Raw genomic sequence first — 105,725 nt, forward strand, 5'->3', positions numbered from 1 at the left:
TTGGGACTAACCTCATCTGTCTGACTGCTGTTTTTTGGCAAGTTATGACATTCTATTATAAAAGATAGTGACCAACAAGAGATGCAATGGAATCAGAGTAGTTGACCCAAGGGTACAGTGAGCTGGTTGTTTTAGTAGGGATGCAAATCAACAGAGTAATTTCATCCACTTTTTTAAAATTTTAAATACCAAGTTTTTTTTGTAATGTAAACAACTTGTGGTCCTCTACTTGTTAACCCCAAATGCCTGACAGACGGGAAGACATTGAAAAGGAAAACTGAAAGTGGCTCCATAAAGTCGCAGCATTTTGTATGTTAAAGAATATGGGACTGTTATGTAGCTTTGTGGGAATTTTTTATATAGAGATTATTTTAAACATTGCATACAGTTAGCTAGACAGATTGCTGACACCCAAGAACATCTTTGGAAAGTTTAATATGTTGTGTGTAGAGGGTATCATTATGTTACCCTGGGCTGTTTTAATAAAAGGCTCCCTATACACAACTTATACATTAAACAGTGTTTTTAAACTCAAATTCTAAAAGTGCACATACAGTGCCTAAAATTGCAGCATAGCCCAATTAAATTTTTTGTTACATTTAATTATTCACATGTGTGTGCCTCCATGAACCAAACATTAATTATTTTAAGTAAACTTAAGTAGGCAGAACTTGATCTTTTTTTTCTGTATTTCAGTGCTTCAACTGGAATTTTATCATGCTAGGCACAAAAGTTTGCAAACATCTCTTTACATACTGTAGTTAACATGATCTGACAGTGTTGCAAAAAGTTCCATTAAATGTTAACTTAAATAATCTAATCATGTGTAGAGAAATTAGTCATTTAAGACTGATGTTCCTTCTCTTATTGGATGTCATGGGACAAGAGTACATTTATATTTACGAAGAATGGCTGAATCTGAGCAGCACTTAACCGAATGCTTTACTGAAAAAAATATAAATCTACACATTCTTATTGAAAGCTGCATGGTATATTTTTGAACAAGATCTGTATATGTTTTTTTTTTTTTTTTTTTCTGTATAGTGAACATCATTTTGGACAAACACATTTTCACACATTCAAAACTATGATTGTCATCCATACAATACATTTTAAAGTCATTCAACACAATTTATACAGTAACTTGGATCCATACCATATGTGATGTTTGTAGCGGGCAAAAAATAAATTCATGCATCAAGCAATTTTTTTTCCTAATTTACATTATAATACAATGTTTAGCAAATTTACTAATTAGACAATTATGCACAAAAAATCAAGTATGAAATTTATAAATGGTGAACAAAAATATTTTGCAGATTGATATTCATTACAGACACCCATTATATTGACACTATTGCTGTCACACAATACTATTTAGTTACAGTAAATTCAAAAGTCAGACATTGCACAACAGGTAAAAGACACTGGCTGACAGATTCAAGGCTGATTACACCGTGTAACAATTTTTTTTTTTTTTTGGTTCCTGGGTAGTAAGTGTTATTTCCTAATTGCTTATGCCTCAAAAGTATAGAAAATGGCTATTATTCCCCACAAACTTTGCTTTTGTGACCAGGACAGTGATATTTTGAAATGTACCTATTTTCCAGAATATTCCAGATAGATTCAGTGCTGAGTAAACTTGGAGTAACTTCTAGAACTTCCCAGTAATATAAATAGTAGTATAAATACAGGGGCCTTAAGCCCATCAGTTCAATTTAGTTCCAGCTGCCTAAGTGGATACATATCTACATTTTTCTGAGATGGCATCAAGAGGCTGCAATGGTGGCATTCCTGATGGGTCTCCAAGGTGGTTTTACCAAGTTTCCCTGCTATCTTTGCCTTTGGGACAGCAGGGACACCAAGGCGCACTACCACAGGTGGGACTGGCCACAGCGGACTAAGTTCTCTGTGGGGAGCAACAACGTCAAGTGGGAGCCACTGGTGGACCCGCGGAAGGTGCTGATGCCACCACTGCACATCAAATTGGGCCTTATGAAACAATTTGTCGGAGCTCTAGATAAGGAGTCGGCAGCCTTCAAGTACCTTCAAGACTTCTTCCCTAAGCTGTCTGAGGCAAAGGTCAAAGCCACAGATAAAGAAGATCCTGGAGTGCAATGAATTCCCCAAAAAGCTCACTAGTAAGGAGAAAGCGGCTTGGAACAGCTTTGTCGCAGTGGTTCGGGGCTTCCTGGGCAATCACAAGGCCGAAAACTATGTGGAGCTGGTTGAGACTCTGGTGAAGAACTACGGCACAATGGGCTGTAGGATGTCCCTCAAAGTCCATATCCTTGATGCTCATCTTGATAAATTCAAGGAGAACATGGGAGCGTACTCGGAGGAGCAAGGCGAGCGCTTCCACCAGGATATACTGGACTTTGAACGCCGCTACCAAGGACAGTATAACGAGAACATGATGGGAGACTACATTTGGGGGCTGATTCGTGAAAGTGATTTACAGTATAATCGTAAATCTCGAAAAACTACTCACTTCTAAATCTTTTGTAGTCGTTTTTGTATTACTTTAGTATAAATACATGTTAATTTGGATTCATGTGTTGTTTTTTTCTGACTTTATGTGAACGAAAAGAAACAAATTTGCCCGTTTTCTCATTGGAAATAGGTAAATTTCAAAATAACACGGTCCTGGTCACAAAAGCAAAGTTTGTGGGGAATAATAGCCATTTTCTATACTTTTGAGGCATAAGCAATTAAGAAATAACACTTACTACCCAGGAACAAAAATTGTGTTACATAGTGTTATCAAACAGCACAAACAAGACACATGGAAAAGTTAAAATGAGGACCACCAAGAAGTGGATTATAGACTGCATAGTCAACTTTGGTGCTCCAGGTTATTTTGCACCATAAATCTATATCCAGAGCAGCATAAGGCATCCTTTCTCAATCTAATTAAACAAACCTGATATAATAGATAGTTTGGGGCACATTTTCAAAGCAATTACTCCAGCCCAATGAACTCCCTAGTTTCGCAATAGCGAAAAACACCCGTTAGGGGAACAAAACCAGAATCAAACAACTAAGTAACGGTAACATTATTGAAGGTCTTGAGTTTTTTTGTTATTCAGTTTTGTAACGCTTTCAAAACATAAAGAGCTAATTATAGACTGCACTAAACATTTACAAATATGGCCCATGTTTTTTTTCAATTGTAAAAAGGATGCAAGGCTTGTTCCCTTTGTCATGATACAGAAAGCAGTGGTATAAGAATATCATTTCAATAAGTCAGCAAATACAGTAATTAGCCTGATTAGCCGTAATTAAAATATACCCACTTTACTCATTGTATTGAATCACTGGCTAGACAGTGCTGGCTAACTATTACTTCTAGTATAATTAGTACCAAGATTGAATCCCAAACTGTTTATATAGGTAATTATATTGATCCTTATCCAGGAAGAGCGAACACATCAACATAAGACACGCAGAATACACAGTTAAATCATGTAACAGTGATTTATGTTAAAAAAAAAAAGTTTAAATAATAAAACTAACACTATTGATAGCCCTCGATCAACAATCTATAGCACCATAAGTGTAAAAAAACAACTTTCAAAATGCAATTATGAAAGAATGCAAGCAGGTAATATAAAATCTCAGGCACTTATGTATGGGTTTTTTTCACAATAAAATAAAAAGTTTTACTACTGAGAGAAAAAAAAAAAAAAACTATGCTTGGCTATAAACAAAGTTAGAAAAAACAAATCTTCAGGGTTAGCCTCGATTAAAGTGTAAAAAAAAAGTCATGGCACCTTTCATTTCTGCAATTTCCATTACAGGAAGTAGACAAAACTAACGTAAACACTAATAGTATTTTCTTTTCAAAAGATATTTAAAACACCATTTACTGTGGCACTTGAGCCACGTATTCAGTTAAGCTGTAATGTAGTGTGATATTTTGTCATCCCTAAGCTACTCAGAACTCTTAAATGTGACCTGTTTATAGGACAGTCAAGGTACTAAGTGATGTTTGCAAAAGCTATTGCACAGTGCACTTGTTTTTGTTTCTTCAGCATCATTGTTTGATGTTTTATGTGGCACTTCTATTCCACAACTTGATAAAATGTTTAAATGCAGCACTTTAGTAACAGGTTTGTAGCAGGCAGACATGAGGCATTTCAATTCCTCCAACTCCTCGCCACGTAGTCTGGATTCAGCATGTGGAATGGCTGTTCCTTAGAGGCATTTCCACACAAACACACTGCGAGAAGAAGAATGTATCAGTGGACTCAATCACAGTTGTCTTAGCCTTATACATATGATTGTATATACAATATAAAAAGAAATACATCAGCATGTCAAATACATGCAAGTTCTGGTCAATGTTACTCTAATGGTCCAAACAGCATTGATCAGCTGTGTTATGAAATCGAAAGGAATCAAATACAAAATTATACAATCTGAAATAGCTGTCAGTACTTTTTTTGTGCAAGTCTTTAAAGAGTTTACCTGCAGTCATCACCTCCAGTGCTTATCACGTACTTGTCATCATATGAGAATCGTATGTTGGTCACATGAGCAGAATGGCCAAAATATCGCTTGTGTTTGGCCTGTAGAAGAAGCTAAAGTTACTGCAATTGTCAGTGAATTAAACCAGTTCTTTGCAACAAAATACTAAAAATTTTCTCCAGACAGATACATAAAAACTGAACTGCCAGGGATAAAAATACCACAGTAGATCTGTTTAATAGTATTTTTTTGGCTTTTGAGCTATCCATATCATATAGTTTTAGCTTTTGCTGGTGTAGCTGCTGGCTCCAATTAGTCTTGTGCTGCAATATATCACTATCAGGAAATGGAAAGGAAATTTAAAAGAGGGGTGTCCCGGCAAAAGTAGTTTGATTTGGAAACTTCATCCAGCAAAGAATGAATTAATTATTTTTAGGCAAAGAGAGTTCCATTCTCAACCATCTGTGCATCTTCAATGCATGCACAATGATTAGGTTATTTATTTACAATAATGTTTCTGTTACATGTTTAGCTCCTCCATATCTAAATCATATAACAACCCTTATTCTCAAACAGGAAATCAAAATTGTATTGTAAAAACCCTTCATTCTTTGCTACTGCCCTCCAATCAAGTAAACTTGTAAATCGGGTCTGGTGCTAATGACCGATTAAATAAATGCTTCCAAGTTGACGCTTAACAGAATTAACCAATTTTGAGAACACATGCATTTATTAGGTAAAGTACATTATGAATTGCAACTATTTAAAATTTGGAATCGCCAATTATTTTTCTCATTTTTTCCCTAATTTGGTAAGCCCAATTATTTTTTCAACCTGCCACCACTGTGCTGACCTGGGAGAGATGAAGACAGACACATGTGTCCTCTGAAATGTGTGCCGTCAGGTTTTTTTCACTATGCAGGCCCATTGGAGGACCATGCAGCTCCAGGCAACTTGCAGGAAAGCCTGAAGGTGTCTGACCAGTCTACAGGGTCTGCTGGTGTGCAGTGAGCTGAGGACGCCCTGATCAAGGTTAGCCCCCTGCCCGGCAGCGCTCAGTGAATTGTGTGCTGCCCCCTGTGAACTTCTGTCCATGGTTGGCAGTGGAATAGCCTGGACTTGAGCTGGCAACCTCCAGGCTATGGGGCGCATCCTGCACTCCTCACAGAGTGCCTGTACTGGATGCACCACTTGGGAGCCCCATTAATGCAACTGTTTTAAACACTTAAACGGGAAAAGGAGCACAGGCATTTTAAAGCAGTGTACTGAACAAGATAAAGTGTAACAACTTACACATTTTTCAGTGCATGGAAAATCAAAAAGTTTCACCAAACCAAAGTCATCCCCGGTCACTATGTTTAGCCCAGCATGAGAGACACAGGCACAGTTCACAGCGGCTTTGTCAGCATTTCTTGGCCAGATTCCAATTACTTCATCACCCAGGATGCTGTAAATTAATGGTAATAGATAATACTTGAACAAAGTATTTAATGAGGAAGTACTAGAAAGATTTTGAACAAAAATAAAGTACATGACGCCACAATGATAGAAATGATGAAGACACTAGTACAATTCTTTACTTTTGTTCAGGAAGAAAAGGTGCCTCCATCAGTGTTAAGCCACAGAAATGTAAATATGTTTACCTGGTCCAGGTTGCCCATGTTATCCTGTCAATCAATGACTGCTCTGTCACTACCTTCCCTGTAGGAACTTCATGAACCTGACGCTTATAGGCACCAGTGGAAACCTGGAGACAGAAGAAAAAAAATGTTATTGGATTTTGTAGATTTTCCCATTTACCGACTTTTGGTTTTGCAAACAACTTCTATTGTTCAATGGTATTGATACCACAAGGCATTATAAAGAGGACAATTAATATGGAAGTCCGTTTCTCCAAGGCAGGATAGCATTGTAGCATTTTAAGACTGTAAATTAAATTAACTTTAATACAAAAATCAACCAGACAAAATGTGATCCACTATTTTTTTTCTTAGACTAGCCTAATGTCACTGGATATACTGGATTGCTTTTGTGTTACTGGAAGCCTGCAGATAACATTTCTAATTTCTACAGCAGGATCTCTTACAATCCCATCAACCCTTGATGCTCAATTCATTTAGACTTTTAAGTAATTTGATGCCCTCCGGGCATGACAATTTATATTGTGCCATTTGTTATTCAATTAAGTGGAAAAAAACATGCTAGTAAGTGTCTGAGATCTGTCAATAAAGGATTTAAGGCTTGGATCTTTCTAACACAGCCATGCATGCCTTCTGTTTGGACACTTCAAGGGTTTAAATAAATAACTTCAGTATTGACTTAAATGCCTGTCAAGTCATAAAACATTCTGCATAATATGCCTTGTTTTGTAATACTGCAGAAATAATAACTACAATCCATCCAGGTGGATGCCTGTGGTGTTGTATATAATTAATTCAAAGGTTGTGGGTTTTATCAACTTTTATGCCTGGAATGAATCGACTCAACCAACATGCAAGTTTAAAGTGGGTCTGCTGGGCTGGCTACCAATCCACAGTGTGAAGAAGATCCAGAGTTATTATACAGTAGCTCTTGCATCACATATCACATGAAGACAAAGTGAGGTTTATTCAATTGACCTAAACAGTGGTGGATTACTGCCGTCATTTCAATCATTAAAAAAATGTACCTTCCTTTTTCATATTTGTACAAACAGAAATAGAGACTGATTTCCACTTTTGGATGTTTTAATTCTATTGGATTATTCAAAATTACTATTTCTTATTAATATTATAAACAATATAATGTTCATATCAGTAGTGTAAAAACACATTTATTTTGGCTGAACACTTTATCTAGTTATTTGTTTGTTTATCTGTTTGATTATTAAGGACATGTATTAGCTATGTATCTTCCTCACATACCTCAATGTATTTGCTGTCAGCAGCGAAATCCATCTGGATAACAAAGCTGGGAATATCTGTGCAGTATCCGATCCGATTCAAGGATGTACCCAATGTCAGATCATAGAAATCAACAGTGCTTTCAGCAGAGCCCACCCCCAGGAACCTGCTATCAGGGCTGAACCTGGGCGGCACATCACAGAGAAGAAAACACTACTTAATGTCATGTTGTCCCATGGCTAGAGTAAGTGCTGGTTGAATCTGTAACTCACATTATAAAATGGCAGCAATAGAGGGAGCGATCTCATTGGCTAACAAACGTTACTACCTGTACAGAAATGTCTCAATACCTGCACAGATTGGAGCTTTACCATTCTGCCTGATTCACTTGACAACCAATTTGCTTTGGGAGAGGTGGGGGTGCTATTTTATAAGTGCAACATGTTCAGATATGGTACAAAATATGCAGGTTGAGGCTGTTTAACGAACAGCATCCCTAGGGTGCAGATATTGGACCATATGTGAACACCCTGTCATGTGTTATTGCTTTCTTATGCCTTCCTGTGCACATGTTACCCAACCTGATGTCCTGGATGGCTGCACTGCGATCCCGTTTCTTGCCCCAGACTTTTAGTGAGTTCATCAGGAAGATGATGAATTCACCATTCTTCATGCCAACTGCGACCATCTCTCCATCAGAGCTGTAGCCTGCACATTTGGCCCCATGGCCCAGACTCACTTTGTTCAACAATTTCTGGAATAAAGGCAAACATGCCTTTGTAAGGGTATAAAATCATGTTCTTGGAGAAATGCTAAATCTTGATATTAAATATTTATGATGTGGATGAAACCAAGGTTTTATATAAAAAAAAATAAAAGGTTGAATTTGGATGAGAATTTGGGCTATAGACAACTTCCTAGCATACCTATGGAGTAGCATGGATCCAAAATGTATGAGTGTACTGCTTAGTTAAAGGATAAAGGATTTAGAAGAAAACAGAAAACAAATTTCAAACCCAAATTCACACAGAAACAAAGACATCAAAGTATTAAAATACTGGATTGTTTTTCATTTACTAGACAATTTTGAGTGTTTTAAATAGACCAGTCACATTCATGAATAGATTAAGATTGTACAGGAGTTAATAGACCTGGGGCCAGAATCCATAACTAAAGAGTTGTCTAAGCATTATCACCTATCTAGGATACAAAATAATACAATAGGTACATCAAGGTATTTTTGAAAATGTTGTTTGCACATTTGTGTAATATATTTACTACATATCCCCTTCTAAATAAATAAATAAATTAATATAGCCTTAGTCACATTGTTATTTGTTTTGCTTTTCATTTCCAGTGCTCAAAATTTCTTTTAAATAATTATTACAGCTATAACTTTGAAACTGTGCAGGGTATTTATCCTTTATATAACATTACAAAAGCAAAAGATTAAGACCAAGAAATGTAATGTGCAGTCTTATATGGGTCAACTCTGTGAGTGCTTTAAAAGAACGAAAAACATAATCCCCATTTAAATCTTTTCAGATGTTTGTTTCCTGAGCTATAAGCAAATGAACAAGCTATGAACAAAGACATTAATAATCTACCACTGCTGCAACTAAACCAGGAGCCTGACTATTTGTCTAACTGCTAAAATAATTCCATACATAAAAGCTATTTCCCTTCTGTCTTAGTACTGTACCCAATTCTTTTTTAACATTTCAATTCTGTGTGCCTTTAGTTTTGATACCCACTTTGTCCACCAGATCCCAGATTCGTATTGTTCCATCGTCGCTTGCTGAGATGAACATATCTTTGGAGGGATGAGTAGCCAGGCCCCAGATCTCCCCTTCCATATGTCCATTGATCAGAATATTGGAAGCTGCATTTTTCTCTCCAACTTCAATAATCTCACCGTCTTTAGTTCCTACTAATATTTTACCCTAAATAAAAGAAAATCATGTGTCAGTACTGGAGCTTTTTTTGCAATTTTATCAAAAATCGTGCTATTGATTTTGGTATAAAATAACCTTGATATGTTCAGGATCTTAATTAAAATCTGCTTGTTAGGGACATGTATATATCAGCTCACCTATAGTATCTATACAAAGTCCACTAAAAAGCAAATCATGCAATCATTTTCAAAAGGTAGTTTCCAAATCATCTAGCCTTTCATTAAATATTGTTTGGCTAAACTTGCATGAACTAAATTTCCCTCCTGCTAAAAATCTACTTGAAATCTGAGGATCAAGAGGACAAAATATGAGAGACAGAATATCTAGTATATGTATCAGAAGGAGACAGAGAGATTTTTAAACTACTCCAGCATTTTAAATGACTTTACTGTATGCATGTCTGTTATTTCTGTTAAACCGATTTTACGTTTGTTACCTTTCCCCTGCAGACAGACCGCACACATTCCACAAGCTGTCCAGTCTCTAGTTGGAAAGCACGGCACCTCTTCATTTCCTGATCCCATAGCTTAACAGCTCCCCCTTCCTTAGTCCTGAAACACACAATAAAAAGTAGGGGTGTCACATACTTGTATTTTCCGAGTAATTACCTTTAAGAAATGTTTGACGGCAGGTGTTAAATAAATAAAAACAAAACACACCTATTTATTGATGTGTTGATCTCAAAACATGAAAAGCTGCCCTTCCCTCACCTTTACAATTGAGTACCAATCAACAGGATTTCATTTTTGCAGTGATTGGATATGTATTTATTTGTCAAGTTTAATCAGTTGCAGTGTTTAATTGCAGTCTTTTGTCTAGTGGTACATGCCATTTCTAATGATTATCATGACTTACAGGTTTGTGAAAACAATGCAATATCGTTCTGGAAGACTGAATAGGCAGCAATTAAATAATGTACATATTTATTGAATCTGATAAGCAGTATATTACAATATTTACAGCTGACATGGAGATGAAAGTTATTTTGTGTAGCTGTTTTAAAACGTGCAAAAATAAATAACTGTATGCTCTTTAGGAAGAAAATAATTCCACCAGTTTCAAAAGAACAGAGAACTTTCCCAAAGTGTGATTGATTACCTCTGTTAGTTAAGACTTGTCAGACTTACGGTCTTTCTTTTCCTCCAGTGACAATCAGCCCATCTCTCAGAGTCGTGTACATGGTGAAGACAGGACCAGTGTGTGCTTTAGCCACAACTCGAATCAGAACGTGATCCCTCCACACATATACGGCTCCATTTATGGCACCAGTGAAAGTAAGGTTATTCTGTAAAATAATGCATTCTCATCAGTTCATATAAAAAATGGTTTTGTATGTTTCTTGTTTTACAAAAAGCCTTAAATGCACTGACCTACCAAACAAATGAAGAGTTAAACATATATCATGGGAAAAAAAATGTTAAGATTTATTCAGTGAGGCTAAATTGCATTCAAATTAAATGTCAAGCAGTAAATTAAAAGAAATGACATGTACAGAGAATACTGTATATATTACCATTTCATTACCAGCACTGCATATATTACCATATCATTTTGGCAATACTGTAAAACTTTTTTTTGTTTAAAATCCGCGTCTACTATATTCAGATGCCTACACTTGTGTAATGAAGTGCCGTATTCATAAAGCATTAGCCATTTGCAGTTTGTCAATTTACCTGAGCCACATATGTAAAGGTAAACACGGTAAAGACACTGAACTCACAGCACCAAATGCAACAGAAAGCATGGTCTGCATCCTTGCATCCTCGACTGAACAGATAGCGCCCTTCTTGTACATCAAGGCACCACCAGCCAGAGTCCAGAATTTGATATGCTTTATTCCCACCGACACAAACTGTGAATCTGAATCGGGTCGGAACTCCACAACAAAAATCCTATCAGCATGGCCTCCTTTACTAGCAACTCTGGCACCTGGAACAGCAACAGTATAGGGCTTCAGTCGTCTTAGGAATTCTATAGGTATACTACATACTATAGGTTTCAAACATGCATTTACAGGAATAAAGAGAAAGGTGTAAAATTAAATAATCAAAACTGCGTCAAACTTGTCCTAGATCACAATTGTCTCGTCAAACCAAAACTACTAAGTCTGAGCCTCACCTTCCTGCCATCTCCAGACTGTAATGGTGTGCTCTGGATCGACTCCTAAAGACAGCAGCAGTTTGCCAGTGGCGCTGAAGTTCACATAGCTGACACCCTTAGTATGGGAACAGCGCAGTATGGAAAGAGTCTGTTTGCCCATGGCATCCCACACGTGAATAGAAGGAGTTGTACCTAGAGTTTATTATACATGAAACAGACACAGAAAATAAACTTCCAGTTAATAAAAGCATGTAATGTCAATTTTTACTGAAACGCATGTTTGACAAAACAAAAATAACACCAAACTTGTGTTAAAGCAGCTTTTTTGAACTGCTATATTTCCCATGTTCCCATGGTATCGTTGCTATGGAATCATAAATCATCATTTTTATGGTTTTCAAACAACTGCCATGTCCACCTTTTTTAGTTATATTATCATGAGAATTTCATTTGAGTTTACATAAAAAATAATAACAATAATTTAAGAGTGACTTTAAAAGAGTCTTTTTTAGTTAAAGGAAAATGACTTTGTTATGTATTACAGACATGTATGGTGGATGAAATGGGGATTTATAATTGCATGAGAATGTCCCTTAAACAATGAGTTGTTTTAATATTGACGAAAAACACACGCCCTTGCTGGAGGAGTCCGCTCCTAATGTGGAAGACTCTGACACTTTGCAAACAGGAAATAGAGTTGAAATAAATCAAGCTAAAGGGGGAGAAGTGAAAAAACTGTCCTACAGTGAATTAAACGTAATAATTTGTATGTATTTTCTGTAAGTCATTTGATTATTGTTCCCCTTACAGTCACTGATTATTTAAAACGGTTTGTGGTCTGTCTGTTTCCAATAGAAATGCATTCTTCAGTTCAGCAGTAGCAATCTTTTCTGATATCTTTTGTTAATAAAAGCATGGCAAGTTTACACATCAGGTACTACCTGCCACACATAGAAGCAAGAAACACTTGTCTATGGTAAAGCCCTTTGGGGAAGTCTTTATATAAAAGAAAACCTTCTTTATTTTATTCTTCAGCCTAGGCACAGTAAAGATACGGTGTATAACAATGTGGTTGTTATTAATATTAGTTACATTATAAATACAATAGCACAAGCAAATAAGGAGACAAACTGCTCTAAGTGACTTTGAAGGGGAACTTAAAATAACGTGAGAGGAAGAACGGCACTATCTTACCTGCTGGATCTGCAACATTGCCTGTTGTGTGTGGGCAATGGGAAATGAGGAAGAATCAAAAGAAAATTTCAAAGAATTTAAAAAATGGACATGGACAGAAGGGTTTTTCATAAAGCACCTAATACCTGGCAACTGCACAGCGATGCAAAACTAAAAAGGTATAATTTGAACTAAATAAAACAATCACAACAATGAAATAAGCAAATGACAGAAAGAAATGTGTTTAAATATGTGCAAACACAACACACGCACCATGATGGTAATTTGTACCATCAGGTGATACATTTTTTAAAATTCTGTATTAAATGTACATTAGTTATATTTTGTCTGAATGTACAGATTGTTAACTGTATGAATATACATACACATGCACCTACTCAGAAATTAAACAATTGAGCCCTTACCTATCTGCCCAGTTGCGATAACATTTTTATACTTAGGATGTTGATTTACAGTTAAACAGAGGATGTCATCTGTGTGTTCCAGATAGAAACTCTGTGTTCCTAAAGGGAATTCAAATGACAGTAACATTGTTGTGTGGATACATGCTGTACATTGTAACATGGTTTGTTGTGTAATATACAGTGCAAATACTCATCTCATTATAATGTTAATTAGATTACAAGTTCTAAGTCATTTTGACTCAATGAAGAATTTAATACTGAATTTACAACTTACAGTGAGAGTTTTAATTTCAAAATGCTTATTTGAGCTTAAACAACTGAAATCTCTCATTTAAAATGACCACAAACATATTTACTTCGTAGTGTACTACTCATGTAGTGTAGGCCTGACCACTATTGTTGGCTGGAGCGTGAGGAGGCAAACTACAGCCCCATCTGAGTCTGTCCCTTACCCAGGATTGCAAAGGTAATGGCAGAGCTCCCAGTGTGTCCCTAGCCGAGAAAATATTGAAGAAAGGTGTCTTTCTTTCTTTCTTTCTTTCTTTCTATTTGCAAGCAATTTACTGTTGCGATATTAGTAACTACACTGATGTTTAAATACTTTTACTTAAAATACATTTATGTAGTTACAGCTTGTCAAGTGCAATTAAACTGGATCAAAGCAAAAGTAAAGCCAACTGTTGTAAAATCTAATAAAAGCATAGTATAAGCAGGTTAACTTAAAATAGACCATAGTACACTTTTAAAGGGATGTAGCACTAAAGCATGCATTACATTCTCTTATATAAACCACGTCTGCATTACCTGTCGACAGACTCTGAACCATGGCTGCGGCAGCAGTATGGAAAATTATATCGGCACCATCATTGAGGTAATGCAGGTTGTTGCGACAGTCAAAACCTCTGTATCCAAACACGTGCTCCAAGACAAGCTCCTGAAAGTACAAAGAAAAATATGAGACATAAGATGTATGTAATTTTAAGACATGTGATGGAACCAATTTAAACATTGGAGCTTTGGAGTGTCTTTTATTTGACGCATCATCCTGTGCAGTAAACTTTAAAAGGGTTCTTAAACAACTTACATACTGTTAATTAAAAACAAAACAAACAAAAAAAACACAACATTTATAATTTGCAACTGCAGTGCTCATTCTTTGTCGGCATAAAAAAAAAAACATCTTTACATCCACAACTGTTTGCTTTGTAAATAGCTACGCTTCAGCACCCTCTTGTGTCCACAGCGCCTCATAGACTCCAAGTTTCAGTTTCTTAGAATAGACAAAAAAGATTCTCTCTCTAAAGGATGGAATGAATTATTCCTGCATAAAAATACTTGAATTATTATTGAGTGTTGTGACATGAGTAGGACAACCTCTTATGGTCTTCTCAGTGTCTTCATTGTCTGCGACCTTGACGTCTCCACATTTCTTAACATGTTTAGGAAGTCATCTTACTGCACATATAAATATAAAATAATTTCACTGTTCTAAATTTTCATAAGGATATTTTTAAAGAGAAACTGTATGAAAAAAGGCAAGCCCAGTTATGGACTAAATACATATAAAGTAATAATAAACTAAACAAATTCAAAACTGGACAAACCTTTCGACTAGTAGTGTTTTCCCAATGTCTTTACAGAAAAGTTGAACATATATTACTTTTAATGCTGGCAGATGAGTAAACAGCTGAGTTTATACTGACCTCCACAAGTTTCTTTTTCTTTGTCATGTTGTTTTTTTGCAGTTTTTCAGGTTGAGGGGTAGCTCTGCTGACAGACGGCCTGAGGGAAAAAAAAAAAGTAAACTGTGTATCAACAACTTCCTTTAATTACGCCCCACGGCTTCAAAAGAGAATGCATTGAGTCCAAACAGTCAGTAGGGTTAGACAAAGATGAAGCCTAGCTCAAAGTATTCAGGCTATGAAGCAGTAGTCAACTGTTTCTAGCAGCTTTTGAAAATTATATTTTTAATGCAATTTTCACATTAAGAATAGTTCAAGTCAAATTTAATTTAAATTTAAACTACTGTAGAAACTCGCTTGAAAGTTGCTTTGAGTTTTATGGCCTTTACGTATGATTAAATAGCTATCTAGTATAATTTCTAGCTGAAGAACAATGACAGCAGTGGGACTGACGCATAATAGTGACTAATGTGGTGTTCATGTAACTTATTAAAAAATGCAATGTTGTGCTGGTAAACTGGAACATTTTATTATTTGGAGGGAACCTTTTCCACGTGAGGAAACAGTACACATACTAATAATAAAATAATTGTTGGGCTGTCTCCTACACTGAAGTGTAGGAGGCAGTGAACCATACATTACAGCATAAACATCACTTACTTTAATATGTTAATAATCTAAAATGTGATGTGTAAAAAAAGAGTATGCATATTTATTTTATATTTTGAGTCACTTCTTTCTATGTTCTAAATGTGTGTCCATCTTGCAGCCCAAAAATGAGAAATGTGATAACTGGTCTTAGACTGAGCCAAAAGGAAAATAGGTAATTGTGCTGATTGTGCTTTATAGCAAACCCTTTTGGACATTGAAAGAAAATATACCCTTTTTTGTGGTGATTCCCCCGATATACTTCAGTAAAGCTGACAACTGCAATCACTTACACTGAAGAGCAGTGGTTTCCAGACCTGGTTCTCAAATACCCCCAATAAAAAAGTGTTTTTTTTCAAACAGTTATTAAATTGTTTTTGTTATCCAGTGAACTTGACAGCACTTACAGGCAGCCACTGCAACTTTAAACTGTGTGTAGCTGCAGTGACTGTTCTAAAGTTCATGTTCACTAAACTGCAATACAAATGAAAAAGGAAAACACAGTGTTCTGAAAAACGAGAATATCTGGTTAAAACAAAACCCTGGATCGTTGGGGGTACTTGAGTATAAGGGTTGAAAACCACCACATCATTATAGAATGAATGCATTCTGTGACATGATACCTAACAATATTAATGAAGGACTGACATGTTTTATGGAATTGTAACCACATTGCTAATGTACAAAAGTATGGATTTCTAAACCTCATCCCTTCCATTTAGCAGGACATAGAAGACAATCAATTTTAATAACCTTGAAAACAGTTCACAGTCCTCAAGTATTCAAGAAAAAAACAGGATATATAAGAAGTCTGTTATTTTGTGATTTTATTAACTGAGAATCTCCACTCATACCAAGAAACAAATTGAAGGTGAGGCCATCATCGAGAACACAAATAAAACAAAAGCAGATCATCTACACTGTTTGTGATGTCTAATCTTGAACACTATGTTACATAACTGACACACTTATAAGGTACCTCACAATACCTACATATCAAGGATTCAATGTCTTATTATTGATGACGAATCCCACAGCCACTTATATTTTCAGGCAGCAATTTGCTGAATATTTACATCTGATAATAACTGCACTGGGGAAGTGAAAATTCTACGGGGTTGAAGTGCAGTCAACCATTACTTAAATAATGAGGGCATGTGACGAAGTGCCCGCCCCTGTGTGTATTTTCTGTTATATGTTGCGTGTGGTGTGTTAAATGTTGGTGTATAGTCATTGTTACACAGGATATAAACGGGTCTGTGTAACACAAGTGTTTAAAATGTATATTTGTATTTAGGCACGAGGATTGCACAGCACTTCACGTGCAAGTAAAATGTAATATGTGAGCACGGGGAATTGTACTTTATTAATTCACGTGCAGTTGTACTGCGACTCCAATTGAATGATTGATTAGAGGTTGAGTCTCGGTACAGCTGCATAAAAGCAGCACGTTTTCACTCACTCGGGGTTGTGTATTCGGTGAGTGGAGAACGGGATTGGAGACGGAGGTAATGAGAATAAATAATAAAATAATAATCTTTAAAGAAGCTCACCGTGTTTTGTTTAGTGATAGTCCGTTTTGTTTATCTCGGCTTATCTGTGCCGTGTCCCTGTATTTTTGTTTGTTACAACCTTTTTATTTTCTGTTCTGTTTGTTTATTAAATGCTGAGCGAAAGCATTCGCTCAACTCTACCAAACTCCACCTCTCTCTCTGTTTATTTTCCTGTCTCTGGTTGGACGCCACCCACTCCGGCCATCTTTTCTCTCCATCACAAGGGGATAAACACTTCCCTCTACCATATAGTAGTCCCAATACTTGTTGGAGGGTAGTCACTTGTTATATTTCAGACAATTAGACTACTCCTTTAAAATAAATAGCTATAATACATACAGTATAGCAGGTACAATTGCAATCAAGAATGACTAGCAGTTAGTGTGTTGAATATTTTAAACAGATGCCAGTGTATGGGTTACAGTGATTTTATATGAAAAAGCAAAACACCACAATGACTTAATGCAGATGTGTACTGTAAGTTGACTAAAATGGTCAATGCAGTTTAAAAGAGCTCTTTCTTCATATACATTAAAGCAGCTACAATATATAACAATTGTTATTTTGCACAGTCATGGTTAGGAATAGCTGGTAAATCACTACCCAATATTTGAAAATCACTAGCCATTATTTGTCCTTTTGTATATTGAACAATTATCTCATACATCCATTATAGTTCTATTTCACTTGCTTAATAAAAGCTGGCTAGTAAATTACCAGGTTCAGATGGTAACTTAAAGTTACTACACACAGCCCTGGTGTGGTAATGGCAAAATAATAATTAAACCTTCTTCAAGATCAAAACAAAAAAAACAAAAAACACACACACAGCAAACAGTCTGACGTGGAAATAGGCAAGCAGTTGAAATAGTGATACAGTTACCTGGATCCCCTGGTAAGCAGCAAATAAAGCCAAGTAAGAATTTTAGCAGAGTTAAGTCATGTACTTGTCAGACCTTTTTTGTTGTGGATTGTTTTTTTTCACTCATGCACAAGCAACCTTAGAGTTGAACTGGCATTCCTGTGTGGCACAAAATCATGCTTTTCAAGCATGCCAGCAAAAAAGTTTAAAAAATGAAAGAGTGCACCAGTCTACAAAGAAGACTCCTACCCTGGCATCACTGGGCAAACTCTGTACTAAAGCTCCTAAGGAACAGGAAGAAAGAAGCGTGTCAGTGCTTCAAAAGTAGTTTAGCCACCATTACACAGAACACATACTCACCCCATACTTACTATACCATGCTGAATATTAAGAGAAAAAATGAAGAACAGCATGTGCCATGTGTGTGTTTTAAATTAAGAATGCAGTACCTTTTTAAATGTTACTTTATAACTGATAACGTTCTGACAAACAATGAAAAAAAGTCTCAAATGAAAGTCATCATAACAATAGCACTTCTAAAGGTTTGGTTCGCAAAGTGAATAATGGCCTAGCATTTAATTAAGGGTCACACGTAAAATGTATCTCCCTTCGACGGACAGACATTCCAAACCACTTTACAGCACTGCTGAGGACCTCAGTCTCAGGTACTGACAATCCAACACCTTTTATGAGCCCCAAAATTCAGCCTAAAATAAGCTTTTTGTTGTTTGTGAACTCTTTGTGAACTGCCTTTTAAAGTCGATCGATTCAACTGTCATTTTTCTTTGAAGATTCTTCCAATCATGACTATGAACGAGGCATTTTATACTATAAATATTACATGCTGTATTTGATCTACCAAGGTTTGCTACCAACTTCTAATATGTTACTGAAAAATTAAATAAAAAACATAATTTGTTCCTGACTACTTTTCTGCACAGCCATATATATATATATATATATATATATATATATATATATATATATATATATATATATATATATACACACACACACACACCATGTCTTCAAGTTATTGAACTGGGCAACTTAGTGACGCACCATTTAATTTAAAGGTAGTTCTGAATCTCTACAATGCTTGTATAAATATAAAGTTTGTGGGAGAGTGGTAAATGGGCAGTATATCAGTCATCATATTAAAAGGGTCATTTTCCCATGATATATAGTGGTGTCAGTGTCAGGAGATGGCAAGGGGGTGCAGTTACAGTGGGGAACCGCTGGAGGTCATCACCACATTAGAAATATTTATCTTTGTTAAATATAACCAGGCCTAATTAAAAATACAAGGAGACCAAGTGTTTTTAGTTATCATTGATACCGTAATGAGCTGGATATTTAAACCCCAGGGAAACAGAGGTCGGGGAAGGAGTTAGGAGTCGCCACATTGGCGTGTGTATGCTTAAAAACTGTGTACAAAGAAAAGGGAGTATTTTGTGGGAGTATGTGTAAACAGGAAAACAGCCTAGCTGTCCCATATTGACAGGATTTCGATTGGTTTGTTTACTATAATACAAGTTTGTTTTGTTTGAATTGCAAACAGTGTTATTCTTTTATGATTTCCACACTGCCAGCCACGGTACCACAATCTGTATATTTAAATAAGAGCCCACAAATATTCTTCCGAGCCTTACCATTTTTTGAAGTAAAAGATTAAACATATCAGATATTGTACATGACAGAATGTATAGAAAATGGATATATGGTATGTTGGTAGTTTTACCAATGTGTTTTATGTAAAGGTACTTACTTGACAATTCCATGCCTCCAAAGAAAGCAAGTTAAAACACAATACAAATATTAAGAGTTTCTTATAAGGCCAACTGTTTTACTGATTGTGAAGTATCAATGATGGTAGGCTTTGACAAATGGAGGGGAAAAAAATAAATGTAACTGTTTCCAAATAAGGGTCACAGATGGAATTCACAGTGCAGTCTGTTAGAAATGTAGTTTTAATGTTATGCCTTGTACGTGTAAAACAAACCAGATTTTTCATTTTAACTATTTATCAGAAATGTCCACTGCTTTGTTATCACTCACATATCAACAATGATGTTGGCATGCCTTTGTGATCATTTGAGCACTGTGCTGTTTAATGAAAAACATGCAAACTAACTTGACTATCTCATCCTACACATGTTGCAAATGTTATTAAAATGAACGGAGGAAACTTCTGCGTGAGAAAATGCAAACAAAATTGTTGAGGTTATCAAACGACAGAAAAAAATAATGGTTGAAATGTGCAGCAAGCTGTAAAAATACGGAATATGGAATACATGCTCCTGGTATTACTAGTTAGACCAGCAGGATGTTATAAACTCTCTTCAAACTCTGTCAAAGCAGCTTTTAATATAATGATAATATTTTACAGGAAACTACCAAAACAAGAGCTGATAATTCAACTTTTTGAATTATATTTTTAAAACGCAACTATTTTAAAAAATGTATATACCAACACACCTATAAAATATGTAGTTAATGTTAAGGTTCTATGGGTATATTAAACATTACCAATATTTAAAAAAAAGAGCTGAGAACGTTTTTTTTTTTTTCTTGCTACCTGGGGTTAGAACCTAATGGCGCAAAGTACTAGGGATGAAGACCACCTCCCCCCAAAAAAATATTTGGGAGACAATACCAAAAAAGCACAACAATGTAAAGGATAAAAACCAAAAAATGAAATAAAAGTTAGGAAAGTGATAAACAAAAAGAGTCATTGTTAAAAGTGTACGAACACATAGGATAATAGGGAAAACAATACATATATTTAAACAGACATTATATTAGGTATCAGTTATTACATTATGGTGATGTTGAATGTAGACATAGAACATGGTAAAGACAGGTTACAGTGTTGCAGTATTGCAGACTGCTGTTCTTAAGTTAACTTTGCTTAACTATTTCAACTTGTAGGGTCCTATTTTGAAGCATATGCAAAGACAACAGCAAATTATAAGTGAGGGAAAAAAATGTCAAATTTGCATTTGCCATTGCACTTTGCTTCATTACTGTACGTTACCAAAGAAAAAAATAGAAACTGTGTTATTATTTAATAATATTCTTGTAATACTTATTATATCTAAGAGGAATATGTTCAAGCTATAACTTTGTTCTTATGTGGACTTTGAACAGCAACTAGCAATACTACATTAAAAGATAATCCAGAAATACCAACAATAACACCTTTCACCAACATTTACATCAAGGAATATTTGAAAAACACAAACACAATGCAAAGAAATTAGCTATACATTCGATTTACAAGGACAGCTGTCTGCAGCAAGGCATTTTTTCTGAAAAAGGCGCATTCATGCAAGTGCAACAAGAGACCCAAACACCAGTGAGCATTGTGCTAATTTCTTTACTGTCCATACATCAGACAAGCAAGCTGCATGCCAACAGCAAGTAAAGAATGAAAAAAAAAAATGATGTAAAACATGGAAAAACACAACAGTAGTGTAAGCTTATGAACTGTACATAATTAATGCAAAATAAACTGGATGACTTTTAGAAGCATCTGAAACAACTGCAAGCTGCAGTCTTAGTGTTTGTGTGTGTATTTCAAAACCTAACACACAATAACGTTAAGACTGTAGGTGAATCTGTAACATAAAAATCTGTTAACGAATGTAGTATTTATTTTATCCAATCATCCAACCTCTTCCTAGAAGCATCACATCAGATATGAAACTGAGGCTATTACTGGTTCAGCACAGTTAGCTATCTTACATTGGGAAGCAAATCTGGGGTCTGGTGTCCCTTCCAAGCTGTAGTAAATCTCTCTCCTCACTTAAGTCGTCATAAAACTGGATTAAATTCCATACCCATACAATAACTGTGATTTAACTGCAGCATACTTATATTAAATTAAGACAAGTTAAACTGTACAGTAAATGTAAATCAGTTGCCCTGTAACTACATTGTAACTGCAATTTAAATCATTGGACACCCACTACAGCATAACATTGATTTAAGTGCATCATAACAACAGTTACCTTCTTTGCTCTGACTAACAATTTGTTTCCCAAACTCTTTTGTGTCTCTAGACGCTCTTGAACTTTGACTTTCAAGAGAAGTTTGGTTTATTCAGGAGAGGACAACAACACAAACCATGCAGACATGCAAAAGAGTGTTTACCACACCTGTAAGCACATCTTGAATACCAAGCAAGGCTTGTGAGAACCTCTGTGAACTATGAGTTTCTGGGAAACACACTTCCTAGTTTAATTGGAAGTGGTTGTGTCTTAATTAAAATATTAATCTTATTAGCACATGTACAGTAGTGCTGTTATCTGGAAATGGATTTCAGGTTAGCAGGTCAGGTTAGTTTATATATATATATATATAGCACGTACTTTCATAAACTAAAATATGTTTTTGTGATAACACAAAGGGTCATATTCACAAAGCATTTACCACTGTGCTAAACTAAACTGTTCAAAAGGGGCTATATTTATCATTCGAGCAACAAACAAAAACACAGGACAGCACTTTCGCCAAAATAAATAGACAAACAAAACGGACCACACAGACAAACACGGTGAGCTTCTAGTTTAACGATTACAATTATTATTACAATTATTACTATGGCCTCCGTCTCCAATCCCATTCTCCACTCACCGAACACACAACCACACCGCGAGTGAGTAAAACGTGCATCATATATACTGTTGTGCTGGGATTCAATTACCAATTAATTATTAACTTGAATCCCAGCACGTGAATTAATTATGTGCAACCTTGTGCTCACATATTAAATACTTTAAATGCATGTGAAGTGAAGTACAATCCCGTGCCTAAATACAATTATACATTTTTAAACACACATGAAACACAGACCCTGTTCATATCCCGTGTACCAATGCTTATACACCAACATTTAACACTCCACACGCAACATATAACAGAAAATACACACAGGGGCGGGCACTTTGTCACAGTGCCACACTGCTGTTTCGAAGAATAAATGAATCTTGGGTTCCGACTGGCCATTTAGCCACAACATTTAGTAGACAGAGACAGGCATCAGATATAACCTGCACATTAATTGAGTGTTAAGTGTTTTCTATTAACAAAATGTAATTCAGTCACTCTTGGTGCTTTAATTGCTACAGGAGTACATTCTACAGGACAGATTGTATTGGGGAACCCAGCAATTGAATGAAAATCATTTTTTACTGCAATCTGCTGTTCTTCCTTGTGGGGACATTGAATGTACTTAGGACACAGTGATCGAGTCCAAAACCCCAGGCAGCAATGTGCAATGCCAGTTATGTCTCTGATCTGCTTTTAAAAGAGACAAGTGGCCAAATAACCAATAGCAGTAGACAGAACTTGAATATTTGCAGGAATAGGATATGTGTGCTTTGTTGGTCTGGGTAACCTCGGACCTAAAATCTCATACAATTCCATTAGGACTGCATTTGGAAAGCAGTGTATTGCCAAAAGGGCTTCTGTACTTGTTGCAAGTAAGTCACATCAATCCCAAAACACTCTCACCTTGCCCAAAATCAGCATTAGCAAGGTCTTCCAGAAGTATCGAGAGCAATCATTTTCAAATTATGTTTTGACATTATACAATTAAGTGAATTAAAAAAAACTGTCATACTAGTGCTAAAATATTAATAACATTAATAACAGCATATTTGGTATAAAACGGCAATAATTTTTTAAAGAGTTATATGTGACAGGCATCGCAATTCCAGAAATACTTGAATCAATAACATAAACCTAATGAGAACGCTATTATTGTACATATTGTACTGATTGCAGAACTTTAGCTGATTTAATTGGATTTTGCTCTTATCTTGTAGTATCATCATTCTAGCACAAGGAAACAATCATACACATGGTCCTGAGTGTGCGTAAGTCTAAGAACATTATCATGCAAATTTCTGTGTTGATAAATCACATACTTTGTGTTTAAATGTGCATACGCAGGGTTTAGAAGGGAAAACTTGCGCACCTAGAAATATAGGACCCAGACGTTTAACTTAAGAGCTTTAGTTGTTTTCTGGATGTTATGTTGCAGTGTATTTTTCATTTTACAAACAAATTGTGCAAACTTAGCTAAATGGTAAATGCTTTGCAAATATAGCTTATGATATCTGGGAAATTGATTGTATAATGCTGTTTTTTTGGGTTTTTTTTTTCTTAATGCATCACCTACTTTCCACTTTCCTTGTCAAGTTAATATGAAGCCATACACCACTGTGTGTGTACAGCATAGAGAATTGGATCAAAAAGTTGAAATAGAATCCTAGACATATTAAAGATGAATATCTCTGGTAAAGGCACTCCACGTGGAGTGCAGGACTGTGTGCAATTGACATTACAGAATGAGATTTACTAAGGTTATATACTACTTCCAGAGATACATGTGTCAGTCTAGCTCTGGGGGTACGATATGAAAACAGAACTGTCCTTACTTACTTTTCATCTGCACGCTATAATCAATTGTTCAAAATGTGATAAGCTTTGGTCTCGGTGGTCTCTTAAAGTACCGCTTCAAGCAACCTTGACACCCAACTGACCTTAGAAAGTACCTTTGGGTTAGGAATAATAGACAGAACTGGCCAGTTGCAAAAAATAAAATAAACTATTTTCAGAGCATGGCAGTCATGAATAAAAACAATGGAATGTAGTTTAAAAATGATAACAGAAAAAAAACAAGACAATGGGTTGTTAAGCTTGAATAATCAGTGGTGTACCTTTCTTCCACAGAGACTTCCTTCTGCTGTTGGTGGGGTTTTGTGCCGGTCATCTCTCGAATACTAACTGCATAGATCTTGGATGTATAATCGATAGATTTTTCTTTTGCAACATCACTGTCATATCCTGCAGCCATCGTGAACAAAGATAAAGAGACTGACTTTCACAAGAGAATCATATTGCTTTTGATATAATGGACAAAACTGTACAGATATTAAGCGGCATTCATTCTTCTGGGTGCCAGTGCTATTTTCTCAGGCAAAAAGCTCTCAACAGTATAATGTGTTAAAATACAGGATAGCAAATGACAGGTATTAACATAAGTTAGTGTTGCTTCAGAGATTACATATCGGTCCTTATGAAGCATGTTGAACTGAAGGGAACAGAAAGTAAGCAAATCCAGGATTGTTTATGGCAGGCATGTTTAAAGAAAGGGTTGTCTATATAGTTCATCATTATATGCTTGTTTAATTTAGATTACAAACAATTAGTGCATTAATGGAGAATTTTAGAGTTGAAAAAATAAATCAACAGTTTGTACTGTTTTTAGAAATTAAGTGATGGGAACACTGCACTGGAGCATCACATATTACCCCAGTACAGGTTCAAGTGCTACCCCCTTTACACTAGGCACTTTTAAGCTGACTGAGATGGCTTTGGTCTTCTTTTTGTATGTGTAAATGCAGCTGTCCCAGGTCCAGCCCAGGCTCAGCTATCCTAAAAGTGGCCTGCTCCAGAGGGGGCTCTGCAATGGCTATGGTCTTTGACTTACAGGCACAGACAACAGCAACAGGAAGTTGTGATTGTTACAAGGACAGCAGAAACAAAATATATCGTTGACAGAACACTGTGCTGTAATGTGAAATGACATTTCTAAATTAATGTGGGATAAATGTGAAACAAGCCTCATTGCCACAAAACTTTGTCAGAAACATAATTTGTTCACACACATCTACAAACGTAACCTGTGATCGTATTTTGATATACCAGTATATAATTATTTGCATCATGGCACTACAAATTGCACAATTTGAAAAAAAAAAGCGGCAAGCTTGTGGAAGTTTAATCAATTTAAATGTATAGGCTTTATTTTTCAAAATCTAATCAAAGGACTGTAATCTTTATTTTTTAAATTGTATCATCGATAGTACTGTGATGCATTGTTAGTATCTGATAAACAAACTTGAGTTCTGGGGGGAGAATGTACACAATTCAAAGTTGCAGATGTTTCCACTTAGCTAAATAAGTCTTGCTTTTGATGAACAGCAAAAACAAGCATTTTCTTTCTTTTAAATTTAGCGTGCCCAATTATTTTACCCCTGATTTTCTCCCCAATTTTGAATGTCCAATAATTTGTTCCTCTCACTGCAGCAATTCCCCACCCAGCTCAGGAGAACTGAAGGTTCAGTGGATGTCCTCCTCGAATCCATGGCTGAGACAGCTTCCTCTTTTACACCGAGGAACTTGAGAGCTGATGCCAGCGAGCTACCGATCTCTTAAGGACAAAGGCTAGCTCTGCAGGTGTCTGCTTTTGAGCTCGCCAGCAGGGTTCACTGTAGCACGATCAAGAGAAACAGTCTGTGACGATTTTGCCTCCCTAACCAATGTGAGCACCAGAGCTAATGTAATGTTCCCTTCGAAATCCTCAGTGACTTTGCACAACCAGGACGCGCAAACCTGTGCTGTGACTCACCCTGCACACCACGCAGCTCTGCTTTTATCACGTGAGCCACATAGGGACCTCAAAGAATAAACTGGAGTTATTGATTACTTTTACTTATAAGAAGAGAAGTCAGATTGATGTGTAAATGTGTAAAATAACACAGGTTTCTTTAAATTCTTGAAATATGCAAGTTTTCAATGCTTTGCTCCATTTTTGAAGACAAAATTAAACCTTAATTAGCATGGAATGACCACCTTGAAGTAGAAACACATAAGTGACACAAATGACAGGCTTGCTTTCCTCTGTGTTTTGGGTAGTGGAAATGGCTTCACGCAAGTGGTGATAGACATAATCGGGCATGCACTAGAGTTCAGGGGCTATGCACGCGTATACTGGGCCAAAGCCAGCTCAGGTCTGTGCTCAAGTGTAAAAAGATGGCTCAAATGATATTAATCTTCTAATCTTATTGACTTTGAGCCAGTTCAGGTCTGAGTTGTAAGTGTAAACACACTATGACTTTCAAGAACAATGTAAATGGAGCATAATGTATTTTGTATCAAAAACAGCCTAAATCAGGGTTTAAAAATTCCCTGAAGCATTTACTTGTGAGTCTGTGTCAATAGATTCAATTAAGTCAAAGTAGATTAAATAGAGATAAATAAATAAGGTTAAAGCTTTGTTCATTTCTGTTGCCAAAAAAATTCAAGCAACTCGATTGCGCTGCTGTTAATTTTTTACCTCCATCCTCCTCTGTGTCAGTATCTGACTCTTCGCTGTCCATAGGCTTAGTCTCACGATTCCCATCAGATTCTCTGGCCCAGATCATCAGTGCAGTGTCAGCGCCTCCTACTGTTAGCAGTAAGGAATCATCCTGCGACCACCTTACATTGGTAACATGAGCACTGTGGCCAACATACTTCTTAAACTTTGCATACTGCCCCTACAAGCGAAGAAAATAAAGCAGACACAAAAAAGTAATACATTGTGCTTCTAAAAGGTATGAATGAACAGCATGCCTCGACATTTATGGTTTACACAGTTTTTTTTCTCAGTTATAGCAATCACTGTAATGCGTGCCACACTCGTATAAAGATCATTCCTGGAGGCCATGACATTTCCTGTCATCTGTTACATGCATTTCATGAAATAGGCAATTGTGTTAATCAACTGAATGTCACATCTTTTTGTTTAAAGGTGTTCATCTTCAGGAATGTCAGGCAGATTTCCAGAGTGAAACTGAACTAATAATTTCTTGGCACAGTTGTTGTAATGTTTGTGCCGTTTCTATGTCTACATACATTTGTTTGCTCTTATCCAGATTCAGTGCTAGCCCTCACCTTTGCAGGGTATGTGTAGAGCTTCACAAACCCAAAGTCATCCCCTGTCGCCAGCAGCTTTCTGTCTTTGGTCAGAGAGGCAGCATTTACATCAGTGATATCGCTGTGTGTTGGCCAGATTCCTTCACATGTCGGCCCTAACACACACGTCCATGTGGCCCAATCTATTTTCTCTATCTAGGAAAAAAATTCAAATTTTGTTAGATTAGAAAAAAAGAAGGTATATTTATAGAATATCCACTGCTCTAAGGCACTATACCATAGAGTGGTTCGATAAAAAAATACAGTGCCAATTTATGACGAGCAATACCAACTCTTCAATTAACTAGGAGATCCAATGTTCAAATACTGTACCAGCTCTGATATTGCCTATGCTTTTATTTATTTTGTCTCAGTCAGCACTCCTTATAAGCTGCATACAAGCTGTTATAAGCTCCTTAGCTGTTTCACTCATTGAAAAAAATATTAACTATATATGATATTTATATTTGATGCATAAAGAATATGGATAGCAATTTTTATGCACAGCTGCAGTTTTCGTGTTATCAAGTTTCTTGTACAGTGCTCCCTTGCTATAAGGCTCTAGGCTATAACGCGCCTCAGATATAATGCTCCTACAGCATGTCCCCCAATTCCCTATAATAGTGATTCATGAAATATTTCTACAACAAATACAGTACCGGTGTTTTTCAAACTGTAAACAACTTCTCAGTCTAACTTCCGTTTCTGTCTCTCCCTTTTGACACAATATCTGAACTGAAGAAAAACTGCGCTGGCACTTTAGAACACAGACATCATATTTAGCATTCCTTTTATATCTAAATAAATATTTGGCCCATTATGTGGTTATCTTTCCTAATGTATTTACTTTTTTACTGCAAGAGGTGCTGCAGCTTTCTCTGGCAGTGGGAGTCAAGATGCGTCATCTTCGCTTCAGCCCCGCTCTGACAGCCAAATCTGGGGAGAGCCCATTCCCTCTTCCCCTCTCCTGACCTGCTCTCCTTCTCGCACTTGGTTTGCTTGTCTGTCGCTTCGAATTGAACTCCTGACGCCATTTAGCCAGGCTATTTATAGTTTAAAAACTGCTAATTAAAATGATCCATGAGCGGGAATGTTACCTTTTTTTTATTAAAAAATATAGCGTTGATAAGATGATGCTTTATGCATGGTTAATTCACGGAAAGTTACAGTTTTGCTTCACTATATATGCATTATAGAGAGGGGGTTTTTATTTTCTTTTCTATTTAATCAGCTGTGTGTTGTATGTGTCCCACAGCGCCCCCATCCCCTCCCCTGTTTATAACGCTCTTTGGTTATAACGCTCATATTGTGTGTCCCCCGAGACCCGTGTTATAGCGAGGGAGCACTGTACTTCGTTGGTTCCCAGTATCTCATTGGCCAATTCTTAATATATTGCATGCGATAGCTACTGTAGAGAATGGATCATAGAAATGCCTGGTTTTCAACAGTTGAATCCATTCACTTGCAATGCAACTGGATTCTTGATCCTTAGGATTTATCTGCGCCATCTTAGTCTCCTTCAATCTAACCTACCAATTTACCTATCTGTCAAACACATTTTTGGCAGATGAAAGCTATATAATAAATACAATACTCTGTGTTTGGAGAGAGTGCTTTAAATTGCTGTAGCTAGGCGATCAATAAGGAATACAATATTATTGTTTGTTTATTTGTATTAGTGCAGCAATCGGTACAAGATTTAAAAATATCGGCACAAAAAACTGAGAAAGGAAGATTTACAGAAAACTATAAAAACTGCAGCCTAGTACTACTGGGAAGAGACTCTGTGAACGCAGTAGCGAACTAGTCTACATCGGGAGCAGCAATATCCTGGAGTAAAATATTATTAATATTATTATGGCATGACTTAATGGCCGTGAAAAAGATATAAGGAAAGCCATATATACAGTACTTATTGAAAGTACTCATGACTTCAAGGCGATGTTGCACTTTACATTTACATTTTACAATACATTTTACTCACATAGTGTCTAAATTGAAAAGTAAATTACTCAAAGACCCAAAACTTTATCTGGAGCGCTGGTCTTTCCCAGACATTTGAAACATGATGTTGCATTTCAATTAATCCATTTTGTATAAATCTTTTTCACAAAAACAATGACACAAATGGATTGGTATGTCCCTTACTATAGTTTAAAGAACAAAATCAATTAAAAATCAGTAATTGAGAGATCAATTCGCAGACATCTGTCTTCCTACCTCTGAGTTTCTGATTGTTTGTCGTTTCCCTCTGGGGGCTTCAAAGAATAATTGCTCTTTGGCACCAGAATTAACTTGCAGTAATTTACCTGCAAAGGGAAAAGAGAAAAGGGACAATTCATTTCTGGAGAGCAAACAAAGCACCATTTAAACTAACAGCAGGTAGTCCTTTTCTTATGCTTTGTATTTTCAACAGACAGCCTTACCCCTTGTGTCCCAGTCAATGTGTGTGACATAGCTTGATGCTCCTTTGCAGATGCCAACTCTCTTGTTGGTCAGAACATTGTAGATATCAACAAAATTATCATGAGAAGCCACAGCCAGGTATTTTCCAGCATCTAAGAAATAAAGTAAGTCCAAATGTTACTAGATGGTAGATGAAATGATTGATTTATACCGTAACTTGGGCAGCTCAGAAATACTCTTTCTTTAAACTTGTTCTGTGGAATCCAGGAGAACTCAGCTGCATTCATCGTTTACACCCTGTGTTAAATTATACTTACCTTGTGAAAATCTGACATCGGAAATATTTTCCTTCCTGTGATGAAAGGACACCATGTCTTCCAGCGTATCGGAATTCACTACAAGAAAACTTCCATCATTCAATCCTACAGCTAAGGCTTTCCCATCTGGGGAGAAGGCACAGCACCTTCCACCTGGAACAGGGAATCAGCAACATATTGCCATTATCAAGCCAATGAGCAAAAATGTTATGGAACCAATTTAGTAATAAGAACAAATTGTTTTCCATCCAATTTTCAGTAAATCAAAACCTAAACATTACACAGATGATGCATTTTACATTGCATATGATTAGACTAAGTTAAATACTTTAAAGCAGCAAACTAATGTTACACTATTTTTGAAGCTGACATGTACTGTAGCATTTAGAATGTAACACCTTCATTATGAAAGGCTGTATTTCACAATCAAGATGCTTTATACAAGCTTGACATGTGTTATGTTTTAAATAAATGTTTTCTTGAATAAATACAGTACTTAAAAAAGTTATTATGACATTATTGTTATGATGATGGCCCCTGGGACCTTGCATATCATGTTGTTATGAAGCAGTGGTTCTCACGTCCATTCTTTGAGGGCCAACCCAGTCCAGGTCTTTATTGAAATGAGGTGCTAAATTCTAATAGTTTAGCATGTGGTTGAAATAAAGGCCTGGTCTCAAGGACTGGAAGTGAGGACCACTACTTTAAGACTCTTCTTACTTGTGGTAGTGCTGTGAGGTGTGAGAGACCAAACAGCCAGATGCTTGTAGGGTAAATATAACCAATGTGTACAGAGAGTTTTATAAATGCTAAACTTTAAAAAAGCATATACAAAAAAAAAAAATCCTTAAAAATGATGGACTAACAGCAAACATTACCAAGAAGACAAAATCTGTTTTAGCACTTGCAAACTGTCTACAAATTGTTCATTAAAGAACACTGGTTGAGTCAGCAATGCAAGGGATTCTGTTACCTTTTTTGAGTTTTCGCACTGCTACCATGCGGTGGTTGGAGGAGAGTTCCCAGATTCGAAGGGTCTTATCATCACTCACTGTGGCACAGATTGGGAGCAGAGGATGAGCTGCCAGGCCCCAGACTTCTCCTTCCATGTGACCCTGAATGAATAACCAACCAGCGAGCACCAGCAATAACACATGAGTCTCATTTGAAATCTCTCATTTGGTTAAAACAAAATGTTCCAAGCCTGCCCTTATTTTATTAGAGTGAATGAATTAGCATTACTGTACTTGGCAGCTCATTTATAGATGCAAAAATGTTGACACGCCATCAGACAGATAGAAATCTTGTACATATTATGTAGGAAACCAGTAACTATTCCACACTCTTGCTGGGGACCAGTTAACCAGAAGTTGCCACATTTCAATTTAACAAAAAAACATAAATGTATTTTTTCATACATACATACATACATATACACATATACATACATACCTGAACTAGCAGGGTCATAGGGCCACTTTTATCTATTTCAAGTATTTCTCCATTCTTTGTTCCTACAAGTATGTGACCATGTCCCAGAGTAATGGCACGGATTGAGGGATTGTCTTCGAGAAGCAAACCTACAGGAATATGAAAAAAATGTTAATTCATTTTTAATTAAAATGCATGCCAGTACTGTATTTTAGATAATAAAATAATATAGTTACTAGAAAAGTATGGTAACATTTACAGCATGTAACACATAGCATCCCCAACTAGATCTTCAGATTTTGTAGACATGTTTTTTAATTATTGCCTGTTATAGTCCAACTGGTAGCCCTGAAGGTAATCTGATGATTTCAGCTGCACATAATTCATGCTGTCGAGCACAGAGGAGGTAGTAAGGGTTTGGTGCCAGTGGATCATTAGGAAGAAGGCACTGAGCCCTAAGCAAAAGCTCTTCCAAGCTCTTTAATCAATGAACCAAGAAAAGCAAATGGGGAAAGCCACAAAACTATGGTTAAAATTTGGACAAATCACACAATCTATGAAATGATCAAGCACATGGTATTTTTATATCCTTGTCATTGTTACGTGTAGTATCTTTAGTTGTTGTTGCTAACAGTGTCAGGGGGTTCAGTGCATGGGTTATTTATGACCTTTTCTCAGCAGTGTTCTAAAGCTTGTTTAGTATCCGGAAGCCTATCAACAGGAAAGTCAATTAACCAGACCATACCTGGTCCCAATAAAACATGGAATGCATCCTTGTTACTTTTAAAGTGTCGGTCTACTATACCAGACACCAAAAATATACAAAATAGCAAAATACAGTAGTGTTTGTTTAATATATACAGTATATATTTATTTTATTCCCGCATGATGCTGGATTTGCTGACCATAAATACATAATCAACAATACAATTAGGTCCATAAAGTATATATCTACTAATGTTACAAAAAGGCAGAGCACTGGTAGGTAATATACTGCCAGCTGACATGTTATGAAAAACCAAGAACCAAAGTGCAAAAACAAGTTATTCACTATGGGACAAAACATCATGGCAAGGTTGAAGGTACCTTGTGCCACGAAAATTACAAGAGCAATGTTATGGTCAATGGAGGCTATTTCAATAAAAAACAACGCTGAGACAAACACATTTTATAACACTGTAATTTATGAACATCAGATTCACAATTTGCTTGAAACTTTAACAGTATATATGGTGACAAGACAACAGTATATATGGCTTATCATAAATGTCCTTGCCATATCCAAACTCTGTGATTAGAGCATATACTTTGTGAATGCGTTGCAGTTAAAGGTATCATGCATATTATAGCTGTTACAGAAAAATGCAGAGAAGATAGACAAGGCTAGACACTGAGAAACAGCTGCATGTCAACAGCAACTGAATAAAATGTTAAATCCCAGCACTCTGTCAGTGCTGAATAGCCCTAAATGTATGTTGCCTGGAAGCAACTGTCAACTGCTTTGGAAGAGATGCCCCATATCTGTCACCCAAAGTGAAATGAGATCCGATGTGATGTAGCTGAAAAGAAATATTCAATATATGAGAAGCAGTGATGCTAGAAATCTTATTGGAAAGTATTAGCCTCTTGGTCCATCTGTACCTCCTTGTAAAGTAAAAAGAGGTAATCCTTGCTTAATAATTGTGTTGTATACTGGTCAAATAGGCCAGTATTTGACTAAAGATAGCCTTGAAATTCCTAACAGTGACTGAAACCAACTAACAAGGAGATGAACTTGTATACATTGCAGTGTACATGTCAGGGATCAGTCATTTGAGGGAAAATCCATTTACTTAAAGGGTGTTTTACATATTACAAGTGATCCATTTTGTTTGTCCAAAGGCTGTAAATACAGACAGCAATATGAGGCTGATTGTTTGAACAAACACCTCAGTAAATATACCTAAGTATATATATGTACTGTACAAATGTACATGTGGCATAAATATGGACTATCAGGCAGGTTCCCTTATAAATTCTGTGATTCTGATACTCTGAATAACTTGTGTAAAATAATGCTCTTACTTTCACAACTATAAAGGGTGAAATACATATGTATATGGATGAATGCATATCAATTCCTCAAAGGGATTAGTAAATTAGTAACAATTTATTTCAAGTCACAGGGAAAGGGGCATTCAAATAATTGGCTGTACAACCCTGCCCCTCTCATGCAGATGAGAGCCTTCAATGATTGACTTGAGCGGAGGACTATATAGAGAATAACCACCTGCATAAAAAAATAAAGATCTCAGGTGTACCTTTAGAACCGGAAGACAAAGCAGCTCTCTTGATGGCATATGTCTTCAAACACCTCTCAAACATGTCATCCCACAACTCCACTACTCCATCCTTGCCTCCTGTAACAAATCCCTAGAGAAAAGAAAAAACAGGAGCCCCATATCAATGATGACATAGAAGTCTTTAAAATCAAGATGTCACATCATTTCTCTTATATGAATTGTAATAAAATAAAAAATAAAAAGCTTATCCCCTTGTGCCTTGATATCGTAATTGCATATTAGGTAGACATCTATGCTTGTCTACTGTATAGTGGACATGTATAGACTTTACTGTAAACCAGTAATAAAAAATGCTTAACAAATATGTGGGTAAATTGAATGAATTTCATTAACATTGCTTTGAAGACAATTTTATTTATGAATAGGATGACAGCGATCTGTTGTGAACATAACAATGGCATTATACTGTTGGTGGTAGTAGGAACTTGTTTTCTTGGTTGAGCAAAATTGAGTCTTTTCATTAGGTTTACAAAACAGTATTAATTCCCTTTTTGGGAGCAGGTGAAAACAATAAAATTTTTGGGTCTGAATTTGAATCAGCAAAAACGTTTTCTGTCATTTTAGCGTACTCGTCTGTGACCCTTTCCCAAATAACATATCTGAAGGTAAATGTACTGGTATTTCCTGCACTAAAGCAGGAGGCGATTAGGGAGGAGTCAGCTGACTGAGCAGTGTTGTTCTCGCTTGTTTTTACATCACAAGATAATTTTATTATGTCTGCTTGGTGATATTAAAAATGCCTGTGGACGAGGTGAAACAAGAGATAACTCAGGGTTTTTATATCATGTAGTGGATAATAGTTTGAGAGGTAAATCAGAAGTGTAGAATTCTTCTGGAATCATAACGAATGAAAACATGAACATGTGACTGGATTCATTGCTTGTAAAACCTGTCATGTTTTTGTGAACGAGAACCACAAAACTGGTACACCTCTTCAAAAGTATAGGTGTAGCTCCCTTTCAACTGGTGGCACAAAAGGAACAGACAGGTATTTTATAGTAAAGTAAGTAGAGATAGTTAACATGTTACAATGCTAAAATATATCCAGACCACTAAAGAAATATACCACGCTGTATAGCCTATAAACTGTTGAGAATGGAAGATTTATCTGCGTGAATGTGAGAGTGTCAGTCAGCGCAGGCAGCAAAACTTTCAAAGCTCATGTTTCTGCATGTGAAGCAATCAACAATGTATGATTTCTGTGTGAAATTAAGTTGTTTATTTATTTTTTTGTTCACTGAGTTAATTCTGTATAATGTACATTTGTTAACTTTTGCTATTTAAACCGTCAAACTAGACAGTATAAGCCAATACCTAAAAATATAGACAACAGTTTGTGGTTGGGTTGTTTTCGTAAAAATAATGCTGTAGTTATTTTATTAATTCTTATTTCAATAAAACCATACGAGTTGTACCGAGATTGTAGTACAGTGCTGTACACTGTAATTGATTCATTCTCTGCAGTCCTTTCAACAGTTTTCATAAGGACACTTAATTATAATGTTAGCTCTATGTCTTTTAAGAAAAATCTGGTAAACTCACCAGTGTACATGTATATCTAACCCTAATATAACCTTTATAATAATACCTAGTTAATTCAAATATAGCTGCTCAACCAGATTACACTAATTCAAATAAATTAGTCTAGTCTTTTTAGTTACAACTAAGCCTTGTGAAATAAAGCCTAGCTCAACCACTTACTTACTACTGGCAGACAGGCAGCTGACACTGTGTGACAAGGCCCTTATCTTTTATTCGCTTTCAATAGGCAACATTGGGGAAGTAAATATATTTATCAGGCATTTTTTTCAACTTTACAAGAAAGACGCAAGGTCACCAGCAGATGGCAATTATAAGCTATTAAACATGATAAAACAAAAGATTTTTTAGCTACATTAAACTCATCGCTGCAATTTCTATAACTTCTACCACCTTTATTATTTAACTTAAACCATGTGGTTTTAAAATCTAATGTTTGTCATGAGCTACAAATACAGCCAACCTTGTCTAAGGAGTGCATGGCAAACACTGGGCCATCATGGGCCTTGATCGTCTTGAGCAGGAGAGTGTCTTTCCAGATGAAAACATCCCCAGTCGCTGCTCCAGAGAAAACCAAATCCTCAACACGGCTATAGGACACACACATCATCGTTTCCAGCTTCCCTGCGCTGCCAAAAGTCCCTCGGTTAAATACAAGGCCTCCACCTTTGGAAAAATATTAGATTTTCAAATTAAATTTAAAATAGCTGCTTCAATGACAACAGGGTAAATCAATATAAAATGGTGATACAGTTTATTAAAACACAGTACGCCACTTTGCAAGCCTGCTGTGGAAAAAAAAAAAAAGACTTTCTAGTTGACGACTGAACCAGCTACAGAGCTGTAGTGGTCGTCTAGAATCATACTATCCATCATTTGGTGCCAACACTTGTCAAATTAGGCAGTACTGGGGATTGATACTAGCTTTAACCATAATGAAATACAATCAAAATCAACTTTTACCATTGAGGTTTTATAGCTGTCAGCAATTACTGGTGAATGCTGAAAAAAAATAAGGAAAACTTTTTCCAGCAAGGATTAGGAACTGTCAGCTATTACTTGTGAATACAGAAGACACAACTACACTATCAACTTTGATGTTGACAATTAAATAAGAATTACTGTTTCTATTTTTGTTGTTGTTAACAATAACAAATTATCAGCTTATACCTAGCATATCCACAAGAAACAACACTAATTATAGTCCACTAACAATGCAGCAGTACACTGTCATACCTACCTGCCTGCTGCCAGAATTTAATGTGCTTCATCCCTACTGTAACAAGCTTGTCCACATGATGAGGATTGCACTTTACCACAAAGAGTTTATCTTTGTGTCCTCTGCATACAAAAAAAGAAAAAACATAATTCCACTAGGTTTTAAAATCATGTTGCTAATTACAAACAACAGGCTACCAAATCAAAACTTTTCCAATACCTTGCTGTTGCCAGCTTTTCACCCTTCTTCCAGTCCCAAACAACTATAGTGTGATTGTCATCTATGCCAATAGAAACCAGGCTCTTTCCATCCGCTGCCAAACAGAAAGGCAAATTAGATATTGTGACAGAACTAACACTGGCGGCGTTTACATGCACAAGTCATGACAGTTTTCCTCACTACGTGTACTTCTCAGGAAATGCGTTGCTATCCAGTTCTGATTTAGGAAAATAATCGTCTGTACCAATGCAGATTACACAATTCATAGTCATTAAGGAGAGATAAGGAGAGATGGAGAGAGGGGTATTTAAATGTCCGTGTATATTTACTAAGTAGGTAAAGAACGACTCTGAATGCCGTGAGGAGAGCTTCATGCGCTGCCATGAAGATAAAAACATTTACCAAGAGAAATGAATGCACGTGTTGTTGTGCACATTTTGAATTACGCCACACATTAGCTACTTGTTTATCTGGTTACATTTCCAACACACACACAATTATATAAAATATAATTTCTACTAAGTACAAATTTTACTACTTAGAATTTATTTGTTGTGTGTGTGTGTGTGTGTGTGTGTGTGTGTGTGTGTGTGTGTGTGTGTGTGTGTGTGTGGTGTGTGTGTGTGTGTGTGTGTGTGTGTGTGTGTGTGTTTGTGGAACATCTAAAAGTTACATGCCATTAACACTAGAACCGCCTTTTACAATACATGATTTTATTTTTAATAAAGATTTATTCTTGAAGCTAGCCATAGCGCTTCAGTAGAAACATTTCGATCAGATAACTACAAAGCTGCAGGCTGCAGTAGCGCAACCTGGATTCTGTGCTGCCAGTGACACACACGCAAGAGAAATCCTATGTTACTTTCGTTTTAGAATAAAAACTACTTTTGTTTTTACAGTTTTGTATGTACATTACACTAATTTCTTTTGAAATGTTTATTTTATTATAGTTTTTCATTTTTTGAAGTAGTGCTTTGTGGTAAGTTAGAAAATAACCGCTTTTCTGTTTAATTGTTCATTTAAATACATCATTTCGTCTGTGCAGATGTTTGATATGATTTGCTTGAGTAAAACTTTTGCATTGTATCTGATAATTTGTCTTTCATTTTAATACTGATGGTATTTAAAATGTACCGGCAGTTGTAGGTATGAGTATAACCACGGCGGTTCTAGTGTTGAAGTCCTCCATAAATGTACAGTGTGTGTGTGTGTGTGTGTGTGTGTGTGTGTGTGTGTGTGTGTGTGTGTGTGTGTGTGTGTGTGTGTGTGTGTGTGTGTGTGGGGTGTTTTTTAAGTCAGAAAAACAGGATCTTGACTGCTGAAACCTCGTGAGCCACAAGCATTATTCCCACTCCGGTTTACATGGATTTTCAATTATTTCTCGTGAGAAAGCTATTGACCCTGCCCTTAAAGTCGTGCCGACCAAAGGCCATTATTTTGCTGTTTTGCGTGACAACGTCACAGTCAAGAATGTAGAGTCGATTTTCATGTGCATGTAAACCCAACCCTTGCTTCACACTGCATTTTAAGTTGCACTGAGATTACAAATGTCATTGATGTTTTTTGTGCATTTAAAAGAGTAAATGAAGAACGCGATGTTTCAGTGCCTGTCAACAGGAAGTTAAAAGACAAGAATGAGCGAATACAAAATTAAATGTCTACCGTTAACATGTATTATCACAGGGTTACAGGATACACACAAATTCATTGCTGATTGGAATCTAACTCAGCTTTTGATTATAAGGAACATTTCTGCATTGATGTAGTGGTAAGTCTGTCCACAAGACGCGAAATACACCACTTTGATATTAAGTTCGCAGTTATTTGTTTGTTTGTTTAATATTACTGTTTTCTGGTGGCTTGTCTTTGTGGCTTATTGTAGTACAACTTTCTGTCTTTTTTCATCAAAAAAATATTAGTCCTGTTTCAGAAAGTAATATTTGCACATTCACATTCTTCCCTGTCATTTCTACATTGCTGATTCAATGTACATCTGCAAGCTGGATTATGTTTATCGTAATGCATAATCATATACATAAACAGGAAAGGCAGTTTAAAGGGGTGGTCAACTTGCAGGACAATCCTTCCACTAGTCCAAACTCATACTTTTTGGGCTGGCGCTTTATCATATACTTGAATAAAGAAATGCCTGATAAAGTAGACATTGCATAGAAATAGAGTTCCTTTAAAAAAAAAGGATTTTTTTTTTTTTTTTTTTTTTTTACAGAGCCAAAACCTTTTAAAAACCTGAAACTCAAAAATTCAGTATGCCAAAAATAACTCACAAAGCACATCTAATTGTAATTGCTTATCTGATCCATATGATGCCATTTATAACTTAAGCTGGAGTAATTAAACTGTAGAAGCCAAGCCACAAAACTAAGAGCACTTACTAAAACACTGCAGAACCTGTGCAATTCAAAAACTTCAATGAATGAGGATGCTGAGGTAAAAAATCATGGCAGTTTTAAAGGACTCAAAGCAGACGCTGGAAAGTGCTCTCAAAAATGAAAATGAACACTATTTTGTACTCCTATATGAGCCAATGGATACATTTTAATTGGTTACAAGCTCTGAAGATATCCTTACATTACAAAGTAAACTGAAAATTCAAAGAACTATTAAACACAGATTGCCCTTCTTCAAGCTAACAGTCTTTCTAGACCATTGTAAAGCATAAGGGTGTCATCAAGCACATACTTTTAAGGGTAATCTTTGGATAACCACGAATAGGTGGCTAATGCAGTCCAGGGTGATGCCCCAGTGCTGTAAAATGTTCTGACATATCCATTCTGCATATCACTGTTTTTCTCAAAAGCTAAATAAATTTCCTGAAACTATTAGCACAATTCTGAAAACAGTTAACACAGCCACTGAAACTGACTCCTCATTTGCAAAACCATTTGCAAAACTACTGACACATTTATATGGTTAACACACAAAATCCAAAATTCTAAACCATCTGTATGGTTCACTAAATGCAATTCCATCACTTTCATACAAGTTAAATAAGTGAGTGTCTTGTTTTCAAAACACATGTAGCTCTATGCTGTTGCACACAATTAATGCTCATTACTTTAAATAAACATTCCACACATGGAAATGCACATTTCACAATTCACCAATCTCTAATCAAATATCACTCAAGCATAAAAGGTTGATGTTAACCCCAAAATAAATCACAAACTGTGCTGAAATATGGGAAAAGTTGGTGGACGTGGTCATGGGCATGGAGTGAACAGAGGTGTGATTTGTGGTATTCGACAGAGGTGACAGCCAGCCCGGGTGAGACCGCAGTGTATTGCTGTAACAAATGAAATCCGGGCAACAGTTGTGGACTATGTCACCAGCAGTATGACAATGAGGGAAGCAGGGCTGGCAGTGCCACCAAATCTGCGGCAATCAACAGTTTATCTATAATTTGTATATTTTGAACTGAGAATAGGTACGTGTGAACAGCAGTACTTTATACAACCTGTTGTATTTATAGAGTTTGCAGCTTGCATGCTGATGCAGCTCCCTACTTTGTTTTATACAATAAATAGTAGTAATATATATATATATATATATATATATATATATATATATATATATATATATATATATATTTATAGAGTTTGATGCTGATGCAGCTCCCTACTTTGTTTTATACAATAATCGTAATATATATATATATTATATATATATAATATATATATACTATATATATATATTATTATATATTTATAGAGTTTGCAGCTTGTCATGGGATGAAGCTCCCTACTTTGTTATACAATATAATATATATAATAAATAATATATATATATATATATATATATCTATATATATATAAATAAATATTTGGGATTGAAAGAAGAGGTGCCTATGTCGGACGTACTCATCTCTTGAATAAGAACTAGCAATTGATCTGATTTGTGGCAACAATGACATCCGATAGAAAGCTACATAGTTGCACATGAGGAAGTTTTTCATGGTATGACCAGCATAAGTGTGTCAACCATTGACCGCGTTCTCAAGAGGCACAATGTCAGCATGAAGGCAATCTGCAGTTCCATTTTAAAGGAATAGTGGAAGGGTGACGGGAGAGCATGCACTGCGACGAAGATGAAATGATATGGCCAGACAAAGCCGGACGGCTTAGTGATACAGAATAAAAATATAATTGTAATACCAGACACTGATCATGCAAGCTTATTACTTATTAATTATAAATTAAATACAAATTATAAATAAATTATAAACGAATAACTAAATGCAGTGCCCATGACAAAAAAAACATTAAAATTGTTGCGTACACTGGTTTTCTGTTTGATAAGACTATGTAACACAATTTTTGATAAATTAAATACAAATTATAAATAAATTATAAACGAATAACTAAATGCAGTGCCCATGACAAAAAAAACATTAAAATTGTTGCGTACACTGGTTTTCTGTTTGATAAGACTATGTAACACAATTTTTGTTCCTGGGTAGTAAGTGTTATTTCCTAATTGCTTATGCCTCAAAAGTATAGAAAATGGCTATTACTCCCCACAAACTTTGCTTTTGTGACCAGGACAGTGATATTTTGAAATTTACCTATTTCCAATGAGAAAACGGGCGAATTTGTGTCTTTTCGTTCACATAAAGTCAGAAAAAAACAACATATGAATCCAAATTAACATGTATTTATACTAAAGTAATACAAAAATGACTACAAAAGATTTAGAAGTGAGTAGTTTTTCGAGATTTACAATTATACTGTAAATCACTTTCACGAATCAGCCCCCAAATGTAGTCTCCCATCATGTTCTCGTTATACTGTCCTTGGTAGCGACGTTCAAAGTCCAGTATATCCTGGTGGAAGCGCTCGCCTTGCTCCTCCAAGTATGCTCCCATGTTCTCCTTGAATTTATCAAGATGAGCATCAAGGATATGGACTTTGAAGGACATCCTACAGCCCATTGTGCCGTAGTTCTTCACCAGAGTCTCAACCAGCTCCACATAGTTTTCGGCCTTGTGATTGCCCAGGAAGCCCCAAACCACTGCGACAAAGCTGTTCCAAGCCGCTTTATCCTTACTAGTGAGCTTCTTGGGGAATTCATTGTACTCCAGGATCTTCTTTATCTGTGGTCCGACGAAGACACCGGCTTTGACCTTTGCCTCAGACAGCTTAGGGAAGAAGTCTTGAAGGTACTTGAAGGCTGCTGACTCCTTATCTAGAGCTCTGACAAATTGTTTCATAAGGCCCAATTTGATGTGCAGTGGTGGCATCAGCACCTTCCGGGGGTCCACCAGTGGCTCCCACTTGACGTTGTTCCTCCCCACAGAGAACTCGGTCCGCTGTGGCCAGTCCCGCCTGTGGTAGTGCGCCTTGGTGTCCCTGCTGTCCCAAAGGCAAAGATAGCAGGGAAACTTGGTAAAACCGCCTTGGAGACCCATCAGGAATGCCACCATTTTGAAGTCTCCTCTGACTTCCCAGCCATACTCATCATACTTCAAGGCGTCCAGCAAGGTCTTGATGCTGTTGTAATCCTCTTTGAGGTGCACCAAGTGAGCCAGGGGAAGAGACGGGTACTTGTTACCATTATGGAGCAGCACGGCTTTGAGGCTCCTGGATGAGCTGTCAATGAAGAGGCGCCACTCATTCTGGTTACAGGCGATTCCGATTGCCTCGAACAGACTGGTCACATTGTGGCAGAAGCAGAGCCCATCTTGACGGGTGAAGAAGCTGGAAAAAGGTTGGTGACGCTTCCTCTGATCTGCGACTTGCACACTTTCATCCAACAAGTTCCACTGCTTGAGCCTAGACGTCAAAAGCTCGGCATTGGACTTGGTGAGACCAAGATCTCTAATCAAGTCGTTGAGGTCTTTTTGGTTGGGGTAGTATGGGTTTCTCTCCTCAGCTCCACCTCTGAAATTGTCATCTGGATCTACAACGTCTTCCACGCTCTCTGACTTGCTGCTCTCTTCTAAAGACGGCTGCTCTCTCTCCGGAGGAGTGGGTACGGGGAGCTCATGGCAGTGTGGCACCGGGGCGATGGATGAAGGAAGGTCCGGATACGTGATAGCAGGTGCATTCTTGCCAGTCCGATTTTTGGAAGGGTCCACCATGCAGAAGTAGCAGTTGCTTGAGTGGTCAGTGGGTTCCCGCCAAATTCTTGGGATAGCGAACTTCATGGCTCTCTTTTCCCCTCTGTACCATCCTACAAAAATACATTTATTTCACCCATGACTAATGTGTAAGAGATTCTCGCAACATTTTTCATATATGATATATTTTTTCAATAACATTGAAAATTGTAAAACATTTTAAAATTAAAAACTTTTACAATTTTAAAAATTTTAACAAATTTTATAACATAAAATTCCGAGTAACAATTGTCCATCTTACCTTCCAGAGTTTTTTTGCAGTGCTCGCAGGTGAAATGAGGTGCCCAGGGTTTGTCTTGATCCCTGACAGGCATGCCGAAATATGCCTTGTAGGCCTCACACATCTTAGCAGATGCTTCCACTGAGTACTTTTTCGCTCTTGTCTTGATAAATTGGAACTAAACTGAACTGGTGGGCTTAAGGCCCCTGTATTTATACTACTATTTATATTACTGGAAAGTTCTAGAAAGTTCTAGAAGTTACTCCAAGTTTACTCAGCACTGAATCTATCTGGAATGTTCTGGAAAATAGGTCAATTTCAAAATATCACTGTCCTGGTCACAAAAGCAAAGTTTGTGGGGAATAATAGCCATTTTTTATACTTTTGAGGCATAAGCAATTAGGAAATAACACTTACTACACAGGAACCAAAAAAAAAAAAAAAAAATTGTTACACGGTGTAATGTAAGCCTTTGCATTGCATGATCTATTTACAATTGAAAGATGTATTTTATTTTGGTTTATATGTACCTAAATGTTTGAAGAATTGATGTAAATATTAGGTTTTGCAAGATGTATGAATACATTTAACACGTTTGCTTCATTTTGCAATTGTATTTGATGATTTGCAAATTGCACAACTGTTCTGGCGTTTTGTGTTAACTGTTTTGAAAATTGTGCTAATATTATCAGTAACTGTACTTTAGCGATTGAGAAAAACTGTGTACCACAATAGTAAATAAGCAATGCTTTACCTGAGAAATCAAGAGCACATACTCCCCTCTGATGATGACCTTTTAGTAGAGACAGGCATTTTAGTGTTTGTGTATCCCACACATGAATGGATGGATCCCTTCCGACCTAAACATAATAACAACTGATTTGATTTGATGTTATGGCAAACCAATCCTTCATACAGTCGAGACAATACCATGATTTCTGATATCATATATAAGCAATGTTTCTGTGATCTCAGACCAACAATAAACACCCAGAATGCGAGCAAACTTCATTATGTTGTGTATACCGCCAGCACAAAAAGACATACATTTATATAGCAAGTATAGTGATTTGTACTATTTAGGGCTGAGCTGCTGGGCAAAGTTATATGTGTTCTCGGATTGAAACTTGTGCAATTCTCAACATTGAAAAAAAAAAAAAACTTTGAGGACCACTGATTTTAGGGGAAATAATGAACTTTGCCCACTACTCAAAAAAGGAATAACCACTAGGAGTCTGTTAAGTAAAACAAACAATAAACCTTAAGTTTAAACTATATGAGATTGAGATAGTTACCTGCCCAGTAGCCACATAATCCTTTACAGGGTGGATAGCTAAGCTAAGGATGTCATCATCATGTCCAACATAAAATCGCTGTGCGTGCTGCTGTCTGTTGTATATGACAGCCACGGCAGCAATGTGGTAAACCACCTCTCCAGCCTGTGTGTAAAACAGGTTGTTTCGACAGTCATAGCCTCTGTACCTGAAACAGCAATGAAAGACACTGTTAACCAACATGGCACATGTACAGTACTGTTCAGGACATGTTTTTATTCAGTGTAGTTTTTATTCAGTTATTCACACAGGAAGATGTGTAATAGGGGTTACAGAGGATGGATCAAATGTGTGGTGAAACAGCAGTCTTTTTATAGATGTACTATATAGTATTATCTTTTTTTACAAGAATATATTCACATAGTTAATCTCAAGATTTGACATTAACAAAAGTATCCACCTAACTAAGCTTGACTAACGAATCATAACTCAAACTGTAGCTTGACGCTCAAAGTGCTGCATAGATCTTACACTATCCACATTCCTGGATAAGAACATAACATTTAGCTCTTGAGCCCTCTTTTTCCTCTGTGCAGCAGACACAAGGTCTGTCCTTGTCCTGTCTTTTTAGAATAATACATTACATGACAAATATATTCTGAAAATCTTTTCAGTCTTTTTTGAACAATACTTATAGCCTTTCCTCTACTGTAAAATAATGGTGGGGGGAACGACATTGGAGACATGGCAAGTGCCCATTTCCCTTTGGAATTTTTATAATTCACTAATTCAGGTTTTTCATGGTTAAGCCATTTTGACAGTAAATCGTATATGACTTTACTATGTAAGGACTCGTCATTAATTTACTACCCTCAGTATTTTACAGCTTTATTTTGCAAAGTCAGATAGAGAAAATAGTGTGAGAACTGTTCTAAGTTGGCATACTGTAGCTGCAGTTCCTCTATTTTGCCAGCACATACACCTTTAAAAATAGAAGCTGTCTGACAAATGATATTAAATACAAGTATTTCCCTTTCTGCATATTTACATTCATGCAGACATTAATATGTCACTTACTTACCCATGAACAAACTGCAGTTTTAAACTCTCTTCTGGAGCTCTTTCCCGCTTTAAAGAGCTGACCGATTGGTTTTTCTCTTTGTTTTGTTGCTTGAGCTGAGGTAGATCTTCTTTGTACACCTAGAATTGAAAAAGCACAGGTCTGTACATTGGGGAGTCACTTCATAATACTTTGCACCCTTATGAGACAAATGTACAAGAGTAACTTTTAGTTTTAGTTATACATACGTTTAAGAGTGTGGATAAATTGATCCTTGTCATTAAATGGCCTTACAACAAGTGCGTTTATCATCAACATGGAAGCCTTTCATTGCTTAAGCAAATCATCCATGAAAATAATTAGTGCCGTGCAGGCTGACACAGCATCTGAGCAGAGGAGTGCATGTGCCCTGTGCAGTGACGCTTACACAGGCAAAAAGTTAATTGTGACCTCGGAAGTTTATGCATAAATGTCTGTATTGATTTTACAACGACTGTTACACACCAGACACGCTGCAATTTTTTATCGGGTGACAAGACACTTTCACAGCAACATGACCATACACACCTGAAGCGACACAGACACAATGCGACAGGTTTGAGAACTGCCGTATCTATAAAACTGCTATAAATTGCTATTGACAAAACTATGATCAAGACTGGTACATATTCGACAACAGACAACAGAAATTATGTCTTCTCTGACAGTATTTCAACAGATATGACAATACATCATACACACCAGGCTTATCCAGTTCCTTCAAAATGGACTCCCATATATTATCTTTCATCTTTGTATTTTATTGTTGCAATGACCTTTGTCATAAAGCTCAGGGTATTTTTCAACAGCAAGTACTATTTCATCTGTTACTTTGGATTCTGCTTCACCCTGGTGGACAACGTTCACTGAAGCTGCTCTTTAATTGCTAAGTACACAAAGTTTGAGTGGAAACAGGTGTGTCTGGTTAAGTGTTGATGGTTTCTGTCATTTAGAACCACTGTAGCACATCTTCCACTTCTTGTCACAATATATTGCACACAAATGCAGGCTTGAACTGTTTGCTTTCCGGTGGTGGTTTTCTAAACACAATGCCATTCCAGGAACACCCAGACACTGTCTTGATGGACACTTTGTTAAATGCAGCTATTGCATTTAGCGATGAGGGAGGTTGCTGCATAGCTGCACACAGTTTTCCAAAAGTTTACACAGGTATAGTGGATCACATAACAAGTCAGAAAACTAAATCATTTTGAATACATTACACCAATACAAATCGCTGACCAGCCCCAGGTGTGGCTACGAAAACACTGTTTCAGCCACATGCCAAAATTTCAGTAGAAAACACCTTATACACAGTGAACAGGCTGGCTGGTGGTTACGTCAGGCCAGGAAATGCAGGACATGGAATAGTGAGTGAATGGATGCGCTGTTGCGCCAGTTTATTGCAAAATAAAAGGTTTAGACAAATACAAAATACTTGTACAAATCAAAAATGGCACGAAGGCCAAAATAAACACAGACAAACAAATAGGACAAACTAAAACAAGTATGGTGCGGGTCCTTCCGCACAAGTAGCAATTGTTATATTTATCTTAGTTCTCTTAGATCCCAATTCTCTTCCATTCTTTCTCCCGGAACACCAACCTCGTGTCACCCGTGATTACTCTATTTATACACCTGTGGTGGGAGCCTTAATGATTTAATCATTTATTCAAGCCACATTCCGTGCACCAATACATACACACCACATAAAACACAAAAATACACACAGCGGTCGGGCACCCCACTACATATACACTTACACAACACAGGTTAATGTACTTCAACACTGTAAAATGTTTTTGTTATATGTAACACAAACCTGGTGTTCAAACTGGTACACCAGTTAGTGATAAAATCAACAAACAACAACACAATAATGTTTTTATTTTTATTTTAAGACTCTTTACATGTAACACACCTCTACTTAACAGACATCTACCGCCAGTGTGAAACTTTAAAGTCTTTCTCTTAGCAATTCTGTCACAGCACATCTTGCAGCTGCTAGGCCTTATATAGGATTTATACACATGCGACTTGAAAGCAGCAAGACGAGCGACATGAAAAGCAAAATAATTGCTTCACCTGTATTTCAACGCTATCTCTTCACATTGAAATGCACGCTTTTCGTGTTGCTCAAGTCCTGTATGTGTAAATCCATCTTCACACGCCATTCTAGCTGATAACCAATAAGCAGTAACCAAGGATAGTCACTGCTTTGTGACAAATGCTTATTAATCTACAAAACTTTTGCCAAGGTTACATATTTTACCAATTTTGACACCAAATTGTCTGCATATTTATCGGGTCTTGGAAAACATCTTAAAAGTAGCAACATGTTATAAGCACCACTAATAAGTCACTGTCACAACAGAATTGCACTGACTAATGGTGCAAGAAAAATACTGAAGCTGAATAAACCATGAGTGCATTTAGTCAGAACAGGCTTAAAATACTGCATTTATATGAAAAAAGGGATACAATTAGAAAAGCAATCTATTCATAAAAAGAAAAAAAAAAACAATCAAACACTATAATGAATGTTTTATTTGATGTCCTCTTCCTTGAGTTAGCATGTAGCCTACAGAAATGGCCTAGTCTGTTGCACTATTAGTCCTCAGGCTTGTACTGTACATTATTTTTTAAATCTCCTTATATACCATGAGGCTGGGAAATCAGAAAATATGAAAGTCATTATTATCGTGCATGCTATCATAAAATGCCCAGGGGAATACTTTTGAAAAAAATGTATGAAATAGAACTAGAAACTAGATACGAGTATGTCTTTATCAAAAGCACTCATTTTCTTTCTTACACCAAATACTGTATATTAATGTTAAAAATGTGGCCTTATAGAATTTTTATTTCCCTCTATACAATGATCATAAAAATACATTAAACAACAACAAAAATACATTCAATTACATTGCTTTAGTTTAAGAGATATAAATAAACCTTTAATAATTTATATTTACAGAGCAATAACACAATTATTTTTAATAAATACCTGAAAAAGATCAAAATGATATCTATGTATTCATTGCATATATTACAGTTGTAATTAAGAGTAAACAAAGTACCATGATTTAGCAATGCTTAATTGCATGGTAATATGACCATCCATGGTTATCTTAAGTGTGTCTAATGTTTACCATATAACAAAGTACTATGGGATGATCTTTATTTTGGATTACCCAAACTTTCCTCAAAGTCACAAAACAGTACTTTTAAACAAGATTCAGCACATTTTGATTGACTGACAGCTCAAATGAGACACTACATATGTTTCACAGCTGATCTTAGATTGTAAACTTTTTTTTTTTTTTTTATAACTGCTGGTTGAGTTCAGGCAACTTATCCTGAGGTCACATGATACCGGTAAATCAGATTCTCATGGCTTCTTGGTCTTTAGCTAGAAAGATCTATACAGAGTTCTATGTACATCTCTATGACAACTGTTTGCATGGCCAGGCAGCATTTGAACCAGTGACTTTCTGGAGCAGTGACATCCCCAAAAATAATGATTTTTTATTAGTTTTTTAGTTGTTATGCCAACTGTATTAGTAATTAAGATAAACATCTTATGGGCGGCTTTACCAACCTGACGATCATAGTTAATCTGGGCTTCCTGTTCAATGTCCGAATCCAACTCTGGCACGTCCGATAAATCAGAGTCTGATTCTTCACTATTGGAGTCAACACACCCCTCTGCTTAGCACGGAAATAAAGAGTGCATTAAAAAAGAATGACAGTAAGAATACTCATGACTCATAGTAAATTAGGAATTTTAATCCATGGCTATCATTATGTCTACTTGGACAGTATTCCATTAGAAAAGTTAAGGGCAATCTGCTTTCAACAAACGCCAATGTGTCCATGCTTTGGAGACAGCAAACATATGCTAAAGAAAGAGAAATCTAGAGTTTGTTTTCATTCAACGATAATAAACCTCCTAAAGGAAAAGGTATAATCACTTTAAGTTTACTAAAAACTGCATTACCTTGAATTGGAGTTTCCAGACATCCATTAGTCATCCCGTCCGGAATTAATCTCCACTGAAATACAGAGTGGTCAGCCCCTCCTGTGCTCAGCACCCACTGCAAGTCATGGGACCAATGAACATTTGTAACGTGGGCTGAATGACCAACATATTTTCTGAATTTGGCCCCTATAAACAGAATACATAACATCTGGTAATATGAAAAAGCAACTGTAAAGAAAGTTAACAGACACTGTTGTGCAGAAAGCATTGGATATCTTGAAACATATACTGTATATATTCAGTAAAGCATAAAATACCACCTATAGACAGCCCTGGATCTCCAGTATACTGTAGCTAAAGATTCTATAGTTGAGATAAAATAAATATATTTAAAAAAAAAACTTTGGTGAAAAGGATACTAAATTAGGTACCTGCAAATACAAGTTTATATCAAACTGCTTCATTAATTATGTGTTGGTTACATGCAAGGTAAAAGTGTAAATTATTTTCCTGCTTGAAATATATACAAATGACTTAATGTTATTAATATAAATAGAGATGCAGTGTTTACCATGTGTTAAAGTACACTGGCTCCAGTAGAAAGTTACTTAGACTGAGCACTAATCTGAAAAGTCAGTTTTTCAATCTAAAAAGCAGACCAGCATTGGAAACAGTCATTGAAGTCATGTCTATATATCTGACATATTCTATGCTTATAAGAAGGTGATAAGAAGGTCAGGGTGTTAGGTGTCTAGGATTTTGTCTGATTTTCTTTTCCTAAAGGTCTGCTGACAGCTGAAATGTACAACGTTATGTACAAATCGTTAGGATTGGGAAAACGTTCAGGACTCAATTTTGTCACAGATTTTCAACATTGGTTTCTTTCAAAATACATTAAATGATTTAATAGTTTTAGGCATGTTCATAAGAACCTTGTAACCTTTACTCAAAGCCTGGCTGGTTATTATTAGATTTTTCACAATTTATATGTTATGTATAAACATTAAACTTGGATTTTAAATGCCCAAGGCTGAGGAAGGCGCCTGGAAAGAAACATTTTAGCTCTCACAATCTGGAATAAATTCCTAACTAGCAATGGATCGGGTTCTTCTTGAAGTAGTTGTGGTCAGTGCTCCAGGTAAGCTGCGTATTAGGTGTTTTACGCATTGACAGAAATATGAATTGCGCATGATATTTGAATTTAATGCATAATGACAGCTTGGGTTTGCTTGCTCTCAAGCTTCCTGTACTTAGTTGCGGTTATACTCTGCGTCCTACATAAAACGCGATAATTATATCATATAGGAACCTAGATTACTATCCGAATATATGAGACTGTTGAGTGCATCTTTTCGTGCCTCTGACAGCTGAAAACATACCTACGATTATCCATGACTAAGGTTGTATTTTTTTTCAAGGTTACACAAAATAGTGTAAATATACATATTATTATCACTTAAAATAAATACAGGAAACGTTTGCCTTACTGACGCACTACTAGTTATTAACCTGGCAGCTAGTTTAGTTTGCTTCAACGAAAAAGTAATCAGCTGCAAGATCGGAAATATTGGTCCACTACAAAAGGGGACACTTCACTTCACATGTATGTCGTTATTTTTAGATTTGATTTATGTTTTTATTTTGTTTGCTAATTCACCGATGGTAAAAATAGAATGTCTTTAAAAAGTGGACTTAAAAAACGGAATATTAGCAACAGCTGAGTTTTGGCCCAGATGGAAGAGTGGCCCTGCTGCGTGCAGCCACCAACACCAATCAAATCTTCACAAGAAACACTAAAAAGGACACCTAGCCTGGAATTTCATACAGAACAAACAACCTTACCTTTTTTCAAACTGGGAAATCTAAAAAGCTTCACTAGTCCAAAATCATCTCCGGTGACTAGCACAGCTCTGTTGTAGTTTGCATCCACTGAATTTATATCATTTATGTCAGTGTATTTTGGCCAGATCCCACTGACTTCAGGCCCAATCACACATGTCCAGGTAGCCCAGTGGATAGCCTTGATTTCATCTTTACTTGTCAAATGTTTACCAGCTGGAACAAAGCAAAAACAACAATTTAATACATTCCATCTGATTTGCATTGTTTCATAATATTAAAAAAAAAAATGTTATGCAGATTTCCAGTATTAAATTGTAAACAGCAGGTATCCTGAAAAGCACTTAAATCCTTCTCCAAAGCATGTCTATGCCAACTTACCTCAAGAGATTTCTATAAACATCAAAGTGATTTCTCCAGAAATTATATTATTACACTCAAATGATTCTCTAGAGGTTTAAAAAAAGGATTCGGTCACGTTTTTTACGTATACTACAATTTTTTAAACATATGGTTATGCACCATGTTTGCTCCTCTTAAATGCGTACATGGTTGCATTTTTTTTAAGTTTGTGGAAGTCATTTGAGAGACACTGTTAACATTGCACTGACCTAGCTGGTGAAATCAAAGCTTATATACTCGCTTAAGCTTAAAAAGCAAGTAGCTTTAAATTTCTTTCTGAGTACTATTTATTTATTTATTTTAATACATGTTAAGGTGTTTTCACCTGAGTACAGGAACTGCTATTCAGTTGTTGTTGCCTCCTGCCATTGGTATACTCAGTATGTAACTCAGGCTAGATCAGACTGTGTCTTTAGATGTAATAACCAGCGCCACCTGGTGCCGCTTTGCATGAGGTTTCCTTTTGTTTGTTTTTTCTGGCAATAAGCTGCTGTGCACTAGATGGTTCTGGTGTTTGCTAATATAAAGACCACTTGTCTCATCTGGCCTGCATTACATATGTCTGAAGCAGGCAGCTAGGATAAAAGAACAGTTCCTGAACTCATGGTCAAAGCACCTAGACACAGGCTTATCAAAAAATAAAAAAGCAATATTTTATTAATTGCACTCTGAATGATTGCAAACATCATAAAAAGAAAAAAAAAAACTAAAAAAAAAAAAAAAAAAAAAAAAAAAAAAAACTAAAGAAATTGAGTTCGAAGCTACTTATTTACCCGTATTTACAAAGTTTTTGCCAAGTATAAAACTTACCACAAACAGTTTTACTGCAACTATAAATTGACTGTTTGAAGCACTTAAGGTAGAAAAATATTTCTGAAAAGGTTAGTTTTAGGTACTCATCCAAAGACAGCTGTGAGTCAAAGTAGTGATATCACTGGATCTATTATCTAATTAGTGACTTAACTGTTAACTACTTGCTGTAAGAAGTTGGAAAGGGAACACATACATTTATATATATATATACACAGTGGCTTGCGAAAGTATTGACCCCCCCCTTGGCATTTTTCCTATTTTGTTGCCTTACAACCTGGAATTAAAATGGATTTTTATTTGGATTTCATGTAATGGACATACACAAAATAGTCCAAATTGGTGAAGTGAAATGAAAAAAATAACTTGTTTAAAAGAATTCTGAAAAAATAAATAACCAAAAAGTGGTGCGTGCATATGTATTCACCCCCTTTGCTATTAAGCCTCTAAATAAGATCTGGTGCAACCAATTACCTTCAGAAGTAACATAATTAGTTAAATAAAGTCCACCTGTGTGCAATCTAAGTGTCACATGGCCTGTCACATGATCTCAGTATATATACACATGTTCTGAAAGGCCCCAGAGTCTGCAACACCACTAAGCAAGGGGCACCACCAAGCAACCATGAAGACCAAGGAGCTCTCCAAACAGGTCAGGGACAAAGTTGTGGAGAAGTACAGATCAGGGTTGGGTTATAAAAAAATATCAGAAACCCACGGAGCACCATTAAAGCCATTATTAAAAAATGGAAAGAATATGGCACCACAACAAACCTGGCAAGAGAGGGTCGCCCACCAAAACTCACGGACCAGGCAAGGAGGGCATTAATCAGAGAGGCAACAAAGAGACCAAAGATAACCCTGAAGGAGCTGCAAAGCTCCACAGCGGAGATTGGAGTATCTGTCCATAGGACCACTTTAAGCCGTACACTCCACAGAGCTGGGCTTTACGGAAGAGTGGCCAGAAAAAAGCCATTGCTTAAAGAAAAAAATAAGCAAACACGTTTGGTGTTAGCCAAAAGGCATGTGGGAGACTCCCCAAACATATAGAAGAAAGTACTCTGGTCAGATGAGACTAAAATTGAGCTTTTTGGCCATCAAGGAAAACGCTATGTCTGGCGCAAACCCAACACCTCTCATCACCCTGAGAACACCATCCCCACAGTGAAGCATGGTGGTGGCAGCATCATGCTGTGGGGATGTTTTTCATCGGCAGGGACTGGGAAACTGGTCAGAATTGAAGGAATGATGGATGGCGCTAAATACAGGGAAATTCTTGAGGGAAACCTGTTTCAGTCTTCCAGAGATTTGTGACTGGGACGGAGGTTCACCTTCCAGCAGGACAATGACCCTAAGCATACTGCTAAAGCAACACTCGAGTGGTTTAAGGGGAAACATTTAAATGTCTTGGAATGGCCTAGTCAAAGCCCAGACCTCAATCCAATTGAGAATCTGTGGTATGACTTAAAGATTGCTGTACACCAGCGGAACCCATCCAAATTGAAGGAGCTGGAGCAGTTTTGCTTTGAAGAATGGGCAAAAATCCCAGTGGCTAGATGTGCCAAGCTTATAGATACATACCCCAAGAGACTTGCAGCTGTAATTGCTGCAAAAGGTGGCTCTGCAAAGTATTGACTTTGGGGGGGTGAATAGTTATGCACGCTCAAGTTTGCTGGTTTTTTTGTCTTATTTCTTGTTTGTTTCACAATAACAAATATTTTGCATCTTCAAAGTGGTAGGCATGTTGTGTAAATCAAATGATACAAACCCCCCAAAAATCAATTTTAATTCCAGGTTGTAAGGCAACAAAATAGGAAAAATGCCAAGGGGGGTCAATACTTTTGCAAGCCACTGTATATATATATATATATATATATATATATATATATATATATATATATATATATATATATATATATAAAATTAAAATTAAAAGTTTAAATATTATTTTCGATATATTGGACTTCCGGTACTCATTTGCTAATTGCTAGGGAATCAGTGCTTCAACAGAAGGCAATTGGGAAGGGTACTATAAAACTGTGAGCAAAACACCCGATTGACACGTTGGGCTATGTGTAATGGAGATACAGGAACAGTAATATCAAGAAAAACAAATGGCCAACAATTGAGAAGAGAACGTGTTTGCTTTCAGATACAATGCATGTCAATTTTTATAGACAGCAAGTGAACAATAATAACTCTAGAGAAGACATGTGTTGGGGTAATTTCATGTCAAATTAAATCAAATCACTTGGAGCTGCTTGGATTTCAAACTAGTATCTAGAATGTCAGTATTTTAAATGCATACTTTAAGCCATGAGCAAAGTATGCAAATTAAACTAAATATACTATTTACAGTAGGCAGTATTACAATTAATCGAATGTGCTTTCTCTACAATGAGTAATGAATTCTGAAGATTCAGGAATGATGACTAAAATGGAATAATCTCTGAATTAATTGCGTTATATAACAGATGATGTATTGACAGTTTGCTAACTCAACACTTGAAAGGCATACAGCTTGTACATCTTGATTGACCTTTTTAACAAGTATCTTTTAGTAAATGCAAATATGATCGATTACATACAACATTTTTCAGAAAATGTGATGAAAATAAGTGAGAAATAACTTATAATTAAAAAATTTGACTTAAGATTAAGTAAATGTACCTTTTAACGAGACTCTCAAAAACACAAGCCCAAAAGAAATACATTTTCTATCAATTTACCAATTTGAAAAAACTATTTTTTTTGTTCAAGGCAACTACATTCTTTTTTACTTGCCAAACCATGCCGACTAAAAATGTATGATTCAGACAACTCACTTCTCAAGTTGTTAAGCCTTTAGTAATATCGGAGCTTTGACAGAATTTAAATGACATTTTTTATTTGTCAGTACGTGCTAGAAAGGAAACCAAAGCACAACTCCCAGTTACAGCGGAAGTGTTTAAATGAAACACCCCCCCCTTGCAAACTGTAATAGTCTACAGAGGACACTTTTCAGTTTCAGCAGTGTTATACAGCAGATGTTTTGTTTAATCAGAATGAAAAATTCTGAAAATGACAAGAATTGCATTTACAAATCAGTTTATGTTAAGTTTATGTTATCATTGCTTTTTTGTCACACCCTGTTTGTTAATCACATCAGAACAAACAAAAAAAACTGGTTTGGGTTTCTTTCTAATTGTTGTCACTCACATGGCATCCTGTAGAACAGTCGCTCACCAGCTCCATCATTGGTTTGTAAGTATTTACTGTCAACAGACCAGTCGAGGTGGGTGATGAAACTAGAAGACTTGTTGCACTCGCCCACTTTCTTGTAGCGCTGAGCCACTGCGTACACATCTACCAGGCCATCGTTGGAACCCACAGCAAGGTTGGAGCCATCAGGAGAAAATTTCATTTCGTGAATAACCTCCTTTCTATCTTTGATGTGAACCACTTCAGTCATATCCCTGAGACACAGCAAAATATAAGAGAATTAAACATGGTGATACACAATTTTTTACTTTGGTCCTAATGCCATTTTATTTGTATCTTTTCTGGCTGATGTAGTAAACAAAATATGAAACAAAATCTTCTATATATCTTATAGTGCATATAGTGCATCTTAAACACTTCCTTGCTGCAGCTGATTTAATCACTTTCTCTACTGAAGATACAGGATAAAAATGTATATTGTATTTATAAATAATACTATAATAAAACCTGCAAGGTTTCAAGGCCCCTGGTGGAATGGGCAGTCAGCTTTTCAGGAGGGGGCAAGTTCCCCAGCTCATAGGCAGTCCTGACCCTGTCTGCTATCCACTTGGACAGATGCTGCTTAGAGAGGGCTTGACCATGGAATTTCGCCCCATAGCAGACAAAAAATAGCAGACAAAAAATTGTTTGGACTGCCTTGAACATCTGTCAACATAATACGCCAGGGCCCGAACTGGGCAGAGCATATGGAGCTGTCACTCCCTGTCAGACTGAGGTGGAAAGCTTCCAATTCCTCAAACTGGCTGACAGGCAACGCAGAGATAGGCCTGCATCTCACTCACCAGCTTTGCAGATGTGATAGCAAGCAAGAAAGCCGCTTTAAATGATAAAATGCAGGGGATCAATTGAGGCTTCATGAGTGCTTAAGCACCATGTTTAACCTCCAATGAGGGACAATGTCCGAAGCCGCCGAGCCCATTTTCAAAAATCGCTTTGCCATGAAGTAGGCTCCTAAGGAGACCGAGTCAATTTTGACATGACAAGCTGAAATAGCTGCCAGATAGACCTTTAATGTGGAAGGTGATTTCCAACTCATCAAATAGGTCCTGCAAAAATTGCAGTATTACTGCCATGGGAAGTCGTGGCGTCAAACCCACGATGCAGACACCATGTCTAGAAGACGCCCCATTTGTACCCGTACTGGGAACACATGGACGCTGCCCTGATATTCTGCAGGGTGTCAATAACCCTGTTGAAAAGATCCCAGACGGCTCAAATGCATCTTTTCAGGGGCCAGACCCAGAGCTGCAGGCTCAGTGGCTCAGGGTGCCATAAGGTCCCCCGTGCCTGACTGAGCAGGTTGCTGCACGTTGGCAGTCTCCACTGCGACACTGCCCAGCGTTACGCCTAGGAGTAGATGGACTGGCTGTTTCCATCAAGAGAGTGCCCTTAGTCAGAGATGGGACTGTAAATAGGCGGATGAGGTTCAACATGGGCTGGTGAACCAGAACTGCACAAGGAGCATGTGCAGACCTAATGGGAAGGTCTGGGAAGCTGCTGCCATCAGGCCCAGAAGTTTCTAGTATGTCACTATTGTTAGTGCTCTGTTGAGCTGAAAGAGTGCAAAACAGGAGGCTATGGGCGGTGGAACCAATTATGGCCTCCATGGCGAGCAACCGCGGGCCGGTGCTGAAAATCAGCTCTGGCAGTGGGATGCTGGTTTTCGTACCAGAGGTGGTCGCTTGGAAAGCAGGCGAACCAGCTCTTTAGTGGATTCCCGTGCATGGTGACGTATGCCCTGGAGTAGCGGTGCATTGTCCCCATCAGGCACATGTGCCTGGGAAAGCCAAAGTTGCCTGCAGGTTACCAGCTGTTGATCTTAGACAACCCTAGCAGGTTGTTGTTCACCAAGCGCAGTTCGTCCAGCTGTTGTGGTGAGGGCCTGTGGCTTGTGGAAAGGGACCGCTGCAGCTGTGACTGGTAGGCTACCAGCATACTGTTATAGTTCCCTAACCTTGCGGCGAACGCCCCGGTTGAGTAAGCCTTCTTGATGATCACGTCAGAAACCCGACATTGATTGTTAGGGCAGGCAGCACTTTGGCCAGCAAAGCCAAATTAGGCGTCTGGACCATGGCAGCAATGGACACCTCAACCAATGGAAAATGGGCCAAGCCAAGTCATGCACCCGGTATGGGGTGTCCATTATGTGGGAAACAGCAGGAGCTGTTGCCACATGGTCCCAGGAGGATTGGATCTCATGGAGGAAATCCGGGTGAACTGGGGGGTTTATGGGAGAGGCGGTAGGCTCCTCGTCAAAGATGGATTGCCTTGTTTCCCCTGCTGTAGGCCAGGGCACTTGCAAAGTTGCAGTAACCCTCCTGAGTAGCGGCATGAGCTCTGCCGACAGAGAGAGCTTTACCGCTGGGGACGTGCTGTCCAACTCCACGTACTCAGATGGGAACATCAGCTCCTGCTCGCCCACCTCCTCAGAGGCAGTGATGGACATTATGTCCTCCTGTGGCCAATCTGCCCAATCCATGAGGCGCTGAGCGCTCCTGCAGCAACTGCTTGAGGACTGCTCCCTGTTGGGATACAGCTGCCCAGATTTTTTCCATCTGCTCCAAGTCTGCCGATCGCCTGGAATGATGACTGAGGGGAAGGAGAGGCATAGCTCGAGGAAGATGATGAAGCCCTTGAAGACGTTTTTGAGCCTGGGCTACTTTCCCAGGTGCGTCATCTGCTCTCCCTTGTTGCAGAGCCATGGGGTGAGGACGTAGCAACCTCTGTATGAAAGGGTAATGGAGAAGAGCTGTGAGACAACATCACCTCCAGCGTGCGCTTGGAGAAAGGAGCACAAAACTTGTAGAAACTATGGCATGATGCAAGGAGCAACCAGTGCAATGTACAGCATTGTGACAGAAATAGAATGATCTTTGGTGGTAAATTTCTCTCCCGACCTGTGAGGGCGCTAAGTAATGGGAACAGAGTACCCTGGACTGTTTGGCCTGAAACTTCATTCCCAGGGTTAAAAGGAAGTCGGTCATCTAGAAAGGGGGCAGAGCTTCAGTGCACTAACTCATCGACCCGGAAGGGAAAAGATGTGGCAGCCCCGAATTGGAGGAGCGGCTGCAATCATTTACAAAGGGATCATGTGTGATGGTACAAATAGGGGACAAAGCGACGTAATGTGTTCCTTTTTTGGTTAGAGAAACGACCCGGAAGGACCAGAGTTGTTATTATTCGTACTGTGAGTGTTTAGTTTGTTTGTCACTAATTTACTGTTTGTTATTATTAGTAGATGGCTAACACATTGCCCGAGCTGTCGCCAAGGGCCAGCACGAACCAGAACAGCACTGCACTTGTATCACAAATTAAGTTGTACCTGCACCACGAGCACTGTAACATGCACTCAGGACTGGTGACCGTGTTTTGTATTGTGTGTGTGGAAATTGACTGTGCTTATAATTTGGAATGGCAGTTCCTTTTCTTTGAACAGTGCAATACCCATCGCTGGGTATTGCCAGGGACTTATTATTTGTGGTCGTCAGACTGGGATTATAATTAAAAAAACACCATTGCACTTGGATTCTTGTTGTCTGCCTTTTCATTAGTCAACGCATCACCCCTGCACATGTACACTGCAAGCCACTTTGACATAAGTATACAGTTGTACAGTTGTTGCCTCAATCTTCTTCTATATATTGACTGGGCGGGTCAAGACCTGAGTGGGACCAGTTCAGTACCGTACAGGTGAACTTGCCACCAGGTTAATAGCAGATTGGAACTGGGTCGGTTCGGTACCTGTTCGTTGTATTTAACACCATGTCAGCACTGGTTCAAAACTGGTTCAGTACAGGTTCGGAACCTGGTCGGCACCAGGTAGGTTCGGTGGCTTTAGCACTGGGTTAGTACCATGCGGTAAACTCAGTCACGGTTCGGTACCGGTACGGAATCAGAAGTGTCCGTCTGGTCGCAGTTACCGTGGGTGGCAATGTACAGGCAATGTACAGTAAAAGCCACTGGCAAAACCACTCAGTCAGTACCAATGCAGTACCACAAAAGACTATCTATAGAGACAAATTAGGTGCACTTATTTACTTATTTTACTCAAGTTTCTAGCATGGTATCCTACTTTTTCTCCAGTAACAAAAAAAGACCTTGGTCTAAAACAGATGAAAGTGTTCTTTCATTTATAAATGTTCTAATTACACTGCACTACATATACCAAAAATCTCAAAGCTATGTTTGGTTTCATACGAGCATAAATTACACAGCAACCTTACACTTCAATGTTAATAATGTAACCTAAAATACTTTTACTAAAGGGAACATGCTATAAAGCAGAAAGGCAATTCCACACTTCTGCAAAGCAATATATCCAACTGTCACCCAGTCAAAATGGAACAATCTATATTTGTCCTTGTGGCAGAGCAGAAACCCTGAATTATTTTTAATTTAAATTTGGCAGGGATGGGGTTAATTTCATCCTTGTCAGAATCTGTGTGGGGAATGTGGCTGGGGCCTTGGTTGAATTGATGGTAAGTCAAGCCCCAGCTCCATGCAAACAGCAAATGCAGTATTTAGTGAAGACTCTGTTTACTGCCTGCATAGCTGAGTGGTATGTGTTTGTTAGATTGGTTTAGTTTAAACCTTTTATTTTGGGTCCCTGTACCTTGTTTGTTTCTGTTTCAAATCTATTTTGGTAAGAATATTAGAGCACTCACAGACCTGAGATCAAACAATCACTTTTGCATAGGAAAAGTAGCAGAATCTTTGAAGTGCACTGCAAATGTGCATTAATAATTGTACTGTATTTGGTTTAGTTCAGAAAGACAATCCTTTACAGCATAACAGTTGCAATCTGCTTATTGTACCCTTTTTTATTTTATGCTCAAGTCTGCTTAAAACAAATCAACAGAAACCCTCTTTATCTTGCCAAACATCTGTCTCATTCAATGCAGAAAGTAATATACAGCATTAGCTTAATGAATAAGAAGCCTCAGGTATTAAAGTAGCAATAACTTTTTGAGTATGATTCTAAGTCATGAATACAACTGCTGGTTATTACTATATGCAATGCACTTACTGTATCTTAGCACCCCAGAAATGTATAGCTGAACAATATTCAGGTTTTCTGCCAGGGCATATATCAGAGCACTTTACTCTGCAAATTAAAGTATTTTACTGTCCTAAAGACAAGAGAACTAAATGGAACGCCTACTAATATTATTATAGATTTATAATCTATCTAGTCAACCAGTCAAGCACAGTCAAGAGATGCTGTCCACATTATATAGTGGGGAGACTTCATAAATCTACACTGAATTGTAAAAAAAGACTTAGAGCTAAAATACTATGGTGCATTTATTTTTTTTATAAAACATACTGCATTTCACACAAAGTACAAACCTTTTTATAAAACATACTGCATTTCACACAAAGTACAAACCTTTCTATTAAAATAAATTGTGAAACAATAACCTTGAGGCTACTAGCGAATCAAGTCTTCACAGAGGAAATATTGCAGAAAGGTCTTTAAATCTTTAACTGTAATAGCCAGTGGTAGTCTTACCTGACCCTGAGAACAGTGAATGAGCCATCCTTCATTCCGAGAGCTAATTGAGAGCCATCACTGTTGAAAGCTACGCTCCGCACGGCCTCTTCCATGTTGCAGCGGGCAATCAGGGCATGGTCTGCCAGACTCCACAGCCTTCAGTCAAGAAAAAGTATGAAATTAAATTTTTTTTTTTTTTTAAGTATTTCCTTTCCACATCAGTAACTACTGTAAAATGAGAAATTTCTTCTGAAACTTATTTTTCTAGTATTTTATTATGGACTTAAGACAACACACATGGTATTGCTCTGTTTTCTGTATTTACTAATCGAGTTTGACATAAATTGCTTTTTATTATTATAATATATCTTTATCAGACTAACTATATATATACTATATATATAGATATATTATATTATATATATATATATATATATATATATATATATATATATATATATATATATATATATATACATATATATATATATATATATATATATATATATATATATATATATATATATATGATATCATATGCCAGATTTATGTTGCCCGTTCCTTACCAAACAAAAAAATATGTCAGAGAAATGACATTAAAGTCCTCTTGGCGCACGGAAAAGAAATGTTTTCTGAGAAGCTGAGAGTCCTTACGGCTGAGGTCACTCAGTATGAAATTGAGATATTTGGAAAAGCCTCATCCAAGATCAGTTATGCTACCGAAGAGCCATATGGTGCTCTATAGTGGAGAAAGTCAAGGCTGTTTACCAGGAGGACAGTCAACCAGGTAATGAAAAGATGAAATTCAGCTATTAGGTCTAGGATGACCTGCGGAGTGAGGCGATAATGCCTTACCACTGCATCCTCCAGCATCCCAAACAAAATGACCCTGGGATTAAATATGCGGGACCTTCTCTGTCTTGCCCTCAATAAGAGCCAAGTGTTGCCACATCAGGAAGTGTACCACAGCAGCCATCCTGAGGCCAGGTCTCTGGTGTGTGGTTTTATACAGCTCTTAATTACTCACTTCTACAATGGTTTGCACCTTGCAGCTAAGTTTTTAGAGGATCAGCAATTGCCCAAGTGCAAGGCAAAATCCTTACATTTCATTATAATGTTTGCACTCGCTTAGTATTCCAGATCCCTGCCAATTCTATGCTCTTTTCTTCATTTGAATAAATTTCAATATCATTAAATGGATTAATAATGGCAAAGTGATAATTTGAGATAAGTCCACAGACGCTCCCTAAAAATGTAAAAACTAAAAAAATTATATTGCACTAATGAGAATTTAAAAAGAAAACGCTAATATTGTATTCCTTATTGATCGATTGCTATAGCAAGATAAAGCATCTTGACTCTCTCCAAACACAGAATATTGTATTTATTATAGAGATTTCCTTTCCAAAAATTCGGTTGACAGGTAAATTGGTAGGTTAGGTTGAGAGGGACTAAGACGGCTCCGAGAAATCCTGAAGATCAAGAATCCAGACGCTTATTCACCATCACAAACACGCATCGCAAGTGAGTGGATTCAACCATACTTTTTTTTTTTAAACATAAGTCCAGACTTATTGCTCACGTGTTTCTGGCAAATCTCAGACAGGCTACAATTAGCTGACTGGCATCTGTATGATCAACTCTCTAGCTACTACTGCCTCAAGCTGTGCAGCAAAATTGCTATGCAAATTCTTTACGAATGATACTTAAATATCATATGTAATTCATATATTTTCAATCCTTAGAACACCCAACATAGCTTATCTGGAGCGTTGTCCAAAGTCGGCCAATGACGTCAATGGCCGGGCATTGTTGTCAATGCCCATAAGCAGCAGCCAATGACAGCATTGACAGGGCATTGATGTCATTGCCCAATTTTGTCGATCAATGTTGTTATAAAGACCTAAATAACAGTATTGGCCAGGAAATGACGACATTGCCCAGTAGTAGTTGGTCAATGTTGAAAAAATTACTACAACTAAATAATGTCACATCCATAGCTAGGTGGTCCTAAACAAGCGATGGCAAAAGTTATTAGTGCATTTTAAAACCTCAGTAAATTAAATGGTAATAGTTATTTTTTAATATAAATTTAAAAAAAAAAGAGTAACAGCATGATCTACTGGCAGTAAACACTTAATATGGGAGGACATATCTACCGGTAAGTGTTGTTTTCTTATTCATATAGTGTTGCTTTGCTGATAAGTTACACGTTATAACGTGAAAACAATCTGCACTACTAATAATTTGCTGCACTACTGCGGTGAATGCCGAAACCTTCATCTGTATTTATGATTCTACAGTAAATACAGTAGAATCGTAAATCTCGAAAAACTACTCACTTCTAAATCGTTTGTAGTCATTTTGTATTACTTTAGTATAAATACATGTTAATTTGGATTCATATGTTGTTTTTTTCTGACTTTATGTGAACGAAAAGACACACATTTGCCTGTTTTCCCATTGGAAATAGTGATATTTTGAAATATCACTGTCCTGGTCACAAAAGCAAAGTTTGTGGGGAATAATAGCCATTTTCTATACTTTTGAGGCATAAGCAATTAGGCACAAAAATTGTGTTACATAGTGTAATAGTACTGTTTACTGTAGGCGCTCCAGTTCAGAATAAAACAAGGGTCCTAAATGTGAAAAGCAAGTTTTGTAAACTCAAAACCACATGGTGTATAAACTTTGAGCTTGCATGTCAACCTATTTATGTAGCTGCAAATTCAGTCGGCACCACCTAATCGGGAAACTGATTATCGTGATTACTGATTAAATGGGATACAACTCTTATGTCATTTAGTTGAGTTTAATTGGGATACAGCATTTTCAAGTGATGAACGGAGATCACTTTTCACAGCAAGACATGTTCACATAGCACAGCACAGTGAATACGTGAGTACGCTGTGACTTGCATAAACCTCCTTGAGCTTTGAAGGAGTTGGAGTCTTCTGAGGTTGCTCAGGCTGCTGTTGCAAAGAAAGTTGGCGTGTCAACTCACAGGTGCCTTGCTTGTGATAAGATGAGATTTCATGATTTTTCATTTCATGTATTAATAAAAAACAACAACAATTAATTTTGTTTAGGAATAAAAAAAAAAACAACTGACAACAATTGATATTTTAAATGATTTATTTAACATTTAATCCTAATGTGATGTAATTTCATTATTTTTCTTTTAATTTAGAAACAAAAGTTATGACTAAGGATGTCTCAAATGTCTCTCATTTAATTGGGACAGCCATTTATTCAGGATATTTTTACTTCTCCCAAGGTGTCCTGATAAAGCAGCGCCCACTGTAGTGGTGATAGAAAAATAAAAGTTTTCTTATCTCATACCAACTTAACTGTGAAATAAAACTTATGAGTAATCAATCCACTGACCGTACAGATCGATCATCACTGCCTGTGACTGCCAGCGGTTTCTTGGGATGAAGGTCCAAGGCCCAGAGCTCTCCTTCACAGTGGCCCTGCATTATCAGCAGTGGTTTATCTCTCTCTCTCACCATCACCTCGAATATCTCGCTATCCTGTGTTCCTGCTAGTATGCGGTCTGCTTTCCAGCATACACTTCGGATTGACAACCCTGATAAAGAAACAAACATTGAGGGATGAAAGAAGCACACATCCGATTCAATTATTTTACAAAACTTATTAACTTTTGGCTACTTTTCATTTATGTGAAAATTTGCAGCCAAATTCTAAAGAAACTGTCAGTCTACATACTGTATATAATTACAATGTACTTCAGTACAGTTCACATATGCACAACAGTCTTTTTAATAGTTAATGATTTTCATCAAGTGCCGTTTTACCCACTTGTCCCTAACTTCTTAGTGTAAGTCCCTCTGTACAGGATAGCGGATTGAAAAGCTCCATGAAATGAAATACCTAGGACATGATTTGCTGCAGCACTTAAAAAACAGCTTGAACTCTACCAGACAAGGACTAAGAAACTACTTCTCAAAAATTATATGTCCAGGGTGTGGGGATAGCCTCCATTGAACTGTGTGGCTGATTTACAGGGTGACCAACACATTAGTTTGGGGACTAGTTTCCGGCTTGGTCTACGAAGGAATCCCCAAGCTAACTGGGTGGTGGTGTGAGGGTCTTGGCTTGAGCTGTGGACATTTCCCTGCATGGTTTAATAAAATAACGCAGTGCCTGCTCTCCTCAATGTTTTTTATGTATAGAAAGCCAGCCTCGGTTGTTTTTGTTTTTCTGCGCATGTGGAGCAATGCCTGCCTCAGTATGTGAAAATAATAATAAATAAATAAGCAGACACAAGTTAAGCTTTATATGGTATGTAAAACAGATGACCTTCAGCAGTATGATAAACCTTTTTGATTTACCAGTTTGATGTACCTCTATCTATCTATCTATCTATCTATCTATCTATCTATATATATATATTCGGATACACTATAAACTATATGGGTATTTCATCTGGATTTTTGTGCTCTTTGTAAGTATAATATATCTATATATATATATATATATCTATATATATATATATATATATATATATATATAATATATATATATATGGCAAATTTGACTTGAACAAAGAGCACAAAAATCCAGATGAAATACCCATATCCGAGTTTGACACACACCTGGCAAATTTCATTTTCTTCTTAATGAGAAAAGGAACTGCTTAATGACTGAGTAGGAACCTTGCATTCTGATTCTCTCTTTTGCCTTGCTGTTTCCTGTTAGCAACATTGCTTTGGGCAGGGCCTTCCCCAGAGGCAGCAATACGCAGACAGTAAAGCTGAGGATTGCTGCCTATAAGAGCTAAATTACCTTGAGCTACGTGCCTTGGCTTTTCTTTATGACTGGTAGGTGGCGTCGTTTTAAAGATTATTACAATACTATTCTGAATTCAACACTTGTTATTGTCATTTATGTATTACGAAAAGAGACGGCTATGCGCATGAACCCCGAGAGGTATGTTTTAGTCTGAGCAGTAATGACAGATACCTGGAACAACAACATATTTAATCATATTTTTTAAATCCATATAATATGGGCTACAGTGCATTTCAAGAAAATATTTAATCTCGGGGTTCATGTCACATAACCCCTCGATGAAATATTTTCTCATAATGCATTGGTTTTGTATTACTTGTCAATCATTTTGTTTACCAGCTTGCCAAATATCAAAGGCAAGCATGTTAAAAAAACAAAACAAAACACCATAAATGTTGTGGTTGATAACCTGAATAAAGGAGATTCTTTCCTATTAACCATATGATGGAAGGTGCTCTTGGTAGCCTTATCTCAATTAATCATTGGCTCCAAGAAAAACCGCTATCCTGACAGAAAGCTTACTATGATTTTAACAATGCAGGCTTGATTGAATCAACAATTAAATCAAGAGTTCATTTATAGCCATCTGGGAGAGCACAACACTCTGCAGCTTCCCGGCTATACTCCCAAAGGCACATCTCAGTTGTAATCACCAGCATAGGGATAAACCCAATGAGCAAGCACTGTTGTGTTTGACCGTTCGGTCCTGTCACAGTATTCAGGAAGAATGTCAGACAATTGTTTATAAATATGGTAAGATAATTCAGGAAGCTTAAGATGGCATATGTTGTATCACACATAGCTCAACATTTCTTTGATTTGAATTGTGGGATTAAAATTGTGAAACCAAGGTATGGTCAACTACAGTGTACAAGTTTGTAACAAACAAAAGCACAGCTGTAGCCTGTTAATTAACAGTACATTTTTATATTTGGTCACTAATTTGTGTTCTATCCTATGTCCTTCCTAACTTCATAAGCCTTTTTACAAATTGATTTTGTGTCTAGTCTTCAACATTGAACAGATGTTAGTTAATGATTAAGAATACTAATTTGATGCAGACCTAAAAATAGTTTTATAAGATAATCATACAATAAAATCCATCCATAACCCTAACCCATCTGACCACCTACTGGAGACCACTTTATGCATGAAATGTGTACTTAATTAAATCTTTGTAGAGAACACATCTAAATGTAATTTAAGATCTTTGATCACAAGGTTGTGTCAGGTCAGAAACTTTGCTTGATACCTGGAAACCAAAAGGAACTAAACAAGGAACAAAATACATATGTCCAGCAGCAGCTGTAGCACTTTTAAAACCAACAAGTATTCTTGCTTTAAAAAGAGTATGTCTTTACTTGCATGAAAACAGAAGCAGTATATTCTCTCAGCATCATTAAATAATAGTAATCACTGTTCAATTTTATAATTCTTTCCTAAAATATATTCTGGATTGAGTAGTGCATAGGGCTCCTGTTCAGTTAGATTAAAGGAACAATTGTCTTAATGACTTAATATTTGTGGAAATGTGACTGTTGCTGTGGTGCCAACTCTCTGGTCACTCAGTAGTACCAATTAAAAAATAACAGACTATAACATACATAATGCACGTAGGTGGCTTGGCTGACATCTTTTGCATGATGAAAAAGCTTCCTGTATCTACTTTCTTATATTCTACCCTATCAAAAAACATTTCAGTATGTGCAATTCTCTGGGAATTTGTAAAAAGGTGCATGTTATAGTCTGAAAATGATGATATTGTATATATTTTTTATTATCTACCTTTATATCCCTGCTCAGTCTCCCTGAGATCAATTTTGGTGATTGGCTTGAAGTCTATATCCCATAGCCGTATACAGCCATCTCTTCCACCAGTGGCAAACCCTTCTTCACAGGCATACATGCTGAATATCCCAGCCTAGAACATACAATGGTGCCATATCAAAGAGGTTCAAAAAGTATAGCGCCATTTAACAACATGCATTCAGGTAATGTTTTTTTGGCAACATTGTAGCAATATATACAGGTGTTCTTAAATAAAGACTCATTGAATGTAAACACATGGTTTTCACATTGTTTGCTATAACACGGTTATTTGTAAGTTTCCTCCTGAATAGAGTCATAAAATAGGGCAATAACATAAAGAGCAAATTTCAACTAATTTTGATGGTTATTAAATCGATCAAAGAACTATTACAGAAGAAGAAGACGGCTATTTTAAACCTGTTTACAGGGATAAAGTATTTTGCCGAATAAGAATCCCACCCAACTACCTGCACATACAGTATCTATGTTAACACACACAAGTAGATGATACCCATGTCTAGCAGAATAAAGGAAATATTATAAATGAAATTGTGAAAAAAGATGAATCCATGAATTGCATCTCTTCTCAGTAACCATGAATCAAACGACAGCTGTTAAAGTCTGATGACAAAACAAGTGCATATTAGGCATTTCTGAAAATAAATGTTGAAATCCGTCAGTCTGAAAGAGATTGATCTGCATTCAGTTTTCTGTGCAATAGTTTGGTAATTTACTACAACAGTCCTAAACTAATGTCCTAAATCAGTGTTTAATGGTGGTGCCTAGAATTCCAAATCTGCTCACAGATTTCTGCTGTCCCAAAAGACCTCTAATAACAGAAGCACAGGCAATCTTACATGAAGCAAAGCTGTGCTATTACATCCTTTATGAACAACTTGTTCTGCAAATCTGAAGAAGAAAATAGGGCACTAATACTTGAAATGCTTCTTTTTATTCCTAGCAAAGGGGTGGTGTTTTCACTTAATGACTGAACTGGACTCTTATTTAAGAGCCCACTCGCTGGTTAAACAGACCAGGAAACAATAATTTGTTCTTTTGTTCTTATGTTCAATAATTTGCTACCTGTAAGAAAAACAGTGGGATACACTCAGACAAGCCGTAATGACAAATTAGTGCAGGATAAGTAAAGAAAAAGAAAAAGGACACACATGCACATTTCATTGATTCTGATTCTGAGTGCAGTGAACCATCACTAAACAGGCTTCAAACAATACTAATGCCACAAAACCCTCGAAAGAACAGGATTTTCTTTCACTTACTCCATGCGCTGCTTGAATTGTGCGAACCAAGTTGAGGCCTTTCCAGACATAGATGTCCCCGTTTAGTGCACCAGAATATGTGATGTCGTCTTTAGCACTGGCCAAACACAGGATGGTCTGGAGGTCCCCTGTTTTGCCAAAGATACCTCTTTTTGGTGTCAAAGCATTTCCACATAATGCCCAGAACTAAATGAATTGACAAACAAATTAAAGTTAAAAACAATACATTAACCCTGTGGTATAAATCACTTATTTGCTTTATTCATTTAACATTTTAAATGCTGTTCAGTTTTTATCAGCTAAGTAACATTTTTTTAATTAAACTGATTGTGGAATAACTTCTTATGATCTCAAGATACATCCAAAAAAGTGTAATGTACAAAACGACAAATGTATACATGTACAGACAGACAGACACCTATATATGTCTCCAACGCTGATGCTGCTAATAACCTAGTTAACCCTAACCGCTTCTACTATATCCCTGTCGCTGGTGTCCCATACAACTGATAACTTTTGTCAATAATAATTGCCACTGCAGTTATCAGTTCAATGGACATAAATCCTAATGCCTTTGTCCTCAATTTATAATGTTTGTCATAAATCCCAATTCTTTTTGAACTCATTACTAAACTTGTTTAAGCCAAAAAGCTGTAAAGGAAAGTAAAAAAATGACGCAGTTGGAGGTATTCTATTATAAGTGAATTTAGTCAGTACATTTATTTTGAACTGCATTGTCTTGACTGAGGACAGATAGTGGAACTAAGCACTCAGCGACCGTTCCCCAGACAAGGTCTCCAGCAGCAGTGCTGCCAAGTCTTTTAACCAAACCTGTCTATAGTAACTAATCCATTAAAAGTAGTTCAAAACCTGTTAGTGATGGCAGTATCTCACAGAACTGGAGGGAAGGGTAATAATTTATAATCCCTCTGTAACAACCACAAACGATACTGAATAATTGTTTTTAACAGAAAGCTGGTTCTAATACTAATAGAGGGAGATTGTAAGAGACTGACAGAGAGTTGTCTATGGTAAGTGAAGTCTTTTTAATTAGTGTACTTTATTGTACTAAATTAATGGAGTTTACTGTACTAAATTAATGGAGTTTACTGTACTAAGGAATGTTCCATATTCTTTACTTCATAAAAAAATGTTGTTAGGAAAACTATCTGTAATGAAGTTAAATTACGCAAGTACTTTTATGTTTATTGAAAAGACTAATTTAAAGCAATGAAGCAAATGAGGTTCAAAAGAGCAGCACTTGAGTTGAATTGAAAAAAAAAAAAAGTTTCTAGCGTGCATTTCGAAGGTAAAAGGCTGATCTCCCCGGGGCATGTGACAGTCCAGCTTATGTTATTTTGAATGGATTGAGATTGACAATTGCCAACTGCACCTCTGAAATAACAACCTATTTTGAACACACTAAATTTGGCATTTTTTGTTTGTTTGTTTAATATCTTGGTATTTCTTATGAATGTCTAATTATGTTGATTAGTATAAATGCTTGATCATGTATATATTTAGTAGTTTTCATTTTCTCCTGGTCTGCGGGCTTAATTATTTTAGTATAGAAGTTGTGTGCACCATGTCCTATCCAGGTGACATACACAATAACAATAGGGTAGGGAATGGCAGTGTTTATCTAATGGTTTTTCAAATATCCTTTATATTTTTGGAAGCGATTTAATTTATAATCCACGTTACAAAACATGACTGAAAGTCTTACTTTAGCAGTGTATATGCAATCAATCGTTATAATGTAATGTATGCATATTTTTGTTATTTATTGATTTTATTCTTATGTTTCATGTACAGTAATTGAGATTCATTACAGTTTACCTTATTGTTGTATTTTGAGTTTTTCGGTCTATGCTGCTACTTTAAAAACTACTTTCCTGCTCTTTCATACACTAAAGCCGGTTTAATTTAAACGCACTGTGTTTGTGTGTTCACTGCCAACACAGCCAGAGCAGCAACACAGACTTACACAGTTTACCCTGGAACCTCGCATAAGAAGCATAGCATATGTTTTTGTTTTAATATTCTAAATTGTATAAAAATAGACTACAATTAAACCTACTCTGTATTTTCTTGTTACTATTATTAAATGTTAGTTTTGTGGTATAAATTGAATAAACGACGAATCCCCATTGAATACAGAAAATGCACAGCAAAGTGTAGAAGGATCAAATAATGGATCCATCTGCACTTTTTTGTATATTTTCCGTATTCGGCTTCGTCGTTTATCCTCTATATATATATATATACCATTTTATAGTACAAACAATGTGTCATAGACAAGTAATGTATACTGTAGAAACAAAAATGAGATACTGTAAGTACACAGCGACAATAATTTTGCATATGATATACATTTTGTCCAATAGATATTGGGTTTACTGAATATGCTACATCATGATGTAAAAAACAAGACTTCAAAGAGATTATTTTTATTTTTTCTCCTAACTAAGGGGCTTCACCTCTCAGACCCCCAGGTAAAGGAGAATCTGCCCCCTGACTCCTGGGCACCACCAATAAATTGTACAAACCTGATACCTGTGTTTATATGTATCTTCACTTCAGACAGCTGAATCATTTTGGAGTAACACTGCAGGACACATTTGAGGAACATGCATTTTTCACTCGCTCTGGTTGTGGATTTCATTTATTAACAAGAGTGCTTTTGTCCTGACTGCAAGATTGCTTCACAGTCTTGTCACATCACATTTGCAATTTATTACAGTAACAGTCTTGACAAATGTTCTCTCTTTCTTTTAGGAGTACCAGGCATGTCACCTCCAGTTATAATATAGGATATGATTTACTAATTCCTGTACATGGCTGGAATTTTAACCAGGAATTCCAATGAGACAAAAACAAGGCTAACATGTAGATTTTGTGTGAGCAGTGAAACATATGAACTACTATTGTATAATTTAAAATGACTAAAATATACAACACAAGTGTTCAATTTACTATAATAATCAACCGATCTTTCAAGTACCAGTACCCTTCAAGACTTTAATGTAAAAATAAATAAATAAATAATCAATATCAATGACCGGTCAATGCTGTCATTGGCCTTTTCTGTTGGGCACTGACAACAATGCCGGCCATTGACATCATTAGCCGCTAATTTTGGACAATGTCATTTTCGTAACAGAAATGTAGAGTGCTTCGGCCATTGTCAACAATGCCCAGTGATATATATATATATATAATATATATATAATATATATATATTATATATTACTTATATACTTATTATTAAATAACAACAACAGTCTAGATTTGAAAGAAAAAGTTATTTGTGAATAGGGTCCCTTAACATTTTGTATTGCTTTTATTAACAGTGGTGTCAACTCTGTAGGAAAAAAAGGGCCAGTTTACATACTGTAAATATTTGCTAAATCAAATTTCAAAAAGAAAACAGTTACAGTATCTAAGCATGGCAGGGTGGGTTATGATTACCTTCATTGCAGTCAATGAAAACGTCACAGATTTATATGTTGTTGTAGGTTATTTAAAACAAAAGAATACATAATTGTGACAATGTGACAACCCTGTATTTAAGTGTAACCAAGTACTTAGTGTGATATATTCGATAACTAATGGATAAAGAATTATTCAGTTGAAAGGTCTGTATGTACTATATGCTGTGTATGAATATATATAGATATTTGTAAGTACTGTGCATAGTGCAATGCAACCAGTATATTTCATTGTGTGTGGGGGTGACTAATCTCTATTTTAAATTCCATGCACATTCACAGATTTTTTTTTTTTTTTGGCAAGAATATGGTGGCCATTGGGAGGTCAAGTTATTTTTGGTTTCTCTGCATTTATTTAAAATCCATTCTCGCTTCTGTTCAAATAACTGCTTTCATACACTGTATGCACATTGAAATCTCTCTCTCTTTCTTCTCTCAGCTGTGCCGATCTATGTAGCTACAGCATTGAAAGACACAAACAAATTCTAAACAGAACTATGAAGAATAACAGGGGGCAAAAAATAACAAGAGGAGGCAAATTCTTACAAAACATCTCATGAAGAAATTATACAAAATATAAAATTCCCAGAACCAGGGTAGTGTAATTGTTGGCTTACTATACTGTGCATCTATAAAAACTTAATTTCAAAATAATAGTATAATAAGGCTGAAAACAGGAAGTAATAAGTATTTTTTTTTTTTACTCTTTTTATTTTAAATCCAGATGCTTCAGAGTGAATACTATCACAGTAAAACTGGAGTAATTTGCATTGAAATGATAGGAGGGTGTCAACACTTTTGAACACCACTATATATATTGATGACAATAAAGATGATTAACTGTGAGTGTATTTATCAGTGAACTAAACAGCAGCAAGGCATGTTTAAGAATACACCTTCACTATTGTCACACTTACCTTAATGTGTTTCACCCCACAGCTGACAAGTCTGTTTTGTTGAAATGGATCCCAGGCAATATCAAAGATCTGTAACAATGCCAAAGAACTTGAGTCAAAGTTTGAAATAGAAAACTTTTAAACTATGGTAGAATATGCATTCAGTGTTGCACCTCATTTAATCATTGACCTGAAAGCATTCAAGTGCCACCAGAAATGGAGATGGCCTTCCCTTAAGTCAACTGGTAAGGAAGAGTCAGCTGTAGGCTACCCCTAAAGCCATGACTGGCCCAATTTTCCAGCTAGATAGAAACCAGAAGACCAAAGACACTTCTATGTTGGCAACAACTCATGTGAGCTATAAAGCAGCAGACAGAGCTTTGCCTTCTCTACATGCATGTGCTTGTGCGTGCAAGAATGTTATCTCTTAGGGGTGGTTTATAAAAAGGGTCAAATCGACCAATATTGAAATGTGCTCCAGCATGAAAACACCAATAGTTCATTTGGATTAAATTATGACGTTACATTTGAGTTTAAGGTCTACAGTATTCCTGGATTTGTGTTATACCAAAGTAAACAGCATCCATGTTCCAAAATGCACTATAAATGCAGTGCCGTTGTTATCATCTTTGTACTAAAACTATTTGCAAACTATTTTGCATTTGTTTCTTCTAGTTTTACGTCACTGTACTAAATCCGCTGAAGATCTTTTCTTCTGTTTACTCTAGACCCAACAGTGAATAAATAACATGAACAATCAAGTTACATTTCAGGCTGTAGTGCCCTTTGCCTTTAGGACATCCAAAATCCACTATTGCACATATTAAGTTGAAAATTAGCATGTGTACTCAAATAACATTTTCTAATCACATGCTCGACGTAATTAAGCTGATTTAAAAAACAAAAGGGTAGCAATTTAGAAAAGGTTCCAAGCTTAAAAAGCACATTCTCATCAAAACATTTGTTTCACAGGATGTATATCATCTTTTTCAAGAGGTGTGTACACTGGAGTTGAAATACAACTATAGTACTTTATCTTGCCCTTGGGGCTCAAAGGTGGGTTAAAAAGAATTTGTAGCCACTCTTTCTTGACTCTGAAATCTTACTGGTAACTGATTCAGTAGTTTCTTTCTTTACGTTTCAAACTGCTTTATATGCTTCTATTTTGACTGCTACTGTTTAGTTTACTAGGCAGCATATAGACTATTGATTTTTGTGTGTATCATCTAAGGATAAAGCACAAAGAATCCCCACTCCTTACCCTGTCAGAGTGCCCCGTTGCAGTGGCCAGTACTTTTCCTTTCTTCCAGTCCCAAATGCATAACGTATTTTTGGCATCCAGTCCCACAGAGGCCAAACGCTAGGTAGAATACAATAAACAATTAATTGATGGTTTCTTGGACAACTCAATTCTAGTTGATTTAAAACCACTTCAGTTTATTGCAGGTGCTGTGTTTAAATCTGAAATGGTGACGCATCAACTTACAAGAGGGCAATATTTTAATTGAGCTTTCAGCTGAATTACTGGAGAGATTTCCAAGGCAGTTTAAAGCTCTCCATAATTTACATTCCTTCAGGATTCTTGGCATAAACTAATGCAGTTTTACCTACAAATGTTTAATGGCATAGTAGCAGTACACACAATTCAAAGTATTTAATACTGCAAACTTGACATGAGAGGCTTTTTGTTTGTATAGAGAATGCTTCACTAGCATTTTTGTGGTTAACACTAGAACGACCGCATTTATAGGCATACCTAGAACAACCATGAGCGGTCAATTTGACCGGTGTATTGAAAAAAACATAAATATTATAATGAAAGGGCAAACAATTGAATATAACTCGTAGTTTTATTCAGGAACATCACATAAAGCATCTACACAATCAAAACACTGTAAATAAACAGACATAACCCTAACTCTAACTTTAAGCTAAAAATTTACAATGTTTGTTAACAGTTAATAAACCAAAAATACAGCCCTTAAAATAAAGGGAGACCTAAACGTTTGAACAGAATAGGCTTCATTTACAATTGTTTTCAAAGTCTAAGTGCTGCTCAAATCACACAGACTCTGCGCTTTTCAATATACACAGCGCACTTACTACAGACTGTCTTTGCGCATTTGGCACAGCTATCAAAGTCTAGTTGCCATTACATCTGGCATTGTCATCTCTTGTGGCTGGCTGCTCGTCCACTGTAATATTCTGTCCCGGTTTGTAGAAGAGAATGCTATTGTCAATGAAGCGTGTCCAAATTTCAGATGCCAGGGCAAATTTAGCTGGGCGCTTCTGGTTTGCTTCAGATCGAAATGCAGAAATAGCAAAAAAACTGTACAGTAACCCAGGCTTCTGCACCAAATGCTCCACAGGCATATACTATGCAATAAAAGCTTCCAAATCCTCCAAGTGCATTGACCAGGAATCATCTTGTAGTTGTCGGTGGGCTTCTGCTTCAGTACAACGCTGTATGTGGTAAAGCGTATGCATGTCAATCAATAGGTGAAAAGCACTCAATGCGCTCTCATCAGTGTTGCATTTTGCATGTGCATGGGCCCTGGGACTACCCTCAGAATGTTATGTTTACCCCTTCTACCTGCAGCTTTAACACCAGGATTTATAGTGTTCTAAACAGTGCCATCAGTGCAGGTGCTGGCGCTATCGCTGGAGAAGCGGCTGCCTCAGATGAAGTAGCGGCTGGATCAGGTGCAGGGGCTGATGCAGGTGAAGTGGTTGGCATCATTGCGGGGCTGCTACAGGATTGCTTCTTCTCCCATGGGATCTCGCTGGCATCCTCCTCACTGTCACCGCTGCTGGAAGATTCATCTGCTCAAACCTAGTCTGCTTCAGAGCCAGATTCGTCATTGTCCGTCTCTGCTATATCAGAATCGTTGTTTGGTAAACTTTGCAGTAATTCCAAACACTGCTTTGTTGTCATGTGTCTTCTGCGTTTTCAATGTGTATTGGAATAACAATGAATTTCTTAGATAAACGAATGACTTATATAGTAACCAGAGTGCATCTAAAACATAGAGGAGAAAAGTAGTGGCTCCCACAGGTGATAAGACTATCACACAGACAGACAGACAGCCGGGCGCCATGAGATGCCAAGGCTGATTGATGGGCTATCAGGAGGCTCACTGAAACAATAGAAATGTCAGAAGACCGCTCACTTGAGGAGTGCAGACTGATATAATCAAACTTCAATACATGGCGGCAAGTCCCAACTGATAAATACAAATAACACCGCAACATTTAATTGTTATAATATGTTTTATATGTAGCGGTCAATTTGACAGCTCCTAGGATTGAATAGGTATAAGGGTATTTTATCTCCATAATTTTTGCTGCTACACGATTCTTTCTTTGTCTGGGTAATTAGTACATATATTTAGGAAAAGTCAGGAAAGCACAGCTCCGTATCTTAAACACATGCAACGCAATTTAAATTTAAATGCCAAAAATGGTCAAAATGACCGTCTTGGTCGTTCTAGTGTTAAAAAAATCACAGAACAAAGAATGCATGAAAAAGATAATAAATGGTAACTTTGTAAGTGGTAGTCAGACCCACTGGGCAGAAGCATGCATGTTTAAATACTGCTCAGAGATAATCTGGATGTGCTCCATCATCACTGAGCTGGAACGGGTGTCATGTTTAAGTTAAGACATGGATCCAAGTCCTGTCTGCTATCCAGTTTTTTTCCACATTTATAATGGAGAGCAGGAATGTTGTCCCTTGCACCCTGATCATATTCTATATTTAATTTCCCTTCCCAGCATGGCATTTCATATTATCATCTGAACCAATAACTGAAGTAGTTCCCAATTTTGTTTGTGTCAAGGTACATAAGGATCGATGTGCCTTTCCTGATAATGACGACTGAAACACCAATTTCAGCCGATTTTTGATTCTGAGAATTTCTATAATATACTATTATAGAAATGTCCACAAATGACAAATGACGATTGCTCCATTTCATATAAAATGTGTAACTCTATCCAACACCATTTAATATGACTGTCTTCGATTGGTTTTCATTTAATATGGGTCAGGTACAGCAGAATTATTATATATCTCCCCCTAATAGCACTCACTGGCACAGATGCATTACAGTCTGGCTGTGGCCACCCAAGCAATTACTTAGTGCACTGCAAGACACATTCTTCACTCCTTGCAATCTAGTAGGTGACATTGCATTTGTTAGCTATAAACATTGAACCTGGCTGAATCCTGCCCAGGGAACCCACAGCAATATTCCCATGCAGTAAATTTATATTGTGACATGAGTTCCAAATGAGTCTACTGGTGGCAGTCGAAAACAATTACATTTTGTTTTATTTAAAACCATGCTGGCTGACAGTGGACCGACTCCTGCTTGCTAAAATTGGGAATTTTTCCTATTTGTATGCACTATAAAATGTACTTAGAAAATGCTTACCTGTCCGTCCAAATCAAATGCCAAACAGGCCACTCCATGTGTGTGCACATCTTTGAGAATAGAGATTGTCTGCACATTGTAAGTATCCCAAACGCATATATATGGGTCCTTTCCAACCTGGCCAGTAGCAACTTGGGTTTTATCAGGGTGTAAAGCAAGGCTGAAATGGACATAAAACAAATTAGAACCTTCTACTACACAAGTACAAAAATATATATATTTCTATAATGAATATACTGGTTATAAAAAGTGCATACAGCACTTACTTGACCACGCAGTTTAAATGGGACACCTTACTCACTCACTGCTATACCAGTCTACTGCACTATTCTATACCTCAATCCTGAGGCAATACTTGTCACAAACTTAAGTATGACTGTCAATAAAGTTTCACAGAAAGACACACCAGGCTCACCAGATATGAATCTTATTGAACTAGCCAGGTGTGATATTTTGCAAGACATTTCTTCTATCTGAATCCCTCAAAATAGGTCACATCCATGAGGAGGAGGAGTAGCAGTGCATTGCACACCAAACCGTCCGTATCTGATTAGGAGTTTCCCATGACACTGCAGTGACGTTACTGATGTTTGTAACATGAAACATTGAAGTAAGTCATGCACATAAAATGTATTTTTAGATACAGTCCTCCCTTGGTATTAAATGATTTGGTAATTTACTAAGGCGTTTAACTGACAGTTTGGCCAAGTTGACAGTGTATTTTGTAACAGATGTACGACTGTCGACTTTATTCACCAATTCACTGCCCTCAATACTAGCCTTTTTTAGTGTAAGTCAGAAATAGTAGCTTGCTGTTCCCTTGATCCACATTTAAGGCCCACAGCATGACAGGGCTTTTAGCTCGTTATCTGGGATTCTAAAGCTGTGTCAACTGTAAAGCCTTCTGACAAAACCTAATTGCCAGCCAGGATATTCATATTTTCTTTCTTTGATTTTCAACAGATAAAATGGCCACCTACTCTTTACTGTATAATATTACACATTTTGACACAAGCTGAAATACTAAAGTCACCCAACATGCATATTTGGTAAAAGCTATTTGCAATTCACAGTTCAGTATCATGATCCACAGAGAACTATATGAACACACATATACTGTATACATACTGTACAGAAAAGCAGTTTCTATATTTAATTATTCGCTGTTCACTGAAAACAGCCAACACATATTTTACAAACTAGCAATATACTGATCTTATTTCAGCCAGTACAGTTAATGACCTCTATAAATAGTAGAAATAGTGTACATTTACTGTTCTAAAGTGCAATATTCATTTACTTGAGCTGATTCCACTAATTCCCTTGTTAGTTTATTATGGCATCTGTGCTGTGTCTCTCGAGACAGTTCTTGTTATGTACTTATTAATTCAGAAACTTTATTGTATGTTTGATACATACTAATGTTAAGACTTTCAGCCACTGTATCAGATGATATCATGTTTTATATGGTTTTCCTTCCTGATTGAATCTTTTAGAGGCTCTGAAAGGCAGGTTTAAACATTTTTGTGTGTCAGTCTCTTTAGTTTAAAGAAAGGGGGAGAGGTAGTTTTATAATAAAAACAAATGCAAAGAGATAAAGAGGAATCAAGTTGCTCCTATAGTATCTGGCGCTACACACCTGTGACATAATGGACACAATGAATCATTACTAATTTTTTTTTTTTTTTTTTTTTTAATTAGCCAGTAGTTAAGGTGATTATTACTTAATTATTCTTTAGATCACTTGATTGGAGTCACTTTAGTTTAGTCAGATCATGCAAATTCTCCTGTGAATATCTACATGGCTTGCCCATTACATGGTAACTATAGGAAAGAGACTTGTAACTATAATCTTCACTGCAAGAGCATTTATCTATTGCAGAATGCACTCATGGAGAAAGACACAGTTGCTTAACAGGAGATTTATGTTGGCAAGAGCAGCCTAGAGAAAACTAAAACATGTCAAAACAGAGTTGGATACAAGAGGAACACATATAGTACTGTACAGTATGTTGAACGCACGTCCACCTATTACTTACTAGCACCACACTATACTTCTTGTACACTCAATATTAACACTGCCTTCTCACTATTTTCCGGCTTAGCCCCTGGACCCCAAAACCTACAGTACCCACATGCAAAAGCCCATCACATTCTCTGAGTGTTTGCAAATAAAAGAAGATGGGGAACTAGAATAGACTCACAAAAACAAATGTCTCCATCTTGCCAGGGGTAGTCCTGAATAGAAAGAAGTGCCTATGGTTCACAAATGGCAGGTTTAGGGTCTGAAACCTGACTGCTGTAGCTACCAAAAATGTATTTTCAGTAACAAAATGCATACCCTGTGTTTGAATACATTTTTCCAGTAGTTTTGAAACCACATGCAATAAGGAATTTGGATGATAATTATTAAAATCACAATGTAAAAAAAAAAAAAAAAGTCTCTTCACACGAATAAATTTCATTGGTAAAAAAAAACCTTCATTGGTAATAGTGGAGGTGCGTGTGGAACTTAAACCAATGAGGGCTCACACATCATATGCCTAAGAATTAGGGTCAATCACCAGCTTGATCAACTGGTAGGTTTGGTCAACAGTACATGTACTAGTAAAATGAATATTCACAGGAAAAATAACTGAGATTCTATAACTGCAATTCAATTCATTTTCTAATACCCAGGTACACAGATACACAGGTAACAAAACTGAGAATTTTAAAAATTCGGAATAACTTAGAATTTCTCTAAAAGCATAAAGCAGTGATCTTTATGAGCTGAAAATGGTTTCAGACAGCTCAAGAGTTAAAGCCAACCAGACTGGTGTTTGCCTAACATGGAAAATCACACCAATGTGTGCTACAAATGGCTATGCTCATAGACCCATTAATTGCCAGTATGTAGTTTTTTTAGTGGTTTAAGCTGAACCCTTTGTTACAGTAATCTGCAACTGTGAGGGTTTCTTTTCACCACCATTAACAAACTGTGTACACATTTTGAAATCAATCCAACAGAAATGGCATCCAGAAAATATATGCCTCAGAAGTTGTCACAGAAACAAACAACCCAACATCCCAAAAAAACAGGAGTCTGGATTTAAAACCGAATATGAGCTACAGTTTATGCACATAATTATAGAACTCCAGTTAGATTAGGCATGACTTAAATAAAGCAATGCGTCACATATTTTACAGCAATACAGAACGAAAACACTGCAAAAATGAAGATATGAGAGCTTGCAATATTTTAGTGCTTATCAAATACCAAACCACCTTCTGTCCTTTTAAAATGACAGGATATTTAATTGAGGTTAATTGAGGCTAATCTATTGTAGAAAATAAAACATCTGTGATCAAAGTTTATATAGAAAAGGAATAATTTTGATCTAAACATAATCACCAACAACCTTACACGTACATTTGTATTTCTCCACACTGCAGCTGGCAATAAATACTTGTTTGGTGATGATAAACATCTTTAATTACAGTTATTTGCCCTTGTCAGTGGTTTTGTTATGGAGCAGCTTGACTGCACAAAAAAATAGACTTGAAATAGACACAGCCTAACCTAATATAAACGTCGGACACTAAAACAAGCAATCTCATTGGTTACTAAACAAATTATCAATTTTCTAGGCCTTATATCTACTGTAGTACTGAACAAAAGAGAACCACTTGTTCACGTGTGATGAAACATGCTAAGAGCCTTCTGCAGAAGAAGTTTTTCGGTGTATTATACTATGGAGGTTTGTATGCCTCTCTGTATGTATGTCACACTTATATTTTATTATTTATCTAGAGAAAAATACTTGGTAGTTTATAATAAAACTTTCTAAAGGCATTCTTTAGTATCAATTATTAAGTGTATTCTAATCTGGGGGCATAGTGTGGCTCCCTGTCCATCCATGTTATAAATTTTTACATACTGTACATCTAGTGGTGCTTATTAGATATTGTATGCTATCTTTTTATATCTTTGTTTTTGAGAAGTATTTATAGTTTTTTACTATGATTGTGGTACTGTATTTTAAGCCTGAACTAATTTGGTGAATGCTTTTCTCAAGACTGGGCTCATCCATTTTAATCGGGAGGTGCAAAGAGAAAGTAATTGATCTAATGCCTGTGCTTATGCTTGTCTGTAAAGCAGGTTTCAACTGGGGTTTAAAGTAAGAGACATAGACTTCATTAGTATCAGCACAGCTATGCATACTGTTGAAATAAAGAAAAAAGTACATTAACCTAATTCTACTGATAGTCCTACAATGGAAACAGGGTTTTCTCAACCTTGAATACTGTTACAATGTTACATGATAACTTTATTATTAAAAGTAGCGATGGGCACCAGTATCAATATTTTGATATTATATTGTTTGATATCGATAATAATTTCCATATTGGGATATCGTGGGTTATTTTAACCCTTTTGCTTCAATAACCTTTTCCACAAAACTTGAGAGGTTTTGGTGAAATAAACATGGTGTATCTAACTACTAGCTAAACATCAGTTTTCTTGACTTTTTAACAAGAATATCACTTGCTATGCTGTAATGGATTTTTAAATAAATATTAAATATTAAATATATATAAGTTATATTTCTGTGTTTTGGATACATTCGATATTATCGATATCAAAACACATCCATCACTAAATAAATGATATCTTTAGGAAGATGGTAAGAAGATAAAGATTTATTTCACATCAAATTTATTTCAGACTCAAAAAACTCAATTTAAAATCTAGCATGCTGAGTCACCATACCAGCAAGTGAGGTGCAAGTCCAAAAATTAAACTAGGGAGCTCTGAAAAAGATGAAGAAATAGAAACAGACGAAGAAGAAATACTTTGCTAATATTCTCAACGGGTCCTTCAAATTCAGTGTTTGTTGGATGCTTGCTTGAGACGTATTTGAAAATGATTGTTATGATTGCTAAACATCTAATAGTGAAGTTTCTGATTTCAGTTTTATGCAGTATAAGTAAGTTAATGTAATTGACTTTCAGTTAAAATAAACCAATTGGTATGACTCAGATGATTGAATTGAGAGTAATGGACTATTAATACAATTACAGTTAGCACAGAGCACATACTGCTCTTATATGTGTACCTGTTTTTTTTTCTGTACCTGCTGTCAGAAAACTACACTGTGATTTCTCAAAAAGATCTGGCAAGGTAAGGGATAAGCTTAGGAAATCTTTATAATCTATCTGGCAGGTAGCTATAGTCATAAAGGCTTCTTTAATGAGGGTCTAATACAAGGAAATGAGACTCCATAGCAAAAGCATAGCAAAGTCTAATAAAGAATATGGGTGAAACCGTTTAAAGTGGTCCTACACAGTCAAAATAGAAAATTCATATTTTACCGATATCATACATCACTTGAAAGCTAGAAGTCTCTAGTTTATGAATTTCCACTTTTCAAGATGAACAGGTTAAGTCAACACTGAAAAATACAGGTATCTTGACCTTCTATCAAGGTTGTTTTGATAATATAATTTCAGCTGATATTTTCAGTGTTCATCAGGCTGGGAAATTACAATTGTAGGACATGTGTCATTTTTTTAATAATATTTTCCTTATTGACATTTTTTTTTTTTTAAACTGTAAATGTCCGTCATGTTTTTTTTTCACAAAAAGTTTTATTGCAGTAAAGTATGACAGATAGACACTTGCATTTTTAAATGCAAAGCACATTTGTGGCTACCAACAGCTTGGTAAATTTGCTTAATTTTTTGCCTGTCCTTAATACTTTATTTTGCTGTGACGGACGTCACGGGATCAGGGAATGATCCCCAACCAGTATAGCAAGGGTGTGTAGCGCAGCGCACTCTGATAGCAGGACCCTCCTTTTAGTGGAGGTAGCACTCAGCCACCTGTAGGATAATCTTTATTTTCTAGCTGGGTTTTCACTGTGTTTTATTTTTTAACTGTTTTGTTGCCGTCTCCCCTGTGCCATGTGGTCTTACCATTGTTGACATGGTCAATGCTCATTTCTGCTCAGTGCTGTCACTGCTGGTACCTTGGTGGCGACACCTTGTAACTACAGCTGACTAGCTGTGCCTTCAATGTCGAGCGCAATTTCTGTGTCAGGCTGCTTAATACAGTGAACAACGCATGCATCCCGTCCACACTGATGTATTTCTTAATTCCCTGCAACACATTAATCAGACTAGTTAGTAATCAATTACAGTCTATAAAGGTTAGAAATGGTGCTCCTGAGAAAACGCTGTATGCTGGGAGAATGGTACTGTACATAATTTGACATAAAAAAGGTGGACTTTTTAGACACACGCTGTCTATAATATGAGGGCTAATTAAAATCAAGGTTAATCAGACCCAGTATAAGGTCAGCATGGTGGGAATTAACTTAATCTGAACCTAATAAAGAAAGTCAATTTTTTAGGGGAACACTTTAACCACAGAACTACCAGTGGGGGTGAAAACAGATCCTATTTGTAAGTGAAGTTCAACAAGGGTTAAACACAGCACTGTGTTGTTTGTCTCAAAACAGTTTCTGTTACATTATTTCTGAGATAGAAAATGTTGCATTGTATGCAATCATAATAATAGATTCATGGATTTGTTACAAATTTTTAATGCATGTTGGGTGTTGGTCATCATCCCTAAATAAACACACAAACCTACTGCTCTACGTTTTCTGATATGAGTAGCTAAACTGGAATTTCCACACAAGAGCTGGTACACAGTACATAACGAAAAACAATGTCATATTAAACTGCTAGAAGGTCATTCTTTTTTTTTTTTCACAAGAAAGTACTCCTGAGGGTAATGCATGGGTATCCCACTGAGCACAGCATTTCATTCATCGACTTCGTGAAAGTGGAACTTCTTCAGCGTGAATCATTATTATTAACTCCTGGGAGTGGTAGGCTATTTCTCTTCCTGGAGCCATACTTCAAACAGCAGTACAAACAAGAGGAATCCAAAAAGTCAGGTGGCAGCAAGCAGTAGGGGCTGTGCCAATTATTTGATTTACAACTTCTTTTCTTTAAGGTGTATTGGACAAACTTGTATTTAATATGTGAAATGTGATAGTATTATAACATTTTAAATGATATTTACACACACAACAATGGTACTACAGTGCTCCCTCGCTATAGGGTCTTGGGGGAGACACAATTTGAGCGTTATAACCAAAGAGCGTTATAAACAGGGGAGGGGGTGGGGAGCACTGTGGGAGACAACACGCATCTGACTAAAATACAAAATAAAATAACTCCCTCTCTATAATTTATTATATATATATATATATATATATATATATATATATATATATATATATATATAATAATATATATATATATATATATATATATATAATATATATATATTCATATATAGTGAAGCAAAAATTTTACTTTCCGTGAATGAACCATGCATAAAGCAACATGTAAATCAACGCTATATTTTTTATTAAAAAAAAAAAAAAGGTAGCATTCCCGCTCATGGATCATTTTAATTAGCAGTTTTTAAACTATAAATAGCCTGGCTAAACAGCATCAGGAGTTCAGTTCAAAGCAACAGACAAGCAAACCAACTGCGAGAAGGAGAGTGGGTCGGAAGAGGGGAAGAGGGAATGGGCTCGCCCCAGGTTTGTTTCCCAGAGAAAGCTGCAGCTCATCTCACAGCAAAAAAGTAAATACATTAGGAAAGACAACCACGTAATAGGCCTAATATTTATTTAGTTATAAAACGAATGCTGAATAAGATGTCTGTCTTATAAAGTGCCAGCGCAGCTTTTCTTCTGTTCAGATACCGTATCAAAAGGGAGAGACAGAAACGGAAGTTAGACTGAGAAGTTGTTTACAGTTTGAACACCGGTACTGTATTAACTGTAGAAATATTGCATGAATCACTGGTATAGGGACTGGAGGACATACTGTAGCAGCATTATAACTGAGAGCCTTATAGCGAGGGAGCACTGTATAGCATTACAATGTTGACTGCACGATTACACTATTATACTTTATACAGCAACATTCCACTGGCTAAAATAATGCTTACTGTACATAATACCAAAATAAATAAATAAATAACAATCAAGGTACTATTTGACAAAGTTTCAATAAGTAGCTCTTTTACAGGAAGTATAACATACAAGTACAGTATGCATAATTTCCAAACAGGCAACATAACAGCATACAGATTATAATGAATCAACATATAATGTCTTCATTGGACAACTATACAACTAAATAAATGATTACTTTAAGTAACATATCATATTAAATACAATACATACCTCCTGGTCCTGGTATACGTAGATACATGAATTGATGCTTGCCCTTACCAAAGACCCCTGTAGCTACACTTACTTACACTACACTTAGTAGTACAGTAGGACAGCAAAACGACTTGAGAAGCAGTTAGGCCTGTGGGTTAGACAGTAATCTTGAGGTAAGAGTGGTAAATTATTGATCTCCTGGTACACATTGTAATTATTTTAAGCCTGCTTGACCTTAAAATACAATCAGTCTTGCTACAGAAGGTTTTTGAAAACTGTAAAGATATATAGTGCAAAGGCACAATTCTATTAACTTTAACTGCAGGGAACTAATGGGTGGGATTGTAAGTTTATGTTTATAACAGCAAGGTTATTTATTAGGATTCAATTACAAAAACACATTATTGAAGAATGGCAATGCATGTGTTTATGCAAGTTTAACGGTATTTTTCAACGGGTTTTATTAAACAAGAAATCCCACTGATATGATAACATAGCAATGACCCTCATCTCCTGGTACTCTATGCAACTGTATTTCACACCAGGGACCTTGACAAATGAAAAGCAAAAAAAATGCATAATTAATCACATTGTAAATGTTTCTCAAAATACACTGGCATCACACAATCTGACTTAGATTCTCCTGGTAATGGACTCAACGCTCACTACCATCTGTTCTGCTAACACGGCTGTGTGGAGTTGAACCTTTCAGGCCAGTGACCGCTCAACACTGCGAGATTCTCTTTTGCTGCAGGAGACTTCAGCCCTGTAATTATTTCTAGCAAATCACATTTTTTTATAATTTAAATGTATCATTTACTGATGCTGTATGTAAAATGTTCCTGGTTGGTTTCATTTAAATAAAAAATGTTACATGAGCTTTCTTCCGATATACGCAGAGAATGTAACAAATTAATCACAAACATTTAAATATCAACAACATGAAGATAACTGTGTACTTATTACAAGAATAAAAACATCTTAACACTTTAATAAAGTGGCTCTTGAGATATGTCCTCCAAATGACCTACAGTGTGATGTGTTTCCTTGGCAACAGGAGCACAGGGTGCATTTGTTTATGTGTTAATTACATTATTTAATACAATTTTACATTAGAGGCTGTCTTGGGGAACCATTACCATGGACACTTTTTAATGAATGTATTTTTAGATGTACAAATGTAACATTATTATTATTATTATTATTATTATTATTATTATTATTATTATTATTATTATTATTATTATTAGAGCCTTTTCACATACGGTTCACTTGGAAACTCTTGTATTCACATATGCATCTCAGTGCAAAAGAACCTGGTTCACTTCAAAGACAACTCAGTCCTTTTTACTGGTTCACGTCAACACTTTTCTGAACCAAGTTCCTTCTGCATTCACACTGAACTTGTGGAAACTAACTCCTCATGTCAGATGACACACCTGTCACAAATACGTGTGAATACCACCCAAAAACAAAACAAATAAAGAGGCCTGTCAATTTAAGCATACTTCATCATTTTTCCTGATTTCATTTTTTTTAGTCAGTCGTCTTAAGCCTTCTTTACTGCTAACCATAGGTTTACTGTGCTTGCCAGTACTTTTATCTGGGAATGTTATCAGTTCCATCATTGGGTAGACTATTATTCTGTTTTCTCTTACATTTTTATGATAAACTATGTAGGATGCACGATGATTAGGGCTTCTGATTGAAATCGGTGTATAGCCAATAAACACCATAAAACAATGGAAAAACACTGGAAATGGTTACTCAATTCACAAAACAAAAACAAACTACCTTTCCATGCAGTTGGGCAATGTCCCTCCTTCCTAACTCATATCTATCACTGATTCGTTCTGAAGACTTTAAACCCACCCCAACTACTGAGTGGCAGCAAATTCTACATTTCTATTGGATACTCCACCTGCGAGATTTAAAACAAGATTACAATTATAGTAGAAGGCTTGCTCGCGGGATTTAAAGCTACATTACAGTTAGATAATGAGAATTTAAAACAAAATTGCAAATTGTTGCAAAATGTAAAAAAAAGCCAGGACACAAAACCCCAGAAAAATGTGCCTGTGACCATACGGATTTTGTTGTAGAAAACAGCAAAGGAAAGAAGGTAAGCGCGCAAGTACTGTTGAGTTACTACTAAGTGTGACAGAAAAAAATGGCCAAGCATTTTGGAAAGTAACTGAATAATCATCCAGTACATAAAAAGCAAAAGCCTTGAAAAAAAAAAGATTTACAATAAAACTCAAAAATAGTTAAAAATAAGCACCGAAAAATGAAATTAATAAAAAAAATGAAAAACAGAAGCCGTAATTAATGATACTGATAATATTTGTATACATCTAATTGCTTGTACTATTTCTGTTTAACTTGTATTATTATGATTACAAAATGCATATGAATTGTATTAACATTAAATGAGTTCTTGCGACCAACGATGAGTTGTTTTCACAAAAAAACACTATTTTCTAGTTTCAAATACAGTAATCTGTCATGTACCTGCCCGTCACATATGCGCCCTAACCGTTTATCTGCCTTGATCAAGCTCTTCAGCAACGTCATCCACATGTACAACTATAATGCAAAATGGCTACAGTACAGCTAAATCAAGTTTTTTTTTTTTTTCCCCATAAACCTATGCATTTTGCTACTATGCAAATTATCTGACACTAATGCAAGTGCATACATCACTAATCCTTTGTATCTTTCTAAACAAGGGATTTAGGGGAGCTCCCTAACAAAAGCTGAATCGCAAAACAATAATTGAGTGAATACTGTAATTGTTACAGCTGTGTATAATGTAATTTAAAAAAGGGCTCATTTATCCAACATTTTACTGTACAGCATACACACATAGAAAGCAACTATACCACACACAATGAAGAAATTGATAATCTTTGCACCGCATTAGAAATAAATAAACTAGTTGATTGTAAGTGGACCTATACTGTGTGTTTAATGTTATATGAATAATATCTGTTGCTTCATGTAGCTTGCTAGTGCCATCATCTTTGCCTTCCAATTGCCTGTCATGTTTTAGCTTTTGTTTCCATACTTTCAATAACATTTTTAGGATGAGCGCAAGGACGATTGAGTCTAAACTGTCATAAAATAGAAATCTGTTTTTGACTTGTTGAGATTTTCCACTTCCTCTGAACAGATCTGAGGTCTCTTATTTTCGTTTTTTCCAATTGAGTGCACTTCAATATCCTGAGCACTCCCCAAGGTAAAAGAACACGTAGTACACAATGTGACATAGGTAAAACTTGATTGCAAAAGGAACTGCTGTGCTTTCAAATTGCACTGCAACAAACAACAAACAAACTCAGAACTTTTGCCCAAACGGACGGAGACCACCTCTTAGGAAAGACTTCATTTCAAACAAACTCTGAACGGGACTGGGTTCTTTTGGAGCATTTACATATTTGAAAAAATCAGCCCAAATGAAAGTGTGAATGCACCCTAAATGTACTATAAGGATACCACTTATGACTATAAATAAAACCTTCAGCTATTAATAGCTAATATGCCCTTTACATTAGCAAGAACTGGCAGGAAACTATTAAGTCAGTTTTTTAAATAATTATTTCCTCCTACATTTCAGAAGGAATATGGTTTGGAACAGGTTGGATTTTAGGATATAGGTTGTGTTTGTACACAATACAGTAGGTATTGCCAATGTAGGCTAATTACCACAGTGTTGGATATGCCTCTCTATTTCGTATGGCATTTAAAAGAAATGTACCGAGTTTACAGCTGTATATTGAGCTTGAAAAAGATTCAATGACGTCTGGGGTCGTCAGATGGATTCCATTTTTACCTCCTGCAAAAGTGTGTATTGGGCAGTGATTGGTGATGTGAGTCATGGATTACACTTCACTGCAGTCACAGGGCACTCCTTAATTCCTCACTCATGGAGGAGGAGTTCGCACCTCACATGTGTTGTTCGAACTTGGTTAAGTGCAGTCCAGTGTCTTCGAGACAAGGAGAAGCCAGGTTGTTCCTTCGTTGGATCTTCAATAAGTGTCTTATTAGAGACATTGCATGTTGACCTGCATTGAGGCATAGGTCGAGAAAGGTTTCCTAGACTTTAGGCAACTGGGTGGTGGTGATTTGATGTCTTGAGGTATTGATAGGTCTGGGTCTGCTATAATATTGTACCATTGGAGTAAGGCAGCGCCTCGTCTGATGTTCAGTAGCGGGATATTGTATATGTAAGAAATAACTTTTGAGACCAAGGGTATTTCCTGGGGATTAATGACTGGTTGGAAGAATGGGTGGTGAAGCCTTCATTTAAGTTGCTACACTGATCGCTCCTTCCAGATACAGTAAGAATTTAATTTTTAGCACCCCAATTATATAGTTGTGCATTAACCACATTCTTTGCAGTTTCTGTATTTATTTGGCTACATAAGCTACTTGGGAACCAGCAATGCGTGCAACTTTAGCTGAGTGGCACGGACAATCTTCCACTGTCAAAAAAAACCCCTAAAACAACTTTTACAGTGTCTTGCCACATACACAGCTTTTCAGAAGCATCTGCATCCTGCTTCTCCAGTAAGGTCTGTATCATCTTCAGACTATATGAACTGTAGGGCTTTTGTTTTATCATTTGGACTTGCATTGCAGTGCATTTTATCAGTTCAGAGCATTGACTATAATTTTTGTTTTTGAAACATACAATAAAAATACAGTATACTAAAAAAAAGGAGCTATAACATGAACTTGAAAATAAAATCCTGTTTTGTTTTTTGTTTTTTTTAAATAAACTCAGGAGCAATTCGTTTTAGATTATTTTATTTTGTTAGCTCTATACTTATAGTGACAATTTTGATTGGTTCACTCAGATTATCTTGTTTTCAATTGTACTGCAGCCAGGAGATAGGTAAGCATTTGACTTGTCAACTGTATAGTCAGCAGCAAACCAGTCTGTAAAATAACCCCCCACCTTAAAGCTCAATTTCTCATATCAGAATCAAAAAGGAGCAATACAGATTCAATCTTACTAATAACATTCTGAAAGGCCACCCTGCTTTGGAGTGTTGAAATAAACTTTGGTTAGGTAAGAGACAATGGTAATTTGATGTGAGAAAAAATCTTTATCCTATATTTAAACTTTGTTGGGATTTCCAAGTACACTTTCCCTTTCTAGTCTTTGAAAGCTGTTACAGTAAATCAATGAAAATACCTTAGGACTGGGAATCAACTCTGCTCAACGTTCAAGATTAGGCATTACAAACAAATACTGTAGGGGTAGCCAAACCTGGTCCTGGAGAGCCACAATCTAGCAGATTTTATAAGTAACCCTTAATCATCTGTTTCTAAAGACTTGGAACAATTTAATTTGAACTAGCTAAGCAGTAACTGTTTCAATTTAAGTAGCAATGTGTTCAATTAAGTAATTTTTAGATAATTTGGAATTAAAATGTGAACACCCTACAGCTCCTGATTTAATTGAACAATTTAACTTGCTAAATTGACCAACAACTTACATTCTTCAGAAATCAAACAAATTGATAATTGAAGGGTTACCTATAACAACCTGCTGGATTGTGGCTCTCCAGGACCAGGGTTGACCAAATTCTTCTGGACAGCAAAAATATAAAGTACACCTTCTTTCAGATCTTAAACCTAATGAGTTGTCGGCATTCAAGGATGTGCTGTATGTCAGAGCAGCATCAGAGTAAAGCAGGAAGAGACCAGTCCAACTATTAGTGTTTCGACGTATTTGTCCTGCTGTTTGCCTTTGCTGTAATTAAAGCTGAGTGAACATCTGAAGAGCATGTGGAATGGTCTATAGTAGCTTTTCACAGTTTTGATGAGGTACAGTTGCGACAAGCACTGTTTGAAATGGTTTATTTACTGTATGGGCTTGTTCATTTGTTTTAGTTCCTATAGGTTATGCTTTTTTATGTATAGCTAAAAATGGATTCATGTTTTATTTCCGTGCGGTGACACAGCCGTGACATGTAAATTCAAAAACGAAGCTTTGCAATTCTACAGTTTATTATTGGTGTTGCAAATATTTTAATGCTTGATGTTTTTGAATAATTACTACAAGATATTCAGCAATAGAAGTTATACAATTATATATTTGTGAATATAGCTATTAATGAAAAATTACATAATAAAATCAGTTGTTTTGGTTTCAGAGATTAATAAAAATAACTAATTTTGTAATTTACTATTTAAAAACAAACAAACAAAAGATAATTTAGCATTGGGCAGCTTACAAGTTTAGTATGTATCATTTTCAACATGAAGAACAAGAAGAGAATGTGTGTTTCGGAAATGAATCGGACAATTACCTGTCTCGGAAGTGATGAATAGCAAATTTCAAGCTAAGAGTCAAGGGGAGACATGCTTAGAAATTAATCCCACACTGAAACATGGTTTAGTTTTGTCTTTATGACTTGTTCAATGGTCACAATTAAGTTATTTATACATGTTCCAATAGTTGCTTGCCATATTTGATAAGCATGCATTGCAACACAAACACCACATTTCTGTTAAACTATCAATAAACATAATATTGGACGACTAGAACAACGTTTCCCAAAGGCGGCCACCAGCAGGATTTTGTGTGGCCACAGCAGCTCCCCTAATCAACCTCTACGTTAATTGCTGCTGCTATCTAGCTTTCATTCAGCACAGTTCATGATCCTTGCATTCTGATTCCTTATTCTACTTCTGTTTCTGTTAGCTGTGAAGAGGAAAAGTATTGAATTCTGATGGTATATTTAACTGAATACGAAATGCTTTTCAGTCTATAGCAAACAGTGATTACATCAGCTAAGGGTAACCGTTAACCCTCAAGCTTCTGCATAACATTACAACCCACCCTTAGGCCATCACTTCTGATAACAATGGCTCTGTTTTGATCTTCTCTTAGGCTATACCCTATCTCATTGTCCTACTGAACTTTCTGGTAGCACAACTGTAAAATGCACCAGACACACCCTATCTTCAAGCTTGTAAAAATCTGGTATAAATATCTACTGAAACTCCATTTGTGTTAACAGTCTTTCCTAGAATCGTCCTCTGTATATATTGATCTATCTGTTCTATCTGAGCTGATAGTCAATCTGAATCCAAAAGTCTCTTTGGATAGCTGAGAATAAATCCACTACAGCTGCTATTGGCCAGCACTGCATGTTGATTGGCCAAGCTTTTATTCTGATCAGATTTAATTTTGGCATGTGTCACAAATCTCTGCCCATTTTGCTTTGTGTCAGTGCTCACTGGCCCAACTTGAAAGGTAAATGTTATGTATAGTGATCCAGTAAAGAGTTGAAAGGGGCTGCTGTATTTTTTAAATGAGAAACAATGTGGCTTTATTATAGAAATTCAGAAGTGCATATGTCTAAATGTTATTTGTTTTTCATATGATAAACTTACAGTAGTATTTCCCAGAAGTATTTGCAGTGCTACCACCAAAAAACAAACAAATGTGTTTGAGAACCACTGCACTAGAATGTGTGTGTGTAAAAATCGAATAGTAGCAAGCCTATATATACAACCAATGAGTGTACTGGTTACAGCTTGTTATCACCAATCACTATCTGAGTCCTAACTAGTATAATGATTATGCCCAAGCTGTGTTTTACTTTCTTAATAAGCCTGCAATAGGATGCTTTACAAAAGAGCTCTCTTAGATACAATGAAGAAATAAGTGTGGGTTAATCAGCTACATGCACTTTTTTATTATACATAAGAAGCATTCATACAAAGCTTTAGGACATCAGATAACTACACGGGTACCAAATACGGTCAAGCATTAAAATACTATTGTCTAAACCTGACAGTGATCTCTAGCATGTGACCTTATTGACCATCTGCCTGTTCTATGTAATTCTATGTCATTCCCTATATATTTCATAAACAATCCCAAGGTCTTATATAAAATTATAATCAGAAATAAAGAAAAAAAAAACAAGGAACCATAGCTACTTTATAGAAACCGATATGCCATGCCTTTAGGTCTTTTCCTTGTTCATTAGCCACACTGCTGTCGCAACTTGCAGGAGCATTTGTGAATTCCAATGTTATTTTTAATATCAAATTAAATGTTAGTTTATAATACCAACAAATGTAACAATAGCTGTGTTGATCTGCAGTTAGAATGCTAAGGACACGTTTTACATAATGTGCTGCAAGCAGCCTGTTCTAGACAGTATGTAGGCTATATTATTTACCTTTTTTTAACCTCCAAGCTCTTAGTCTTGTACATTACAATGTTTTGCATGAAATGGTGTAAACAGTAAATGTAGGTACTCTGCTGTAAGTGGATAATGTAGCACTGGCTTTAAAGACAATGCTACAATACATTTAACATGTACCATTTTATATCACAATTCGTTTTGTCACAGAATGTCATGAAGACAGCTACTCTGGCAAAATATGATTAGTGTAGTTGTAACGTGGTTACTGGTACTGAAATAACAGTTATTCAAATTAATAAAGACAATTTTGAGCAGTATAGGATTAATTTGTTAAATGTATTTTACCGGGACTGGATTCACTGTTTTCTGTGAAGCAATTTTCCTGTGATTTTCAATTACTGAATTGATATCAAATAAGTGATAAGACTATAAAATCCCAGGCTACAAACACCTTAAGTTAACTACTTAATAGAGTGACAGTGCTGGAAATATTCACAAACAACACACAGGTATACACCTAGGATACTAACTTTACTTTAAGCAAACCAATTTATAAAAACAGTGATTGCAACATGTTTTTATTTTTATTTTATTGTAACTCTAGACATACAGTTCTATGTAAATGAATATCAGCAGTGCCTACACATGCTTAAAATAGCATTACTCCTGGAGGGAATTAAGCTCTTGATTAAATGAATACACATTTTTTGAAATATTTTTTATAAGCCTGAAGCGTGATGGCTCTGTACAGCACGATGCACACAAAGTTGCTGTTTTAGATACTGTAAAGGTTTGTAGTGGCCTGCTTGTTCAAAAGAGCACACTGCCTGCAGCCTTTTTAATTATTTTTGATAAATATTAAGCACAAATACTTTACTCTCTATATCTGATGCTGATCACAAACCAACTTACCAAGAATAAATACTGTAGGCCTACTGTACATATTAGAGACTGACTTAAGAACCATGTCAAGATGTAACAGCCTCCACTGGTTGTCACATATGTTTGTTATTGGCTGAGTATTGAAACCAGGACCTGTCTCTCAGACGTAATCTGTTAACAGGAGATGACTCAAAAACGACAAAAGTGTTTTTTCTTGTTGTGTAGAGATTTAAATGCAATCTACCTTAAGAACATTTAATATTGTGTTACCAATATTTAGTGAATTTATTGCAAATAAAAAAATATATTTGCATTAACCACTCTGCAAACCTATAATATTGTGATTAAACCTGTGTTTGTTTTAAGAACTTGGATAATGGAAACACAATAAGTAGTTTATTAGTATTTTTAGTAACCGCTTAAGGTACACAAGGAATTGAGCAGTTGTTCAAACAGTTTCTTCTGAAAAAATAATTGAGTGTGGCTCAAGCATCACGAGGAAACTGACCATTTGGATAACCAGATCCAACCTTTCAGTAAATTTGAAACCATATTCCGTGCACCTCATTGCAAAAATAAGAAAGTTGGCATCATATTTATTTGTGGGACATATCCCTTGTGCCTCAAAGGGTTAAAAGCAAACTTTGCTTAAAAAATACGAAACTCATGGAATATACAGTTTGCACTTTGGGATATATACAATTTGCATCATATTATTCTTCCCATTCTCTCAAGATACACTGTACGTGGGCTGGTTTGACTGTACCAGTACTCTGAATTTTATACTGTAGCTTTAGGCTTGGCCTTTCTCCAGATGCAAAATCTGCATTTCTGGGTCATAAAATACTCCTCTCTCCCATAGAGCTAATAACATCTGATGTGAAATTGACCCACGACACAGGAAGTCTGCATCATGGAGTCACGCTAATGCAATTTAGATTCAGTCGGATGTGTTTTGATTGTAAAATAACAACATAAATGTGGTATACAAGAACATATGGTTCAATCACAGATTGAACAGGTCTCCTTGCACACCACATTTCTTATTTTATTTTTTGTTTGGAGTCCAATACACTAGTCGAGTTTATTACTTTTTAAATACAGTAATCTCATCCCTAATACTGGTGTGAACACCTGTGCTTTCCTGGCAGCTTCCTGAGGGCAACCACCATCTGCACAGCAAAAAATGCTGACTATTTTTAGCAGGAATCAAATCAGAGCGAGCTAATAATAACAAGAGAGACCCTGGAGACTGATGCTAGTTTCACTGTGCGAAGTGATAACCTAAATTCACTAATATTGTTCACCTCTGCACAAAATACAGTTCAACAAACAACCAGTCACTATTAACTTGACACAAATAGTGCTTTTCATACAATAGGTAACCTTGTGGATTGAAATGTGTCTTGCCTCTCTGTCACTGGGCTCCTTTAATATAATGAATGCAAGTATGAGTGATATCTGGTAGGTGACACAGGGCCGGAGCAGATGTACTGCAGGTCCACCCCAGTGCTACACCAGTCAGTAGCTTATAATGCTCCCTTTTGGTAGAGAATCTTCTATTCCACCTTGTAAGCTGACCCTTCCACAGCTAGTAAAAATCAGCATCTGGAAAATTGCCACAGCCTCATCCTAAAATGTAACATCTCCTGCAGGGACAGGAACAGAAATTCAAAGGTCTAACACACTGAAGTAATGCTTTAGTGCACTGAACTGTTCCCCCAGCTCTCAAATACTGAAGATAGCTATTAGCCTGAATATTTATTGTATGCATGCACACAGAATACATGCAATTGGAAAGCATCACATAACTGATACACACAAAAACAAGATACCATACAAATGCAGAAAGTGCTGTTACAAAAATACTTCCACAGAGCAGCCTTACTGTAACTGAAATTGTAAAATACATTATTAACATTTAAATGAAACAGGTGCTTAAATAAAGCTTTTCATTTGCTTTGTACTGTAACATAATCAGGGAGAAGATAAATAAAGAAAGCTACAGATAAATTAAATGGTTTATCACATCTTCTGTGAAGTGTGAAAGTCTACTGGATTGACACAAGACTGGGACAAATCTATGCAATTCAACTGCCTGATCTCCTCTGCAACCAGGATACTTATTAAAGTTGGAAGAATAGACAACCAAGGTTACAACAGGCTGCAGACTACTGTAAGACAAGAAACCAAAGATAAAAAATGTCACAAAAAAGTAATGGAAATAGCCATAGAGTGCACCAGTAATAACCAGTTACATGATTCTATCAGCCACTCTGCCCATCACTCGCTAATGATTTCCCTTGGATTGACTTAACTGTTATCTCTCCTAAATAACTTAGCAACACACATGCTATCCTATACTACTGAATGGATTACAATTTTGATTAGATCATGATTATGTAGTGTCTTGGTCAATGGGTGATAGCGCATGCAATGAGAAACTAAATTTATACTGTGAATAATCTTTTAATCTAAGGTCTAACCACTCATGACTTCATTGTCTTGATCTGTGGACCATCGTTAAATATGGCATCAAATACTGTAAAATACTGCGTTGGTAAACAACATATTTACTTTACCATGGCATATATTGAAGCAATAACTACAGGGCGTAGGAGTGTAGGATAACAGTGTCAATATAATCCAGGTTTTTATGCTAGCGAGGTAGAGGGTTGTCTAGTACACTCAAAGACTCTTCTGACAAGCGCTTTTGGCTGTTTTTTAGGTCCTGGATTTTAATTGAAAAAAGAGAGATTCTAGTTTTAATGTAATCATGTAACACATAAAACAGTATTGAAATATAGAGCATTAAGCATTATCAAATGTTTGTAATACTTTAGCATCCTTACATTCATTTCATTAAGGATTGAATAGTCTGTGTATTATTGTAAAGTGTGCCCTTACTGATTTGAAGCGCTTTCAACCCCACAGTTAGCCTGATAAATGAGAACAATTATTGAGCTGAGTATTTCAGATGACTTTATAAATAATAGAACACTTCCATTTGGAACAACCATAGGGCGTTAAAGACATGAAGTTAAAAATTAGTTGGAAAATCACTGTTGCATTTACAGTAAGCAAAGCACTAAATATGAACTATTAATTATTCTAATTTATATCAGTAAGTGCTAAATATATATTTTTAAGAGCTGGCACAATAAATCAAGAAGGACATTGCAAAGTAAATAATTCCTGTATATAAATGACATGTTTATTGATCCTGAATTCAGAAATGTAATTATCACAGCTTTTATAAATTAAAATGTAAAATGAAGCACAAACTAAAGTATGCAGTGCAAGGGTAACTACAAGTCCATACATACGGTACTTGTTTTGTAAAAAACTAAATTAATCCTGTGCCTTTGGTGACAGTTTACAAACTGCAGCGTTTTGTGTTGATACCAACTCAATGCTACTACTCATTTACCTCATTGAAGATGTTCTTAAAGGGTTTAAAGATCTACTGTACCTATTCAAAGAGGCTACTAAAAGCCTCTTCAGACTCTCTATACAGAAGTGCACAATACCACTACAAAATAGGCTACAAGTAATAGTATGTCTAATTTTTAAATCATCAAGGGTAGATTAAATCTGATTTCTTCAAGCTGAATGTTTATCTCCGTACCAAATATAACTTTCCTAAAACTGAGTTGATAAAGAACATACTGGTATTCTTCTGCAAAACAACTGAATTGTGCTAGGCCTATAATAAGGGAGTGCAACATTTTAGTTTTATGCAAATGACTAAGGTACAAATGTGAGGATTGTGTAACCAGGAGGTGAGAGTATTCACTGCCATTAACATGAGGTAGGGCTTCTGCTTACAGCAGGGCTCACTTTGAACAGATTACTTACTGTGCAGATTTAATTTATTAAGGACCATGAATCATTCAAGGGAGAATTCCTTTCTAAAACAAGAGAATGGGTATTTTTTTCTTCTAATTTCTAGAGTCCATAATAACTCTTTCTAATTAGGAGACATGAGTTATTAGCCTGGCACTATCCCAGATTGGAGTGTGATTTGTTTTCACTGAGCATTCGGCTAAGTATGTTTGACAGCTTAATTTCACTTAGTTCCCAGAGAGAAGAAAAATACCATAGTAAACAACTTATGCTAAAGAATGTCCAAACAAAGCCTGCATTCCGTTCTCTAAAATATATTTAAAAATGACATACTGCATGACATGTTTGGTACTGTCAGTGCCTCCTTATTCCTCAGATCCTGATTCTCTTAATAACTTGTGCTAAAGAATGTACTAACCTAGTTTCATCACAAATTTATAAGTAGTTCTTTATATAAAACTTAGTGTGACGTAGGTCTCCATTATGTTCCCATTGCCAGGAAAATGCATTGTCAGCAGATAATAACAAGTGAACATGTGAATCTAGAATATTTTCTTCTACTGATAGCTTTAAATTAACATATCGTATAAATTCATCATGAATTCCAACAAATTAACATCAGAATAAGAACTACTCTGCTGGAATTATTATGAAATTTAGATTATTTTAAAAAGTGTGTGGTCTGTTTTAATGATGTATACAGTAGCTCTTAATTACAATGCTCCAATGATGACAGCAGCATATCTTAATAACTGCGCCTCTATTTGCTCTTTTAGTTCCAGAGTCGGAATGCCAACCAGTTTAGGAAATAATGTACATCATTTCATACACTTAGTCACTGACCTCCCATCTCTGAAGAAGAACTAAAAATCCAGTGATCTAGTTCAGTATGATGGACGTATTGGAAAGAAAGTAATAGATAGTGTTTACTGAATTCAAATGTGTGGTTGAATTCCCTCTCCATACAGTATATGCTTTCAATTAAGAGCAGCAGTATTGAAATCTGCCACAGTTAACAACACAATAGACTTCTGTGGGCTTTAAACAAACAGAATATAGGTTTTCCAGTTTACAGTGGCTTAAAGAGTAAGTAGAGGGGTTCCCAAAAATATAGCGTTACTCGTCCTCACATGTTACAACAACTGTTCAAATAACGCACCATTAATTTTTCTTTTCATTGTTAACATTCTGACAACTTTAAAGTCTCTTTTAAAGCACTTTTCAAAATGACCGCTCTAGTACACTGGGGTTTGAGATCTGTCTTCTAAATCACTGCAGGAAAAGCAATAACATTTTTTTTTAAACATAACAAGTGTTCTGGCTTTTCTGTTCCATACCACATCATAGATCATTATTGCTGGCAATAATCCTTACACTGTCTATCAGTGCACTAGAGCAGACATTTTGGAAAGACTTTTGAAAGAGACTTTAAAGTTATAAGCGTAAAAAGCTGTCAGGGTGTTAACAATGAAAATACTAATTACAGGTACACTACTTAAACAGCTGTAGCAACACGTGGGGACGTATAACACTATTTCTGAAACCCAGCTACTTACTGTGTAAAGGGGTGTGGAGGGTTAGAAAATCAAAGGGAAAACAAACCAAATAATGTGAGAGGGTTAATGTATAAATAGTAGCAATGCAAAGCAAAACCTCCAGAGAGAATTAACAAAGAAATCAAGGAAATCACAAAACACAAAAGCAAGAGCAAGTATACAGAGGGAATACCAATGAGTTACTGAGGGGATTTTGTGAGGCTAGCATGCTGAGAGAAAAGGCATCAGATAATTCATAGCCACTCCTGCTGATACTGTATAGACTTATCTAGGTAAGGTTCCTAGTGATTAATTAATAATGGCCCAAACAACTTAACTGAAAGCAGAACCAATGAAGTTCTCTCTTGCAAAATGGGTATTTTAAATGGCAAAGGCCTAACGGAAAACACCATGCAGAGATATGATGAAAAAAGCAGACAAAATAAAATAGAAGACAGACAGGAAGAAAATACCCACAGTATCTTAAGATAATTCACTTCTTCTTTAAAAGGAAAAGGAGAGGCAAAAAAATGGACAAGGATAAGTCTTGATGAAAACAAAGGAAATTAGACAATTCATCATGAAGGATGTGGTGTTACTGCTTTGTAAGTAAAGTGCAATCCCAGAATAGTGAGATCAAATGTGAAATTAAATATAGGGAATATTTAAAGATCTTATTTGCCTCATAACTAAACCTCAGAATTAAAATGAAACTAAAAAGAATTCCATCTGGAAATGTCAGCATAATTTTAACATTGAGCACTCTAGAGGGTTCAGAAACTGAGAAACACAAACTGAGTGGATTAAAAACAAGAGATTCTCTAAGATAAGTAGGTGTGTGACTCTGTGACACCCAACATGCCGCCCAAATTACCTAAAAAGGATATGAAAAATGACACAGAAAAAATAAAGATATCACAAATCAAATCCACGAGACCATTAGACATTGACAAAACATTTTGACCAATGTAGATTATTATTATTATTATTATTATTATTATTATTATTATTATTATTATTATTATTATTATTATTATTAATAATAATAATAATAATAATATCAAGAATGGATGCTGTAAAGAAAGCAAAACAAGATCAAAAGCTGGATGAACTACAGTAACCAGAGGTTACTGTCATTGTATAATCAATCAATAGTAATGATACTGTACTTGCAGACTGAGGGCTAAGATATTTGTTCAGAATCTAGAAAGACAATCAAAGCTATTTATTCAACCCACTGACAGACAGTATTGTACAAAGCAGAAATTGACATTTCTGCTGACGAAAGAATAGGATGGTTTTTTTGGACAGTAATTGACTTTGAACAGTAATGTGTTTTAGTTATTATGATAATATTCATCATGAACTGAAGTACAGTATGTGACTTTGAAAAGAAGAACTACAGGCATTCTATAAGGTTTTGGGTCATTGAGTAATTTACTATTCAATATATCCACTATTGGGCTGATGTAAGGATACGTGCAAAGTGATTGCCGGCTGCAAAACACCCATATATTGCAGCCAAAATCCATGTTTTGCACATTCAAATTGTGTTTAGCGGCCATACAGTTGGACTTTAGCAACAACTAAAAATGCGGCGTATGTAAAAAATGTTTTTCACCTGGTGTTCTGCACCCGCTATCAAATGAGCACTTTGCCATCATTAATCCATTTAAATGATATTGAAATGTATTCAAATGAAGAAAACAGCATGGTATTGGGAGGGAATCTGGAATGCTAAGCGGGTGCAAACATTATGAGATTTAAGGATTTTGCCTTGGACTTGGGCAATTGCTGACCCTCCAAAAACGTTACACTGCCCCTTACAGGTGAAAAGCACTGTAGAAGTGAGTAATTAAAAGCTGTATAAAACCACACACCTCCAGAGACCTGTCACTACATTTCATGCTGACTTAACTCAGCCGTGAGGATTCTCAGCTCCTCCTTAGAAAATGTTTTTTTTCATGCACCAAGAAGACTTTGCTGTCCTTCCTGACATACTCTTTTTTTGTTTGGTTTGATTTTCAAGCTCCACAAATCTCATAAAGCACCTACTGCTCTCTGTACTCCTAACTCATCTCACCTCTGGGCTGTGTGTACCCGCTAAATAGCCCAATGCACTGACGGCACTCACTGCGACCCGCATTATCATGATTGCAGCTCATTATTTGTCCATGTTGAGTCATTTGCATTGCTCTTAATATTACATGAACTGAAGTGCAAAATAATTGCCTGGCAGCTAGACAATTTGGATTTTGCAGCTGCAACTGTTTGCACTGTGCTTATCCTTACATATGAGTGAAATGTATTTTGGGTCGGTAAAATGCAACATTACCTTGAAGTCATGAGTGCTTTTAATAAATGTTGTACTTTAATGCTAACTTATGAGGTATGCATTAACTACACACACACACACACACACACACACACACACACACACACACACACACACACACACACACACACACACACACACACACACACACACACACACACACACACACACACACACACACACACACACACACACACACACACAACACACACACACATAAAGCTGCTGTTATTGCAGCGAAAGGTGGCTCTACCAAATACTAATGTGTGGGGGTTGAATACTTATGCAAGCAAGATATTTCAGTTTTTTATTTTTCTTAAAAATATTTCCCAACATAAAACCAATGTCACCTTACAATAATTGATTCTGAGTTTCCGTGTTTAAAAATAAAATATCAAACAGAACGAAATTTCAATGTACCATTTGTAATTCAGTAATATGAGAGAATTGGTCAGGGGTCTGAATACTTTTGCAAGGCACTATATATATATATATATATATATATATATATATATATATATATATATATATATATATATATATATATATATATATATATAATATATATATATATATATCTATATATTATGCAAATAAAGAAACACAATATTGTATTCTTTATTGATCACCTTGCTATAGCAATATAAAGCATCGTGACTCTCTCCAAACAAAGAATATTGTATTTATTATATAGATTTACCTTCCAATAATTTGGTTGACAGATGGGTACATTGGTGGTTTAGGTTAAGGGGTGCATGTTGAGACATGTATTTTTATTGTCATATAAAATAAATAAACTGAGACTGGGTCTATTCAATTTATCTAAATATGTTGGCTATAACTAACCTCAGTTTTTATATTATAACAAAAAAAAAACACTAATGAGACTTCCATGCTTATGAGACTTTGATGATCTAAACAGTGGGTTCTATACAATTGACATAAATGGTGTAGTAACATAGGCCCAAAATAACCTGTCAATAAGAAAAATTAACATTGCTTTATTAAACAAACCTGGCATTTAAGACAAGCTGGCCCACAATAGTTTATTATGTGCATGTGATACTGGAATCTGAGAATTTGTATCGTCTTGAGGTTACAAAGGTTCTTAGTAGAACAAAGGATAGCCTGGTACAAAGTGGTAACTGTTCTGTGAAAATAATTTATAGGTCATGTGAGGCGATAAGACCTCTGGTATGCTGTCTCGGGGTGTTGATGTACTGTTTTGTGGAAAACTGCTGGCAGGATGAGAATATTCTGGTCTTTTATAAAAAAAAAAGTATAAAACCCCTTTTTCATATATCACCTGTTGTCTGGAACCTGTGATGCTGAGGACTCCCGTTTGTTCCTGATAAGGACTTAGTTTCTGCTGCTTGTTTTATGTAATTGGTTACAGATACAAAGGGGGAAATGTATCCTACCTGTTAATTCCTTTAAGGAATCTTTAAGCGAGAGTTTTAATGAATAAATCCTATCAGAAGATCTGGCGATGGCCCTCACATTGTAAAGAGACTTTGTGAGTATTGGAAACATCTGTTTTACAAACTTCATTTGTTAAGCTAATAAAATTATTTCATTTTAAAAAGTCACAGCCTCGGTTAAAAACTCCTGGTCCATAAAACCATGGATACTTGAAGCTCAAGTCTGATGCAAACAAAATCACAGAGTAATTAAGGAATACAGACTCTGATTCAATGTTAGAGTTGAATTTGGTGGAAGCTACAGTTCAGATTTTGTCACTTGCTGTCTCTGTTGCCCTTCACGCAGGTTCTGCGTCCTAGATAGAATAAAAGAGAATATCTTTTGGTCATAAACTAAAAACCTAATGATAATAATCAGTTGCTAAATATACACTTGCACACTGTGTTTTGTTATATTTTGCATTTCGAATGACCATCAAAAAATCGAATTCATCAAGCTTAATGGATTCAAAACTAAATAAAATTGCCTTTGCCTAGTGTTTTCCTTCAGGAACAAAAAAGATGCACCATTAATTAATTGCTAATCATTTTGCCAGGTTTGTGGTATGCTACAGCAAAAAGACTGAATAACAGCCAGAATGTTGAATGTTCAGTGCTATGAACGTCCGTACCTGAGAGCTCTCTGGCTGATGGTAGCCTGGGCAATTTCAAATGAAAAATGTTTGGTACACTGAACAAAAGGGAATAATTATTATTATTCAGTTATTTATTTTGCAAATGTCATATGAAATACTTTGAGAAGTTTCCATATTTTAACAAAACATACCAGCTTCCCTCCAAAGTCCTCCAGTAGCTAATTTTGGAAATGGTGAAATTAAATGAATGCATTTAAAAATGCAGCCTGTGATGTAGCTATTGAATAGAAAGCCAGGGTGGGCAAACTAATTTGCACTGATAATCCTTTTTTATAGCTTGCTCCTTATTTTACATCACCATAAAGTAGGTGTAAAATAATTGCGCTAAATTGACTCTTGCTCTTTTTTTCAGATTGAGAATTGGACCTCAGAAAAAACTGAGA

At 36.3% G+C, this 105,725-nt stretch overlaps 1 protein-coding gene across 1 annotated transcript; it reads right to left on the bottom strand.

The window, feature by feature from the left end:
• Nucleotides 1–2,707: 2,707 nt before the first annotated feature.
• On the bottom strand, nt 2,708–84,200 carry LOC121316432 (echinoderm microtubule-associated protein-like 6). Its single transcript, XM_041251502.1, has 42 exons — nt 84,176–84,200; nt 78,218–78,411; nt 75,043–75,141; nt 73,803–73,871; nt 69,395–69,580; nt 68,091–68,226; nt 64,878–65,079; nt 61,509–61,646; nt 55,934–56,190; nt 51,527–51,739; nt 49,703–49,870; nt 49,304–49,410; nt 45,685–45,803; nt 44,625–44,811; nt 44,084–44,189; nt 36,974–37,067; nt 36,776–36,876; nt 35,999–36,201; nt 33,955–34,066; nt 31,676–31,803; nt 31,197–31,338; nt 30,224–30,376; nt 29,927–30,058; nt 29,721–29,809; nt 27,480–27,656; nt 26,881–27,082; nt 24,479–24,605; nt 14,709–14,787; nt 13,810–13,939; nt 13,006–13,104; nt 12,602–12,622; nt 11,426–11,599; nt 11,028–11,236; nt 10,435–10,592; nt 9,744–9,858; nt 9,107–9,295; nt 7,934–8,106; nt 7,374–7,536; nt 6,114–6,217; nt 5,764–5,917; nt 4,471–4,571; nt 2,708–4,222 (listed from the first exon to the last, which is right to left on the bottom strand). Exons 1-42 carry the CDS (start codon nt 84,198–84,200, stop codon nt 4,198–4,200), a joined length of 5,760 nt encoding a protein of 1,919 aa, XP_041107436.1. The 3' UTR covers nt 2,708–4,197.
• Between the last annotated feature and the right edge of the window lie 21,525 nt (nt 84,201–105,725).

Source organism: Polyodon spathula, chromosome 5 (genome assembly GCF_017654505.1).
Source record: "Polyodon spathula isolate WHYD16114869_AA chromosome 5, ASM1765450v1, whole genome shotgun sequence".
NCBI classification, from domain to species: Eukaryota; Metazoa; Chordata; class Actinopteri; order Acipenseriformes; family Polyodontidae; genus Polyodon; species Polyodon spathula.

What these genes read in the sequence shown, in the direction of transcription:
- LOC121316432 (XM_041251502.1), bottom strand. Translation starts at nt 84,200, where the DNA reads ATGAGCATTGACCATGTCAACAATG. An exon ending in GACTGAGCAGGGATATAAAG is followed by an intron (nt 65,080 to 68,090) that starts GTAGATAATAAA and finishes TTTCTTTATCAG; the next exon opens with GGTTGTCAATCCGAAGTGTA. An exon ending in ACTGGAGGAAAAGAAAGACC is followed by an intron (nt 9,859 to 10,434) that starts GTAAGTCTGACA and finishes TGTGTGTTTCAG; the next exon opens with GACTAAGGAAGGGGGAGCTG.